Source organism: Mercenaria mercenaria, chromosome 10, assembly GCF_021730395.1.
Source record: "Mercenaria mercenaria strain notata chromosome 10, MADL_Memer_1, whole genome shotgun sequence".
In the NCBI taxonomy this organism is placed as follows: domain Eukaryota; kingdom Metazoa; phylum Mollusca; class Bivalvia; order Venerida; family Veneridae; genus Mercenaria; species Mercenaria mercenaria.
Window position 1 is genome coordinate 15,216,739 of NC_069370.1, and position 125,649 is coordinate 15,342,387.

At 36.4% G+C, this 125,649-nt stretch overlaps 3 protein-coding genes across 4 annotated transcripts; 1 reads left to right on the forward strand and 2 right to left on the reverse strand.

The window, feature by feature from the left end:
• Positions 1–15,626: 15,626 nt before the first annotated feature.
• LOC123560024 (protein timeless homolog) lies at positions 15,627–79,038 on the reverse strand. Of its 2 annotated transcripts, none has more exons than XM_053552310.1 (36): positions 78,989–79,038; positions 77,533–77,639; positions 76,961–77,114; positions 76,077–76,194; positions 75,161–75,223; positions 70,570–70,671; positions 68,557–68,597; positions 67,690–67,804; positions 66,791–66,855; positions 65,279–65,347; positions 64,461–64,725; positions 63,976–64,088; positions 62,746–62,850; positions 62,275–62,378; positions 61,672–61,750; positions 61,184–61,323; positions 59,850–60,006; positions 59,290–59,370; positions 55,590–55,687; positions 41,223–41,276; positions 40,760–40,829; positions 39,516–39,723; positions 38,426–38,568; positions 37,565–37,641; positions 36,832–36,961; positions 36,325–36,404; positions 30,387–30,566; positions 29,643–29,843; positions 29,214–29,282; positions 26,957–27,075; positions 26,280–26,518; positions 21,862–22,011; positions 20,579–20,758; positions 19,832–19,965; positions 18,730–18,900; positions 15,627–16,792 (listed from the first exon to the last, which is right to left on the reverse strand). In XM_053552310.1, exons 2-36 carry the CDS (start codon positions 77,618–77,620, stop codon positions 16,671–16,673), a joined length of 4,284 nt encoding a protein of 1,427 aa, XP_053408285.1. In that variant the 5' UTR covers positions 77,621–77,639; positions 78,989–79,038; the 3' UTR covers positions 15,627–16,670. The 2 variants fall into 2 exon arrangements, with proteins under 2 accessions (XP_053408285.1, XP_053408284.1); XM_053552309.1 differs by having other exon boundaries at positions 41,211–41,276.
• LOC128559782 (podocan-like) lies at positions 49,167–53,498 on the forward strand. Its single transcript, XM_053552311.1, has one exon. It carries the CDS (start codon positions 49,349–49,351, stop codon positions 51,737–51,739), a length of 2,391 nt encoding a protein of 796 aa, XP_053408286.1. The 5' UTR covers positions 49,167–49,348; the 3' UTR covers positions 51,740–53,498.
• Positions 79,039–100,241: 21,203 nt separating the features above from the next.
• LOC123560035 (T-complex protein 1 subunit epsilon-like) lies at positions 100,242–120,554 on the reverse strand. Its single transcript, XM_045352276.2, has 11 exons — positions 120,339–120,554; positions 114,394–114,619; positions 112,385–112,583; positions 107,787–107,979; positions 107,164–107,313; positions 105,103–105,222; positions 104,539–104,724; positions 104,145–104,282; positions 102,744–102,924; positions 101,133–101,251; positions 100,242–100,910 (listed from the first exon to the last, which is right to left on the reverse strand). The coding sequence occupies exons 1-11, from the start codon at positions 120,441–120,443 to the stop codon at positions 100,902–100,904; spliced, it is 1,626 nt and encodes a 541-aa protein (XP_045208211.1). The 5' UTR covers positions 120,444–120,554; the 3' UTR covers positions 100,242–100,901.
• Positions 120,555–125,649: the final 5,095 nt, after the last annotated feature.

Sequence of the window (125,649 nt, forward strand, 5' to 3'; positions counted from 1 at the left end):
CATTTAATTATAATACAGTAATTTACTATTTAGTCTAACATTGCACTGTACATATCATGTTAAGATATATATATATATATATATATATATATATATATATATATATATATATACATGTTCATTATTTGTTATAGCAAACCTTCTTATAATAAATTCACCAGATTCATCACCTTTTCTTTATTTCATTTACAAGGGTTGTCCGGAAAAATGGGAACTTTTATCATTATTTTGAAAATAAGCGACCCATATAATAATTTATTATATAAACCGACATTATTTTAGTGTATATTCATCAGGGTTATCAAATTTAAATTTTAATATCTGTCATATTATTTGAGTATTTTTTAAATAATTGATGGCAGTCAGTACTAGTCGTAGCACGCTCAGTTTTTCCCGCTACAAAAATAAATAGCTTTATTTCTTTTGAATTAATGTAACTTACCCGGTATACATCTCACAGCATTAAAATTTATATCTTTGTTAACGACAATGCGTGGCACGTATTTTTTTTGCATTTCAAGTCTTTAATTGACGTCATTTAAGTTGAAAAGTGACGTAATTTTGAAAGTAACAGTTGAATGCACTTTCAGAACTGGCGATGTCAGATAAAGTGCCTAATTCTGTAAATATTGATGAAATATTGTGTAGACTCCTTAAAAAAAACGGATATGGAAAATTCTTTAAGTCAGGCATATGTTTCAGGACACTTGTCTTGACGCCGTACAAATATTTAAGGAAGGTTGGTCGAGTGATTTAAAGAGCAGGTGACATAATACTTTTAAGACTTTCTCATCTGCAAGCCACTTCTGAAAATGTGTGCAACTGTTACTTCTAAAATTTCGTCACTATTCAAACAAAAGTAAAGTCAAAGTCTTTAAATGCAACATAATTATGCACCACATGTTGCAGTAAACACCTATTAACTTAAATCCTGTGCAATGTATATCAGATTAAGTTAAATGAATTTAAAAGGAAGCCAGTTATTTTTGTCGGAGGAAAACTGTGTTCACTGACTACTACTAACTGCCATATACTTGAATAATGTGTAAACTATTTGATTTTAAACTCATATTCCTGTCAAATACACATTGAAATAAGATCATTTTAAACAATTATGTGATGCTTCCCTTATCTTTAAAAACAGTAAAACAAGAGGACCATGATGGTCCTGAATCGCTCACCTGTCCCCACATGACCCAGTTTTGAACTGAGTATGACGTCATTTTTTGACATAGTGACCTAGTTTTTGAGCTCATGTGACCCAGTTTTGAACTTGACCTAGATATCATCAAGGTTAAAAATTCTGACCAATTTTCATGAAGATCCATTGAAAAATATGGCCTCTAGAGAGGACACAAGGTTTTTCTATTTTCAGACCGACTGACCTAGTTTTTGACCGCATGTGACCCAGTTTCGAACTTGACCTAGATATCATCAAGATGAACATTCTGACTAATTTTCATGAAGATCCATTGAAAACTATGGCCTCTAGAGGGGTCAAAACGTTTTTCTATTTTTAGACCTTATGACCTAGGTTTTGACCGAACTGGTTTACCTATTTTTTTTTTTCAGTGTCAACTCTTAACTTGTTGTGACCAAGTGACCATAAATTGGTCAGCTGCTTCATTCTGATCTCATTCTTCAAGGCAAATTTCATATGGCAAAAAACTCTACATGTGGTCAGATCTTTTCCAAATTCCGAAGTCAGGAAAGTGTATGTTGAACTATAATATTAGTTTCTGTAGGGATTTTTTTTAAACAAAGCAGTCTGAAAGACCACTAAATCCCTGCCGCTATTATGGATTGTGAAAAGATAAACCTTTGACCTTGAGCTGTGACCTTGACCTTGAACTGACATGGCTGACTCATGAATTCTGCGTATCGCCTTGGTGAGGTGATCATTTGATCCAAGTTTTTTGAAAATCTTTCAAATGATTTAGGAGATACAGAGCTCATACTTTTGACCTTGAGTTGTGACCTTGATCTTGAGTTGTCATGGCTAACTTGTGAGTTCTTGATTAAGTGATCATTTGTGCTGGATGTCTATGTCAAAAGTTACTAGATAAAGAATTTAATATATTAACAGTATCAACAAGCTTTGGACATGGATTTCACAAGTACTGTAGTGTAGTCCATGTAGAATTTTTCACACCGGTTTATTCCAACTTGGCTCGATGTTTCCATATTTTGTCGTTCAATGCTTTTGTAACCCTTTCCGATCTGCCCCCATCTGCCAAAGGATCTTTTTACAGATTTTATTATTTAGTTACAGAGTCTGAGAGAAATTGGTAAGATTGCTACATTCACCTTTAAATTACACCCCTGGGTGCTCCACAAACAATGAGTACACAGGTATTTATGAGGAAAGGGTGTGTGGGGGGAGGGTATGTTGTATTAAACATTTAAAGAAAGACAGACAGATGCACAAAACCATAACAGCACTTTCCACTTTACAAAATGGACAATATTAAAGGTAACAGTCAAAACCAATCAGACTTGTGGAAACAAAATTTTAAAGAGGATGACTACTGGATTGCAATTTTGTGCCCAATACATAATAACAATGGGAAATAAATATGAAGTGAAATCTTACTTCTCAAAGCTCTTTTCTTCTCCTCCATAGCTGTTTTCTTGTGTTGAGGATTTTCATATACAGTAACAGTTCAGAACTCCCCTGGAGTAAGCAGAAATTCTATAAGATTTGGAGCCAGCTTTTCCGCGGACTTTGCCGCTTTTTCGCACCTTTCTAGAGCATCTTTAGAAATCTTTACTCCGTATTTCACATCCCCAATGTAAGCCAACTCTGAAAATAAAAGATTGTGTTTTTCCAAAGCTTCAACTCTATTAAAATTCATAACTTTAATGACATACAAAAACCTAAAATGATCACTGTATGTAATGAATATGAACATTGCATGGCTTTGTCAGAAAAACAATATTCTACAGTATTTCAGTCAATATGTGCTCACAGGCAGTTAACCTAACTGGTTCTGTTCTCTACATTTGTTGGGTTTAACATCACATAGATGCAGTTGTAGGTCATACTTTCCTGCTTTCATGGTGTAGGAAGACCTCAGGTGCCGCTTCGTGCATTATTTCATCACAAGCACCTAAGGTAGAACCACCGACCTTCCGTAACCCAGCCCAGGATGGCTTCCTCACAAGAAGAATTCAGTGCCCCGCCTGCTGTTTTCTGGAGTAATTTCCCACTTAACCAACCAAATGAATCAATGATGGAGGACAAAAGGTCTCTGATAAAATGTTTTCAGTCAAATCTGCATGATCACCCAGGGCTGAAAAATGTGAGCAAATTATCTCCATACTAAATGCTCTCCTTGTTAAGCCATATGGGAAAGCTATGTGCTTCCTTTGTATTACCTGACTGAAGAAGCTATCTTAATGTTTTGATGTATGAAACACTGTAAAGATAATGTTTCAAAGTACATCAGGGAGCATTTATTGGTTTTACCAAAAATTAAGGTTTTGAAGTATGAAACACTGTAAAGATTTTACTAGTTATCTACCAATGTGTTATTGGTTGTTATATGTTACCAATTCTGATTATTGCCTACCATCTTCCTCATGAACCTCAGCGCTATGCTGTTGTTCATCACAGTCTAAAAAATACAATTATTCTATTTCAGCAACTGAACGATTAGAAAGTTAGGTGTTTACTATTTGTATATTTTGACAGACAGACAGACAGACAGACAGACCAACCGATATTTTTATTTACAGTCAGGCTCCACATATAACATGACAGCCAATTTACAAATATATGGCAGTTTTTAGAGATGACAACTGATAGCAGAACATTTTAGTATTACTCGTATTTTATTACCGTCATTGTTCTCTGCTGATTTATGTGGTATTACTACTTACTCATCCTTTGTTTTGCTGTTTGTCATTTTAGACATGCTGAAGGTAGACATCTTCTTTGGTCTCGACTCATTTTCCTTTGTTTTGCTGTTTGTCATTTTAGACATGCACACAATAGACTTTTCCTTTGGTCTCGTATCTTGCTCACCATCCAGCTTCTGAAAAAGTAACATTAATAGCAGATGGCATTCACTTATCTCGGTCTTAGATGTTGAAACTTTAAAAATGGGAAAAGAAATTTCATGTTTGAGAAATTCTTTCACAAAGACATACATTTCAGTTGACCCACAGGAGTGGTAAATTATCATTACAGCTAATCTTAACTTGTATATCTTTCTAAGGCAGAATCTTTATATACACGAAAAAATTATGGAGAATTTCTAAAAATGTCTGTTAAATGGCGTCCCTGAGGTCCTGCTTGTCTGGGATGCGGTAGCTGCTTAATCTCTCGCAAAGGTCTTATTTGGGAATATGAAGAAGATGAAATAGCCTGTGGTCAATAATTGTAAGATTAAAACTTACCTTAAGTTGAAGTTTGATCGAGATTTTTAGCCCACCATCATCAGATGGTGGGCTATTCAAATCACTCTGCGTCCGTGGTCCGGCGTCCTTCCGTCCTTCCGTTAACAATTTCTCGTTATCGCATCTCCTCAGAAACTACCAGGGGGATTTTGACCAAACTTTGTCAGAATGATGTATTGGTACCCTAGTTGTGTCCCCCTGAAAATCAGAATGGTTCAACAAATTTTTAGTAAGTTATGGCCCTTTGTTTATTTCTATAATTTACATAGATTTATATAGGGAAAAACTTTGAAAACCTTCTTGGCCAAAACCACAGAGCCTAGGGCTTTGATATTTGGTATGAAGCATCATCTAGTGGTCCTCTACCAAGATGATTGAAATTATTTCCCTGGGGTCTAATATGGCCCCGCCCAGGGGTCACATGGTTTATATAGACTTATATAGGGAAAAACTTTGAAAAACCTCTTGTCCAAAACCACAGGGCCTAGGGCTTTGATATTTTGTATGTGACATCATCTAGTGGTCTTCTACTAAGATTGTTCAAATTATCCCCCTAGGGTCAAATATGGCCCCGCCCCGAGGGTTACATGGTTTACATAGACTTATATAGGGAAAAACTTTGAAAATCTTCTTGTCCAAACCACAAAGCCTAGGGCTTTGATATTGTAATGTAGCATCGCCTGGTGGTTCTCTACCAAGTTTGTTAAAATTATCCCCCTAGGGTCAAATATGACCCCGCCCTGGGGTCACATGGTTCATATAGACTTATATAGGGAAAAGCTTTTTAAAAACTCTTGTCAACCTACAACATTCAAATTTGGACCACATGTATGGTTTTGAGTGGCAAGATGAACCTTGACATGAGTTGACCTTGATTTTGACCTTGTGACCTACTTTCACATTTCTGTAGCTACAACCTTCAAATTTGGACCACATGCATAGTTTTGTGCACTGATATAAACTTTGACCTTGACATTGACCTAGTGACCTACTTTCACATTTTTGAAGGTACAGGCTCAAAATTTGGACCACATGCATAATTTCGTGTTCCGAAATGAAATTTGACATTGATTTTGACCCAGTGACCTACTTTCACATTTCTCAAGCTACAGCCTTCAAATTTGGACCACATGCATGGTTTTATGTACCGAAACAAACTTTAACCTTTACATTGACCTAGTGACCTACTTTCACATTTTTGAAGGTACAGGCTTCAAATTTGGACCACATGCATAGTTCTGTATTCCAAAATAAAATTTGACCTTGATTTTGACCTAGTGACCTACTTTCACATTTCTCAAGCTACAGCCTTCAAATTTGGACCACTTGCATAGTTTTGTGTACCGAAATGAACTTTGACCTTAAGATTGACCTAGTGACCTACTTTCACATTTCTGTAGCTACAGGCTTCAAATTTAGACCACATGCATGGTTTTGTGTACCGAAACAAACTTTGACCTTTACATTGACCTAGTGACCTACTTTCACATTTCTCAAGCTACAGCCTTCAAATTTGGACCACTTGCGTAGTTTTGTGTACCGAAATGAACTTTGACCTTAAGATTGACCTAGTGACCTACTTTCACATTTCTGTAGCTACAGGCTTCAAATTTAGACCACATGAATAGGATTGTGTACCAAAACAAACTTTGACCTTTACATTGACCTAGTGACCTACTTTCATATTTTTGAAGGTACAGGCTTCAATTTTGGACTACATGCATAGATTTGTTTCTGAAGTGAAATTTGACCTTGATTTTGACTTACTGACCTACTTTCACATTTCTCAAGCTACAGCCTTCAGATTTGGACCACTTGCATAGTTTTGTGTACCGAATTAAACTTTGACCTTAAGATTGATCTAGTGACCTACTTTCACATTTCTCAAGCTACAGCTTTCGAATTTGGACCACATGCACAGTGTTGTGTATGGAAATGAAATTTGACCTTGACCTAGTCAATAAGTCTTGAAATTTGGAACACTCAAAAATGGCACATTGGTGGGCGCCAAGATCACTCTGTGATCTCTTGTATCTTATATCAATTCCCTTTAGGGATCATACAGAGATGACGTAGCTCATGTTTCCGGGAAAATCAGTCTTGATTGGCAGCAATGAGCATAAAAAATCAAGCTGCAGGGTTGGGTAGGGAGGGTGTATGATCCCTAAAGGAGTTGGTCTACATTTGCAGGTTTTTTGTATTTCTGGTGTACCTTTTGCATTTTCTTCTTGTCAACCTGCTTTGTTCATTATAACGTCAACATCGTCATCTACATCAGAATTATCCGAAATTACCGATATATCCGAAACTTCTGCGCAGGATTTATTCTTTTTGGTCGGTACTTCCTCCCCATGGTCCGTTTTGTGTTTCATGTTCGTCTTCAATTCATTGACCGATGAAGTTAGCTCCTTTATCTTAAGAGTCTTGCTTTCAAATGATCATATTGACGACACGATTATGTCTCCAAAATCTCCTCACCTTTCTGAATAAATCTGTCAATTTTGTTTACATCCTGTGCGCATTCTGCACGCGCATTTCTGCTAGGCGGGGATAATGGTGTCCCGAGCGGCTTGCCATTACAAACAATATATAAATATTGTCAATGTGCATTCGAAATTCATTCAATTGCCGTCATTCAGACTTCTAGAAAGTGCCCAACGGGCAATATAAAATGGCCGAAATCGGCCACAAATGCCTTGGGGGGGAAAAATCAATAAAAGATCTACATCATCTTACCCTTTCCGATCGATACTGACGCGTCGAAGACTAAACTGTAAGATCAACATTCACCATGAAAAGAAATTTCCAGTTGAATGTAAGTTAGATTTGATAAATATGAAATTGAAACTGTAAAATGCTGCTCTGTGTGATCCCTATAAGGAGTTAGGTAGAAGATAAAAATAACTCTAATTGTTTTTGGAGTCTTTAGGTCAAAGGTCAAGGTCACAATGGTTAAGACTGAAATCTGTTTAAGTTTAGTATTCAAAGAATGCTTTGGCTGTCAATCTTCACGAGATTGTTACCTGTAGACAGTACTGTATAATATTATGACCCCTGTGGTTTCTGAGGTCATTAAAAATTTTGGTGAAACATCACAGCTGCTACAAAACTATGTACTAACTTGCTACAACAAGCCATCATAGGGAGAGGGCATACCGTAATTATGTGCTTAACAAATGGTTCGTGTTGTGGTACAGTTCTAAAGTCGAGCAGAACCAATGGTCTGAATACAAAGATCTGAAAAGTATCGGCTGAAACTAAACAGTTCTGTTATCGGAATAGGAATAGTCAGAGATATATTATCAACTGAACTAATACCAGGTTTGCTTCAGTACATCATTTACAAAGCAATATAAAGGTCAAAAGAATGTTTTGTCTTGCTGAATTTCACTTGTTCATGAAACACATGATGCAGATAAATTCATTTGTGTCAGTATCAGTTTTATCAGGGTATAATTTTTAGCTCCACTTTCCAAAGAAAAAGTAGAGCTATTGCACTCACCCTGGCATTGGCGTTGGTTAAAGTTTTTGATAAAGTTAAATATCTGTTATTATCAAAGCTTTTGACTTTAAATTTAAAACGGTTATTTACTATCAAAATCTACACCAGGAGAAACAATCCCCATAAATCCAATTTGAATTTTGACAGTTATGGCCATTTTTAACTGAGAAATTTTTGGTTAAAGTTTTTGATCAAGTCAAAGATCTTTGTTACTATTATCAAAGCTTTTGACTTGATACTTAAGAGTTATTAGTACGCATGCAAGATAAAGCAAGTGGCAAGGTTTGCCGTTTTTAAATGCAAAATTAATTTTTCTTGACATGTTTTTGTATGCAGATGTTGATGATTACAAATATGAAATCTCTATCTCTCTGCTATGTAGAGTAGTCAAAAGTTTACTCTTTGTATGACATTAGCTGTTAGCATATTTTGTTGTTAGCTCACCTGAGCACGAAGTGCTCAGAGGTGAGCTTTTGTGATCGCCCTGTGTCCGTCGGTCGTCGTCGTCAACAATTTGACTGTAAACACTAGAGGTCACAATTTTGGCACAATCTTAATGAAACTTGGTCAGAATGTTACTCTCGATTAAATCTTGGATGAGTTCGATATTGGGTCATCTTGGGTCAAAAACTGTTACCAGGTCAAATCAAAGGTAAAGCTTGTTAACACTCTAGAGGCCACATTTATGACTGTATCTTCATGAAACTTGGTCAGAATGTTAATCTTGATGATCTCAAGGTCAAGTTTGAATCTTTGTCATGTAGGGTCAAAAACTAGATCACCAGATCAAATCAAAGGAAAAGCTAGTTAACACTGTAGAGGCCACATTTATGACCATATCTTAATGAAACTATCTTGATGATCTTTAGGTCAATAGGTCAGGTGAGCGATACAGGGCCTTCATTGCCCTCTTGTTTTTTTTTAAAATATTTTTGTTTTGCTGAATTTCACATGTTCATAGGTACACAATTTTGATTTTAGCGGTTTTATTGTAATTTTGCGAGTTTGTTTATTGTAATTTTGCGAGTTTGTTTAGAATATTATTTCTTTGTCTAGAATGAGAAGATGGAAAGGCTAATTGTTCAATATCTCTTCATTACTTGTTTGAGAAGCTATGTTAGTGGATTGCTTCATGTATGCACATGGTTTTGAAAAGCAAAATTATATCAAAATATGACCATGTACATCTTACTCTTCTAGCTCCACGTCATGTAAATTTGAAATATGATATGCATGCTGGACTATACTTTTTGAGGTAGTGGACCCATAATGATATTTGGCGGGTTACATATTCTATGTTTGCAATTTTGGCACTCTCCCTTGTTTACAGTCTTCTGGGTGTGTTCAGCTAAACTTACATCTGAAGAATGCCAAATTGCAATAGAAATTTCCAAGTGTCATTTCCCGGTCTGCTACTTCAAGGAAACACAATTATGCTGATTATTTTATGTCTAGGTAAAACTGTTGCATTCACTGTCTTCAGTGTTTAATTATGTTTGTTTAAAAGTATGTTTGTAAATACAAAAAGCTTTAATTATAGCTTTATAACTTAATCTTAATGGTCTTGTCTGTTATCATTAGATAAGTAAATAGGTCAAATACGAGAAGTCCTGCATTTTGTCAAAATAATGGTCTTTTTTTTTAAAACTGAAAATATATTGATTGCTATGTAAAATGATTGTTCAGGTTCACTCTTTTTGAACTGGTATTTCTTTAGTATTCATCAAAGCATTACTTAACTCTGCTTTTGTTGAATATTCGACATCAAAATTTGTGTAGAAACCATGTTTGATGCAGTTTTGTACATAAAATAGGACCTAAACAAAGGTTTTGGTTGCACCTTATTTTATTGCCTGTGGTCAGTAGATGACCTTTGTTATCCCCCGCCGATGAAATCGGGAGGGGGGTATTGAAATGGCATTGTCCGTCCGTCAGTCAGTCCGTCCGTCCGTCCGCAGCCATTTCTCAGTAACTACTTGGTAGAATTTCATGAAACTTGAAATAAACATGAACCAACATACTGCGATGATGCCCGTCAAGTTTTTTTTTTGATTGGTCAATTTCCCTCAGAGTTATTGCCCTTGATTTAATAAAAAATGTCTGTCTGCAGCCATTTCTCAGTAACTAACAGGTAGAATTTCATCAAATTTGAAATAGACATGAACCAAGATACTGCGCTGATGCCCGTCAAGTTTTTTTTTTGGATAGGTCAATTTCCCTCAGAGTTATTGCCCTTGATTTAATGAAAAATGTCCGTCTGCAGCCATTTCTCAGTAACTAGCAGGTAGAATTTCATCAAACTTGAAATAGAAATGAACCAAGATACTGCGACGATGCCCTTCAAGTTTTTTTTTCGATTGGTCAATTTTCCATTTAGTTATTGCCCTTTAATTGTTTAAAAATCCACAGATCTGTACATAACAAACCAACCAATTGGAAGAATTTCATTAAACTTCTTCCATTCTTTTCCATGCACATTTATTATAAACATGTGATGTTGTGTACTTACACCTGGTCACCACCTTACATTAGTCACCCCCTCCCTCACCCCCCCCCCCCCCCCCCCCCATTTTTTTTTTTTTTTTTTTTTTTTTTTTTCATTTTTCGTTTTCTACCAATATTTATAATCAACATGTAAACTGTTGTATCCTCACCCCCCCCCCCCCCCCCCAAACAAACCATTCATTTTCTTTTAATTTGATTTGACTAATGAAATAATTTGCTTTTTGGTAACATTCTTAACTTTTTGCAGGATATATTTTTTTGCCGTTCCTCAACTCTGACCCTTTCCGCGGGAGATTCCAATTCATCGAATTTGCTTGTTGTTTTTGTATTATTATACCAAGAGTCAAGGTAAAATTATACACCTGTTTCTCAAAGAAATGTTGCCCATCAAAACCATTGTTGGTGGTAATGTACATAAACATGTCATACATATATTTAATAGTTTGCTTAAAAGTTCATCATCTTTATAAGTCTTCTTTTAGATTATTACAGAAAATACCACATGCATGAATTACGTTTAATTCAGCTAAACCCAGTCTTAAGATGAGGAGCTGATACAGATGCCTTAAGTTTACTTGTAACATGCATGCTTAGTCTGTATTTACACTTAATATTTATATTACTTAACAGTATAATTATTTTGTAAAATTGTTGTGTATGTTAGGTTATGTATGTTATGCTAAAATGAAAGAAATCATCCTTTACTTAATTTCAATAAAGCTTTTAGAATATTAAAATTTAGTTTGTTTTGTTGTTAGACAAATGTATCAAGGCGGCTAATAGGCGCACATGATCCGGCATTCAATGTCCGTTAGTTCATCCGAACCAAAGGGTCAAGGTGAGCTATTAGGTGGATGATCTGGCATTCCGTGACCTGTTAGGTCATCAAATCAAAGGGTCAGGGTACTGTTTGTATACAAGTAGGTGGATAATGTTGCATTTCATGTCTGGTCTAAGTTCATCAAATCAAAGGGTCAGGGTAAACTGTATACAAGTAGGTGGATAATCTTGCATTTTATGTCTGGTCTACGTTCATCAAATCAAAGGGTCGGGGTAAAATGTATACAAGTAGGTGGATAATCTTGCATTTCATGTCTGGTCTAAGTTCATCAAATCAAAGGGTCAGGGTAAACTGGATACAAGTAGGTGGATAATCTTGCATTTCATGTCTGGTCTAAGTTCACCAAATCAGAGGGTCAGGGTAAACTGGATAGGTGGATAATGTTGCATTTAATGTCTGGTCTAAGTTCATCAAATCAAAGGGTCAGGGTAAACTGTTTATATACAAGTAGGTGGATAATCTTGCATTACATGTCTGGTCTAAGTTCATCAAATCAAAGGGTCAGGGTAAACTGTGTACAAGTAGGTGGATAATCTTGCATTTCATGTCTGGTCTAAGTTCATTAAATCAAAGGGTCAGGGTTAACTGTTTATATACAAGTAGGTGGATAATCTTGCATTACATGTCTGGTCAAAGTTCATCAAATCAAAGGGTCAGGGTAAACTGTGTACAAGTAGGTGGATAATCTTGCATTTCATGTCTGGTCTAAGTTCATTAAATCAAAGGGTCAGGGTAAACTGTGTACAAGTAGGTGGATAATCTTGCATTTCATGTCTGGTCTAAGTTCATCAAATCAAAGGGTCGGGGTAAACTGTATACAAGTAGGTGGATAATCTTGCATTTCATGTCTGGTCTAAGTTCACCAAATCAAAGGGTCAGGGTAAACTGTGTACAAGTAGGTGGATAATCTTGCATTTCATGTCTGGTCTATGTTCATCAAATCAAAGGGTCGGGGTAAACTGTATACAAGTAGGTGGATAATCTTGGATTTCATGTCTGGTCTAAATTCATCAAATCAAACGGGCAGGGTCAACTATTAGTTACGTATTCTGTGGATGATCTGGTGTATGTCTTACATATTTTATTCATGGGATTCCTTCTGATGAACCACTAGGTGGATATTCTTCAGATGAGATCAGAACCATGCTTGTATGGACTTCACAGTAATGTTACTTACTGTTAAGCTTGACTCCTAGCATTTAGAAGCTTTACAATTTCCCATCATGAACAGCTTGACAGAGTTAGTCCAGAGGTGTATGTGGCTGGAGTTAGTAAGTATTGCCTGCCTAATCATACAAAAACATGGACTTCTCAAGAAACACAATGGTAAAGGCAAGGTTAATTTATCATCCCTTATTATCACCAGCCAACATGAGCTACGTAGCTCTTGCAGAACCAACTAGATATCCAATAGCAGATACTTGTCTGGACTCACTCTGCTTAATAGTACAACCCTTTTAATACTGAGTGCCAAGCAAGACGGCTGCCAGTACCATTTTTCACATATTTGGTAAGATGTGTTCAGGGACTGAACCTAGAGTTTTCCAGCCTTGAGACTGGTCAGAAAATTCTTTTGTAAAAGCTATTCAAATTGTTTCCTTTAATTTCACGTTAGGGTCTCAAAAGCCTGAAATAATTATTATACAACCTTTTAAACAAAAACTTCACATCTTCATTTTAATTTTTTTGGCCATCTGCAATTGTAAAAAGTCTCCCTGTACAGTACTGGGACTAAGTATTATATGTTTGTTTCTTTTCATTGTCATATCAAAATATATCTTCACTGATAACAGAAACAATTCTATATTTTCATGATGGTGAAGCCCATGTAAAAACATAAAATGTCTTTCTTATTGGTAACCATATATTTATTTAGTTATCACACTGAAAAACTTTTTCTTTAATTTTATGCCAATTTGTATAGATCAACATATTTTATCTTTAAAACATGCCTTCAGATTCATATAAGAACAATACATAAAGCAAAATTGTGATTTTAGGACTGCCATGCAACATTATGCATCTGCTAAAAAAAACATGGACACATATGCAGTGATATTAAATTAACAAGACACATTTTTTTTTTTTCAAAACAAAAACTGACCCCATAATGAAAGAGGTCATCTAGTGACCTGAGGCATTCCCCTTTCTGAAGTTTGACAATTGTAGGGGTCAAAGCATTTGGAAATCCATTTTCAGCCTCAAAGTTACTTTGACATGGACATACTGATCCCAGAATATAAGCAGGTCATCTACTGACCAGCCAGTCATCCTATAAAGTTTGACCATTCTGAGACCAAGCAGTTTCTAGGTATTGGTCGGAAGCCAATGATCCACCGCTTAAGCAAGTGTCAGAAACTGATAAGCCAGCTGCCAAATATGAATATTAAATGCAATCTTTGCAACTTTAAAATTTAGTACATAATTAGCTTCTACCAACATGACCATATATGGTGTCATATCAGTTCATTTTTTTATGGATGATTTGTACATAAACTGTTGTACAGTTAGTTAATGTTACTACATATGCAATGGTCTTCACATTTAGACTTTAAATTGGATATCAGTTCACTGACGGACGACAGTCTTTGTCTCAATAAAAGTCTAGACATCAAGTTAAATGACAACAGGTCAACCAAAACTAAAGATACCAAGTGGAAACTATTCTTCTATTTTAAGTTGAAATGACCTTGCCTCGAGTTAGCCCAAATATAACTAGAAGATGCTTTTGTAAAAAAGCGCATGTCTCCCCCAATGCATAGTCGTATAGGCATGAAGTCAATAGGGGATGGGACGAGTCAAGTAGACACTGATGGTTGGCTGCAATAGGGATATTCTACTTGGCATGTCCAGTCATCCCACTAAGTTTCAACATTATGGGCCTAATGGTTCTCAAGTTATTGTTCAGGCTCCTGTGACCTTGATCTTTGATCAAGCGACCCCAAAATCAATAGGGGTCATCTACTCTGCATGTCCAATCATCCTATTAAGTTTCAACATTCTGGGTCAAGTGGTTCTAGTTACTGTCCGTAAATGATTTTACATGACCAGGCCCCTATGACCTTGACCTTTGACAGACTGACCCAAAAATTAATAAGGGTCATCTACTCTGCATGACCAATCATCCTATGAAGTTTCAACATTCTGAGTCAAGTGGTTCTCAATTTATTGACCAGGAATGGCCCCTGTGACCTTGACCTTTGATCGAGTGACCCCAAAAACAATAGAGGTCGTATACTCCCGTAGCCCTACCACCCAATTAAGTCTGAAGGTTCTTGGTCAAATGGTTCTCCAGTTATTGATCTGAAATGAAGTGTGACGGACGGACGGACAGGGCAAAAACAATATGTCTCAACCAGGGTGGGGGACATAACTCCAAACATTTCTTCAATAAAAGATGATACTCCCCAAGTTTGGTGACAATAGATCAAACCAAACTAAAGTTATTGAGCAGACATAATCAGTTTGACTCAGCTTGCCAGGACAAAAGTTCCATTATTAGACTAGTAAGACATAGTTGTCCAAATGGCTGTTCTGTATGTGCATGCATGAGTGCATCCGGATTTGTTTGTCCAGACCATAACTTTGACATGCATGGAACAAACTTGTTTGTATTTGGCACAAATGTTAACCTCAGTGAGACGGAGTGTAATGTGCAAACCCAAGGTTCCTATCTCAAAGGTCAAGGTCACAGTTGGAAGTCAAAGGTCATGTCAGATCTTGTTCGGCCCATATGCATTGAGGAATCTTGTTTATATTTGGCATGTTTAATCAAATGAGATGGACTCTAAGATCAAGGTCACAGTAAACTGTTGTAAGTCGAAGGACGGGCACGACATGTTGCCCTTGTGCATCTGGTTGTTCAACCTATTTGAACATCAAGAATTGTGTTGAGTCTCAGTCAAGGTAACTTCTTTTTACCAGTTGACTACCAAAATACTAGAAATAATTTACTAACCACAGTCAATCATGCAGGCCCAGAGTATCTACTGTTATTGATCAGAAACCAGTGGTTTATTGACTGATGGGCATAGAGAAAAACAATTATATACTTAGGGTGAGGTGGGGAGGGGGTGATAAAAAAAACTCTACAACGAAACACAATTAGAATTTCACATGGCCAAAAAAATTACATTTATAAATGACCAGATACATGCTGGATTTCTCTTCTAACGCTGATGTTTAACAATTAACAGTAATATTCTTAGTATCATTACAAAGATATATAACGACACTATCTTTTTTTTATTTTGACAATTGTATAGTATCACAAATACCAGTATGAAAAAAAATGGGTAAACATACAAAATAAATATGAAAATGAATACAGCATTACTATCATACACATAATACAGGCACATATCATAGGACTACAGGCACATATCATAGGACTGCTGTTGAACACACAACACAGGCTTACTATTGAGCACAGGAGACCAACACTTCTCTGAATTTCAACATGATACAACCATACCCTTAAATGATTTGGTTGAAAACTGGTTTAAGTACACCTACATAGGTTTAGTAAGAAAAGTTGCTTCTTACCAAGTTCTATGTCATTACTTTAACAAATGCACTGTTTCCAGCAAAGTTTTTAGTTAACAAAGTTTAACATCAATTTCATTTTTTTTTACATCAGTTGCCATCGATCAAAAATAAAATTCAACAACAGCCTTTTGTAAAACAGTTATGACTATTTTCCATTTATAGTACCCTTGCTGTAAACCAAAGGTGCACAACTTTTCATGCTGATAACATTTCAGAAAAATGTCCATCTCTAGGCTATATATTTTTTTAAGCAGAGAAATAAGTCTAAAATCACAGACCATCTGTCTGCTGGTGCTACTTTACCATTTTTGAAAGTTTTTTGTCTCTAGGCCAAATTCTCTTTTTGTGCATTTTAACTCATTCAAGGGACATTACTCTGCTATGAAATGAGTGAAATCGGGAACAAAAACCCCATGAACTAACTGCTGATTCTTTAGGTAACATACTTTTAAGCAATTCAAAGTGTAAATTAGTGATGCACAGACAGACAAGACAGGACAAAGATATATCTGTACACTCCAACCCCTAAAGTGTGGCGCAAAAGGCTGAAACTTGCATAGAAATATTTGATACAAACATGGTAATATCGTAGTAACTGTTGTGCTTCTGACCTGTCACTTATCAAATGTATAAATTTTAGTTAAAACTGCTTAACAGATATAATTTCTTTTAATAATGTGTGTTCCACATGTAAAACCAAACTCTTCCACAATCACGCACCAGATTTTTCCCCTTTTGGCTATGCCATTCATATTCCTCAACTGAAGTACATGGAGGTACACTATGTGAAATATCTTAATTTTTCACTGTCAAATGCTCATTTTTTGGTGTTTTACAGGCAGAGAATTTCCATTTCTTTCTCAAGTCAGTATTTCAATCTTCATCATCACTTTCAATCATGTTCTTTTTCTGTATAACTTTTCTCAGTGGTACATGATCATCTAGATCCGAGTCTGACTCAGGCCCCTGTGTGTACAAAGTGGCTGGGAACGTTCCTGAAATGATATACATGTATTCACAATATCATGAAATATTTAAGGTTACTGACTTTTAATATTAGATGCCCAGAATTAATATAATGACTTTCCATGAAAAAACAACATTATAACCAATACAAATTCAAATGTCTTCAAAATTCAAAACAGCCAGTCCTCGAGATGTTATATGTAGACTATGACTAATAATAGTTCTTGCATAGCTTTAAGGGCAGAACTTCCAGGGAAAATCAGCCAAGGAAATAGTGGATCAACCAGTAGTTAAATATTCCCTCAAGAGAGCCTGCAAGTATTACACCTATGACAAGCACGCTGATTTTTTGTTGTTGTTGGGTTGTAACGTCATACTGACCCAAGTACAGGTTATATGGCGACTGTTTAGCTTTTCATGATGGAGCAAGACCCCAGGTACTCGATGCAGGCTGTCTAGCATACCCCGACAAAAAATTAGGGCTAATTTTAGGGCAATTTGTACAAAAAAAATAGGGCTAAAATTAGGAATTTGGTACAATTTTAAGGAAATTTTAGGGCTAAATTTAGGGATTTTCAAATCAAAATATGGACTTTAAAGACCATGTAATGTGCTTACCTTTATGTGACTGACATAAAAGTAACTCAGAAATAGTGCTTTATTTACAGAAAAGACGTCTCCTAGCTTTCCACTGTTTTGAACTGTGCTAAATTGTTTTTTTTCTGAATTAGAAGAACTTTTAAACAACATTAAAAACATTTTCTCTTTTTGATCATTGCAAAAAAGTTAAAAAATTAGGAATCTTTGTGAAAAAATAGGGCCTTTTTAGGAATTTCCTTTGATTTTTTTTTAAAAAATAGGAATTTTAGCCAAATAGAAAAAAAATAGGAAAAAGTAGGAATTTTAGGGACGCTAGACAGCCTGTCGATGCAGTATTTAATCACAGGCACCTGTGGAGAATCGATGAACTTCCATAATCCAGCTGGATGGCTTCCCCCACACAAAGAATTAAACATCCTGAGCCAACATAGTTGAGGGGCAAGTGATCTGAAGTCAGCGACCTTAACTGCTTGGCCAGAGGCTCCTGGCTAACATTTATTCAGCAGGCATAGTGTCTGGCTGTGTTGAAAATTATAATAATCTTAAGATAATTAATACGTTCTGACACCACTTTGATACAGGAAAAAAAAGAGTTCTGATCATGACCTTTAAACTTCAAGAAAGACATTGACCTTGAACCTAGTGACCTGGGCTATGCCTTCTGCATGTCCCCTTGATGAGATTAACAATGCTGCTAGTTTTATGAAAAGGTTCCCATTTGCTAATTTGAAGTATTTGACCTTCGACATATTTCATATTGGACCTAGTGACTAATATGCACTGTGCATGCTATGGATGAGGTTAACAACTGATGCTAACTTTATGAAAATGCTTCCAGTTGTTAAGAAGATAGTTTAAGCTATCTGATCTTTACCCTCTGTGACACTGGCCATGGACTTAGTGACTACAGTCATGTGGCTTGCACTTTGTTTTAATTGAAGTAAACAGTTTATGCTAATTTTATGAAACTTTTCAAAGTGGTTCACAAGATATAGAGCAAACACTAGGAAAATTTATTCAACTTTTGACCTACAAGTTTGACCTTGACCTTTAACTCTGTGACATGGTATTGTGCCAAGTATGTCTTCTTGACGAGATAAAATAATTGAAGTGAGTTTAATGGAAATCGTCCTAGCTTAGGCAGTATCAAGTGGACATGAAGTTAAGCTACTTGTCTTTGGAGCTCTAAGTGTAACCCGGATCTAGTGACCTGAGCTGTATGCTCTGCACATCGTCTTGATGATGTTACAAACTAATGCATTACAACTGATGGAAGAATGACCCAAAGCACTCATATACTTTGTATCTGGAGGGTATAAGGATCAATAACTGGATGACTGATATCAATTAGCCATTGTAACAGTACCTTCAGCAACTGAAGATAAAGGCTGGTCATCCTCGCTGTCACTGTCAACAAGTCTTGCCTTCTTCTTGACTTGACCCTGGCTGACCTCTGTCTCAGAATCACTTGACCTTGACCTCTTGCTGGACTGGCTTGCTGCCTTGCTGGGAGGAGTATCCTGACTTTTTGTAGCACCTTGAAATAGTTGGAGTAAATATTCTAACCAATTCACAGTATTTCAATATGAATCAAATCACTGATTAAATATGTTTGAAGCATGCATCTTCATAAAAAGGGTAAAACAGTTACAAAATAAAGGCTCTACTGTGCTTAGAAAACAAAGATTGTCAATAATTTTTTTAACATGACACCAACACAATTTTAGGTCATATGGCAACTTTCAGAATTTCTACACCAAAGCTGAAACTGAATTAGTCCACATATCGACGGTGTTGATCGAAAATCCCAAATAACGAAAATGCCAATTTTTTTCTTTGCCGAATAATGTTCAGCATTTTCCTGCGCACACTCTCTCCAAATCTTTGGTAAATTAGCCAATTGGAAAGGGGTGAAACAAAGAAATAAAATACGGAATAATGAGATAGACAGAAAATGCCGAATGAATTTGCCGATTGGAAAAAAGCCAAGTAGTGAATTTCAACATTTTCTTAAGTTACAAGGGTCTTTTCAATAGTAAAGCATGTAGCACATCCAAATACCAATCAGCATTGCAAGTATGGATGTTCTGTGTTCTTTACTTTTTTCAGAAATTGATATGAAAAAACTCATTATTCGGTATTTTATGTTAGATATGGAAAAGGCGGGAAACACTAAAAATTAGTTTTTTTGCCTCTCCTGAACTTTTTATTTTTCGGGAATTGCTATCCACACCGTCGATCTCCTCAAGTCAGTTAAGACAATACTATCACAAACTTTTGATCCAAAATATCATAGCAGTCAGAAGCCAACTGTGTCTCTGTTTACCAAGAAAGCCTATTCTTCTCACAGTAACATTCTTCACTGCTAGATGAGAACAACAATTGCTGACTCTGAATCCTGTGACCAGTTTTCCTTGAAAGGAATAATCATTAGAATTCGACTGTGTCTGTTTACCAAGAAAGCTTACCATTTTCCTGATCACTTTCGTCGCTACTGGACAAGAACAACAATGGCTGACACTGGGAATCCTGTGACTGGTTCTCCTTGTCAGAGTCAGACTGTGTCTCTGTTGCCAAATTCTTGAGTGGTATGTCATCATCACTAAAAACAGGAATATAGAATCTTGTATTGGTACTGAAACATTGATTCATTTTGCATGGTATTTTAGCAAAATTCATAATCCTTGCCCTGTTAAAGTTAACCTAACCACTGTTCCTGGATTCTGTACCAGTACAAACCTGTTCTCTGCGCGTAACTGCCAACTTCCCCACATGAATCAGAGGTGGAGGACCAATGATTTCTGACACAATACCTTTTATCAAATTGTCGCGGAGAACATAATGCCTCGAACTCAAAACCCCGCAATACGTAGATCTGCGCTCTCTCTACTGAGCAAAGTGGGCAGGCTGAAACAGAAATAGTTCTGCACTGAGGTAACAACTTTTCATAAATTATTTTATACATCTATCAAACTTTTAATAAGATGAAGCAGACAGAAAATATTCAGCAGAACAACCAGTAAGACCCGATCTTGTTGAACATTTGCCTCTTAATGTCAAGTTGAAAAGAGAGAGATTTTTATTCAACATATGATAGAAGATATGCTGGTAAAGTTCTTGTGTGACAAACAGGGTATACACTAATATTTGATGCTGATCTGACCAAAACATGCTAAATTACAGATAACAGAAAATACAACAAAATAAAACCCCACCTATCACTATCTGATGACACCACCTTTTTCAATCTCCTTTTCTTCTGGGAAGAATGGGACAACTGGGAACCAGACTTGCTTCTTTCTGGTGACTGTGTCCCAGCTTCGCCATCAGACTGAGTTCCTGTGCCTGCAGACTGGTGCTCTGATCTCAGACTGGTAAGTGGAATATCTTCTACACTGAAACAATAATGGAATTTCTTTTGAAGTTTTTTTTCCTACAAAAAGATTCATTGTTATATATATATATATATTTTTTTTTTTTGGTTGGATTTAACGTCGCACCGACCCATGATAGGTCATAATGGCGACTTCCAGCTTTGATGGTGGAGGAAGAACCCAGGTGCCCCTCCGTGCATTATTTCATCACGAGCGGGCACCTGGGTAGAACCACCGACCTTCCGTAAGCCAGCTGGATGGCTTCCTCACATGAAGAATTCAACGCCCCAAGTGAGGCTCGAACCCACATCGATGAGGGGCAAGTGATTTGAAGTCAGCGACCTTAACCACTCGGCCACGGAGGCCCCCGTTAAATTTTTCTCTTAGAAAAACAACACAGGGTTGAATCTTCCTTTCAGTTTCATTGTTGGTTTTCCTAAAAAAAGACAGAATAAAGTTTGTAAATGGGCATGCATTATGCCCAAAAATGATTAGAAGTCAAATGAATCCAGCATTTACTATTTTTGAAGGTTATTAGACTACCAGTATGTAGAATGCAAAAAAATAAAACATCTTGTTTTTGGAGTATTTCTATACAAATCTCTACTTGCATATTGTTGCACTTTTATTAAAGGTACTGGCATTTAGATATGAACTTTTCTATATTAAACAACTTGATCAAACCCTTATTTTTTAAATCTTTAGCATATACTATGATAATGATGTTGCTTTAGTCAAATAAAATTTATTGATCCATGTGTTTATTTTTGAGATATTTGCTTATGATTTAAGTGATCCAGCAATTTCAAGCTGATCTTGGGACATTATGTGGAATTTTAATCATGTATCTAAATTTTCATAATCATATTTTGTCTCCTGAAAGTTAGTAAAATTGCCATTTTTATAAACTAACAGGGATTGCCACTAATTCATCAGTGATTTTCATGTCCCAAAAACAGGTCCACGCATTATTCTATGACTTCCGGATAAGCAATAATACACCATTACTTTCAGATTATCGTATCGGCAGAACTACCTTAAAGACAATCTGACGTCTAAAGATAAAACCCATCCTAGCTGACAAGTTAAAGAAATGACCAATTTTATAACTAGACAAAAGTTACCTGTCACTGTCGGAATCTGCCATCTGTTTCACTCTCTTCTTTTTACTTGAAGAATTTCTAGTCTGGTTCTCAGCATTACTGTCTCTCACAGGTGACTTTATTCCTTCATTTTGTGAACCAGTCTCCCCTGAATCATGCTTCTTTCTGACCCTGTAAGCATCATTTTAACCGATGTAACTCATTGCAGACTTGGAGCGGTCTTCTGCGCATGTCCGAAAGTGATTATCAATTGTAGCGCATGGCAAAAATACGCATATTTTTGCATGTCCGCATGCATTTAGTGTACAATATGCATAAAATACTGACTAAAGGTTAGGGTTAGTATCACCATGGTTACAAAATATATACATTTAAGATATTTTCGTTCAAAGTTAGTTAATCCGCTATGTACTGGAGTCTGTAATTTATACTGGCGCTCCAAGTCTGCATTGAGTCACAGTCCATTTTAACTACAGACTCTTCTTGACAATACAGGAGTAGGAATACAAGTTGTAATATTCTAAGCAATCAAAGTTTTATAATGCAGGTAAGTTTACCAACAGTTCTCTACATAGACTATTATATTGGTAGGGTTGTCCGTCAGAACCACAGGGTACAAGGGGAATATGCATGCCAGTCTACATTCTTACTAAACGTTTTTTGTTTTTTTATTTAACGTCCCACCGACACTTGATAGGTCATACGGCGACTTTCCAGCTTTAATGGTGGCGAAAGACCCCAGGTCTTCACCTGGGTAGAACCACTGACCTTCCATAAGCCAGCTGGATGCCTTCCTAACATGAAGAATTCAATGCCCCGAGTGAAGCTCGAACCCACATCGATGAGGGGCAAGTGATTTGAAGTCAGTGACCTTAACCACTTGGCCACGGAGGCCCCTTATTAAATGTTTTTGTTTTGTTTGTTTTGGGTTTAACGCCGTTTTTCAACAGTATTTCAGTCATGTAACGGCGGGCAGTTAACCTAACCAGTGTTCCTGGGTTCTGTACCAGTACAAACCTGTTCTCCGCAAGTAACTGCCAACTTCCCCACATGAATTATCAGAGGTGGAGGACTAATGATTTCAGACACAATGTCGTTTATCAAATAGTCACGGAGAACATACGCCCCGCCCGAGGATCGAACTCGCGACCCCTTATTAAATGTAGTCCTACAGAAAAGACATTGGTTAAGACTGAACAAATGTAAATGTAATCCTACAGAAAAGACATTGGTTAAGACTGAAAAAATGTAGTCCTACAGAAAAGACATTGGTTAAGACTGACCCACACACCCTTTATTTCCCCATTTATCTTCTAGTTCACACTAGCTACTCCACAGTTTGACTAAAAAAAAAAAAACAAAAAAAAACACTACAGACGAGTTTGACACTTTTCCAGCAAACATTCGTACGCCATGTTTTTATATCTTACCAAAGATACACAAACAACCGGACAACAATTTACCTATGCAATATCCCGGAAGGCCCATTGTTTCAGCTTTTAGTTCTCCTACTGAGAATATTTCCAAATATATTGACTATATATCAAAGCCATACATGATCGGTTTGCCTTCATATGTTAAAGACACGGCAGCTTTCATAAATAAAGTGAAGGATATTAAACTTGAAACTAAATCCTATTTAGTAACGCTTGACGTAACATCACTTTATACAAACATCCCTCATGATGACGGTATAAACGCATGTAAGTCATTTTTACAACAAAATATACATGGTAGAAATTTATCAACTGATGAAATAGCCCGTTTAATAAGACTTGTACTTGAAAATAACTACTTCAAATTTTGTGAACAGTTTTATTTACAAAAGACGGGTACAGCAATGGGGAATTCCATGGCACCATCATATGCATCTCTCTTCATGTGAAAACTTGAACAGGATTTCCTTCACTCAAGGGGAGTTAAGCCATCTCTGTGGTTACGGTTCCTAGATGACATTTTTATGATTTGGAACCACTCGTTAGAAGAGTTAGAGTCCTTTATCGACGATCTTAACAAATTTCATCCAAATATCAAATTTACTACTACAATATCAGAAAGTACTGTTTCGTTCTTAGATGTACAAGTATCTAAAAACAAATCGCTAGGAATTGACACTGATATTTACGTGAAAGAAACAAATACCCATCAATACCTAGATTACACCTCTTGTCATCCGAAACAATGCAAAGATGGAATCCCATACAGTCAGGCAAAGCGGTACAGGAGAATTATTTCTAATGACAAAAAATTCAAGTCATCTCTTAATGATTTACGGAGCTACTTCAAAGATAGAAATTTTCCGGATTCTGTGATAGACAGTGCATTCAATAAGGTGTCGAGGTCGTCACAAAACGAAGCCCTGACGCCTTCAGATAAAAATAAAACAAGTGTTATTCCATTCACCCTAGAATATAATCCATCATTACCAAATATAGGTGGAACAATTCACAAGTATTGGGATCTTCTGAACATTGCAAAGAATACAAATGTTAAATTTGTTCATGACGAATACAAACCTATAGTGGCGTACAGATGTACAAGAAATTTAAGCGACTACTTAGTAAGTTCCGACTTCAAACTGAACACTGAAACATACATCACGCAGAAATGTAAGAGGAAACGATGTTCTCACTGTTTACAAATCAACTCTGGATCCTCATTTAGCTGTACAGTTACAGGAGAAACATTTTCTTTACGATATGATACAAACTGTCAATCTAAAGATGTTGTATACTTAATAATGTGTAAAAGATGCAATATGCAATATGTTGGGCAGACTATGCAACAGGTTTCATGGCGTATGAATAGCCATAAATTTGACATATCTAATTTTACAGATCCTGCATATTCCACGTTGGTTGCTGGTCATTTTAATCAAGATGACCATAGTATTGATGACTTCACATTTATGCCTATTGATGTGGTAAATAATCAAATTAACCGTTTATGCAAGGAAACATTCTGGATCCATAAGTTAAAAACACTCAATCCTGATGGACTTAATTCAAAAACATTGTTTAATGTGTAATGAATTTAACATGTATATGTGTTTGTTTAGTACTATTGCGTTTTTTCCTATTTATGGTTTTTTATATATACTGCTATAGGAAATCCTGTATTCTTATATCCGTAATGTACTAAACTTGCTATCTGTTATTCACATTAATTTATGTAATATTTAAAAACAAGAGCACCGCCTTGCGGGTGCTGACGCTCATCTGATTTTTTTTGTGTAATAGAAATATTGTCCTACCCATGATTTTCTAAGTCTAAAAAGGGCCATCATTCTTGCAAAAAGCAGGTTAGAGTTATGTTTCTTGATGTTCAGTGTCCACTTATGATGGTGAAAAACTGTTGCAAGTTTTAAAGCAATAGCTTTGATAGTTTATGAGAAAAGTTGACTTAAACATAATACTCAACCAAGAATATTATTTTCTAAGTCCAAAAAGGGCAATAATTATTGCAAAAAGCAGGATGGAGTTATGTTGCTTGCTGTACAGGGTCAGCTTATGATGGTCAACAAGTGTTGCAAGTTTCAAAGCAATAGCTTTGATAGTTTAAGAGAAAAAGTTGACCTAAACATAAAACTTAACCAAGAAATCTGATATTTTCTAAGTCCAAAAGGGGCCATAAATCTTGCAAAAAGCAGGATGGAGTTATGTTTCTTGCTGTACAGGGTCAACTTATGATGGTGAACAAGTGTTGCAAGTTTTAAAGCAATAGCTTTGATAGTTTAGGATAAAAGCTGACCTAAACATAAAACTTAACCAAGAAAACTGATTTTCTAAGTCCAAAAGGGCCATAAATCTTGCAAAAAAAAGATGGAGTTATGTTTCTTGATGTACAGGGTCTGCTTATGATGGTGAACAAGTATTCCAAGTTTCAAAGCAATAGCTTTGATAGTTTAGGAGAAAAGTTGACCTAAACATAAAACTTAACCAAGAAATCTGATATTTTCTAAGTACAAAAGGGGCCATAAGTCTTGCAAAAAGCAAGATGGAGTTATGTTTCTTGCTATACAGGGTCAGCTTATGATGGTGAACAAGTATTCCAAGTTTCAAAGCAATAGCTTTGATAGTTTAGGAGAAAAGGTGACCTAAACATAAAACTTAACCAGGCAACGCCGACGCAGACGCCGACGCCGACAACCGCTCAAGTGATGACAATAACTCATCATTTTTTTTCAAAAAATCAGATGAGCTAAAAAACAGTATACGTTTTTCCGCCATTCAACGTAACGTTTACTTCATGACGTCACGTCCGTTGTTTTATTATGTATTTATCCTGATAAAGGCGTAAGCGCCGAAACAGTGATAAAAGATAAATATTCACGTGTTGTTGTTGAATTTTACCATCGTACAGTTTAAGACTGACACACAACAGACAGAAATTTGCTATCAATTCTCTTCCAAACAGTTTTTTAAGTCATAGTCATTTACCTTTTTGTTTTCTTTGCTTCAGCTTTCTTTTTTACTAATTCTTTCAACGCAGCAAACTTGCTGGCATTTTTCTTCTGTTTGGGTTCCTTTCTCTTCTTTTCTTTCTTTTTCATTTCCACTTTCTTTATTTTAATTCTGTCTGCATTGACAGGTTCGTCATTTTCATCTAACGTCAAACCAGAAGCAATATTGCGGAGCTCTGCGGGACTTAAACCGGCTGGAATCCTCCAAAACGCTTCCTGGTGCAACAGGAATGATATACATGTCAACAGATAATGCGCTTAAGAGGCCTCTTACTTCATTTATGGTCAAGTTTCCTGTACTTAATCTTTACTGTAAAATACCTTATTTTGAGAGTGAGAATATGTTTAAATGCATTAGACACTGTATTTACTAATGAATTCAGAGGTACTGTTTTCTGTCAGATCCTCACCAAGGAAATGTCCCCTCCTCCTCCTTGGATCAAACATGGGAACTCTAGAAAAATAACATATACCTAACTAAATAACCAAGAAGGCAAAAGCAATCAATATCCCTTACTTTTTCCGAGGAGAAACAACACAGTTTACAACTAGGCAAGTCAAAGAATATTTAACAAACTGGAAAAACTTCAAACAGGAACTTCATAAGACATAAAACTGTTGTTTCTCAAAAGTCATTTTTCTAAAAGTGAGAACCTGTTCATTTGCTGGAGCAGCCATTCCAATTTTAGAAAGAAAGGACAGGAACACCTCGTCCTCCATGGCCGTCTCGTTCTCCTCAGTCAGTGGTACAATAGGCACACCTACATCCTCATCTGTAAAAGTACAATACTGCTGAACAAGTGCCCTATATCACTCCCCTGAGTTTCACAGCAAGAAACACTTTTGCAAAATTACTTTGAAATCTGAGTGCAGATTCAGTGGAGATTTTAAAATTTTTCCATAGCACCATATCAGGGACCTGCCACTGGCAGTCATATTTTATTGAGGGATCAAGATGGCTTTTATAAAAATTTCAATAGCAACCACTAAAGGAATATGCCTGTGAAATTTCTAAAATATAAGAGCTCTTCGAGCCCCCCTTGGTGCATTCAGTAATTGCACAAGGAACAGAAATTATTTGCTCTCTATAAACAAAAGTTTTACTGTTCTGGTTCAATGTGACCTTCACCTTTGACCTCAAAATCAACAGGGGTCATCTACTGGTCATGATCAACTTCCCTATTAAGTTTTGTGGTCCTAGGCCAAAGCGTTCAAAAGGTATCTATTGGAAAGGGTTAAACTGTTCCAGGTCAATGTGACTTTGACCTTTGGGCTACTGACCTCAAAATCTATAGGGGTCATCTACTGGTCTTGATCAACCTCCCTATTTTTCATGGTCCTAGGCCCAAGCGTTCTCAAGTAATTATCTGGAAAAAGTTTAAATGTTCCGGGTCACTGTAACCTTGACCTTTGACCTACAGACTTCAAAATCAATAGGGGTCATCTGCTGGTCATGATGAACCTCTCTATCATCTTTCATGATCCTTGGACCAAGTATTCTCAAGTTATCATCCAGAAACCGTTTCACTGTTCCTTGCCAATGTGACCTTGAACTTTGATCAAATGAACTCAAATTCTTTAGGGGTCATCTGCTGGTCATGACCAATCTCCCCATCAATTTTCCTGATCCTAGGCCCAAGCGTTCTCGAATTATAGCCCGGAATCCGTTTTACTGTTCCTGGTCACTGTGTCCTTGACCTTTGACCTACTGATCTCAAAATCAATAGGGGTCATCTGCTGGTCATGACCAACCTCCCTATCAACATTCATGATCCTAGGCCCAGGCAATCTTTAGTTATCATTTGGAAACCGTTTAACTATTCTGGGTCACAGTGACCTTGATCTTTGAAATACTGACCTCAAAATCAATAGGGGTCATATGCTGCTCATGACCAACCTCCCTATTAACTTTCATAATCCTAGGCCCAAGCTTTCTTGAGTTATCATCTGGAAACCGTTTAACTGTTCAGGGTCACTGTGACCTTGACCTTTAACATACAGATCTCAAAATTAATAGGAGTCATCTGCTGGTGATGACCAACCTTCCTATCAACTTTCATGATCCTAGGCCCAAGCGTTCTTGAGTTATTAACGGATTGGTCTATATACCGACAGACCAACATCTGCAAAACAATATACCCCTCCTTCTTTGAAGGGGGGCATAATAAAGAGCAGACCCGTGGCTTACGGGGCAATGGCACTGGAAGATTATTTCTATTCTTAGCTCTAAAGGTCACATTTTTTTGACAACTCAGATTATTATGAACAATCTTGGTAGATGGTAACCTAAGCAATATTTCTGTGAAGCTACTTCATGCGGTCATATCTTTTGAGTGTGTGTGTTCGTTTTTAACATCTTTTTCAACAATTTTTCAGTCATGTAAACGACGGTGTCTACTTGTAGCAGTGAGCATAATGCCCAACTTTATAGTGCTGCCTCACTGGAATATCACACCGAAGACTCGTGACATGATGCCCTGGTATGACGAGGCCAGGTATCGAGCTCACAACCTTCTGCACTAGAAGTGGGCTCTCTACCGAGGTGGTGGTCATGTTTTAGAAGAAACAGAATTAACTGGAACATATCAGATCAGCACTATAGGAAAAGATTTCTTTTAAATATTCTGTCTATTTTTAGTAGGCTGCCTCTTTTTAACATATCACAATAATCTGAACAATCTTTGTAAAGGAACATTTGTGTATTAAGTCAGCAGTTTCTTGTAAAAAAGTTTTTAAAGTTTCCACTATACAAATATAAATAATATATAGATACACAGAAAAGTCACTATCTGATGGACATGCTTATTTTATTTACTAACGAATATTCAATTACGTTAGAGTATGTTTTGAATGAGTAAACATTTAAAGCCTTCAGAGCAGCTCAAAATTCATAAAGGGAGTGAACTCTTACCTTCTTCTTCCCTATCACCAGCTGTACGATTCAGTCCCCTTTGTATCCAAGCTAATTGGTCCTTATAACCTGAAGAACAAACATGAAATTTTGGAATTTATAATGTCCTAAATAAAACATTCATTTTTCTTTCATATGACAATCAACAGGGTGGAAAATTTCCATTCATATTTTGAATTCATGATGTGAAAAAGCAAAATGAGGTTATTTCTTTCAATGTGAAAAGGATATTTATTTTTGTAACCTCCTCTGAGCAAAAATCTACATCTGTTGAATTTGCTTCAATAATAATTAATTAATCTTTTTAAAGTATATACTGAAAAAAAGAAGAAAAAACAACAGCAAAAAAACCCTCAACAACTGAAAATCAGGAAATGAATTTACAAAAGCCTATAGCAGCATAATTACATTTTTCTCTGCATTTATTACCTTTATCAACCAGGGCTTTGATTATATCTGACATATTTTCTGCTGACTCGGCTGATCTATTATTGGTATTGACAGCATCTTCACCTCTGTCATCCCCGCTGTCAGAGTCGGAACTACTGCTACTTACACTGCTTACATCACTACTGTCTCGAGATCTGTGACCTACATCATCCTCATAGTCTGATGGTAATTCTCGTAGACCTAAAGGCATAAAATCATAACGTTTTTCTTTCAGATATTGCAACATGCAGAAAGCAACTATTATTGCATCGCTCCTTGTATACAAAATTCATGGTCCATAGTTAGTGCTAATAACCAGTCAAGTAAATCAAAAATTTAAAAATAAAACCATAAAAATTATTCTGATGCCTTGTAATAAAACACTTATTGAATGAATTATTTCACCTTCCTAAAACAAACAGTTTTAACAGATTTTTTTTTAGAGAATTGAACAAATATAGCTGAAACACATCTGCTTTACCTTAGAGATTTATTTGCTCAGGATGCTAAAGCTCTGAAGCTTAAGACATAAACAAGGCAAATCTTCAAATCACCATTTACAGCGTATTTTTACTGATAATATTTCACTACACTATTTGTATCTGCTGAATGCACACTCCTCAAACTTTAATGATGACGAATAAAAAAAGAAAATTTAACATTTTATACTCCAAGTCTAAAATGCTGTTAGATGAACATGGGCTTAGTTGAATGTGTACTTTTTGTCTAAGGAAAAATGAATACCTTCATCTCCACTTTCATTGTCAGACATGTTCCGTCTGCTGCGGGACCTGGCCCCTGATTTGCCCCTTTTCTTGTACAACTCCTTCCGGTCCGATACAAGCCCCATACTCAAAAGTTTCTCCATTATCTTTGGACGACTCCGTTTCTTACACATCTCTGGTATAATGGCACCAACTGGGTCTGAAAATTCAATAAATTTTGTGCTTGCTATGAAAAATGAAATGTTCTTGTTTCACGTCAATAGGTATTATTATATATGTATCCAGGATCTGCTGTAACATTTAGTTATTAAGTAGAACTATTTCAGCAGGTACAGTAGATCACATCTATTTAGCAAACCAATAATAGCTTTTTCCAACCTAGACACGGTAGTTGGCACAATATTTTTTTTTTGTATACCTGAATCATGTGCAGTAATATATAAGGCAAATTTGAATGGGTTTATCAAGAAAATGGTGCTATGTAAATCAGGTATAACAAGTGAATGAAGTATTGCCATGCAATACAAAGTCCCCTACTGGAAGGCACCTAATTTTCTCTACTGCAGTATAACATAATGAACTGATAAACAATATTGTACTACATATACAATGTTGTAACAACACACTTGGATTAAAATGTGCATATATAAAAACCCACAGTTGTTTTCATATTGAATTTTTTTGGCTGATTATAAAAATGTTATCATGTAAGTTATTTATAGTAACAACAAAGGGAAATTAATCTTTAAAAAAAAAAAAAAAAAAAAAAAAAAAAATAATATAAGTCCACAAAAAACTCTTTACCAGGTAGAGATAGGTCAAAATACACCTAAAAATTGGATGTAACATGCATGCTGTACCACAGAAAAGTGGTCTCGATTTTTCTCTACCGCCAGTAATAAAAAAGTTACAATAAAATCTATTTATAGTAAAAACAAAGGGACGTAATTCTAAAAACAAGGGTGCCTCATGGTGGTGAACATTTGGTCCAAGTTACATCAAAATCCCTCCATGCATGAAGAAGAAATGTTCCGTACAAAGTCATTCTTGAATTTGACCTTTGACCTCTAAATATGACCTTGACCTTAGACCTAGGGACCTGGTTCTTGCGCATGACATGTTGTCTCATCTAGGGGAATATTTGTGCCAACTGATATCTAAATCCTGCTTTGCATGACAAAGTTATAGACCGGACAGGAAAAAAATCCTCTTGACCTTTGATCTCAAAGTGTGACCTTGACCTTTAAGCTAGGGTACTGGGTGTCGTCTCATCATGGGAAACATTTGTGCCAAGTAATATTAAAATCCCTTCATGGATGGCAGAGTTATGGACAGGACAGGAAAAAAACTCTGTTGACCTTTGACCCCCGATTGTGACCTTGACCTTTGAGCTAGGGGTCCGGGATTTGCGCATGACACGTCGTCTCATCATGGTGAACACTTGTGCTAAGTGATATTAAAATCCCTTAATGAATGCCAGAGTTATGGACCGGACACGAAACAGAACCTGTTCATGCTATGTTAACATTTGACAACTAAGTGTGACCTTGACCTTTGAGCTAGGGGTCTGAAAGTTGTGCAGGACACATCGTCTTATTATGAGGTACATTTGTGCCAAGTAATATTAAAATCCCTTCATAGATGGGAGAGTTATGGACTGGACAGGAAAAAAGCCTTGTTGACCTTTGACCTCCAATTGTGACCTTGACCTTTAAGCTAGGGGTCCAGGTTTTGCGCATGACACGTCGTCTCCTCATGGGGAACATTTGTGCCAAGTAATATTAAAATCTCTTCATGGATGGGAGAGTTATGGACCGGAAAGGAAAAAAGCCCTGTTGACCTTTGACCTCCAATAGTGACCTTGACCTTTGAGCTAGGGGTCCGGGATTTGCGCATGACACATCAACTCATCTTGGGGAACATTTGTGCCAAGTAATACTAAAATCCCTTCAAGGATGGGAGAGTTGTTGACCGGACAGGAAACAAGAGCTGTCGGAGGACAGCAACGCTCGACTATTTAACAGCCTTGTCGCTTGAATGAATAAGAAAGTCGAAAAAGGGGCATAATTTAGTAAACAAGAGGACCATGATGGTCCTGAATCGCTCACCTATCCCCACATGACCCAGTGTTGAACTGAGTATGACGTCATTATTTCTATTATTTGACATAGTGACCTAGTTTTTGAGCACATGTGACCTAGATATCATCAAGATAAAAAATTCTGACCAATTTTCATGAAGATCCATTGAAAAATATGGCCTCTTAGAGAGGTCAAAAGGTTTTTCTATTATTTGACCTAATGACCTAGTTTTTGAAGGCACGTGACCCGCTTTTAAACTTGACCTAGATATCATCAAGGTGAACATTCTCACCAATTTTCATGAAGATCTCGTGAAAAATATGGCCTCTAGAGAGGTCACAAGGTTTTTCTATTTTTCGACCTACTGACCTAGTTTTTGACCGCACATGACCCAGTTACGAACCTGACCTAGATATCATCAAGCTGAACATTCTCACCAATTTTCATGAAGATCCGTTGAGAAATATGGCCTCTAGAGAGGTCACAAGGTTTTTCTATTTTTAGACCTACTGACCTAGTTTTTGACCCCACGTGACCCAGTTTCGAACCTGACCTAGATATCATCAAGGTGAACATTCTGACCAATATTCATGAAGATCTCATGAAAAATATGGCCTCTAGCGAGGTCACAAGGTTTTTCTATTTTTAGATCTACTGACCTAGTTTTTAACTCGACGTGACCCAGTTTTGAACATGACCTAGATATCATCAAGGTAAACATCCTGATCAATTTTCATGAAGATCCATTGAAAAATATGGCCTCCAGAGAGGTCACAAGGTTTTTCTATTTTTAGACCTACTGACCTAGTTTTTGATCGCACGTGACCCAGTTTCGAAACTGACCTAGATATCATCAAGATGAACATTCTGACAAATTTTCATGAAGATCCATTGAGAAATATGGCCTCTAGAGAGGTCACAAGGTTTTTCTATTTTTAGATCTACTGACCTAGTTTTTGACCCCACATGACCCAGTTTCGAACTTGATCTAGATATCATCAAGATGAACATTCTGACCAATATTCATGAAGATCTCATGAAAAATATGGCCTCTAGAGAGGTCACAAGGTTTTTCTATTTTTAGACCTACTGACCTAGTTTTTGACCGCATGTGACCCAGTTTCGAACTTGATCTAGAAATCATTAAGGTGAACATTCTGACCAATTTTCATGAAGATCTTGTGAAATATATGGCCTCTAGAGAGGTCACAAGGTTTTTCTATTTTTAGACCTACTGACCTAGTTTTGGATTGCACGTGACCCAGTTTCAAACTTGACCTAGATATCATTAAGATGAACATTCTGACCAAATTTCATAAAGTTCCCATGACAAATGTGACCTCTAGAGTGGTCACAAGCAAAAGTTTACGGACTGACGGACGGACGGACGGACGACGGACGACGGACGCTGCGCGATCACAAAAGCTCACCTTGTCACTTTGTGACAGGTGAGCTAAAAAGTAAAATAGGGTTATGGAACCTGCATAGTGCTTATCAGCTCATGACAGTGGACAAGTGTATGAAGTTTCAATCCATTCCCATTAGTGGGTACTGAGATACCAGCTTACATATAAGAATTTAACCCAAAAACTCCTAAGTTGAAAAAGGGGCATAATTTTGTAAAATGCAAAGTTGAGTTATTGACCCTTTGCACTGCACGTCATATCATGACAGTGAACTAGTGTGTGAAGTTTCAATCCTTTCCCATTAGTGGATACTGAGATACCAGCTTACATACAAAAACTTAACCAAAAATTTCTATGTTGAAAAAGGGGCATAATTTTGTAAAAAATCAAAATAAAGTTATGGGACCTGCTTTGTGCATGTCAGATCATGACAGTGAACAAGTGTGTGAAGTTTCAATCCATTCCCATTAGTGAGTACTGAGATACCAGCTTACATACAAAACCTTAACCAAAAAATTCTAAGTCGAAAAAGGGGCATAATTTTGTAAAAAAGCAAAATAGAGTTATGGAACCTGTGCAATGTAAGTCAGTTTATCACAGTAAATAAGTGTGTGAAGTTTCAATCCATTCCCACAAGTGGTTACTGAGATACAAGCTTACATACAAAACCTTAACCAAAAATTTCTAAGTCGAAAAAGGGGCATAATTTTGTAAAAAAGCAAAATAGAGTTATGGAACCTGTGCAATGTAAGTCAGTTTATCACAGTAAATAAGTGTGTGAAGTTTCAATCCATTCCCACAAGTGGTTACTGAGATACAAGCTTACATACAAAACCTTAACCAAAAATTTCTAAGTCAAAAAAGGGGCATAATTTTGTAAAAAAGCAAAACAGAGTTATGGAACCTGTGCAATGTAAGTCAGTTTATCACAGTGAATAAGTGTGTGAAGTTTCAATCCATTCCCACAAGTGGTTGCTGAGATACCAGCTTACATACAAAAACTTAACCAAATCGGGACGCGGACGCGGACGCCGACGCGGACGCCGACGCATGGGCGAGTCCAATAGCTCTACTATTCTATGAATAGTCGAGCTAAAAAGCCCTGTTGACCTTTGACCTCCAATTTTGACCTTGACCTTTGAGCTAGGGGTCCAGGTTTTGCGCATGACACGTCGTCTCATCATGGGGAACATTTGTGCCAAGTAATATTAAAATCCCTTCATGGATGACAGAGTTATGGACCGGACACGAAATTGCGGACGGAAGGAATGACGGAATGACAGAATGACGGAAAGACTGAATGATGGAATGACGGAAAAGTGCATTCCTATAGTCCCCGAAACTAGTTTTCAACCAGTAGGGGACTAATAAAATACATATAAAATGATAAAAGTGTGGTCAAAACAGAACAAGAGCTGTCTGATGACAGCGCGCTCGACTATTCGAATTGATTGAAGAATGGGGTCAAAATATTTCCATGGATATTCAGACAAAAGAAATAAATAGATTAGACAAACAGTGTTCCTGTATTACTTTGATTTCGGTAAGTCTTGCACTAAATGGCAATATATGAGCCAATTTCAAAGTCCAAAAAGGGCCATAATTCAGTCAAAATAGTTATGTACTCTTGCCTACAGATGTAAATCATAATGATAAGCAAGTGTTCAAAGTTTAAAAGCCATACGTCAAATAGTTTTGACAAAACATGGACTTGTATGAAAACAGAACCAATGTCAAAGTCCAAAAAGGGCCATAATTCAGCCAAAATAGAGGACAGAGTTAGTATGTTCTGTTTCCTACAGATAGAGACTATTATACTAAACAAATGATAAAAGTTTCAAAGCCATAGGTCAAACACTTTACAAAAAATATGAACTGGTACGAAAAACTTAACCAAGATTTCTAAGTCAAAAAGGGCCATAATTGAGCCAAAATCCTTGATGGAGTTATGTGCTCTTGCCTATAACTGGACATGGTGATGGTAAACAAGTGTTGAAAGTTTCAAAGCTTTATCTCAAAAGACTTTGTCTAAATATGAACTGGTACGAAAAACTTAACCAAGATTTCTAAGTCGAAAGGGGCCATAATTCAGCCAAAATCCCTGATGGAGTTATGTACTCTTGCCTATAACTGGCCATGGTGATGGTAAACAAGTGTTGAAAGTTTCAAAGCTTTATCTTAAAAGACTTTGTCAAAATATGAACTGGTACGAAAAACTTAACCATGATTTCTAAGTCAAAAGGGGCCATAATTCAGCCAAAATCCTTGATGGAGTTATGTGCTCTTGCCTATAACTGGCCATGATGATGGTAAACAAGTGTTGAAAGTTTCAAAGCTTTATCTCAAAAGACTTTGTCAAAATGTGGACTGGTACGAAAAACTTAACCAAGGTGTGACGCCGACACCGACGCCGTGGTGAGTAGGATAGCTCTACTTATTCTTCGAATAGTCGAGCTAAAAATCATATTACCATCGGAATCTTTAAATCTATCGAACAATTCTCGTAGTTCAAGCTCATCCTCTTCTCTCCAAGGTCCAGCCCGTGTTCCACTGTACAAAGAAATAGAGATATAACCATATAACCAACCTGACTAAAACATGCTTCTTTTTTATTTTACTGGATATTTACATACTAAAGTAAGTGCAAGACGACTTTTCTGGGTGTATCTAATTGTCATGTAATGAAAGTGCTAGAAAGGAGGAGATTGTGAAAAAAAGAACAACAAACACAAATTTAAATAAATACAAGAAAATACTCCATTCATGAAAATTAGGAACTTACTCTTTAACACTGTAAACTTTAATTATATTGCAAACATACTCTTCAGCATCTTTTTACTTCCCAAGACAAACTTTTTTTCTCTATTAAGACATTTTGTTATTGCAGTTTAGGTAAGAAGATACATGTATGTATTTTACATCAACAACAGAGCTAAGCAAGTAGGGTAAACTACTGCTTTCTGCACGTTAGACTGACCTTTTTGGTTTCTTCAAATCCTTTGCACTTTCAATGAGTTCCTGCCGTTTGAGTTCCCTGATGATCTGACCCCTTGTTTTAGAGGGGTCGGTGATTCTCTCCATGATACAATCTACCGTGTCCTTGTCCTCTGTAAGATTAAATTAACAAGACATCAGAAGTTTCAATGATCAAACAAAGTCTGCTTTTATTTTGCATGGTTGTGTTCTTTGCTGCTAAACAATCCTTTTAACTATCACAGCAGCAGTCTTTAAGTGCTGTGTTGCAACTAAAGAAAGTCACCTTGTGCTTGGACTCCATGTTGTTATTTTTTTCTGGTGCTTTGAGTTAGTGGAGTTCATTCCATTTTTCTACGATAGAATTTCGCTTAGACTAGTCAATGAGGTCACATAAGCAATAGCTGTTTAAAACTAGGTATGCAAGGTTGTGTAATAAATTCAAATATACAAAGTTATGCTACCATGCAAGACCTGCACTATCAAAATTACAGTTGAAACCCTGTATCTTGAATTCTGAGGGATCAAGCATTTTACCTTGCGGAAACCGAAATTTGACTTCGAATGATTTTTTGTGCATGTGTTTTCGAGATGGGGCTGAAAATGTGGATAGCTTGAATTTTGTTATTAGTAAGTTCATGATAACGCATTTCAACTGTACATAGAGCACTTTCAAATCTGTAGCTGCATAAGGTATATGTGTTAGAAGTCATGAAAGACATATATATATAACGAACCTTCATTTTCCCTGTAATCCTCAAATAATCTGCGGACTTCCATTTCAGCATCTTCCGTCCATAGAACTTTACCTTTACTAGAATCAAAGACAGAAAAGACAATACTAAATTTCTCTATACACTCCCAAAAAATAAATACAATTGTTGGTTTTAGTAAGGTTAACATTTTAGAGTATTTCATATCCAATATATTTTTACGCCATTTCTAACCACCAGTGAAAAAGACTCACCCCAAAATTATTGTTTTTTTCTCTCACTATTTCTATCTGACAAATACTGTTGTGTTTTACTGTAGCAGATGGTTTTACTCTGGGTCTATTTCTACAACAAGGTAAGACAAAGTGCTCTACTATTCTACAACTTCTTAACAGAACAAGGGCCTTTACCTGGCAAAACTTCTTTTAAAACTGAGTTATTTTATTACAATTTATTACAAATCTAAATTTAATTAAGGCAATGATAACAACTTTCATGCAAAACCAAATTTTCTAAGCCAAATAAAGGCAATAATTTGAATTAATTTCAAACAAGAGTTCTCTGACTGCAGTAGGCAAGTATGTTTGACTAGAAGGATGGTGGCAGGACCCGCGCCATGAGAAAACCAACATAGTGGGTTTGCGACCAGCATGGATCCAGACCAGCCTGCGCATCCGCGCAGTCTGGTCAGGATCCATGCTGTTCGCTTTCAAAGTCTATTGCCATTAGAGAAACTGTTACCGAACAGCATGGATCCTGACCAGACTGCGCGGATGCACAGGCTGGTCTGGATCCATGCTGGTCGCAAACCCACTAAAAATGATGCTGCTTATTATCATTTAATATGATCATTTACTCCTATCTCAATTATTGCAGGTACTCTACCTCTGGTATGAGCCATATCCCTCCACCAGTTCTATAGAATCTTTACTAGTTTTCCAGAACAGCAGTTCCATGAAAACCTTCTTGTTGTTTTCTGCTACCTCCACAAATCTTCGAACTATGTATGCTGCAAATTTACTTATTTCCTAAAACAAAGAATATTCAGTCTCTTTCAACATGAGAAAAGAACACCAACAATAAGATGTACAGCAGTCTTTGAAAATTCAGAGAAATAAAGTATTAATACATGGATCTTATGGCAATTAAATTCTTACCCACTCTAGTAACATACGAATAATGAAATACTATGATATGTCATTGAATGATATCAAATTCATATTTCCTGGCAAGTTTCATAACTTGTGGTAGTGGGTTGATGTATGTGTTCAGGCTTAGTGTCTTCATGAGCAGTTTTTTAGTCATATAAAAGACAATGTCTACTTGTAGCGGTGAGCGATATGCCCAGCTTTATAGTGCTGCTTCACTGGTATATCATGTGACATGTGAAAAGATACCTCAACACATTATAATGACACCTGGCTGAACAGTTCTAGTACTATCGTCTTAATGCCGAGTGCCAAGCAAGGAAGCTACTAGAACCTTCTTTTTTTTTTTTAAGTCTTTGACATGATGCCATCAAAATGCAAACCCATGACCTCCCATACTTGCAGTGGATGCTCTACCACTAGTCTACTGAGGTACTGTTCAGGTTGGGAAGATGGGAAGAAGGTATTGGGTTGGGAAGTAGGTATTGGGTTGGGAAGTAGGTATTGGTTGGGAAGTAGGTATTGGGTTGGGAAGAAGTTATTGGGTTGGGAAGAAGTTATTGGGTTGGGAAGTAGGTATTGGGTTGGGAAGTAGGTATTGGGTTGGGAAGTAGGTATTGGGCAAGGAAGGAGGTACTGTGTTTGAAAACAGTTATTGTGCTGGGAAGCAGTTACAAGGAGTAAGTACTGGGTTGGGGAGTAAAATACGAACATTTCAAGGAGAAATATCTGACAAATTATAGATCTGTGTCTGCCATTATTACATCTAAAATTTTTAGCATTTCTCAGTCTTCCCTAACTTACATCTTCAGTACTGTCTCTCTCACCTTGTATCGCTGGGCCTTTGCAAGTGGAGTAAGCATAATTTTCTGGAAAACTCGGAACAGAGAAATTTGAAACAGCATTCCAACATAGCCGAGATCGAAGGCAACACGATGCAACATTTTTATACAGCAATGATTTGTGTGTGTAGAATTTTTCTGAAAGTCTGCTGTAAGTAAGACATATGCCTTCAATATCTCCGGCTTGGCAAACCTGAAAACAAAGCACCAGGTAAAAAACAAGAGCTGTCTCCATAGGATGACACATGCCCCCGGTGGCACTTTGAATGAATAGTTATGGCCGATGTTAGAGTTTAGGACCTTTGACCTACAGACCTGGGTCTTGCGCGCGACACGTCGTCTTACTGTGCCACACATTCATGCGTAGTTATTTTAAAATCCATGCATGAATGACAAAGATACGGACCGGACATGCCCATCATTGCACTATCATGAAATATGACCTTTAACGTCTAAGTGTGACCTTGACTTTTGAGCTACGGACCTGGGTCTTGGTCTTGCGCACGACACGTCGTCTTACTGTGCCACATATTCATGCGTAGTTATTTTAAAATCCATGCATGAATGACAAAGATATGGACTGGACATGCCCATCATTGCACTATCATGAAATATGACCTTTAACGTCTAAGTGTGACCTTGACTTTTGAGCTACGGACCTGGGTCTTGCGCGCGACACGTCGTCTTACTGTGGTACACATTCATGCCCAATAATTTTAAAATCCATGCATGAATGACAAAGATATGGACCGGACACGCCCATCAATGCACTATCATGAAATATGACCTTTAATGTCTAAGTGTGACCTTGACCTTTGAGCTACAGACCTGGATCTTGCGCGCGACACATCGTCTTACTGTGGTACACACTCATGCCAAGTTATTTGAAAATCCATCCATGGATGACAAAGATATGGACCGGACACGAAAATTGCGGACAGACGGTTCAAAAACTATAATGCCTCCCTTCGGGGGCATAAAAAAAGTTCAACATTAAAAGGACGCAAGGCAATCTATTTCTAAAGGTCAGTATTAAAAGTGCTCTCAAAGGTTAAAATGTATCTTAGAAATGTTTGCATTAATTGCTAGATTGAAATATTGCTAAAGTAATCTTAAACATGTATGTGACAAAGAGCTATTACCGCCCTTGATTTGTTGAGTGAAATTAAGTTGGTATATAAAGTTCAGGCTGAATTAAGTAACTTTTCAATAATGGTAAAATAGCATACTTGACAACAAAGTCTCTAAAAACAAACTCCTGTTCAGACATTTCCATGGTAACAGTCTCCTCTTCTTCCTCTGAAAAACAAAGTTAACATCAATCAGTGCATAACACATTTAGGACTATGAATGTGTTCAAACCCATCTATCTTACATTAACTGCAAAGAAAGATCTTACAACAAATATTAAGTACACTGGAAGACTTCTTCTTGCATTTCATATTAAAAAAAAAAAAAAAAAAAGACTTCAAGACAGAGCTGAAATTCTCTCACCAGGATTAAAATCCTCAAACCTCTGTTTTCTGAGAATGAAGCTCTCCCCTTGTATAATAAAACCACCTCTGACTCTACCCCTGTATCACAAAACAACCTCTACCTTATGGGACTAATAATTTACCCCTGTATCACAAAACAAATATGGATATGACAAACACAGAGAAAATCAAAAATACAACATACCAATGTCCTTACCTTCTATTTCTTCCATGCCTTCCTCAGGTATACCTGGAATCTCTGCAGTTGGCCCTGGAAAATATGCACAAAGTTATTATAATTAAAAAGTTATCGTTCAAACTTGAGCTATCACTGGGGGGACGCCTCTTTGATCCTAGGAAAGTAAATATTCTGCAGCAGGTCTTGATGAGGTAAACAAATGATGTTAGTTTTATGAAAGTTCCCTCTAATATAAGATACTGCTTGCTCTGTATGTCATCCTGATGGGGTAAAACGATTATTTCTAGCTTTATGAAAATTCTTCCTAAGGTTAAGAAGACATGGAGCAGATAAGAAATAAAGCAATCTGACCTTTTACCTCAAAGCGTGACCTAGGCCCTAGTGACCTCATGGTATTACAACTGTGAAAATTTATGTTAAGTTTTTTACAATATTAAACAGATTCAGAGATAAAGATTTGATGGATGGAGACAGAAGCATACAATTCTAATGCATAGAAAAATGCACCATGCCAAGGTAGCATAATGCACTGCAACAAATTAGAATGATGCACTCTGCTTACATAGCATAACGCAACCATTATAAACTCACAAACCAATCATTGTAAAAGTCAAGTTCAAGAGATTAAAACCTCAAATAAAATTTTGATGACAAAGTAGTTCTTTATTCAAAAGTAATACTTACTCTATAGACACTTATGAAATACATGCACAACAAAAAATATATAGGAGCCCTGTCATGTATTTTTTTTAATCATTAAAATTTCAGCTAACATTTAAGTTAGTAGAATCATAAAATGCACAGCTTTCTCTTTCTATTATATTTCACAAAACAGTATTGCACCATTACCAATTTATCATTTTTTCTTTATGCAATCACATAAAAAAAAAGCTATCGGACAAACTCTAGAGTTTTATAATCGCACACAAAAATGCAGTTTCTTACAGTAACAGTCCTTCAACTACAAGTACTTTATAAATGTCTGCAAAGTAACATAAATACATTGAAATCTGTGCATAAAAAGGCAACTTGAAACACAACATGTAAAGGATATTATTAGAGGGAAAACTTGTATCAATTAGTACTGTGTTAAGCACATACTTCCTTTTCAGAAAACTTTTAAAGTTCCCACAAGTAGCTAAATTTGATCACAGATGTTTTTTAAATTAATAATTTAGGCAAGACTCGCTTTAAGGTTCTCAGATATCATCTTGGCAATAACAGAATTACTTTAGTTAAGGTTTTAAGATACCTGAACGAAAGAATTACCCTATGAAGTAGAGTAGTTATTTGAAAATTCATAAAACAGTTTTAAAGATATGTCTCTTAAATCAGGATTAGTTAATGGAAAAACTGGCTGACATGCATGACTGCAACACAGCCCCCTGATTATTTTTAGCTAGGTGTATATTAATTATACTGAAGGCCACCAGAACTCTGATTAACAAGAGCACCGCCTTGCGGGTGCTGACGCTCATCTGATTTTTTTTTGTATAATAGAAATATTGTCCTACCCATGATTTTCTAAGTCTAAAAAGGGCCATCACTCTTGCAAAAAGCAGGATAGAGTTATGTTTCTTGATGTACAGTGTCCACTTATGATGGTGAAAAACTGTTGCAAGTTTTAAAGCAATAGCTTTGATAGTTTATGAGAAAAGTTGACTTAAACATAATATTCAACCAAGAAAATGATTTTTCTAAGTCCAAAAGGGGCAATAATTATTGCAAAAAGCAGGATGGAGTTATGTTGCTTGCTGTACAGGGTCAGTATATGATGGTGAACAAGAGTTGCAAGTTTTAAAGCAATAGCTTTGATAGTTTAAGAGAAAAAGTTGACCTAAACATAAAACTTAACTAAGAAATCTGATATTTTCTAAGTCCAAAAGGGGCCATAAATCTTGCAAAAAGCAGGATGGAGTTATGTTTCTTGCTGTACAGGGTCAGCTTATGATGGTGAACAAGTGTTGCAAGTTTTAAAGGAATAGCTTTGATAGTTTAGGATAAAAGCTGACCTAAACATAAAACTTAACCAAGAAAACTGATTTTCTAAGTCCAAAAGGGGCAATAATTCTTGCAAAAAGCAAGATGGAGTTATGTTTCTTGATGTACAGGGTCTGCTTATGATGGTGAACAAGTATTCCAAGTTTCAAAGCAAAAGCTTTGATAGTTTAGGAGAAAAGTTGACCTAAACATAAAACTTAACCAAGAAATCTGATATTTTCTAAGTACAAAAGGGGCCATAAATCTTGCAAAAAGCAAGATGGAGTTATGTTTCTTGCTATACAGGGTCAGCTTATGATGGTAAACAAGTATTCCAAGTTTCAAAGCAATAGCTTTGATAGTTTAGGAGAAAAGCTGACCTAAACATAAAACTTAACCAAGAAATCTGATATTTTCTAAGTACAAAAGGGGCCATAAATCTTGCAAAAAGCAAGATGGAGTTATGTTTCTTGCTATACAGGGTCAGCTTATGATGGTGAACAAGTATTCCAAGTTTCAAAGCAATAGCTTTGATAGTTTAGTAGAAAAGCTGACCTAAACATAAAACTTAACCAGGCAACGCCGACGCCGACGCCGACAACCGCTCAAGTGATGACAATAACTCATCATTTTTTTTCAAAAAATCAGATGAGCTAATAAATGAAACTATTTTGTATAGATCATTATTATTCAACTTTCCACTATATTAGATCAATTGCGCACATCATATGAAACAAGTAGAGCTAATACAAAGCATAACTGAGCCAATATGGGAAAAGCAGGGCCAATACGAGGAAACAGGGCCAATACAGAATCCAAATCCAAACTATAACACCATTATTGTATATTTTTGACTAAATCAAGGCCCTTAACTGTGGTTTTGTGTGTGAAATCCCAAACAAGGGCCAAACTTAACAAACAAATATCACACTAGTTCAGAAATCAAATTCAGTCTTTTGACCACACGCCCTAGAAGATGCTCAAAACTTCAAAGGTTCATTAAAATATTACATGGATTTAATAGTTTGGTTTCAATTTAAGCTTTACCATGCTATATTTCTAAAATGGACTGGTCCATCATTCAATTTGGGCAGTACCATCTATTATTTGAAGGGGTGTTCACTGAAAATTTACTGACTGAATAGTCAACAGTGCAGACCATGATCGGACTGCACAGATGTGCCCGCTGATCTTGGTCTGCACTGGTCGCAAAGGCAGAATCACATGCCGCCAACAGGCTAAAGGTTAAAGTTTGATATTTTACACAGGGAGTCTGTGATAAAGTCAGAGTAAATTGTGACCATTACCCAAGTGATATTAGTATCATGTTTGAGCCAGAGTTAAAGATCTTTTTATATACATTTTCTTGGTGATGGCGAAACCCATCTGACCACTTTCAGTCTAACAAGAACCTTTCATTAAAAAAATTGTGATCTTTCTTAAATGAAATACAGGTGATACCTTAAATCTTGTGTGTGATTATACAGGAAATATTAAAGAAGTAGTGAAGTGGGCCTCTTACCACTTATCTGAAGCCTGAATATAACCTGGATTGTATTACATATATATACTATATCCTAATGAATTTAGTAGGGATGGCAACGAGTACTAGTACTCACAGATTTTTTTGATCGAGTACTTGGTTACTGGTTAAAAGTGGTTTCCGAATACAGTTGCAAACTTAATGTACTATTAGAACAGTAAAAGTAAGAATGAGAACGTACCACACAGTGCTTCTTTAGATTATAAAGACATATAAAAACTGAGTAAATTTTAATAGCTCATTTAATATCATAATTATTCTATATATTGGCGACTAATAAAACGCTAAGCCGAACTTCTGGAGCAAACTGCGAAGTCGGCATACAACTGGACTGGTTTACTTTTTAAATTAGAAATGAATTATGTTCTTTATGATGTAGTGCTAACTGTAGCGCTTGCACACAGGTGTGGTGTGATTTTCTAATTGTTTATGATATAAATGGTATTGCAATAAGCGGCATAATTACAATTTACAGTAATCATGATTTTACAAACACGTGTTACCTGTCAGGGGTCATTATTGACCATTGTGCATCAATTCACACCTTCATGTTTGTATAATCTGGGTAATTGAGTGGAAAGATGACAGGTAAACACTTTGGTGTTGTTTAAACGGCCGCATTAAAATTGACGTGTTTCTAGTCTCTTTTTGTTTTTATGTTTTTTTTTTCAAGTAATCAATTACTAAATCTTGTAATTGATACTCAGAGCACAGAGCCAGTTATCTGTTGCCATCCCTAAAATTTATGAGAGAACACCCTCTAAAATGTTTAAGCTATCTAAATGGTTTGTAACAGCTGTCAAAATGATGACCTTCAGCAATATGACCACTTTCCAGATTTTGATGGTGGAGACACCAGGTGCCCCTCTTTGCATTTTTTCTCACACAGGTGGGCACCTGGGCAGAACAACCGAATTTAATACGTAAGTGATTTGAAAACAAAAATATGTAAAGATCAAATCAAGAAATGCCTTAAGGAAATTGTGACATTTTCTGTAGTTAAATTTATCAACAGAATTTACCCCAAAAAAAATTTCAAAGAATTCCACAAGGTGAATTACACTAATAACGCAACTGATGGAAATAAGTCCGAGTATGCGTCACATATCTAGGAATACTAGACAAGAGGGCCATGATGGCCCTATATCGCTCACCTGTTATCATTGCACTTGAGGACACGAAGGTCCTCATATCTAAGTCCAAAGGACAGTAACAACAAAGGGAAGAAATTTAACCAAAAAGAAAAAAAAATTCTTACAAGGTAGATATGTCAAAAAACACCTTAAAATTGGAGGTACCATCCATGTTGTACCACAGAAAAGTGGTCTCTGTTTTTCCCTACCGCCAATAATAAAAAAGTTACTAAAAATAAGCTATTTATAGTAACGTAAAAGGGAAGTAATTAAAAAAAATATTGTAAGTGAACAAAAGAAGTATCTGCCAAATAAATCTGTTGGCATAAATGAAATTTCAGATCAGTATCTTCATTAGTTACGGAGATATACCCATTTTAATTTGAAATAAAGGGAGGTAATTTGACATAAAATCAGTCCATAGTTATCTACCCTGATTGGCTCAGTCCAACTAATGACAATAATGAAATTTCAAATAAGTCCTATTAGTACTTTCTGATATAAATCCATTTTGATTACAATCAGGGGAGGTAATCAGATATAAAATAACTCTGAACCTACGCTTGGATCTGATTTGTCATGGAATCCAAGAATTATTGTTGCTGAAGTTATTTTGGAAGTTTGTATCAAATAAAACCATAAATGAAGTCTCTATATGGCTGCAAAAGCCGAAATAGCCAATTTTGGACCTTTAAGAGGCCATAACTCTTGAACCCATGAGGAAATCTGGCCAGTTCAAGACAGGAACCAAGATCTTGTGGTGATACAAGTTGTGTGCAAGTTTGGTTAAAATTGAATCATAAATGAAGCTGCTATTGTGCAGACAAGGTCAAAATAGCTAATTTTGGCCCTTCCAGGGGCCATAACTCTGGAACCCATTATGGGATCTGGCCGGTTAAACTAAGGAATCAAGATCTTATGGTGACACAAGTTTTGTGCAAGTTTGATTAAATTCAAATCATAAATGAAGCTGCTATTGTGCAGACAAGGTCAAAATAGCTAATTCTGGCCCTTTCAGGGGCCATAACTCTGGAACCCATAAAGGAATCTGGCCAGTTCAGGAAAGGAACCAAGATCTTATGGTGATACAAGTTGTGTGCAAGTTTGGTTAAAATCAAATCATAAATGAAGCTGCTATTGTGCAGACAAGGTCAAAATAGCTAATTCTGGCCCTTTCAGGGGCCATAACTCTGGAACCCATACTGGGATCTGGCTGGTTTAAGAAAGGAACCAAGATCTTATGGTGACACAAGTTTTGTGTAAGTTTGATTAAATTCAAATCATAAATGAAGCTGCTATTGTGCAGACAAGGTCAAAATAGCTAATTTTGGCCCTTTCAGGGGCCATAACTCTGGAACCCATAATGGGATCTGGCCAGTTCAAGAAAGGAAACGAGATCTTATGGTGATACAAATTGTTAGCAAGTTTGGTTAAAATAAAATCATAAATGAAAACACTATCGTGCAGACACGAAATTGTTGACGCACGGACGGACGCACACACGGACTGACGACGGACGAAGGGTGATCACAAAAGCTCATCTTGTCACTATGTGACAGGTGAGCTAAAAATGAAATTAAACAATATCTGAGGTTTGTTGGATTACCAGTAATGACCGTGTTATCCTGCATTGCAAGTAACACAGATATTTACTACAATGAAATACTGTTCACTTGAACTCCAATAATTTGCGCGCCACCTTTCACTCAAATTCATCATCAGGTCCCAGCAAAATCACATATAATTTTTTTCTCCATGGCTAGAACTACCGATAACTTGAATAAATTTTGCTGGTCCAGTTGAGTTCAAGAAAACAAAGTTTGACTGTATGTGGACAGAATAAGGTTGAACTAGAAATGTGTCCTTAGGACACAGATGCCCCCACTACATAACAAAGGACACAAATGTTTTCCTAGGTCAGGGGCCATAATTCCTACAATACTGAATGAATCCGGGTGTGAAACCCCAGGTGTACAACTGCACATGCTGACCAACATTCCTGTAAACTTATATGACTCTAGGTCAAATTCTTTTGGAGCTATGCCCGACACAACATTAAAATGACAAATTTTTAACTAAATCAGGGGCCATAACTCCTACACGACTGAATGAATCCGGATGTGAAACCACAGGTGCACAACTGCACATGCTGACCAACATTCCTGTAAACATTGGTGACTTTAGGTCAAATACTTCTAGAGCTACTTGCGACACAACATTAAAATGACCAATTTTTTTACTAAGTCTAGGGCCATAACTCCTACATGATTGAATGAATCCGGACACAAAACCCCAGGTGCATAACTACACATGCTGACCAACATTCCTGTAAAGTTTTGTGACTCTACATCAAATACTTTTGGAGCTAGGCATGACACAACACTAAAATGACCAATTTCTACAAAGTCTATGGCCATAACTCCTACATGACTGAATGAATCTGGACGCGAAACCCCAGGTGCACAACTACACATGCTGCCCAACATTCCTGTAAAGTTTTGTGACTCTATGTCAAATACTTTTGGAGTTAGGCGCGACACAACATTCTCGGACGGACGGACAAGGGCAAATCTATATCCCTCCCCCACAAAGTGGGGGCATAAAAATGGTGATCACTCAACAATTCTCATCTATATACAGGTTGCTTCCCTTGAGGGAAGAGGGAATAGTGTAAGTCTCTACTACTGCACACATTAGGACTACTGCATGAGGGCAAGTAGTACACAATGTAAAAATACTGGATATGACAACTTACAAATTATTCTAACTAGTTTACAAAAGTAATGACTGAGATTATTCAGGTTTGTGAAAATTAATTAGGCTTGTGATTATATGCCTGTAACAAGATGCCGATGCGCAGGCTGGTCCGGATCCATGCTGGTCGCAAATGCACTATGTTGGTTTTCTCATGGTGCAGCTCAATTTTGTCTTTTTCAACTCCTTAACAAATGCAATGAGTTGAATGAGTGAGTCATATTTAGCCAGATGGGACTAAACGACAAACTTAAATCACTTTACATACAGAACTGACTAATACCATCACTACGGGACACTGATATCTAAAAAATACTTCAATGTTCAGTCAAGATGACAAAGCAATACACAAACTATATCACTGCTTTTCAGTACGTCATATAGTTGTGCTTTCGCATCATGAACACAAAGCAGTATCTATGTATTACTCTGTAATATATAACACTGATTTTACTATTTTTTCTGCATGTCAAGTTTTATCATTTCCATTAAAATTAAAATATTCACAAATACATCACAGTTTACAGCCTTTCGAAGTCAATAGGAACAACTCAAGTACTTGGGAAGTAACGAGTACAGAAGTGTATGTAATATCAAGATTATTCTGGTTCTAGTCATGTTTTCAAGACAATGGCTTTTGTTCCTACCAAAAATTTATCCAAGGATTATTTAGGAAACGGACATTTATACGTAAGCTGACATTTCAGCAGCTAACTCTTTAAAATAGATAAAAAATGGAAGGAGGAACGACTGTGTTGACGTGTTGGATGTTCGCTTGTTTGATTTTCTGTATTAATGGTCTTACACCAGGTTGTGAATATGTTCACCTAACTTTGACCTGTTCCGGACCTAACATGACTGACGTACCGGAAAATATCTTTGCAAATACAACTGAAATTAAAATAAAGCATGCTGATATCAAAACACTGAACACTTCAGCTTTCAGTCAAACCAAGAAACTTCATGGATTAATTGTAGAACACAGTGGGGTCACTGACCTAGTGGATGAAGCTTTCGCTGAACTGAAATTCTTAGATATGATTTCGCTAAAAGGAAATAAGCTCATTACCCTTCAAAATGGCATTTTCTCCAATCTGACTTTACTGAAGGTGCTGCGACTTAGTGAGAATTCGCTTGTATCAGTAGATGGAATATTTGACGGTCTTACAAATTTGGAAAAATTAAGTCTAAATGATAATCAGATTGTCACCATAGCAACGGACACCTTTAGAGACCTCACAAGCCTACATCACCTAGAACTGAACAACAATAAAATTAAAGAAATTCAGCCAGGAGCATTTGAGAACATGAAAATGCTGATGCTTCTGGGACTAGGAGATAATCCTATAAGATCTGTTGACAATATCTTCCCCAGTGATATGATGCTGCAGTATCTAAACCAAACAGCTTGCGAACTTTCAACATTTCCGAGTGACCTTCCATCATCACTGAAATATCTTAAACTCACGAAAAACAAGATCAGACGAATTTCGAAATCAGACACGCAGAGATATTCAGACCTAAATGCACTGATTTTAGAGGACAATGGTTTGGAGTACATTGAACCTGGGTCATTTTCTTCAATGACTTCTCTCACAGACATTTTCCTTTTTGTGAACTATCTAGAACATATTCCTGGTCCGTTCCCAGCCAGCATCAAGAGCATACACCTTGATAACAACCGGATTGAATCGATTCCTCCTGACATCTTCCAAAATGGAACTAAACTTAATATTCTCTCACTTCGTATAAATAACATTACTTCTATTCACACAAATGCCTTCCAAAATATAGAATCAATTCAAGAATTACATCTCGAAAGGAACACGCTATCTATTTTACATGATGAAACATTCAAATTCGCTTTGAGACTGAAGTATCTAAATTTAAACCATCTGACACTGACAGCGGTTTACCCCGACTGTTTTTCCAATCTGAACTCTTTGACTAAACTAGAAATGTCATTTGTGCGCGTCTCAAAGGATCAAGTGTATGGAAATATATTCCGAAATTTGCCGATGCTTGAAGAACTGCAGCTACAGGAGAGTCCAACACTGGCTGAAATTTTTATCACCAATCTTATCATAGAAAGGAAAAAGGTGAAAACTATTACACAGTTGAACCTTGAAGATAATGGACTGGAAACATTAAGTTCTGATGTACAAAAGTACTTACCTAACATACAGAAGCTTTCATTACGAGGAAACAATTTTCACTGCAATGCTAATATACTATGGCTGCGAATCTGGCATAATATTGAACCAGACAAACTTCACAAATTCGATCAAGTTCGCTGCTATCTACCGCGACATCTTCAAGGTCAACGAATTGAAGATGTCCAAATTGGGCAGTTTAACGATCAGACCAGTTCTGAAAATGACAACCTTGACACCGTTTCTCATCCTTACCACATTCCTACTGACGATCCATTCCAAACGACAACTGAACAAGCGTACTACTTTCATTATCCAGATTACGACTATGAATATCTTTATCAGTACGACTACTCAAATGGCTCTACCGTACAGAGTATTTCAAATCATCCGATCCCGGCACTAACTTTCCAAACAACAACACCCTTGTCCGAGGACGACAGAAAAACAGTAAATTCAAATAACACTGTTGAGACATACAACCATTCAAATAACTCTACAATAAAAAGTATTTCAAATCATTCAAGACAGGCAACAATTTTCAAAACAGCAACACCCTTGTCTGATGATGGAAAACAAACAGAAAATCCCAACATCAAAAACCATGATATAGGACACACAGGTAAACCACCAGCTCAAAACAATGGAGGAAATTCATCCAGTTTGAAAACAGTCGGGATAGCATTTGGTATGGCGTTTGGTGTAATCATAGTGATGCTCTTTGGTGCTTTACTTGTATACAAACTGTGGCAAAGGAAACGTAATGCTGCTATGAAAACTGGGCGACATCAAAACGGAGGGCAGGATTATGTTTTTGTTGCTGCGCAGACAGACAGACGTGACAAACCAGAACCTAAAGTTCACAGGAAACTGTCACGGGCAGAGAGGGGATCGACGACATCACATGCCAGTGAGGACATAACAAATTCTGATACAGACATGAAGGTCTACATAATGGATATAGATGCATAAGATATGCTTGACTTAATGTGAAATACGTTTTTACAAGTACAGCAGTACTGAAAGGCTGGCATGATTTGAATAAGGCTGAAGATATCACTTAAACAAGAAAACAAATGATATGACAACTGAATGTGAAAGGCAGGTCCACAGTATTTGAAAATATACAAAGTTTTCTTTATGAAACTAATGTGAACATAGGCCGATGTTTTAGGGTGGAATGAAGCCGATAAAAGTTTTTCAGCAAAAGTTATATCTATAAAAATAAATGTCTATAGTTATTATATATATTCAAAATAAAACACAAAGTTGTTAAATTATCAAAGTGAAATAATTTTGACCAGAGTGCAGTTTGAAATACAAACAATATTCCTAGTGGGTGTTGCTTGTTGTGGGACAGATAAATTATCTCAAAGAAAAGACCAATCACTACTGTGTGACTGTTTACAAATCAGGTAGCACGTCATATTCTCTGGCATCCTAATTTTACAGTGTTTCTCTCAACATGTGAAATGGAAAATTCAGTTTCTTTTAGTTGATATAAAATGCGTTGCCAAAACTGGAATTGCAAGACTATAACTTTACAGCGAAAACTTTTCAGACTATGTGACCTTAAAAAATACTGTGAATGAAAGTTATCCGATTAACATCTGAAATGCAGAGTAATTTTGAATATGTGATTTTCAACGCATTTATAAACCTTTTTATTTAATTACAAATGTATTTTTCCTTTAATCATAATGTAATTATAATACACCTGGAAAAGATTTACTGGAACAGAAACATTTATCCTGTTCTTGGACCAATATGCATATGAATACTGATGTACAAAGTAGAACTAAGAGGTGCATGCTCTTTTGATTTTGTGTTTTTTGTTTCAGGAGTACGTTTGGTCATATTGATCTCTAAAATACAAGTCCGTCGAGACTAACCAGACTATAAATCCGGAAGTTGTGTACATAATTATTGCATATAGAGATTTTATAACATTCAACATGTTGGAAGTATATCTATGTTACATGTATATATAATTAGCATAATTTTTTTTATGTGTGAAAAATCCATGTGAACTAGGAAAACTGACAAACATTATTTTATGTTGTCCCTTTTTTCTTGTAAATACTAATGATTTAACATTTTTGTACATTTTGTGGAGTTGCAGTGTCTATTTACTGTTAAGAATGCATTTAAATCTGCCTTAGCAGCCACCTACATTAACCAGCCACTTGCCTTAAACAGTCAGTCGGCTTACTTCACATCAGTCTTTACTTTTTGTTTTAATTTCAAATTCTCTTAAGCTGCTATCTGCCTTTAGCAGCCAAATTATGTCATTCCCTCCGCAGGCTGCTTAATGCAGGTTTGGCTGTACATTTTTTGTACATGTAATATAAGAACAATGTTTTTTATTTCATCACAGGAATATAAATATATAATTTGTATTTTTGGATATCTTTTTAGATACATATGACACATTTATTTTAACTAACAATTTGTGAAATCATTAATATTTGTGTGGGACTAATTTTCATGGATTTCATGGTTCAGTCAGTTCACGAAATTAAATTCCAACCAACAACTAAAAAAGTACTTGTTTATATGATCTATGAAAGTTTAAATGCACAATATTCCTTTCCCAACAAAATATCTGTTTTGACCAAAACCACGAAATATCATGCCAACAATATTAATTGATTTCACAGTATTTTAATTTCTTTGATCATATATGTATGTATAATCTTCTAGTATGTAAAATAAAGAAGACAATTTCTAACATGTTACAAATACTTGATTTTAACCTAGGGTATGAACATTTGAAAGCAAAAACTTATTTAAAAAACAATTCAAAGTTTTGTATTTTTCATAATGGTGTCAGATACATGGACATGTTAAAAGTGCTTGGAGACCTGCATATTGGGTATTTTCGCAATACTTTTATTATGCAATCAAAAATATAACAGACAAATTCACATTAAAAATTTGTGGTTAACAGCCAGCTATTCTTGTGCAGGTAAATATGTGAATATGTAGTAAATTCGCCATTTGCTCTGTATAAATATTAGCAAAAATACACCCACTGATTTTTGTCTTTTTGTTGGGTTTAACGTCACATCAACACAATTATAGGTCATATGGTGACTTTCCAGCTTTGAGGATTGAGGAAGACCCCACATGCCCCTCCGTGCATTATTTCATCATGTGTGGGCACCTGTGTAGAACCACCGACCTTCGGTAAGCCAGCTGGATGTTTTTCTCACATGAAGAAATTCAGCACCCAGGGTGAGGGGCAAGTAATTCGAAGTCAGTGACTTCAACCACTCAACCATGGAGGTCCCCATAAAACTACTGAAGATATCATCTGATCTATCTACAGTACTTAAAACACACCCAATATATTTTATGCCCACGTGAAAATTACACAGGGTTTAGTTTCTTGTATTTACAATTCTTTTTAATGTCTCAAGTATCAAATACTGTTGCTCTCTCTAAAATCTCAAACTATGTCAACGACAGCTGGAACTGCTAATATTCTCAAATGCATTGCAACACACAGTTTTTGTAAGAAACGTATGGCCGAGTACATGATGATACCATGCAGCTGAAACTGGATATCTTGTGCTTGCTTATCTCAAAATTCAGGCTATCTTATAGACATTTTCAAGTCCTATCACACAAGCATGTGCACAAAGTTGAATTTCAGTTATCTGAAAGCAAAACGCTTAACCCCTTGAAATTCAGGATACCGAGTTTCCACTGGATTTGTAACAAGTGTGGCAAAACAAGAGCTTAACATTCTGAATGCAACTCAAAATTACCAGGGATTACACTATGACTCATGTATCAGGTTCACTGAATGAAATGCATTTAGACTGTAAATATTTTACTGATCCAAGTCAAAGGAAGCAAGTGTTTAAATATTTCAATACAATAAATATTCACAACTCTTTTCTTCTCATTTCTGGTTTATATTCAATGGCTCTACTGCTCCCATTCAGTAACATTCAGATTTTCTCCATATATGGATATTTCAGGATAAATAAATCAAGGATATAGTGTTTTTTTTACCATCATCTAATTTTAAATGTCTTTCTAATTTTTCGTCAACTGATGAACTTTAATGATGAGCATCCTGTTCACAATTTATTTAGTCACATGATCAGAAATATCTCTCTAAATAACTCACAAATATCTGTTCAAGCATACTTAATTTATTTATTTATTTGGGTTTTACGGCACACCAACACAGTATAGGTTATATGGCGCCAAACAGGACTACAAATTTTGGTTTCACATCTCATTTATATCGAAATAAACACATGAGGTATGGAATCAAAATTTGCATACCTGCTGGAATCACAGAGTTACTGCAAAACCAAGTGTTAAGACCCTCTTACGATCATGCAAGGGTAAGGCAGTGGTTCCAATTCTTTTCATACACAGATCGTCCCAGAACCACATGGGGCTCAAGCTTACTTAAACTCGAGGTAAACTGGTGAAGAATATTTTCCTTATTGTACCTGGTCACAACTACCCCTCAATGTATACTTACATGCAGTAGCTAAATTGGTAAAGTAAAGCAGGTAAACTAGTAGGTAAAGCAAAGTAGGTGAAGTATGTAAACTATTTGATCTGCACCATGAGAAAGCCAACATAGTGAATTTGCGATCAGCATGGAACCATGCATCCATGCTGTTCCCTTTCAAAGCCCATTGCAATTAGAGAAACCGTTAGCAAACAGCATGGCTCTTGACCAGACTGTGCGCATGCTGGTCGCAAATGCACTATGTTGGTTTTCTCATGGTGTGGTTCATTTCTCAATGCACACTTACTCAGTAAACTGAGGTATTTCTCAATGTTGACTTACTTGGTAAACTGGTCATAAATATTTCCCTCAAGGCCATGAACTCGTCTTCAGGAGCTATGTCTGCAGAACCAAACTCATTGCGGTCTGGCCATACTTCCCTAAACAATATACAAAATGAGTACTCAAATTATCTAGGGCTGTAACGAGTATCCGAGTAGCCTGATATCCACGAATTGGACCAAAAGTTCGAGGACGGATATTCATCATTGTCAAGATCATTGGATCGCGATCTTTTTTATTAATACATGCAATATATAATTTTCTATCAATAAAACTAAATAAAAGCCACATTAAACGTCTTCAATGAATTTTCTTGCACATCTAAGTCGATTACGCATTGTCAAGATTCTAAACCGGATGTAAACAAATGTCTTAGGTAGAGTTAGTATCGGTCTTATACTGTAGGCGTACATTTATTAGCGCGGTAAAAATTTAGCGCAAACGCATTTTTTGGTGAAATATCTAATTAATGCGTGGACGTGAATTAGCGCTCTCGCGAGACCGCTAATTTCTGATTTTAGCGCAGTCCGAGATGAGGCTCTCGGAGATTTACGGAGATTCACGAAGATTTTCGGAAATAAACTTAACCGTCGGCAATTTTTATGTAATGTGTTTCTGCTGTAATTATACGTCATACTGGTTATGAATATCTTGACGTAAACTTAAAATTGAGTAGACTAAAACCTATCCATGCTGCCTGGCTGGTCAATGCACACAGATATGTGAAAAAAAATATCAGTCATGTCAGGGTGGCGCCTTACAGATCTAATGGACGCAATCGAAAACTTCCGTTAGCTAAAAACTTTAAAACATGTACCAAGTATGACTTTAAGATAGTGTGCCGTGAAGATACTTGTATTTTTTCAACGATACTTTCAACGGTGATGTAGCTTTATGTTTACGTACAGTATATAAAGTATAATATTGCCTACGTAACTGTATTGTCTTCTTGTATTTAATTATAATAATCTGCGTGTTTTATATTCTGTATACTAGTTATAATTAATGAAATAAAACGAGATTGTCACACATTTTAATCATTGAATCCCCTTTGTCCTACATGCAATGTGTCTTAATACAAACGTTCACACCTTTCCGTAAACGAGCGACTGCAACAACGGACATGCCCAAAGGTGATATGGAAAGCGATAACAATTTGATCAAATGAGAAAACAAGAGGGCCATGAAGGCCCTGTATCGCTCACCTGACCTACAGACCTAAAGATCATTAAGATTAACATTCTGACCAAGTTTCATTAAGATATGGTCATAAATGTGGCCTCTAAAGTGTTAACTAGCCATTCCTTTGATTTGACCCCGTGACCTAGTTTTTGACCCGACATGACCCAGATTCGAACTTGACCTAAAGATCATCAAGTTAAACATTCTGACTAAGTTTCATGAATATACAGTCATAAATGTGGCCTCTAGAGTGTTAACAAGGTTTTCCTTCGATATGACCTAGTGACCTAGTTTTTGACCCCAACTGACCCAGATTTAAACTTGACCTAAAGATCATCAAGATTAACATTCTGACAAAGTTTCATTAAGATATGGTCATAAATGTGGCCTCTAAAGTGTTAACTTGCTTTTCCTTTGATTTGACCCGGTGACCTAGTTTTTGACCCGACATGACCCAGATTCAAACCTGCCCTAAAGATCATCCAGTTTAACATTCTGACTAAGTTTCATGAAGATACAGTCATAAATATGGCCTCTACAGTGTTAACAAGCTTTTCCTTTGATCTGACCTAGTGACCTAGTTTTTGACCCCACCTGACCCAGATTTACACTTGACCTTAAGATCATCAAGATTAACATTCTGACCAGGTTTCATTATGATATGGTCATAAATGTGGCCTCTACAGTGTAAACTAGCTTTTCCTTTGATTTGACCTGGTGACCTAGTTTTTGATCCTACATGACCCAGATTCAAACTGGACCTTAAGATCATCAAGATTAACATTCTGGTCAAGTTTCATTAAGATTGAGCTAAAATTGTGAAGAGTGTTAACAAGCTTTTCCTTTGATTTGACCTGGTGACCTAGGTTTTGACCCCAGATGACCCAATATCAAAATTGTCCAAGATTTTATTGAGGGTAACATTCTGACCAAGTTTCATTAAGATTGGGCCAAAAATGTGACCTCTAGAGTGTTAACAAGCTTTTCCTTTGATTTGACCTGATGACCTAGTTTTTGATCCCAGATGACCCAATATTGAACTCGTCCAAGATTTTATTGAGGGTAACATTCTGACCAAGTTTCATTAAGATTGGGTCAAACATGTGACCTCTAGAGTGTTAACAAGCTTTTCCTTTGATTTGACCTGGTGACCTAGTTTTTGACCCCAGATGACCCAATATCGAACTCGTCCAAGATTTTATCGAGGGTAACATTCTGACTAAGTTTCATTAAGATTGGGCCAAACAAAAATATGACCTCTAGAGTGTTAACAGTCAAATTGTTGATGACGGACGGACGCCGGACACAGGGTGATCACTAAAGCTCACCTTTGAGCACTTCGTGCTCAGGTGAGCTAAAAACACAAACTACAAGCTTAAATATTTTATTTTGCATGATCATATATTTAAAATAATGATATGGACAATAAACAGGAATTTCTTACGAACCTTAAAATATCAGCAAGCAGTGTAACAAGTGCAAACTCTCAAGAGTATTTATTTGCAAAAGTTTGAAGAAAACATCATCAAATGAAAATGTACATGAAAATGCTTGGACTAATTAATGCACGGACATGAATTAGCGCACGTGCGATAGCGCTAAAAGCGCTGTTATTAGTACACCGCTAAAATAAGTAAGCCTACAGTATTCGAACTAAAATTAATATGAAATCTGTCATAACAGTGAGGAAATATTTATCATTTAAGAAATTAAATTTAATAAAAAGTTAAATACAATTTTTTTTCCAACAAATAAAGTTTTCCTATCAAAAAATGCGAAACTGTTACTAAATATTGTGATATCAATGACCGACATCATATCGTTCATCTGCAAGAATGGCAAACATTCCTGAAGTCCACTCGCTAAACCTGACTTTAATTAATGAGCAAAACATTAAACATAAGTCATAACTGTTAAATTGAGCACTATGAAAACTGCACAGTTTAGATTCCATAAAGAAAACGGTATTTATATAACAGTCTTGCATTTTTGTGTCATTATAAGTTGTTGCTGGCAATTTGTGGTTCGAACTGTGAATCGTCAGCCCCGACTCGCGAATCGGATCGCCACTTGTGCGAAGATCCACAGCCCTAAATTTATCGTTACTGTGGTACCATAAAAACTTTACGTGGAGACAATGTGAATCATTATCATTACTGAGGGCTTACTTTCTATGGATTTTATTATTTTACCATGAACATTTCAAACTTAAGCAGTCAAAACTCATTAAGAAACAGCCATTTTAGCCAAAACCAAACAACTAACGGATTTCACAGTAGTTCAACCATGAAGCAAATTTCAATGCAAAAATGAAAAGAAATGATATTATCAACTTTTCAGACTAAATTGTCCTTCTGATGGTAAATGAACAAACCTTAAAAGAGAGGTGTAAATTGAGTTTAAAAATTTGTGTCTACCTAACTTACTTTGTTGCCTAACTTACTTGTAACCTAGATTACTAGTTGCCTAACTTTCTCCCCAAAGGAAGTTCTAAGTTCTAAATATTATTTTCCCTTACCTAGCTGCTCTGAAAATTGCTACAGCCTCCCCTGCTTTCTTCTCCCTCATGCAGTCTTGGATACGAATCATAGCATCCACTCTAGAAAGTAATAAATACATGTTAAATTCTAAACGATAATACTAATTTATTGGTTTTGTACAAAGCAATAAGTCGGTAAATAAAATCCCATCAAAAGGTTTCAACCAAACAGGTTTCAAACAATAAATGGCCTGTTTGTTTGCTTGTTTGTAAGCTTATTTATAGTCGCCACCGGTAACCCATATGGGCGACTTCTCTAGAAGACTGTTAGTAATGTAAGTGGGAGGACAGTGCAAGATACAGATGATGTTCCAATTCTAGAAGCTTCTGTGGTTCTTTACCATGCCAGGTGTAAAGCATCCACACACTGGACTCTTATCCCAATGTTAGAATTTTTAAACAGCAGGAGCTGAGCTCGAACTCACAACCCCTGGTTTCATAGTTAGTCCGTGTTACCACTGGACCACAGTGTTCTCTCTACGGCCTGTTTGATCTTCCCCATGGAGGTTAAATGAATATATCTTATCACATTAGACTACCTTTGTTGGTCCACATCTATTTCTGATGCTGCGTCAAACGGAGCTACATCATCTGGAATATCGCTACGTCCCTGGAAAATGGCCGACAACTCGCTTGAAATCTCGTCCCATAAATCTTCCAGTTCCTGCTCACTAGGTTCAACATGACCTGTATTTTCTGTAACATTCCAGCATACTATTTTCTTAGAAATCTTTTCACAATGGTTATTAGCTTCAAGAATATAATAATTATTTTACGGCACATGTACAAAACTTTATAATTTCTATGTAAATTAACTGTTGTAAAAGTTTACATATTTGAGATCATGAACCTTCCTAAAAAAACTTTTCCATATGAACTGTTATGAGAAAACTTTAAGAGAACAATATTGAGAATATTACTGTTGCAATATTTTTTAATCACTTTTAAACTACAGCTACTACTAATAGAGATTTATACCGCCAGGCACCCCCATCAGAATATAGGCCTTGCCGGGGCATGGATTTCAGGACCCCACCAATCCATAGATCTGGGCTGTCCCTACTTGTTAAAATGGGTGAGCACTTATTTGATCTTTGACCTCTTAAGTGTAACCTACCACTTAGCAACCCGGATCATATGCTATACATGTCAACATAATGAGATAAATAATTGATGAAATTAATGAAAATCTTCTTAGTAATTTAGATACTACTTAGCTGACACAAAGTTAAGCTATTAGACCGTTCGCCAACAAGTGCGACCTTGACCTTGGAAATACTGACCTGTGTTGTGTGTGTTCTGCATGTCCTCTTGATGAGGAAAATAACTGACACAAGTTTTATGAAAATCATCTCAGGGTTTCAGAAGATAAGTAGCGGACACAAACCTATGTTATCTATACATCAGCATTTGTGACCTTACCTTGGACCAAGTGACCTTGGCTGTGTGCTCCGTATGTCATCTTGATGAGGAAAATATTGGATACTACTCTGCGGTTTAGAAGATACTGAACCTAGTGACACAAGTTCTGGACATTGTTTTGATGAGGTAAACAACTGATGATAATTGTACGAAAATCTTCCAAGTGGTTGTGACAATATTGAATCTACATGAAACTAAACTATTTGACCTATTACGTCAGTCTGACCTTGACCTTGGACACAGTGACCTTGGTTGTGCACTCTGCACATCATCTTGATGAGGTTGATAAATGATGCAAGCTTTACAAAAATCTACAGACAGTCAGAGTGGCATGCATGACTCAAATATATATACACTTCGCACTTGGAGGAATAATGAACATGGTGAATAAATCTTCTTGCTACAAATCCTCCAATGTCACTGTTTGGACCAATAATAAATATGATCAAACCTTGATTTCTAGGCTTCTTTTTCCTTCCTCCTGTCTTCTTCTTTTTCTTCTGTACCACAAGATGACCAGTCTTCTTTGAGAAGTTCTCCAGCATTTTCAGGAACAGGTGGGTTGTCTCTATGAGATCTTTCAAATACGACCTGTTCAGATATATTCTACTTATAAAGCATTACTCTTTTAACACTAGAGCCATCACAAAAGATAATAAATACCCCCAGGAGCCTCTACAGGGAAAGCAGACTCTTGTGTTATTATTAGCTTTGACCTCAAGTGTGACCTTGACCAAAAACCTGTGTTATGCACCTTTATACAATCTTGATGAGGTTATCAACTGACTGCTAGTTTTATAAATATCTTTCAAGTGGGTTGAAGATATTATTAGCTATTTGACCATGGCTTAATAAATGGTTGCACATTCAAATTACTCTCAATTCAATGCAGCATGTATAATGATAAACAATCATGAGTAAAAGACTTTCAGCACTTACCTAGACTGTCTATTCTGATCAAAATGCCTCAGTAATGTCAGGAATATATCTCGAAACTCCATCATGTAGAATATGTTACCTGAAACAATCCAAGACATATCATCACACTGTAGGGAAAAGAGAAATGAACTCAATACCATGGCTTTGACAATGGGAGCATAAAAATTACTTCGTTTTGCAGTTTTCAACACCTCAATAGTATTAATCCTTAGTGAAGTTAGCCCTACTATCCAGTGTTAATGTACTGTGTACCAAAAATAAACTGTTTTCCACAAGACGCCACTTCTCCAGATAAAACTCGAGTTAGAGAACAAATGGCAACTGACATATTGATGTCTGTCAGACTAACTAAAACATTCTGCTGAGAACATTCATCTGGCCAAGGAAACAACTTCAAAACCACTATACAAATGGTATTCTTCAGAGAACATTACACCCATAAGTCTAATGTAGAGAACAGTCATCTTGCTATGGAAAATACCATTACACCAATAGTCTGCTGATTTTCGTACTGACATGTACAGGTCGGCTTAAAATCACAAACCAGTAATAATAGAAACCTTTTTGGAATAGGTACACATAAATACTGTATACTGCACTTACTTTTGATGACTTTAGAGCTCTCCATCAGTGTGGTATTTCCAGATTTATCCATAGAGTCCAGTGTTAACAGTAACTCCTGGTAGGCCTTCAGTGCTAGATGTGTTCTGAAATATGACATTAACAACTCAAAAGCCTGAATTATAAAAGAAGAAATTCTGAAGCTAAATGTTACATTTGCTGCGTAAGATTTAAAAAATTTTGATATGAATTATATGTTAAGAAAATGGCAGTTTTGTTTAAAGTTACAATTTCACAACTTAACAGTTTTGGCCTACTTACCATTTCAGAAATTTGCTCATGTCTTTACAAAGGATAAGTCTGCCACTGTATGTTACCATTTGCCCAAAACAATGGCTTACTCTTCTTTACCTCTTGCCTTAAACAATTATTTGCAGTATATTACCTTTTGCCCCAAACAATGGCTTACTCTACCTTACCTCTTGCCTTAAACAATTATTTGCAGTATATTACCTTTTGCCCCAAACAATGGCTTCCTTTTTCTCCATCTGCTGCATCTCATAGTATTGGAACAGCTGTACTTGAATGTAGTGGAATGCTTGTACCGACATTGTCTCACTGAAATCAATCACACTCCATGGTAACTTTCATTTTCCAGTATAAAATATTACATTCTACTGTTGACTCATCTGACACTTTCATACCATTTTTTTTACAGGGATCTGACAATGAAGTGTAGATAATTTAAGTTATCTAATAATAAAAAGATCTGACTTTTACTGAAATTTAGTAAATAAGACACAGAATGTCATAATCAAGATTTGATTTGATTTTGTCGGGTTTAACACTACACTAACACAATTATAGGTCATACTGCAACTTTCTAGCTTTGATGGTGGAAAACTCCAGGCGCCGTTCAATGCATTATTTCATCTAGGCAGGCACCTGGGTAGAACCACCAACCTTCCATAAGCCAGCTCAATGGCTTCCTCACATGTAGAATTCAATGCCCAAAGTGGAGCTCAAACCCACATCAGTAAGGGGCAAGTGATTTTAAATCAGCAACCTTAACCACTCAGCAATGGAGGCTCCGTCAGAGTCAAGAATCAGCTGGGTTAAGTAAAATGTTAATCAATCAGGATTATTTTCTATACCATGACGAGGAACTGCTGTTCAGGTAAAACGAAAAAGTATGACTGCCTAAATTACATTATGGACGATCTTGTGTATGTGTCAGTATGCAAACTAGTTCATCTGCTTACAGTCTAAAGTGCTTACAATTTAATGTGCATATGGAGAATGGATGTATACCAGACAACTGCTTGTTAGTCTTTGGTTCGTTTTAAGTCACAATGACACAATAATGCAGGTTTCTTTTCTCATCTAGATTTTTTATTCAAATAAAGTAGTTTTCCCCTATACTTGATGTCACATCAGGTTTCATTAATCGAACCAAATACTAATCTATTTTTCTAAAATCTTAACACTAAGCCCCTTCCCCTCTATGTAAAAAAAGCCTGTTATAGGTTATATAGATTCTATCCAGCTTTAATAATTAAACGCTAAACTGAGTTGCTAAATCTAACATTATTTTGAGCACCTGTGTAGAACCACTGACCCTTCTGCAAGCCAGCTGGATAGCTTCCTGGCAAAACAACCAAAGCAGGGAATGAATACACTAAAGTTTTGGTTTCAAAGGTAGCATTTTTAACCACTCTACAATTGAGCCCTCCATTGTATTACCTGACAAGATCCACTTGACCACTGTGTAGCCTACAGAATTCCATGAAAAAACGCATTGCCCAGAGATAGTAAGTCTCATCATGTTCTTGTGACTTCTCTCTATTCAGAATGTCCTATAAAACAGTATCCACAATACAAACTGGACAATGATACTACAGATATTATGCCAGCAAGTTTTGAAAACTTACATACAACCAGTATGAAGGAAAGATTAAAAACATCTTTATTAAAAAGAGGTTCTCTATCACGAATAAATGTTTCGAAACATTACATAATTTTCCAGACTTTTTTGGAGTGAAAAGGGCAAACAAATGACAACTGATTGGAATATACAGTGTCTAAAATACAATTCAATAACTACACATATCTGTAATATTGTTCCGAGGTCAACCATAATCATGGATGAACACTGTATCGTTATAGAATATAGTACAGATATAAGGATATTAATAATTATATTTTATTCAATAAATCAAAATGCTGACCTTCACTGCATACATCAAAGGATTGTAACAATTCTCCAAGAACTGTATACAGAACTCCTTCAACCCCAGACGTATGCTGAGTGTGGACCTTCTCTTCACTTCTCTATCTATTATAGGTTTCCGATTCTTCGGTTTCTTTTTCGGCTTCTTGTTTGTGTCTAGGTTTATCTTCGAGACGTCTCCTTGTTGTTTATGGTATATCAGGTCATTATCACTGATTGACTTGAAGTTCTTCACAACATACGTCCCTCCAAATCGTGAATGTCTGAAACAAATGTTTTTTATCTATCGACATATCAAAAGAAGTCATGATGCCTCCTGTAGTATAGGTATCAGTAGTATCACTATCTCAAATTAACCCGAGCTCTGAAACATTTTTAGTTGATCACCCTTGAAACTCCACCATATTATTGGGTGCTTCTAAGCATAACCCTGCACAATTATTTTCAGAAAGTAGTCTCGGAATGCTTGGAACCAGATCTGGATTTCAAACACCGGAAGCAAATTTGTTTCCTGGCTTCTTTGGAGGTGACTAAACTCGTTTTGGCGAGTTTTATACATCAGCTTGCTGTTTCAATGATTATTCACTAACGTTTCAACATATTACAGGAAATTGAAAAAGGTACTATCATTCACTTAATGAGAGTCTCAAGTTCTCCCTATTAAATATGTGTTATTTCGTAGTCTGAGACCTAAACTAACAAGTGTGCAATACTGCTGACCTCAATAATGAAGCATTAAATAAAAACTATGACTACTTGTGACCTAAAAATTTGTTTTTATAAATTGACCAGACAGAGACATGATAGAGACATTACCTCGAGCTAAACTTCATTTGGTTAGCTTTCTTCTGCAACTTCTCCTGTTCTCTCACCATCTCCAACTCTCTGAAACAAACATAACATACTATCAAATTATTTGTGGTAAAACAAGGCCGTGGAAGACAGCTATATCCCCGGCCAATGCTATGGATAGTGAAAGGGTTTATGGTATTGGGCGGAAATTGACGTTTTTAAGTATATTTTATAGTCCATGTATGACAACATCAATACCTTAAGTTGTGACCTTGACCTTGAGCCTGCATGGTTGACTCATGGTTTAATAAGGTGAACACTTGACCAAAATTTCAAGAAAATCCTCCAAGTGGTTTAGCAGAAAAGGAAGGGACAGGGAATTGAAACAATTCAGTCTAACATCTTGGGTTACACCACTGGGGTCACGAACATCTGTTTGTTGCACAAGTTCATTGCATTACATGTTCATTTTTGTTCACAAAGGAAACTGTTAGTCCACTAACAAAACTTTATGGCTTCTGGGGAAGTATTTTGTCTAACAAGAGCTGTCTCCATAGGTGACACATGCCCCCGATGGCACTTTAAATGAATAGTTATGGCCGATGTTCAAGTTTAGGACCTTTGACCAACGGAGCTGGGTCTTGCGCGCGACACGTCGTCTTACTGTGTCACACATTTATGCGTAGTTATTTTAAAATCCATGCATGAATGACAAAGATATGGACCGGACACGCCCATCAACGCACTACCATGAAAAAAGACCTTTAACATCTAAGTGTGACCTTGACCTTTGAGCTACGGACCTGGGTCTTGCGCATGACACATCGTCTTACTGTGGTACACATTCATGCCAAGTTATTTGAAAATCCATCCATCGATGACAAAGATATGGACTGGACACGCCCATCAATGCACTATCCCTTAATGTCTAAGTGTGACCTTGACCTTTGAGATACGGACCTGGGTCTTGCACGTGACACGTCGTCTTACTGTGGTACACATTCATGCCAAGTTATTTGAAAATCCATCCATCGATGACAAAGATATGGACCGGACACGCCCATCAATGCACTATCCCTTAATGTCTAAGTGTGACCTTGACCTTTGAGGTACGGACCTGGGTCTTGCGCGCGACACGTCGTCTTACTGTGGTACACATTCATGCCAAGTTATTTGAAAATCCATCCATCGGTGACAAAGATATGGACCGGACACGCCCATCAATGCAATAACCTTTAATGTCTAAGTGTGACCTTGACCTTTGAGCTACGGACCTGGGTCTTGCGCGCGACACGTCGTCTTACTGTGGTACACATTCATGCCAAGTTATTTGAAAATCCATCCATCGATGACAAAGATATGGACCGGACATGAAAAATGCGGACAGACCGTCAGACTGACGGTTCAAAAACTATATGCCTCCCTTCGGGGGCATAAAAATGCCTTAACTAAGGATAGACTGTATCACTATTAATGTCCAAACTCCATTTTATTAATCATTTCTAGTAGGGTCAAGGGTCAATATGGAAGAGTTACCTTTCATCTTTTACTTTCTCACTGACAGATCTCTGTACTCCAGCTGCTGCCAGCATATCTGCTGTCTGAAATAGAATCAAGAAATGGAACAATACCTTGTTACAAACAAACATATTCAGTATCATACCTAGTCACATGTTTGTCTTCATTTTCATTTATCAATCTTCAATTAGTGCAGAATAGGATATCTTTAAATAAAACTTATTTAAATGCGGAATAACTGTTTGAAGAACAATCTTCAGCAAAAAACAATTTCTATTTAATGTCAAGCTACGTGGAATGTAATTTTCAAAGTATATTGTCACTATTGTGACCTTGACCTCTCACCTTATGGTCCCGTAAACAATATAGATTCACCTGCTTACCTTAAGACAATCATACCATTGATGGCCAAATGCTCGAACATTCTCCAGTGATTGATCAGAAACCTTTTAGAATACAGTATCAACTTTTAGAATACAGTATCAAGGTCAAGGTCACTTTAACTATGTGCAACTGGGGATCATCTACATACAGCAAGCAATCATTCTATGAAGTTTGGCAGACATATGTCCAATGGTTGAAGGTTCTCCTGTATTGACCTGGAACTGTCTCAAGATCCATGTGCCTTGACCTTCAAAGGTCACAGGCAATATTCATATGAAGTCTGACCGCTGCAGGCTTCAAGGTTCCACTGTTTTCAAAATTTTAAGTGTTATATACCAACTACTGGCAATCACCCAATGAAGTTTGACTACTAAAGACCCAGAAGTTCTCTACTTATTGGTTGGAGACCAAATAGTTTACCAATTTACAGACGACAAACAGAACAAACAACATGAGCAATACAATATATCTATATTTTTCAAAGGGACATTAAGAAAAGCTTACAGCTGGTAATGAAGAGAGCTTATATATACCTGTTCTCTGAACATAAGGGAGACAATTTCAAGTATATGCATGGATAGGTTTCTCTCCTCTTCTGAGCTGGCTATGTATAGAAGAATGTCTTCTAAACCACTCACATGCAGAGCCCTGCAATACACACAAAAAATGCAGCATAGAACAACAAAAACAGTAATAAACGGCAATATAAAATCAGATGTTCAACTGGCCTTTTATGTAACTGAAAAGTAGTTAACTGACTATATACAAGATTGCCAATAAAGCTTCAGTAGTGGCAAGGCAATTACATGTACATATCAAAAGCCTGAATTGTCCTTCTGATCTTGATCTGAATTGTTTTTCAAACTCTTCCTGAGCAGATAAGATCTAGAAATGGTGTGATCACTATATGCCTTCCTGGTAGAGCATACATATACATCTGAATAGAGCAGAATATCTAGAGCATTAACATATCATATGGACTGCTTTATGACAACTTCTCTTGCAGGCCAGGCAACATTTTCCCATGTCTGTTTGCTAGTGCTGTAGGAACTCATCTTATGCCTCTCATGCTTTCATAAATTTGTAAATGAATGCATAAATTCATATGGTAGTATAATAGAATTTTATTTCTATTTTTCTACTATTTGTAGAATATAGTACACAAGAAAAAGGATCTAACACTAGTTGTAGGTATGGACGGAAAAATCTAGGTCCTAAGTAACTGTTTTGCAGTAACTTGGCACAGCCTTGTTACTCACTAAATACTTTCCCTGAACCAGATATTTAAATTAGCACCTTCAACCAGCAACAGAATATATTAAGATGTAGCTGGGCCACAATTTAAAGTTTGTATAATCTGTTGTGTCAAAGCTAGTGCTGCAAGAGTAGTGAAAGCTTACCAAAGAACTTGATCATGAATGCTAGCATCATCATCTGTCCTCTAAAATATTGTAGAAATGTAAAATAATCAAAACAGCCCGTAATAACAGATTACAGTTTTTAATATCATGTGTAAGTTCATTTAAAACAGTGCTTTTCGCTTTCAGTTTACGTCCCAAATGCAGTTTTGCATATTTTGAAACTGTGCAAATTCATAAAATAAGTATAAAGAAATCAATTAAATTTCCAACATTTCTGGCCCTAGAATTGTGATGCTTTGATCAAAGGTATAAAATTTTATACCAACATGTCATTATTTTGGGGACAGGAAAAGTTCCCAGTACAGTTTTTTCTTATTTCCTAAGGCCCATGTCATTTCTTCCTGCCTGCCACCCTGTACATACCACTCCAGACTTTTATGCTTATTCATACTATCATACCCTAATATCTTTTTGATGCCACCTGAAGTATGTTGGGTTTTCATATTCTGCCAATCTTACTTAACACGGACTGAATACTGAATAACATATCTCTGCAAAAAAAACACTGCATTCTCACCTACCACAACAAAGGTTTAATTTTCAGTCAAAACCTGTTTCCTATAACAGACCATGGATTGTTTAAAAGTACTTTGTTTGGTGGGCACTTGAAAGAAAGCGTTTTTTCCATACTTAATCCTTCTGACAACTCAAAAAGCTTGCTGTTTTCATGGGTGTAAAACTTGACCAATACTGTATATCTAGGTCAGAATCGGTATTAGCAGTAATGTATCATGTTTAAAGAAGCACTGTGATATGCAGTGTTCCAGATAAGCTGCGTATCGGCGTATTTTACGCATAAAAATCAACTAAAAACGCACATGATTTCATTTTGATGCGTACATTATACGTACATGACTTTGAACTTACGCACGACATTAAAACTTGAAGCGTACCTTAATTATATTTAAATGAAAACATGTTGAAAACAGCTGATCACTACTTCCGTATAAACAATGCGACGGGTAACCATTATTAACTTCGCTAAAACGTTCTACCTGTCTTAGAAACCGTGAACTAGTCTACTTGAACATCTGCGTCGTCTAGGCGCTCTAGAAATTTTATGTATTTATAGGCTGATCACTACCAAATAGAATGTAAGCCTCCGCAGGTCTAGTCACAAGTAGTCCAAATATAAATAGTACTAATCTTTTTTCCTTTCCTAGTGCATTTTCTCGGCAGCAATGTGCTTACTTTTACCCTACCGCGTTTCAGTATGTATCACTTTGCATTGTAATGAAATCGGCATGTTCCTATCGCATGCTAGATAAAAATGGCGGCGTAAGAATTTAATGTCACGAAAAGAGAAATTGAAAGAAGCGAAAAGTAGTAAATTCAGCGGGTTGTATTTAACGAACTGTAGTTTTCTTATATAAAAGTTAACACCCCCTTTTCTTTTTGTTTTTCTAAAGTAGCGATCTAGCTCTTTATGGGAATATAAGTCTCTGAAAATCTGATATGCTAGAAAATGTCGAAACACCGTTATGAAGTGAGTGGATTTTATATGAAATAAAGAACAGCTGGATTTAGTGGTGTTCAGCCTTTACTTATCAAAATCAACCGTTTGATCGTTGTATTAAAACGAAAGTAAACACATTATTTTTTATCATGGCTTCCGAAGCAAAACAGAGAAAAATTGATAAGTTTTTTGTGGTTAAAACACCTCTACCGACTAAGAGCTTGGTGCAACCAATAATCGAAGACATTATTTCTGCCGTTTTAAAAAATAAAAAGTCGCATGTGGCTGTCACATAATCTACCATTGAAAGTTGGAAAAAATCGTATCCTTGGATAAAACTTACTGAAAAGGACAGTTTATGGTGTTGTTATAATGTCTGTCTTTGTCTCTATAGTAACGGTAAGTATTGTTAAAATTACCCTTTATCCGAGTTTGGAATTTTGAATTTACCCCCATGTTCTGAAAAGTGGGGGTAATTACCCATGGGGTCAAAAAATTATCTGGAACACTGATATGCAAATATTGTAAAGTATTACCATTTCATCATCAGGGTTGGTCGGAACATGTAGTATATTTCGGATCAGTATCAGAAGACGCTCTATCAGTAAGCGATGCTCCTCATGTCGATGTTCCCAGTCCTGAAATGTAATGTTTAATTTACATGTAATACGATTTCCAATCAAACAGAACTGTGACACTTGACAAGTCTTGGACATCGCTTTCAAAATAACTGGAATAATATATATTGTTCAAAACTGAAAAATTTGCCTTTTCATTTTATTTTAGCTGAAACTAATACATCTGAGTTCCATCATGTTTAATCAATAATCAGTCTTTTTTCTTATAACTGACAAAGAATTTTAAGTGATACCCAATACTAGAAATATCTACAGTACAAAGTTTGTACAAATTTCTGGTTACAAATCTAACAACCCATACTCATTTCATTTAACAAGATTTTATCTTTTACAGACGTATGTTTCAGAGCTAGATAATGGGAGACTTTGGTCAGTTATCTCCCTTTCATACTCTATTAAATAAAGTAAGTAGGTCCTTTCATTTGGATTACTCTGTTGTCATTGCTATGTTATTTGCAAGTATGATGTAAATGAAGCTAAGTTATTGATCATCATGACTTTAACAAGAGCTGTCACAGGAGACAGCGCGTTCGACTATTTCGATGCTGGATAGTGAAACTGGGCACATCTGAGGAAACTAGAGCTGTCACTGGAGTGTTTAATGACTCCAATTGTGGATGAAGATATTTCACAATAGCCTGAGTCTTAATGTCAAAAATATCAACTTAAAGTAATAAGAGAGGTAAAGATAAAATGTATCAAAACACTATATAAGTATATCCTAAGCAAAAAGGGGCATAATTCATTAAATATTGGTGCCAGAGTTATGCACCTTGTGTCATATGGTGTGGGTGATGATGTTGAACAACTATTTTAAGTTTGAATCAAATCCATTCAGTAATAACAGAGACAGAGTGAAAGTGCATCAAAACTTTAACCTAAAATTCTAAGTAAAAAGGGGAATAATTAATGAAAAACTGGTGCCAGAGTTATGCACCTTGTGTCATATGGTGTGGGTGATGATGTTGAACAACTATTTTAAGTTTGAATCAAATCCATTTAGTAATAACAGAGGTAGAATGAAAGTGCATCAAAACTTTAACCTAAAATTCTAAGTAAAAAGGGGAAATAATTCATGAAAAATTGGTCCCAGAGTTATGCACCTTGTGTCATATGATAAGGGTAATGATGCTGAACAATTGTTTAAGTTTGAATCAGATCCATTCAGTAATAACAGAGATAGAGTGAAAGTGCATAAAACTTTAACCTGAAATAATTCTAAGTAAAAAGGGGAATAATTAATGAAAAATTAGGCCAGAGTTATGCATCTTGTGTCATATGATGTGGGTGATGATGCTGAACAACCATTTTAAGTTTGAAGCAAATCCATTCAGTAATACAGAGGTAGAGTGAAAGTGCACCAAAACTTTAACCTGAAATTCTAAGTAAAAAGGGGGAATAATTCATGAAAAAATGGTGCCAGAGTTATGCACCTTGTGTCATATGATGTGGGTGATGATGTTGAACAACTATTTTAAGTTTGAATCAAATCCATTCAGTAATAACAGAGATAGAGTGAAAGTGCATCAAAACTTTAACCTGAAAATCTATGTGATAAGGGGGGATAATTCATGAAATATTGGTGCCAGAGTTATGGCCCTTATGTCAGATGATGTGGATGATGATGAGGAATAAGTATTTCAAGTCTGAATCAAATCCATCAAGTAATTACAGAGATAAGTTGAAAAAAAGAGCAAGTGCACCAAAACTTTAACCAAGGTGGGGACGCGGAAAGATGCCGACGCCAGGGCGAGTAGGATAGCTCGACTATACGAATGCCTTCAACTACATATTCTATAAACACTCAAATGTCTAATTTTGACATTCCTGACATTTAATTAAACAAGAGGGTCATGATGACCCTGGGTCGCTCACCTGAGTAATGCCTACATGACCCCAGGGCAGGGCCTCTTTTCACCCCAGGGGTACAATTTGAACAATATTTGTTGGGGACCGTAAGACAATGCTACAAACCAAATATCAAAGGCCTATGTCTTGTGGTTTCAGACAAGAAGATTTTTAGACTTTTTTTCCTGTAAGTCTATGTAAAACTTGGGACCCCCGGTGCGGGGCCATATTTGACCCTAGGGGGATCATTTGAACAATCCTGGTAGAGGACCACTAAATGATGCTACACACCAAATATCAAAGCCCTAGGCCTTGTGGTTTTGTACAAGAAGATTTTCAAAGTTTTCCCTATGTATGTCTATATAAACCATGTGACCCCGGGGCGGGCCATATTTGATCCTAGGGGGATAATTTGAATAATCTTGGTAGAGGACCACTAGATTATGCTACATACTAGATATCAAAGCCCTAGGCCCTGTGGTTTTGGACAAGAAGATTTTTCCTTTTGGTTGCCATGGCAACCAGAGTTCTGCATGGAATTCAATTCTTTGAACAATTTTGAAAGGGGGTCATCCCAGAATCATTCCTGTGAAGTTTGGTGCAATTCTGCCCAGTGGTTTTCAAGAAGATTTTTTTAGAAAATGTTGACGGACACACGACGACATTGAGCAGTCATAAAAGCTCACCATGAGCGGCCTTTGGCTCAGGTGAGCTAACAAAAATGCAAAATATCTCATACCTTAGAACTGAGATATCTCATAGGCAAAAAGAGCGATAAAGTCAGAGGATTCCATAGGTCCAGGGCGGCAAGGAGAAGGTCATTGCATATGGTAATTATGGTAGTTATGTTCTTATTTGGTAGACTGTATTGTACGGAATGACCACTCAAGTTTAAGGTGATTCATGGGGTTCCAAGAGCCTCAAGGTCAACTGGTGAGACAGTGGCCGGAGGAGCTGTCTCGGTTGAATATTGTGCTGCAGCACGGGGTAGGTCGTGAGCATGATAAAGCTAAGGCAATGTCTTGAATGCCGGTTGGAGGCATTGCAATGAGTATCATGCTGGGACACGACTGGAGCAGTTACCTTGTGGCAGGTGTTATTACTATTAAGAAGACAACGAAAGTTGAGGTCCTTTAACCTTGTAGACGACGCAGTGCCGCTGGTCATAGGGGACACCGAAGCTTCCATCATAGAGCGTTTGAGGGACCTAGGACCAACAAGGGCACGGGTACGACTGTCTACGGGTTTCTTGATGTAGACGACGCAGTGCCGTTGGTAAAGGTGTTACCTGTAGTTTACATCACAGAGCATCTGGGGAACCTGAGACCAACATTGGCATGGGTACGACTGTCTACGGGTATCAGGATGGAACCAAAGATGACACCAAGGGTAAGAGTGGCAAGCCAGTCCTTGCAATAGTAGTCTCAGATGTGGATGACCCTTCTGAGAAAAGTAGCCTACCAGATGCTTGTACAGATTTAGACTACTCCGAGGGAGTAAGCTCCTTTGTGGTAGGTATGTTTAAACATGCTGTTGTAAACATGAACATGGTGACCACAAGGAGGGTTGAGACTGAGGTTTAGAGCCTTGGTAATACAGTCACGTCTGGCCAGTCAGGTTCATTGCCTACTGTAGGACAACCAAGTTCACAGTCTAAGGTCCTGTCCCCCGGACTATGGATGCGGAGATCCATGGTCGCCGGTAGCGGTAGTATTGTGGCTGAAGTGACACAATACTAGTACTGGTTAAACCCAGGAACATCTCATATTTATGAGCAAGAGACCATGGTATACTCCCATGGTCTAAGGGACTATGGTATACTTCCATGGTCTAAGACACCATGGTTTACTTCCATGGTGTAGGGACTACCTCCTTTCAATAGGACGGGGAGGAGTGTAGTGCTCGCGTATGGTCTGGTACAGCCTATGGGGTGATAGCCTGAACCCGGAACACAGCAAGAGTGATTTCCCTTGGTGCGGGCAGCACGAAAAGACATTGCTGGTGTTGCTAGTCAATATTATTTGGCTACTGTCCCAAACAGCATAAAGTACAGACTGATTCCACCTGGTAAGTTTCCCACAGTTACAATATATTTAAATGTCTGGTAATTCACATCAGTTACTGGATTCTGTTCTGCATAGTTTTGTTACTTAGTAAGGTATAAACTAAATAATGCCATTTATATGAGAAGAAAAATTCATGTTGAAGCTGTTCTCCCCCCCCCCCCCCACCCCCACCACAATCTATTACTAAATTTCACCACTTCCTCACCCCAATCACCCTTCACACACACACTGAGTCCCTAAGTCAGTATTCCTTCATAAACAATTGTTTTCTGTTTTGTTTGTGTTGGGTTTAATGCTGCAACGACACAATTATAGGCCATGTGGTGACTTTCCAGCTTTGATGGTGGAGGACGACCCAAGGTGCCCCTCTCTGCATTATTTCATCAAGGGCAGGTACCTGGACAGAACCACCGACCTTAAGCCAGCTGGATGGCTTCCTCAAATGAAGAATTCAACGCCCCAAGTGAGGCTCAAACCGACATCAGTGAGGGTAAAGTGATTTGAGCTCAGTGACCTTAACCACTCATCCACAGAGGCCCTTCATAAAGAATTGAATAGAAAAATCGAATAAGTACCAGCTTTAAAAGGTCCCCAAGTTTGCCAGTGATAACTGCAAAAACCTCCTCATTTACAAATGCCTGAAAGAAAGGAAATGGGCAGTTATATTATCTTAAATGTACAAATTATTTCATTTATGTAACATACAGGAAAAATCTTACAGTGTAATCTATGAACTTCATAAATACAATTGATTGTTCCGTCAGTTCAATGCCAAAAATTTCAACCCTCTTTGACAAGGTGGTAGAGCCAAGCAAAGAAAACAAGAATTGCACAAATAATGCTGATGTACTCGATTGTCATTGCATCAAAAATCATTAACTGACAATGTTCAAGACCTGTTTGTAGTTAAGCAAGGATAAATGTTTGTCGGTTTTAGTAGGTATCAATTAAAAATCTGTGCGTGGATCCTTTGGAAGCATAGAACCCAACCAAAGAAAATAATAGCAGACTTTGATCGAGTCTGTTCACAACAGGACATGAAATAAGCCCCCTACCAGCTTAAGCTGGTCACACCTTGGCATTTTATGTCATATGATCCTGTGTTTTTCCAGTTTTATTGGTAAATGAAAATAAGCTCCTCCAGATATTTCTTCAGGCCTGTGTTGATACCTTAGCAATAACACTGATCTTACACTAAACCAACTGCACAGCTTTGTCACATAGAGCTCTAATTCTACATCCAATGAAGAGTTTTAACCTTTACTCTGCTATATTTCTAAAATGGACTGATCCATCGTTCAATTTGGACAGTACCATTTATTATTCGAACGGATGTGCAGGCTGATCTTGGTCTGCACTGGTTGCAAAGGTAAAATCACTTGCCAATCAGCAGGCTAAAGGTTAAATCAAGAGAAGTGAGGGGAAGTCAATTAAAGACAATAATCTTTATCATTTTGCCCCTGAAAAGTTAACACAAAAATACATGTATACCTCTTTTATTGACTGTAAATGTGACTCCACTTCAAGAAAGTAGTTCCTCAGGGTCTTATCTTCTGGAATCTGACCGTTGAAACACAGAACTGCTGGCTGGGTTAGATTCACCAATAACCTTAATGATACAAGGAAGCTTAAATAAATAAATATCTTATCTTTCCAATTTTTCTACTTACTAATTAGAGCAGTCCGACATCCACCAATGCTGCTTAAAAACCATTAGAAACAAAAGTAAGAAAATATACTGTTGAGAAATATGAAGATAAATTTGGCTCCAAGGACTTGCAACTACGCACAGCCTATTTAGTACTTTTGTTTACACTGATAGGTATTTCACTGACACTTCACTTCTGCAAAAGATGTCTGTAAGGCCGTAATCAAAAAATTGTTAGCAGTAAAGCGACCCAAAGCTTTCTTTTATGGGTAGGGAATTTTTTTTGCATATAATCATACAGAGGGTAAAAATTTCATCTGACTGGCCAGTGAAAAAGTTAAGGTCACAGCGAATTTCATAGGTAGGTCTTTAATAATAGCCTAACAGAGGAAGAAATTTGATGGTTTCCTTATTTCTAAACAAGTTCATTTTTTCCTTATTTGTTTTGTGAAAAATAATTGCCAAATTAGCTTTTTTTTTGACATCTTGGAAAGTTTCTCTGCCATTAATAGGAAAAGTAACCTCGTTTTCAATTCTGAAGTGGCCTAATATTAGCCTCTGTTACGTAAGGATGAAAAGCCCTGTACTCAAGGAAATATGTGGAGCCTTGATGCCAACCAAACTATAGATCAGTCATATAGTAAAAACATTTACGATGATTTACATAGAGATTATAATATCATAGCATATTCATTTCCCAGAGAATATATCTTCTGAGAAATATTACCTTATAACGGTTTCCCAAAGAGTTTCCTCTTTGCTATACTGTACAAGTATAGGCAGAAGATCATTCTGTACAATCTGGGCGTGACCTAGCTGACGGCGTATGTCACATGTCTCGTCTTCACGCTTCAGGAACCGAATCAAATCTTTGACAGTCTCTGCAACATAAATAGAAGACTTTCTAATTACCACATTTCACATTTATATGCAAACATAAACAAGTGCCTACGATTCATTCACCTCCCTTTAAATCCTTGAATTTCCCTTATGGTGACTATAAAGTTACAATCATAAAATCAATTATGTTAAAGGTTACAATCATATCTTACTATTGATTTATCTAATATCATATAATTCATCAATCAACAATGGCCAATCTAAATAAGTATTATTTAACTTATGATGATATATTACACCCGTCATCCATAAATTCTTGAATTTCACACAAGAAAATTGAAACTCTCAAAAATGTACCACATGTTACTTCCTGTAATTTTTTAAGTATCGATTTCCAAAATTGTCAGTTCAGGCCCACCAGTGTTAGGTTTATAAACGTCTAAATTAAATAGTATTTACCAAGACAGTCTGGTTCTTTCACGTAGGATTTGCCTTCCTGATACCCGAGGGCACTACAAGTTGCCTGCAGCTCCACATGCATCACCATGATTATCTAGGACATGTATCTGAAATTAGATTTATCCAGTCTACATCAACCAAAACTGTTTAAAAAAGACAACATACAAATGCTTATTACAGTGAACTGATGGGAAATAGCACCTTTTGAAACTGTAAACATGTGCACTAATTAACTGTTCTCCTATTATTTTCTTTAAATGTATGCAATCAGATGTCATATAAAATATTTTTACTTCGTTTGTTTCATATGGGAAACCAGTCTGACGGGCCCTTTCTATGTCCAGGACGCAAAGATAAATCCAGCACCCATTTTCTGTATATCAACTGAATAATGGTATTCAACTCTGCAGTGCTACAATTCATGATGTCCTTTGTTTCACGCTCTTGTCAAGTTTCAACCAAAAAAGATTTGGCTAAATATCCACTTGACAGCAGCACCCTTTGATTATATATATATATATATATGACCCCCAAAGTCAAACATAACGGGGTCATAACGACCCCCTATCAAAATTTCCGAGGGAAAACCCTGTTATCTATAGATGAAGTTATTGCAAGAAAACCGTGTACCGTAAGGTAGTCATGATAAAACTTTTTATCCAAGTTGCGTTATTATCATCACCGTTTATTTTCCTGTACTTTGTCAAAGCAAGGCAAACCAACATCCGTAGTTTATTTAGACAGCGAACGGGTGGTGGAAATAACAAACATACAGTGAAAGAAAAAGAAAAAAAACAACGTCTGCTGTGAAAACAAAATTTAAGCATAGTGAGTATGATTTATGAATGTAGTGTACAAAAGATAATTATCTGTCTACTGTGTGTTATATTTGAAATGTGTTTGTTGTCATAATACTTCTTTCATAAAAGCAAGGTATTTGTAATTTTATTCTAAAAGGGCGAGTGACTATTCACTAGGGCAAGTAGATTTAACTGGCTACTAGTCCTGCAGGGCAAGTGGTGCGAAATTTTTTTTACACCCCTGAAGAGGCATCAACTGGTCAGCTTCAAACCGAGTAAACACCTTTCCAGTCCAACTGACTGTTGGCAATTATGTTGAATTTTTACAATGAATACCTTCCATCAAACCTATGACTCATTGACCGACGGCTTGAAAGTCGGGCTCTACCAATGTAGCTAAACGCCACTGCCCAGTGACAAGTGTTAAAAAATCGGCTTGACAACTAAATCTAATCTTGTTCATCTGCCAATGGCAATGCTGACCTGAAAATGCTAAATATCTGAAAAACATCTGTTGACAAAAGGCCTTTTTGAATGAAAGATCATAAAACGAGGTTGCAGTGGTGCGAAAATAAACAGAATTACATTTCGATTCGGTTCAAAGAAAACTGAAATACTTATGTGCACAGATTTTAGGTAAAAATACTAAAATATACTTTTCCGCGTTCTGTTATCCTGAATTCACATTTCCCGCAAAGTTAGGCGGTGACTGTGTACTTTTTGTACAATAATGATAATTACTAATAAATACAGTGTGACGTCACTACTTTCCACAGTGCGACACAGTATGAAAGCGTACTACAGTGCACACAATGAATGGTTTCATAATGCGAAAATAATATATATTTATAGCCAAAGCATACTCGTTTTCATTAAAATGGATTACAATGTGTTTTCTTATAACTGATAGGCATATCATTAGTGGTTATATGAAATTCAAAATGGCCAAACTAAGTAGATCTAGATTGAATATAGATCTATCCTAGGTTTGAAGAAATCGAAATGTTAGTTGTTAACCTACTGTATTGAAAAGTTATTGAAGTGTTGGATACACGATTATTTCGTGTTGTTTTCAGTTGGTGTATATTTGAACTGAATAGTCAAATTGGTTATTCGAGGTTGTATGCTTTCAGGGTTTTTTTTTCAGCTGTTTTTATAGCTGTTATTGGGCTATATTCCCAATGCCAAAAAGTATATATTTTTTCCCAAAATGAGTGCAAAAATTCCCAATCTACAGTCTAAAAAGATTTCATCAAAATTGCACAAACATTGACCAAATAATGGACAATTTTGTGATGGCAGTATGTTAAAGAGGTTGGCAATGTGAAACAAGTGTATGAGAGAGTGCTTAAACATCCTTACAATATCATATGTGACTAAATATTTCCCAGTTCAGAACATTTACGCGTCAAAATTCCCAATTTTGAGGGTAAAGGCTATGTTCCCAAAACAGCAAGAAAAAAACCCTGGCTTTGCTTAAAGGTCCGTAGGCCTATAATCTAATCAATGCTTAAAATTTTTATCTTAAAAACAGACGAAACAGCTTTCCAAATTTAGATGTTACGCATAGATCTACTTTGAGCTACACAACTTTAAACATGCACATGAATTGTTATAGTTAGAGACATTAAAGGGAGGTAATAAAACAATAGATTCCCGGTGGTCTATTGGTAACCCGTGATGGAAAAGTTCTGGGAAATATCTTAGATGCTCTCGAGTGTCTCTTTTCAAGTTATTTCGCAACAACTAGTGCACGACAGAGTGTTGTAACGATATAACGAATATTTCTTTGAATTAAAATCAATTTATAAAATGCATATACTAGTATTTCTTTTTAGCAGATTGTACTATAAAAACTAACGATTTCAATAATGTACGAACGATCAGTGTTGATGCTAGGTTTGTTAACGTCCGGAAGTTGATATTTATAAACGTAAGCATTATGTACAATGTTTGCAGAGCAGCAGAAATGATCAACACTTAAATTAATTACAGTTTAACATGCGTATGTTTTTAATTTTTTAATTAGAAGAATACACCGGGTGGTAATAATAATACTAATAATAATAAAACAACAACAACAGTAATAACAATAATAATGTGTTCAAAGCAATTATTGTTACAATATCATCTCAACGCAAATTTTGCTATTTATTTTCTCAATTTGTAATTGGAGTTCAATTTGACGTCAAAATGACGTTACGCTCTTGTGCAAAATAGCGTGCAGCGTACGTTAAGACTTGCAAAGTTAATCTATTAAATAAACACAAACTAACAAATGCCACAACCTAAGGCTACTACAAGAGAAAAGTCCTAAAAAGTATTAGAAGTTTCTAAAGAAGGACCAATCCCTCAACACAGGACCTGTATAAGGTACAGTGGTAGTAATTCGCCAGGTATGCTTCCATACGCCCCACTACACTAATAGACTATAAGGTTAGTACAAGAGAAAAGTCCCAAAAAGTATTGGAAGTTCCTGAAGAAACTAAAACCTAAACAGCTTGAAGCACCAAGCCTCAACAAAGGACCTGTATATGGTGCGATGATAGTAATTTTGCTGAATATTCCACCGTGGCCCACTTGCATGAGCTTAGCTAGAGCAGCCAGAGTAGCCAGGGTTAGGCCTAGGGTTAGGGTTGGGGTTGGTTTCTGGCTGTTCTGGTTGCTCTGGCTAAATTCCCACACATCTGTGGCCCACTTGTAGTCCGTATTAGAATATAGTGCCATTTTCCTGCCTAGTAAAGACAATTTTCATGCTAGATAATTATAAGCTTTTATGATGCTTGATTGTAAAGAGGGTTATACTGGGTGGAAATTATCGCCAGCACTTTTCTCCGATTTTAAATGATCTTCAGTCATAATGCAACTAAATGGGAGCACCGAAACGGCTCGACAATTTACATACTTATTATTTTATTTTTCTGTATGCGGACGATACCATTATTTGAAAGATTTCCAAAACTGCTTATATGCATTTAATGCATATTGTCAAAGCTTGCGACTAAGCATTGAAATGAATAAAACAAAAACAATTATAATCTGGTGTTAGAAACATTCATTATTACGACTTCGAATTAGCTACCACTACCTCGGGGTTACGTTCATTTCTTTAAACGCAAGAAAACATGTTGCTGAGTTAGCATTTCCTTGTAACATTTTAAAAATCAAAAAAAAAAAAAAAAAAAAAAAAAAAAAAAAAACAAGAAAAAACGTTGACTTACAGTATCATACAGTTCTGAACATATGGTTTCTAAAGTTTTGGATCCGAAAATATCGGGTCACCGGAAAAAGTGCACAATGATTTTTGTATAAAGATAACGCTAAATTACAGATTATAAGAATCTTCACTGGTTACGGGTAAAGATGGGAATATCCGGCACGAGGATAACTGTTTAGGCTGTAACGAGGATCGAAACAGTTACCCCGAGTGCCGGATATTCCCATTTTTACCCGCTGCCAGTGATTCATTCTTTTTCTTGCATGCCTTATTTTTCAATTTGTAAAAGATATACAGAAAAACGAAGGTTTTTCTTAAAGGCACTATTTTGTTATAGTAGCGTACGAATTTACGCATTCATTCATAAATTATAGCACGTGAGTCATCTTACACCCTTTCTAGCACGGGAAAATCCTGTCCAGCGTGCAAGAAACCACACACTAAGTTTACATACGGAATTCACGAAATTCACGTTTTTTGTAGGTGCGAAAATCACGTTCTTGTAGGTACATGTAAATCAATCCCTCTGTAACTGTTTCCATTTTAGTGGAAAAGATCGAACTGTGATTTTCAATGTTTGTCGATACGGAACAAATATACGTGTTAAAAAGACGAGCGGATTGAGAGGGACTTAGTAAGCAATTTATTGTACTTATTTCTTGTAACCTTTGACACTGATATTGTGACACATGAATGTATGTTATTAGATCACCGTTAGGCTGGAAAAAGATAGGTCTAAAATTTATACCAAAAGCTATATTGCATGAATTCTTCGATATTCCTTTACGCAGTTAGATTGAGTAAAGTTCAGAGTACAAGAAACTTAAAGAAAATACAACATATCTTAGAAAAAGTCCTGATATTTCATTACTTGTTTTGTTGGCGTGTGTTTACAAATTTAATGTTAGAACACCGTGATGTCAATTGCATAATTTTCATGACACGTCGGTTGTATTTTCTAAATGTGAGAGATCGTTAATTGATCACAATGATCGAACAGTGGGGGGTTATAAAAAGGGGTACTTAAGAATTTCGCCAGAAAATATAATTTTCTGTGGTGGCCTTGACATTTCCTTTGTAATTGTAATTCCGCTAATAAATACATACATTACAAATGCGAAAAACATTGCCGCGAAAACGTTAACTGATGTGTATTTTTTTTATTTATATCTGGCATTGTCTTTTTGTAACCAGCGGCGATAACAGCTGAAATCCTTAATGTACGTACTTACTTTAGCCGGTCGTCAGGTGTAAAGGCTGTCATTGGTTTATCTACGGCGGTTGGTTTAGGACATTTTGTTATGTTGCATTGGCTTGTGCGCTCATGTTTCTTTGTGTAGTCGTGACGCACACACCAACGCACCATGTAATGAAATTTTGAAAGTTTTGTGCGTTGTTTTGGTGCGTGCACCAACGCGACAAAACGGAACTAACTATGCAGCATAAAGAAACACAGGACGCGACAGAACATTTAATTTCGTGTTTAACAGAGAGCTCGAAGAGATCGCCCAAAGAGCCTGCTCTGGAATTGACTTTACTAAAGGAAACAGCGCGGGAGCGATCTGGTCCAGTTTTAGGCACGACTATACTAATGGAACTAGCATGGGCGTAATAGCGAACAGGTTTTCAACGCTTATTTTCACTTGACATGGCCACAAAGTTTTAAATTAAAGCGTGCCTTTGTTTAAATTTCATTGTGGATGTACTAATGACATTTTGGTAGAAAAACAGGATAAAAGGTTTTATCTGGTGATCTGAAAAGTCAATTTTAGTATGAGTAAAACTACCAGGTCATAGCAGTGTGAATTTGGTGTAATTTTACAGTAAGGAAATGTGACAAGAGACATTTCTCTTAGATGATAAATGACCCCTATTTTCCCTTCGTTTTATGTCAGTTTTATCAAAAGTCCTTTAGACTAGGTAAGAATTTGTTCTCTGAACTCGGTCTAGCTATGTATTGCAGCTTTTTAAAAATTCTCAGTTTTATACAGAGTATACACGGAATACTGTTTAGGCTATTGCGACCGAAGTGAAGAAAGAATGTCATCAAAATTATTTATTACTTCCAGCTAGTTGGAAAAATGATTACATTCTTTTTAAGGATATTTTAGAAAGAAATTGAAAATATGTGCCATTAATATTCTTAAGGCGGAACACTACTGTATCCGACTATTCTTTATTTCATATATAATCTTCTTACTAGATAACGTGCTTTTTTTTCAACATTTTCCAGCATGACTTATATTCCCATAAAGAACTATATAGCTACAATACAGAAAAAGAAAAGGGGGTGCTAACTTTTATGTATAAAAGGTGTCACTTTTAGGGACATAAAATTCATACGCTGCCATTTATACCTATCATGCGATAGGAACATGCCAATTTCGGTAGAATTCTACACATGCATACTGAAATGCAGTAAAGTAAAAGAAAACAGGATGCTACTTAGGAAGGGCACGAGCACTAGGAGGAAAAAAAGATGAGGACTATTCATATTTGGACTACAGCTTTTAAATTTTCTATCGCTAGATACTGATAAGGACTACATTCTAGTGGATCACGGAATGCCTATCTTCGGAATATAGTGGCAGGGGTTAGTTTCGTATTGTGGCCCGGGCACGTTTTCTTGATTAAATAGTTACATGTGTATTAAAGGCATTTATATTCAACTCGTTATTTTTGATGTTTATAGAACTATGGATTCCTGCGAACGAGTATTTGTTGCGTAAAGTTAATGAATTGTTGAATCAATTTTCCTAGCTCCGTAAAGACGGTCGGGCCTAAAATTCTACCTGAGGTAACGGAAGTCAGGCGAAATGGAAACGGTCATCCATCTAGATTGAGCTATTTGCGTTTTATGATACATGTGCAAGGTGTGCATTTTAGGACATTATTGCATTAAAATTAAGTGTCGTGAGTTTGACTCGTTTTATCAAACAAAAACTAACAAGAAAAAAAATCGACAGCTTGAAAATGTTACATGACGGACTGCTAAAAATATGCAATTTTCGCACTGGTATCAAATCAGAATTGTGAAATTCACAAATCTACTGTGGAAAGGTTTTGGGTAAAGTTTGGGACATGGATTATTTGCATCCAGTTCATGCTAGGATGGTCCGAGATCACTAAGCACTGACCTACTATAAAAATACCGAAACGGATCAAACGGAAAATTAAAAATCTCGCATGTGATTGTCGTCTGCGGTGATGCATTCCTGGCGCAAAAATGACGAATTTTGAAGGGTCCGGTTTTTCGGGCCCGTTTCGCTGCGTATTTTTAAAGTAGGTCAGTGCTTGGTCATCTAGAGACTCATCCTAGCATGAATTTGCATGCAAAATATCCGGGTCCTAAGAATTCACCCCAAACTCGAAATTTTCCCCGCATGTCCCGACCTGGAAGAAATGACCATTTTGAAGGTCCGGTTTCGGGCCGTTTCGCTGCGTATTTTTAAAAGTAGGTCAGTGCTTGGTCATCTAGGACAACTTCCCTACATGAATTGCATGCAAAATATTCCCTGGTCCTAAAAATCACCCCAAAACTCGAATTTTCCGCATGTCCCGTCCTGGAGAGAAATGACCATTTTGAAGGTCCCGTTTCGGGCCGTTTTCGCTGCGTATTTTTTACAGTAGGTCAGTGCTTGGTCATCTAGACCCATCTCCTAGCATGAATTGGCATGCAAAAATCCGGGTCCTAAAATTCACCCAAAACTCTAATTTTCCCGCAGTCCGACCTGGAGAGAAATGACCCATTTGAAGGGTCCGGTATTTTTCGGGCCGTTCGCTGCGTATTTTTAAAGTAGGTCAGTGCTTGGTCATCTAGGACCATCCTAGCAGAATTGCATGTAAAATATCCGGGACCCTAAAATTCACACCCAAACGCGAATTTTCCGCAGGTCCCCGACCTGGAGGAAATGACGATTCTGAAGGTCCGGGATTCGGGCAGTTTTCGCTGCGTAATTTTAAAGTCGGTCAAGCTTGGTCATCTAGACCATACCTAGCAAATTGCAATGCAAAATATCCGGGTCTAAAATTCACCCCAAAAACTCGAATTTTCCGCAGTCCCGACCCTGGAGAGAAATGACCATTTTGAAGGGTCCGGTTTTCGGGCCGTTTCGCCTGCGTATTTTTTAAAGTAGGTCTGTTGCTTGTCCATCTAGGACCATCCTAGCAATGAATTGCATTCAAAATATCGGAGTCCTAAAATTCACCCCAAAACTCGAAATTTTCCCGCGGTGTCCCGACCTGGAGAGAAATGACCATTTTGAAGGGTCCGGTTTCGGGCCGTTCGCTGCGTATTTTTAAAGTAGGTCATGCTTGGTCATCTAGACATCGTCTAAGCATGAATTGCATGCAAAATATCCGGGTCCTAAAATTCACCCCAAAACTCGAATTTCCGCAGGTCCCCCGACCTGGAAGAAAATGACATTTTGAAGGTCCGGTTTCCGGGCCGTGTCGCTGCGTAAATTTTTTAAAGTAGTCTGTGCTTGGTCATCTAGGACCACTCCTAGCATGAATTGCATCAAAAAACCGGTCCTAAAATTCACCCCAGAAACACCGAATTTTCCGCAGGTCCCGACCTGGAAAAATGACCATTTTGAAGTCCGGTTTCGTGGCCGTTTTCGCTGCCGTATTTTATAAAGTAGTCAGTGCTTGGTCATCTAGGACCATCCTAGCATGAATTGCATGCAAAATATCCGGCCTAATTCCACCGCCAAAACTCGAATTTCCGAGGTCCCCGACCTGGAGAGAAATGACCATTTGAAGGGTCCCGTTTCGGTCCGTTTCGCTGCGTATTTTTTAAAGTAGTCAGTGGCTTTGGTTCATCTAGGACCATCCTAGCATGAATTGCATGCAAAATATCCGGGTCCTAAAATTCACCCCAAAACTCGAATTTTCCGCAGGTCCCGACCTGAAGAAATGACCCATTTTTGAGGTCCGGTTTCGGCCGTTTCGCGTGCGTATTTTTTAAAGTAGGTCAGTGCTTTGGTCATCTAGGACCATCCTAGCATGAATTGCATGCAAAATATCCGGGTCCTAAAATTCACCCCAAAACTCGAATTTTCCGCAGGTCCCGACCTGGAGAGAAATGACCATTTTGAAGGGTCCGGTTTCGGGCCGTTTCGCTGCGTATTTTTTAAAGTAGGTCAGTGCTTGGTCATCTAGGACCATCCTAGCATGAATTGCATGCAAAATATCCGGGTCCTAAAATTCACCCCAAAACTCGAATTTTCCGCAGGTCCCGACCTGGAGAGAAATGACCATTTTGAAGGGTCCGGTTTCGGGCCGTTTCGCTGCGTATTTTTTAAAGTAGGTCAGTGCTTGGTCATCTAGGACCATCCTAGCATGAATTGCATGCAAAATATCCGGGTCCTAAAATTCACCCCAAAACTCGAATTTTCCGCAGGTCCCGACCTGGAGAGAAATGACCATTTTGAAGGGTCCGGTTTCGGGCCGTTTCGCTGCGTATTTTTTTAAAGTAGGTCAGTGCTTGGTCATCTAGGACCATCCTAGCATGAATTGCATGCAAAATATCCGGGTCCTAAAATTCACCCCAAAACTCGAATTTTCCGCAGGTCCCGACCTGGAGAGAAATGACCATTTTGAAGGGTCCGGTTTCGGGCCGTTTCGCTGCGTATTTTTTAAAGTAGGTCAGTGCTTGGTCATCTAGGACCATCCTAGCATGAATTGCATGCAAAATATCCGGGTCCTAAAATTCACCCCAAACCTCGAATTTTCCGCAGGTCCGACCTGGAGAGAAATGACGCAATTTTGAAGGGTCCGGTTTCGGGCCGTTTTCGCTGCGTATTTTTTTTAAGTAGGTCCGTGCTTGGTCATCTAGGACCATCCTAGCATAATTGCTCTTGCAAAATATCCGGTTCCTAAAATTCACCCCAAAACTCGAAATTTTCCGCAGGTCCCGACCCTGGAGAGAAAGACCATTGAAGGTCCGGTTTTCGGCTTTCGCTGCGTATTTTTTAAAGAAGGTCATGCATGGTCATCTAGGACCATCCTAGCATGAATTGCATGCAAAGATATCCGGGTCCTAAATTCACCCAAAACCGAATTTTCCGCAGGTCCCGACCTGGAGAGAAATGACCATTTTGAAGGTCCGGTTTCGGGCCGTTTAGCTTCGTATTTTTTTAACAGTAGGTCAGGCTTGTCCATCTAGGACCATCCTAGCATGAATTGCATGCAAAATACCGGGTCCCTAAAATTCACCCAAAACCTCGAATTTTCCGCAGGTCCCGACCTGGAGAGAAATGACCATTTTGAAGGCCGGTTTTCGGGCCGTTTTCGCTGCGTAATTTTTAAAGTAGGTCAGGCTTGGCATCTAGGGACCATCCTAGCATGAATTGCATGCAAAATATCGGTCCTAAAAATTCACCCAAAACTCGAAATTTTCCGCAGGTCCCGACCTGGAGAAAATTGCCCATTTTTGAAGGGTCCGGTTTCGGCCGTTTCGCGGCGTATTTTTTAAGTAGGTCAGTGCTTGGCATCTAGGACCATCCTAGCATGAATTTGCATCAAAATATCCGTCCTAAAATTCCACCCCAAAACTCGAAATTTTCCGCCGTCCCGACCTGGAGAGAAATTACCATTTTGAAGGTCCGGTTTCGGGCCGTTTCGCCGCGTATTTTTAAAGTAGGTCAGGCTTGTCATCTACAGGACCATCCTAGCTGAATTGCATGCAAAATATCCGGGTCCTAAAATCACCCCACAACTCGAATTTTCCGCAGGTCCCGACCTGGAGAGAAAAGACATTTAGACATTTTGGAAGTCCGTTTTCGGGCCCGTTTCGCTGCGTATTTTTTAAAGTAGTCAGTGCTTGGTCATCTAGGACCCATCCTAGCATGAAATGCATTGCCAAAATATCCGGGTCCTAAAATGTCACAACCCAAACTCGAATTTTCCGCAGGTCCCGACCTGGAGAGAAATGACCAATTTCTGAAGGGTCCGTTTCGGGCCGTTTCGCCTGCGTATTTTTAAAGTAGGTCAGTGCTTGGTCCCATCTAGGACCATCCAGCATGAATTGCATGCAAAATATCCGGTCCTAAATCAACCCCAAACTCGAAATTTTCCGCAGGTCCCGACCTGGAGAGAAATACCATTTTTGAAGGGTCCGGTTCGGCCGTTTCGCTGCGTATTTTTTAAGAGGTCAGTGCTTGGTCATCTAGGACCATCCTAGCATTGAATTGCAATGCAAAAAATCCGGTCCTAAAATTCACTGCCCAAAACTCGAATTTTCCGCAGGTCCCGACCGGAGAGAAATGACCATTTTGAAGTCCGGTTTCGGCGCGTTTCGCTGCGAATTATTTAACGTAGGGTCCAGTGCTTGGTCATCTAGGACCATCCTAGCATGAATTGCATGCAAAAATCCGGGTCCTAAAATTACCCAAACTCGAATTTTCCGCAGTCCGACCTGAGAAAATGAACCATTTTGAAGGTCCCCAGGGTACTAATCATTTTAACCCGAGAATCGTATTTTGTAAGTCTGTGAACCTAAAGGGATCAGGATTTACTGAAAAAGTATGTGTCAGTATGTAGAAAGAAATAAACATTACAGATTACTTGATCTCAGCAGGCTTTGTAACTGACATACCACTTTGTTGAAACGAAATTAATCCTAGAAAATAGTAAAAACTATCGACTGCACGTATAGTTTTTTCCTTATCTCCGAGATATCCTGCAACAAATTCGTGACATGTTAATACATTTTCAATTAATCCAGTAACAATTAATCTGTCATAATAGATATCGTTTTGAGGAGAAACATGAATAGCACCAAAAGCAATGATTGTTTCTTAATTGTTATCATTTAATAGAAAATGCAGTAAAATTAATAGTTATTGTCGATTAAACTGGTTGTAATATAGCAGGTGATAAACCTTAACTACAAAACGCAGTAATTAGGTATCAATTTTTCATGAGACTCGCTGTATTTAGGAGGGTGGCTAATTCCTATTGAGATTGGCTACGAAATTATCTAATAGAGAACACGTCCTCGCACCGGAAACCTTTAATTAACGTCCAATAAAATAAATGCCTAAAAGGGAAACAATGAAAAACAACGAGGACACTTGCCTGGTTCACAGAATTTGATATTCTCGCAGTCTTTTACAGAATTCCTGCAAGGATTAATGCTTGAAATACAGCTGCGTTAAAAAATGATGTAAATTTATCATATTGTCTTAAAATGTTGCTTTACTTCTATTAACTTCTTGTTTTATAAAATGTTCGTTTTATAGAGTTGTGACAAAGTGTTTATCATTAAATTTTTTTTTAAATAAAATACTTCTATAAAAGTGTCGTTAATAGAACGTTTACTTTATTGAAACGTGACAAAGTGCTTAAAACTTTTTAAAAGATAGTACGTATTTAACTCAGAATCTGTCTACCTGATATAAAAAAACATTGAGTGTAAAACATGGCTATTATAACAGAGGAACAGATACAGTATTCAGGTACGGCGGACGAGTCTGTGGACGAGAGTCGATCTGTGCTGCATGGTGCGGACAGACGGACAAGTGGAAACTACACAATCGGTGGACCGTATTCAGCATTTTCTGGACTTGTTCGTGCACACGAATCTTCAAATTTGCATCTAGGAGACGAACTCCTATTTAAACCACCATTTCGTAATCAGTTTCTTTCACCAGAGACTTGCAGTGGACGTGGAGATTTCCTGACGGAATTGCCAATTGCCCCCGCATTTGCGCAGATTTGTGAGTATTATAAGTCATTTTTCTGCATGTCCTACTTTTTGTAACGAAGTAGTATATTATCTAATTGTTTGTATTTTATCAGAAAATATACAATTACAGTAAGCAATATTAAATTAATCTTTATACATGGAAAGTGGTTATTCTAACACCAGAGAACGCCCCGCTCTGCGTTAACAGTATAATAATAATAGATAAAATTTTACAAAAATAATGGACGAGAGATGTAAGAATGAAAGGAGATCTGATTGATATGGAACAAGATATTAATCCTTAGAATTTGATTACGTCTTTAAAAAAAATAGAATATTTTATATAATTCAGTTCAGCGCCGTCGGCGACGCGAGAATCGACCACGGCGCCAAAGGACCACTTTTACAAGCGATCAAACATTAAAGCTTGAACTCGAGTACAACAGAGCAGACTATATAACCCGACCGCGGAGGTTCGAGCTTGCTGAGACTCTAAACTTGACCGAGAGCCAGATCAAAATATGGTTCCAAAATCGACGTGCAAAGGACAAGAGGATAGAGAAGGCGCATATGGATCATCAGTTAAGGTATTTGTTCATTGATTGATTTGCCTGTTTTGTTCATAAACTGATTTATATGTTTGTTCATTGACTGATTTGCCTGCTTTGTTCATTGATTGATTTATATGTTTGTTCATTGATTGATTTGCCTGTTTTGTTCATTGATTTGATTTGCCTGTTTGATCATTGATTGATTTATCCGTTTGTTCATTGATTGATTTACCTGTTTGTTCATTGATTGATTTGCCTGTTTTGTTCATTGATTGATTTGCCTGTTTGTTCATTGATTTTGCCTGTTTTGTTCATTGATTGTTTTATTACATTCATTATTCATGCCTTCATTTGTTTATTTATAATTTTTAACTTATTTGCAAAATTATTTGTTATTACAGCATTCAAAAATTTATTTGAATAGTTGATTTTACACATTATTACTACTTTGTGTACATGTATTTATGTATTAATTAATTTCTTCACGTTGCTAAGTACGCTAAAAGAGGCTGTACTATGTAACGCTATTGGTTTGTTGTTGTTTTTGTTGTTGTTTTTAGTGGAGGGGCGGGGGGCTTTATTGTTTTAACTCTTGTTTTGGTTGAGCACATCATATACATACTAAAAGAGTTTATAATGTAGTTTTCTTGGCTAAATAAGAGGCAACCATAGCTTGGTTTACATGCAGCTTTTTGCAGATGCAGCGTATCTTTCTCTGTTCTAAAGTAAATACCGACATGCTTGTCTTGTTTTTGAGAAACAATGACGACCTTCCATCCGTTTTTCGTCTTTCCTGACTAGAATGTTTAGAAATGTGCTTATTTTTACTACATATGCACATTGTTCTAAAAAATCATTTACTTTGCATGATCATGCTTATTGCCAAACGCAAATTGCAAAATACTGCAAATATAGATCAAATGGTAACTGTCAAACAATAACAAATATCGACTGTAAAACGATAAATGTTAATTGTTTATTCTAAAATTCGGAATCTTTCTTAAGTTGGCGACCTGTCTGACTGCCTGGCGGCCTGGCAGACACGTGCATTTATCGTAAAATAACGTTTAAGAATATACGAATAAAGAAAACTGTGAATAATAACATTACAGCTAAAAAAACACACACAAATGTTGCATTACTACGCAGTCTGAGAGCAGACTTACTACAAAGAAATTATGAAACAGTTTATGGTTAATAAATGCTCAATGAAATACATAAAACATTTTTTGATTACTCTGAAAATTTAAAGTCCATCGGGTAAGCGGCCTAGAGGCCTAAAATGGAGTTCGACTAAAAATGTCTGAACTTGTACAAAATATGTTCCCAAAGCAGCCTATAGACTTACTGGATACAAGAAACATCTAAAATTTCTAGCGGCCAGGATAATCATTTTCAAAAAGTCATTTTAATGATTTTTAACTTATAAATTTTATAAATAATATATTCTAAATCAGTATTATACAATACACGAGTCTGCCGGGCCGCTAAGCCGCTAACTCTAGGCCGCTAGGCTGCAAATTTCTTGCCGCTAGGTATTAAGGCCACGAACTTCGGCAAGATAAATACGGAACAATAAATTCCAAAGGCTTCTTTCTTACAGTGATTATTTAAATAAAGAAATGGATATACCAGCAGGTGATTCTTTCCTGGGTAGAATCAAATAACATTCTAGTAGACGAACAAAATGGTTTCAGGAAAAACAGAAGTACTGTTGATCATATATCTTCTCTTACTAATATTATAGATACTAGAAAAAGGGCCAAGAAATCTACCTTTTGTGCTTTTATAGATTTTAAGAAAGCGTACGACTATATTAATAGGAGTATTTTATGGAATAAATTAAGTAAGGCTGAAGTAGATCTTAGTGGAAAAATTATGAATGCATTAAAATCTTTGTATTGTCAAGTTACATCTAGTGTTAGAGTAAATGGTTTATATACTGATTGGTTTGATGTCAAATGTGGATTAAGACAGGGCTGTTCATTATCACCATTGTTGTTTAATCTGTTCATAAATGACCTTGCTGTCTCTATAAAATCAGCCAATAAGGGTATTAGTATTGATACTGATGAGAAAATTTGTATACTTTTATATGCAGATGATATTGTTCTTATTGCTGAGAATGAAGATGATTTACAGTTTATGTTAGACATGTTAAATTATTGGTGTTCTAGGAACACTATGGTTGTTAATCCACTTAAAAGCAATGTAGTACATTTTAGACCATGTTCAGTTCCAAGAACTTCACATACTTTTACATGTGGGGATCATGCGTTAAAGGTTGTTGCCAATTACACTTACTTGGGATTGTTATTGACCGAGTTTCTTGATTACGATGTCATGGCGAAGACTGTTGCCCAGAGTGCTGGTAGGGCCCTGGGACTTCTCATAGCACGATTTAAGTCATTTGGTGGCATGCCATATAAAGCATTTACCAAGTTGTATGATAGTACAGTATGGCCAGTCATAGGATATGGTGCTGCCATCTGGGGAACTAAATCTTTTTCAAGTATTAATGCCGTCCAGAACCGTGCTATGAGATTTTTCCTGGGCTTGGGAAAATATACTCCTAACAATGCTATTTATGGTGAGTGTGCTTGGCGGCCCCCTCATGTGAAACAGTGGGGCTCTGCATCCCAGCATAGGCATAGATTACTTAGAATGGATGATACTAGAATTAACGTAAAAATTTTTAGATACTGTGATAATAAAAATAGTAGTAGTTGTAAAAACTGGCAATACCAGTACCGAAAACATATGTCTACTTATAATCTACTTAATACTTTAGATAATTGTTTAAATATGTCTTCGAAAAGTTATTGTCGTAAAATTGTTGATAGTACAATGGATTCTTTTATAAACGACTGGAGAACTGGTATACAGAATGTTATTGGTCCTAGTGGGAGAGGAAGGAACAAACTAAGGACATATTCACAATTTAAATCTGTATTTGAAACTGAAATGTATGTTGAAAGTACAAATATACCTAGATCTCATAAAACTGCTCTGGCTAAATTCAGGTGCGGAGTCGCCCCCCTCCGTTTAGAAACTGGTCGATATGGAAATATCCTAGAAGAACAACGCGTCTGTCCAATTTGTAAAAATGGTGTTGAGAATGAAGTGCATGTACTGTTGTATTGTCCACTGTATCAAACGTTCAGGGATACTGCTATTGTTAAAGCAAATGAGATTGATACTTCATATAATAGTCTATCTGATCTTGATAAGCTAAAATTCATACTCTCAAATCAACAAATGTTAAGAGTCAGCTCCAAATTATGTTATGACATACTTAAAGCCAGGACCAACTTCTTATATGAATAATTGTATAGAAAATGTTAATGGGATTTATTTGGACATGTTGAGCGATGTTTTATATGTGCCTTTAACTGGATTATTTGTCTCTTATTATGCTGACATCCCTTGTCTAGTTCAGGGCATATATATTTTTATTTGGTCACACTTAACATGTTTAAATGTTTTCCTTTTTGTATACAATGCATATTATTTTATTATATCTAATGCGTATCATAACAGAAATGTAAATTGTTTTAATGTATGTGTGTAAATCTTTTATTAGAGTTTATATAGTCATTGCTAATCAGTTCTCTTCTGGTCTGACCAGAGGTGATATTCGATCTTTTAAAATGTTTTTTATATGCGCACTAGTGCTCCAATTTACAGTTATCAGTCTCTTATTATATGTTAATTTTATGGCAGTTCTTAATAATTGGATTAGCAATGGCTATATAACTTTTATCTTGTAAATGTGCAATTTTGTTTCAATTTTTGTAATGATCTCATGCTAAATACACCTTTACATTTGGGATGCTGGCAGGGTCTGTATCAAGGCACCTCATCTGATAATGTTTTAATACTATACATTTTCGGTTGCCAGTTGGGTGCCTGATATGGTTCTGGTCATCATCATGAATGTAATAGATAATAATAATATATATAATTCTGTGATATATATAGACTTTTTTTTTTTTTTTATTACTGTCTCATATAGTTCAGTATTGAACAGCCATTAACATGTAATATAATATGTGCCATAGTTGTATAATGTCATGTTAACATGTATATTGGATGAGACAATAAACTAAAATAAACTACTAAAATAAACTACTAAACTTCCTCCTAAAATCCGATGATTTTCATTTTTAACATTGTCCCTCTTAAAAAGTTTCTAAACAGTTTTAGAATTAACAGTTTGGGTCCCACGAGTACAAGCTAAAAGTTCTATGGTAAGATGGTAACCAGACTTATACTAGATATTGATCAAGTTCAATGTTAGGCGCTAAGCAATGGAGCTACTTGGCCTTCTTTTCGTTCTTATTTCTCTCTTTTTACTTTCCCGATATTTACCCCAAATAACTGACATTCTATATTCTATATAAAACGAAGAAAGTGTAATGGCTAAAATGCGCACCTGTACAACTTGCCAAAATTTCTTCTTTTTTTTTTGAAGGTCTCTCTTGAAGCAAAACTTTGTCATACAGGTAAGCTGTAAAACTGGTTCAAAATCGAGACCCCACATTGACATCGCTGTTGTTGTTGACCAGTTTAGAAATATTTGTAAAGGGTTCTGTGCAAATACAGTTTTTTTATATATTTTTAATATTTCAGTTTTGCTTAAGTGGGATCTTATGTTAAAGCTTTCAGACTGTAGAATGAATAAAACTTTTGTACACTAATTTCGTTTCAGGACGATCGGGTTCCCTAATTTTGTCGGAACGAACCATTCAAGTACGTCACATCAAGGCACGTGCGGCGTTTGTGCCGTCCCGTTTCCTTTACCGATTCCTCTAGGACCAATGCCTTGGCCTTCAGTGAATACCTGATACTTACAGCTTTGCTGGAAAATATTTCTCGAAGCTCGACGTAATCCGAGCAGTCAGAAGGAGGGCACCTCTTGTAATGTAACGACCCGATGTTTAGTAGCCGATATTAATTACCGCATTGGAAATGTCCCTTGTGTTTGTGCAAACATATATATTTTATGTATAAATTATTACATTTACATATTTAGCATAATTCTTTTATTAAACATGTATTTATTTTATGTTTTGCGGTGATCTGCAGTTTAAATACCTCAAAAATGGCCGGAAGATGGTACAAGTCAAGTTGTTTGAATTAATGAACTTTTAAATACTTTCTATCAATATTTTTCTCGGTCTCTGAACGTGTTCCGTTGTAATGTAAAATAATAATCATGTTTTATTTAGCTGTATTAGGAGATTCGGTAGATATCCACTTTCTGTATCTGTAAAAAAAGAGCTAGATCTACCACATTTTAGTTGAAAGTTATGCAAAATCAGAATTCACCCATGTATTGGTTATTTATTAAACAATGCAATGGAAATATTGAAAAATGTCTTTTTAGACAGAAAAGTATTTATGATTTTGGTTATAGTGATACCTTAATGAATTTTAGACAATACAGCGTATAAGTTATTGATTTTTGGTTTGTTTGTTTTTTTTGGGGGGGGGGGGTTGGGGGGGCGGAGTTGAGGGTTGCAATAATGGCATGATTCATCTTTGAAAATATCAAAATAAGATTATTATAGAAAATATATTTTTTATTTGAAAAATATATAGGCTCGGCAACAAACGATGAACTTCGAGAATGTTTTACATGCTTCAGAATGTGTTCTCATATTCTAGATATTGAATTTGGCAGATTCCACGGAACGGAACGTACATGTATTTTATGTAACGCAAACGTATCACTTTTTGTTAAAATTGCCCTGCCTCTATTAAATTGAAAAATAAATATTCTAGATCAATGTGCATGGACTAATGTGCAGAAAGTTATAAATATTCTGAAATCTAAGACTGCAAAACATAATTATATACAATGTATCAGACTTTTTCAGGTCAGGAATTTAATCCTTGAAATGGAAACTGCTTCTTAAATGTTATATATACATGTGCTTATCTGTTTATCAATTTGTATTTTGTAAAATATATTTTCAGCATATTGTAATGGGTTGGTTTCAATGTGTTTTATATAATGTTGTTGTATGCCTTGGCCAGATTTATCCTTTGAAATTGTTAGATTGGCGAAAGGTATGGTGTTAGCCGATTTGCCAAATAAAAACTGAAAAAGTAGAGAAAAAAAGATTCCAACAAGTAACTCAGAAATCAAAGACAAAAGTACAACAGGCAAAATCACATTCAAAGAGTGCAGCCGCTCATGGAGCACTCCTCAAGTTTGTAATCGAGCTATTCAAACCAAACTTTGTATATCAAGTTGATATGAAGACATAGCTTGGTGACTGTATTTGGGACTGCTGGGGTGAAGGCGAATATTGATGTTATTACAAAAAAGTAAATCAAGTCTCTGGTCAATAATATTAACCAATAATAAATAAAACAATTGTGGCAATAAAGAAGTCTCCTACCGGTGAAAAAACAATTTTACTTGACCTTCAATAGTGACTTTGACCTTTTGACCGACAAAACTTTCGAAGTTTTACATACTACCATATACGGAAAACTAGCTTCGCTCGTTTTAAGACAAACCAACATATCTTGTAGGAATTTTATACAGGGTCGCCCAAAGAACATTCTGTGAAATCATTTTGAAACAAGACCATTATTTTCAAAGGAGAAAGTTTTCGGAGATTTCCAGATAGGGAAAACTAGCTCTGCACCTTGATTTTTAATGAAACAGAACTAGATCCAGGACTACAGGTGATCAATATCCATATACACCCCATTAATAAAGGCAACGTAAAATGCAGTGATCATGACCTCTGACATTAAAGTGTGACCTTGACTTTGAACCTACTGACCTGGCTTGAGCACCATTCAAATCTTGACGAGGTTAGCATTCGGTGCTATTTAGGAACATTGGCCTTGGACACAACCAATACTCATTTTATGAAAATCATTCTAGTGGCGTATGAGAAATAGAGCAGAAATAATTTAAGCTTTTTGATCTGTGACCTTGAACTTGGAATTAGTGAACTGGGTCATGTGCTCTGTAGGTCGTCTTGAGGTAAAGAATGAATGTTTGTCTAATGAAAATCTTCGGTATGGAGCAGATGTGGTTAAGGTATTTAACTGTTTTTGGACCAGAAACCTTGCATGTTGTCTCAAACAGCCAAATAATTGATGCTAGTTTTATATAAAAAGAAAACCTTACCTGCTGTTTAGAAGACATGGAGCAGACAGCGATCAAGACAAGCGCTGTCACTATTAGTGACAAATGCCCCAAAGCTGACTTTGACCTCGGGAGCTAGGGGTCTAGGTCTTGCACATGATAAATTAACTCATTATGGGGAACATTTGTGTAAAGTAATTTTGAAATCCCTTGATAAATGGCAGTTATGGACAAGACAAGTAACAGACAATATTAACATTTAACCTCTGATCTTGACCTAAAAAGCTAGGGATCTGGATCTTGCGCATGACACGTCGTCTTATTATGGGGAATATTTATGCCAAGTAATTTCAAAATCCCTTGAATGGCAGTTATGAACCGGACACGAAACAGACAGTTAACCTTTGGCTTCATTGATCTTGGCCTTTGAGCTAGGGGTCTTGGTCTTGCACACGACACATTTCATTATGGTAAACATTTATGCAGTTATTTCAAAATCCCTTCATGGATGGCTCAGTTATGGACCAGACCCTGTTAAACTTTGACCCCCAAGTGTGACCTTGACTTGGAACTAGGGGTCTGGGTCTTGTGCACGACACATCGTCTCATTATGGTGAACATTTATGCCAAGTTATTTCAAAATCCCTTAATGGATTGTAGAGTTACAGCCCGGACAAGAATTTACACAGACGCACGGACGGACTGCTATTTTAATATGCCTACCTTCAGGGGGCATAAAAAAAAATGTGAACACTGGATAAGAACTAAAAGGCAGAAAGCGTACACTATTAATTTCCACAATTTTTGGTAATTCAAGGGTCTCTGGGACAATCCAGTCGGATATTACACTTAGCAATGATGGTTTGTGCCTATAACATTGTGACTAAATTTAAGAAATGCTCTAGTTAAGACAGCCAACAAGTTCAGTGGACGCCACCTGACCCTCACAGTAGCTGATCACATAGTACCTCCAGGGCTCCCCTTTCACTGTATATAAAACTGAGTTATTCAAATGTCACCACTGACATACATGAGCTCTCGAACACGAAATGCCCCCCCCCCCGATGCATTCAGTAATTGCACAAGGAACAGAAATATGCTCACTGTAAACAAAACAAAAGCTTTACTGTTCTGGTTAAATGTGACATTGACCTATTGACCTCAAAATCATCTGCTGGTCATGATCAACCTCTCTATTAAGTTTCGTGATCCTAGGCCCAAGCGTCCTCAAGGTATCGTCCGGGAAGGCTCTGTTCCTGGTCAATGTGACCTTGACCTTTGGCCTACTGACCTCAAAATCTATAGAGGTTATCTATCGGTCATGACCAGCCTCCCTATCAAGTTTCATGATTCTAGGCCCAAGCGTTCTCCGGTAATTGTCTGGGAACGGTTTAAATGTTCCGGGTCAATGTAACCTTGACCTTTGACCTACTCACCTCAAAATCAGTAAGGGTCATATGCTGGTCATGATGAACCTCTCTAACATCTTTCATGACCCTTGGCCCAAGCGTTCTCGTTATTATCCAGAAACCGTTCAACTGTTCCCCACCAATGTGACCTTGAATTATGACCTAATGATCTAAAAATCAATAGGGGTCATCTGCTGGGCATGACCAATCTCCCTAATCCTAGGCCAAAGCGTTCTTGAGTTATCGCCCGGAAACCGTTTCACTGTTTCTGGTCACTGTGACCTTAACCTTTGACCTACTGATCTCGAAATCAATAGGGGTCATCTCCTGTTGATGACCAACCTCCCTCTCAACTTTCACAATCCTAGGCCCAAGCAATCTTGAGTTATCATCCGGAAACCGTTTAACTGTTCTGGGTCACTGTGACCTTGATCTTTGACATACTGACCTCAAAATCAATAGGGGTCATCTGTTGGTCATGACCAACCTCCCTATCAACTTTCATGATCCTAGGCCAAAGTGGTCTCGAGTTATCATCCGGAAACCATTCAACTGCTCTGGGTCACTGTGACCTTGATCTTTGACATACTGACCTCAAAATCAATAGGGGGTCATCTGCTGGTCATGACCAACCTCCCTATCAGCTTTCATGAGTTATCCGGAAACCGTTTAACTGTTCAGGGTCACTGTGACCTTGACCTTTGACATACAGATCTCAAAATCAATAGGGTCATCTGCTGGTGATGACCAACCTCCCTATCAACTTTATGATCCTAAGCCAAAGCGTTCTTGAGTTATCATCCGGAAACGGATTGGTCTACATACCAACCGACATCTGCAAAACAATATACCCCTCCTTTTTCGAAGGGGGGCATAATAAACCTGTTAATAAGGTACTTGTGGAGTAAAGCATAACAAGAATTGGATATGTATCGACACTTTAATAAAAAAAAAATATCAAAAGCATTGATAGCACATTTTCCATCTTACAATGCACATGATTATGTAAATAAACATTTATGTAAGAACACATTTGAAATGTACCACCAGTTATGAATAAATAAATAAATGAACATTATCATTTCATTTGAATTTGTGCTTCTAGATCTGTCTAAATGCTATAATGGAACAGGAATTGTGGATGAGCAAGACTTTTTTGTTTGCTAAATTTAAATTATATGCTACTAAATGGTTCAGATAAAAATTTGGTTATACCTGTTAAACGTGCAACATCAATTTAAAACATCAAAACATACTGGCATACTCAACAACTGAATTCATACAACTGTCAAAGAGTTGTACAAAATTGATTCAAGATCTATATTCATCACTATACTGTATCAAAGGCAATATTCTATATAGACATCAGTTTCTGTCACATTTCATTTAATAACAAACAAAACCTTTATCTCCTATTTTTGAAAAACCAGGATAATTTTACCAGAGTGGAGTCTGGAGTATTTCAGTTTATCAATGTAACATGACTTTTTATGCACATTGGATTTTGTTCTTGAAGTTGAATATCACAGTATCATCTGGACAGCCTAGTTGGACAGTAACACACACACCACTTATCTCACAGATCTTCACATCATCTGTAAATACCAAAATACATGCATATAAAAGAAAGCACTGCCTGCTACAAAATAACAAAATGTACCTCCTTAACTGCATACATATTTCAATTGTAATGTCAACTTTTAAATTTGGACATGTGCAAATTTTATACCCAAAGGAAGGCTAATGCTATGCCAAACCAACTGCTCCAGATTTACATGAAGAAACTGGAAGATAATTTAAGATATGACTGAACTAACCTGATCTGATGGAGCTCTAATATCATCTATTTTAAGAATCATCTTGGTAAGTTGAACAGCTAACATGATCTGTGCTCTCTTTGATGATAAAGTCTCCAGTACATTCTGTTCTTTCATATCTACAAGTAAAGAAAGCCTAATTTAATTAATAAATGGTTAAAACTAATCTAGTGTTTGTGTTTGTTGGGTTTACATCGCAACAACACAATACAGGTCATATGGCAACTTTTCAGCTCTGATGGTGGAGGAAGACCCCACATTCCCTTCGGTGCAAACTATGGGACAACTGTGAATCTAAAATACTCTGTGGCTGTTGCTATTTTGCCTATTAACTCTGATATGAACTCATATTTATATCAACTGTTTTTGGTAATTATTATTTTAAGCAGGGTGCTACCTTTCTACTTAACAAAGCCCTTACTGAAATATTGATGGATCAATCGCTAATTTTTATTCCTTGCTATCTAAGAACTATTCCAATCCTATTGTCTATGTTCCAATCATTAATTGAGCCGTGCCATGAGAAAACCAACATAGTGGGTTTGCGACCAGCATGGATCCAGACCAGGCTGCGCATCCGCGCAGTCTGGTGAGGATCCATGATGTTCGCTAACAGTTTCTCCAATTCCAAAAGGCTTTGAAACCGAACAGCATGGATTCTGACCAGACTGCGCGGATGCGCAGGCTGGTCTGGATCCATGCTGGTCGCAAACCCATTATGTTGGTTTTCTCATGGCACGGCTCAATTGTCTATGTAAGAGTAAGTTCTCATTTGTCATATATTGCACAATCAGATAGTACCAAGTAATTTCATACTGAAGGTTAAAATGTTTTGACTGTAAGAGGAACAGATCACTGGACATTAAGAAAGAGGTCTGACCTGTTCACTACCACACAAATCACTGATTTATATACTTCCTTTGCACAGTCAACATTTATCATCACCCAGAGATTCAGCTGATACCAAACCTGGGGGCTAAACTGTGACACAGTTGTGCAGGAAGATTACAAAAGCTATTCTGAATGTTACAATTCTGCTCAATTATAAATCTTATTTTATTATTTTTCACACAGACCTTTCAGTTCATTTCTTTGTTTGGTTTGGGTTTAACGCCGTTTTTCAACAGTATTTCAGTCATGTAACGGCGGGCAGTTAATCTAACCAGTGTTCCTGGATTCTGTACCAGTACAAACCTGTTCTCCGCAAGTAACTGCCAACTTCCCCACATGAATCAGAGGTGGAGGACGAATGATTTCAGACACAATGTCTTTTATCAAATCGTCACGGAGAACATACACTCGCCCGGGGACTGAACTCACGACCCCGCTATCCATAGACAAACACTCTCCCTACTGAGCTAAACAGGCGGGCCCCTTTCAGTTCATAAACACACATATATGACAGAAATCTGCAATTCACAGTTAACATTTATAAATATACATGTTCATTGTTAGATGCAGATTACAGTTTGCTTTCATTTTATAAGATTGTCACTCTGTGAAACCCACTCTCAGTAAGCCCATTCTCCGTAAGCCAGGCAACTTGCTCTTTCATTCTATTACCCTACAAGAGAAACATGATTTTTCCTGTAGAATCAGACTGATCCTTACCATTAGTTCCCTTATTGAGACAGTCGATTCCTAATCTTGGATTATTTTCCTTTGTCTGTCTAGATTTGACATCAGCTAGTGTATGTATAGGTGAGAGACCACTGTTCTCTGCTAGTGCTAGAGGAATACTTTCTAATGCCTCTGAGAAAGCTCTCATTGCATACTGTTCTAATGTGGAAATCTAAAACAAACAGAATGAATGTCAGTTCTAAAGGGATTAATGCATTTTTTCAACAGTTTTTCAGTTAGTACCTGTATGTAACCCCCGACTTCCTGGATTTCAAACCAGTATTATTTTATTCTCCTCCAGTACCTAACAACATTCTTACAGTACCCCTTACCCTGCTAAATTTCTATAGTGTCCAGCATAATAAGGGTTAATGATCAATAAGTGGTAAAGGACAAATGTCAAAATTTCAGATCATCACAGGTGCAGAGATTTGTAAATATCTTGATTGGAAGTCTTCTGCTCCTCTTAAAACTTACTGAAGTATCAGACATACTGATTGCCTTTACTTGAACTGTATACATACCACTACCTAAATATTTTTTGTCAACTCCATACAGTGAATCTGTCCATAATCCATGCAAACTAAGAGCTTATTTGTAGCTTTTATAATGACTTATATCAGTATGAAACTTTTTGTGTCACTGACAATGCATCTAGGTGAGCTTTACATAATTTTTGTGTACAGAAGTTCTTAATATGCGCTCTAAAGCGACTGTCATTAATTTTTGAAAATGTATCTCTCATATCAGTGTGACAGGCTGAAGAATGACCACCTGACCATGGTTCAGAGAGAACGTTACTCTGGCACAGTGTCTGACCATGAGTGTTTAAACAAAACACGCTGGAATTCTCAGTGCATTTTGCTTTAAGTTGAAATAGGTTTTGATTTTAACAGAAAATGTATAATAATATGCTGTGAACATTCTGTATCTCTCATATCAGTGTGACAGGCTGAAGAATGACCACCTGACCATGGTTCAGAGAGAACGTTACTCTGGCACAGTGTCTGACCATGAGTATATATAGATAATACTCTGGAATTCTCTGTGCATTTACTTCGAAGTTTCATAGTTATTGTTTTCAAACAAGAATATGGATTATCTCTCATATACAATTATATTGCTGTGAACATTTTGTATCTCACATATTAGTATAAGCTGAATTATGACCATATTTCAGAGGAAGCCTACTCCAGTGGTCTCCAACTATAGCATCAATTAATCACAGAATAGAACTCTCTAACAATGCTGACCAACACAAGCCCAGTCTTCATACCTTTTGTTAAAATAATATAGAGTTAAATGTTGATCATACAAGTTCAAAAGGGGACAAGCAAAATTCTCAAGTTTTTCAAAATTTTGACAAATCAACCGAAACATTATACGCCTTACCTTGTCAGCTGCCTTTGCTACTGCGAGTGAACATGAGATTTCTGGTGCACCTCCACCATATACTATCCTAGTATCTTTAACAATGTTACGTATAACACACAACGCATCATGTATACTTCTCTTTGCTTCTTCAACAATCTGTAACCAAAAATTGTTACAACTAAGTTTTACAGTCATATAGTAAATTAAAGCTTTATGTTTAACAACAGGAAACTTGTATATTCAACAAATGTCAATACCCTGTATGTTTGAATTCCTGACATCTACATGAAATATTTCAAGACTACTAAATACTGTATCATATTTTAGTAAGCTGTAAGTATAATTTTACACAAAAAATATATGCATGCAATTCTTCACTCCAAAGTAGTATACAATCCAATTGTTTTCTTACCATTTTATTACCGCCACGGATGAAAATGGTTACGGCCCTTGAATTCTGACATTCCTCTATGACTAACATTCTGTCCTTCGTTGTACCAAAACTGAGTTCTTTCACAATACCAGCCTTGCCCAGTTTCTCAGTAGTCAGTTCCTCAAACCTCGGAACTATACGACCTCCAGTGGCGATAGCTATCAACTAGAAAGCAAGTAAGAAAATTGATTATATCACAATGAAAAATACCTAACTTCAAAGATTTTCTTCCATTAAGACAGGGGTTTCATTAAAGAGCCAGGAGAAAGGGATTCCCCACTGCTATAGTGGTTGGAGGCTCCAGCTTTTTTTCCATCAATGTATGTTAAAACTTTATAAAATCCGTAAACATTTCTTAAATATAGGCATTCCAGATTCCTAAACGTAAACATGAAATACTAACAGCATACATATTAAGCAATAAGAAAAAACATCTACTCCAAAGCAATTTGACAGTAATATGATGATATCCAAAATAAGGTACATTTCTGCAAAACAATTATGCAGTGTAACCAAGAATGGATCATTTATAAGCAAACTGACCTCTATTTCTGGCCCACCGACCCAGCGTACTGCAGGCAACTCCTTCTGTAACAACAGATGGTTGGCTTCATCATCAAATCCCCACTGACATATCACAAGGTTTGCCCCAGCGTCCTTCACCTTTAAAACAAACATACTTCTTACTTCAATCGCTATGGAATGCAACACATTTTGTATGACCACTAAATCCATTAGCTCCGCTTCAATTCATTAAGTCTTTTGTGTCCAATGACAGTCTGCTAACTTAAATAGGCAATGATGCGATCAATTATTTTTTACTAAGTTTTGCAATGAAGTGTCCTTTCTTCGTAAATTTTTATACACTTCAAATATATCTCTCATATCAGTGTGACAGGCTGAAGAATGACCACCTGACCATGGTTCAGAGAGAACTTTACTCTAGCACAGTGTCTGACCATATATACATACAGTGCATACTGGAATTCTCTGTGCAAGTCTACCTCATTTACTACTTACCAACATAAACAGACATCAGTTCAATGCAGTCCATAATACTTTAAGAACAGAAAGAGTAATCATTGTATTAAGTTATGAGAACCATGTGTAGGTATTTTCCCCCCATATACTTTGTATTTGGTAGACTATTCATACCACGCCAGGCTATCCAGAACTTCTGAACAGTACACAAAAATATACCATGTTTTAATCACTGCATGGTTCATACACATTCTTTCAGACAAAATTCCCTGACATTTCCCTGACATGAAAGCATTTTTCCCTGACTTTTTGGTTCGGTACGATACAAACCAAGTCACCTAGTATGACTTTTGTTATCTTAAAATGTGCACATTTAGTGGTTCAATTTTAAATGAAAAATAGAATGTTGGCCTCCACCACCCCTACAGCCAACCCTTACCTCCTTTTTTGACAAACATTTACATTGTTTAATATTTTGTTTGTTTATTCCAAATCAACTGGATATGGAGCTGGTGATAATACAAAACACATTGGCAAGCAAAATGACATGAATTATCATGCATTAAAAAGTAATCAAATACACTGTTTCAAACAAACAAATGTTTTTATGTTATGACCAATAGACAATAAAGCAATTACTTTTGGAAACCTGAACATATTAGCCAAATCGAACTGTTTTTCTGAACATAGCTTTACTTAATTACATTAAAATGGAATTGTCATTCTGATTACCAATTAAAAAGAGAAACATCTATAGGATATATACCATGCAAAACACCTTGGTAGCAAAAGCATGTCTTTAAGGTATTGTAGATAATATTATGTTCAATTTTATATATCGCACATAAAATAAGCTCTGCATAATTAAAGACCATATGTTTGTGTTATTGTAGCCTTGTATGTATATATAGTAATGGCTATGTGTAATGGACACTATACAGGAGAGAAGGGGATCGAATCATTAGATATAGCCATCACCAGATTTGCTCAGGAAGTAAGGGGTGCAAATCCCTTTCAGTTTCTTCTACATGGAATTTGAAAAATATGTAGAATATAGATATATGCATATAATTTAAAATTATGCTTTAATTGTTGTAAGTGTGATAGCTTTCATGATAAAGGAAATATTTGAAGAAACTGCCTTAACCTTTACAAATTGTTGCCTAACCAGATCAGAAAATTCCCTGACATTTTCCTGACATTTTCCAAATTTCAAAATTTCCCCGACAATTCCCTGACCTTGAAAAATTTTATTTTTCCCCGACTTTTCCCTGACGCCTATGAACCCTGATCAGGCTACTTGGCAGTGTAACTAGCCCCACTAGAATGAGTGTAAATTGGGCCAATTCAGTCTATAAGGAAACATCAGGTTACACAATCCAGCACATCTTATTGTTTCCAGAATAAGATATTGTACATATTAATTCATTTACAGCTCAATACGAAATACTTATAATACTCTGTGAAAATCAAACCATGCTGTAAACACTATTGCTTTAATCCATAAACTGTTACATACATATTTAAACTATTTTTTATATAACCATTATTTGCACCTAAGTTTTCTACGTCAAACTGTTCATATGCCTTCTAAAATATAAGTAATTATCATTAGTACACTACCTGTTGAACCATTTCTTCGAACTTCTTCAATTCATATTCTCGCAACTTCTTGTAATCTTCTACAGATTTTACCTCGAGGTTGTGTTTGGTTTTTGGTTTCGGAGGCTCAAACGGACATGTTAATATGGCCATCTTAGCATCTTTCACAGACTGAAAATAATACATTGCTCATGAATAATGCAATAGAAACAGCAGAGAGATCAAGATACACAGACATTCGGTCAGTTTCTAATTCACACCTGCAAGGTAGCAAAACTGTTTTGGTAATTCACTTCAACAATGGCATTTGCACTGTTGTGTGGTTTAAAACAAATTACCTAAACCAAATCTTTCAGTCAGTTTTCAATGACTTCAAATTGGTATTCACAAGTATTTGACAGTCACCAACTGCTTCCAAACATCAAAACTAGGTCACCATAACTTGTTGGAGTTTTGAAATAACAATCTTTTGCCTTGCATTTTTTGTTTAGTTATTCGGTATAATAAGGATTTATCTGTGATAAATCAGAAGAAAGGAGCTTATTTTCATTTAACTTTTTTCCTCAAACATATTTCACATACAGAGCTTAGCTTTTCAGGTATGAATCTCTTTCTAGAATACTGTTTCAATACAATAAACTTACCTTTGGCATCTGTGGGTGACTGAAATCTTTGTCTACAATAACTCCCTTCACCAACATAGTGTCCTCAAGCTTTCCTCCAACTTTGCCTTCCACTTTAATGAGTTCAAAGTCAACATCACGGCGGTCAAAGTCTGCAACTGCCATAATTGCATCTACAGCAATTTGTGCCATATGTCGGTGACAACGGTTGATACTGCAAATTATTTTTCAAAGCTACTGATCAAAATTTAATACACATTTCTTGGTGCTAAATGACATTTGAAAGAATCTGAACCAAGAAGTAGGCCAATTAGGTAATTATATCTTTAAGAAATCCGATACAGTTTTTTTCTTTGACAGCGTTTTATCAGGGGAAATCCTAAGCTTCTAGGGGCTTCATAATCATCCTTCTGTAATAAGGAATCTTTTATTCATGAAGCCAGGCCTCGACCTTAACTTTTTTCAGCAGTTGCCAGCAGGTCCACCAATTGCTAAAATCTAGTAGACCTGCTCAGACTTTAGTGGACCTCCAATTCTATCACATAAATTGTGATGTTGTAGACATCATAACTTCATATGACTCAAAGAAACAGGACTTATTTCTAAAATAGTTTAAAATGGAAGACAGTAGCAATCTGTTATCCTGAAAAATAATTATTTTGAAAAGTGTCCCAAAATATGGACACAGTAATCATCATCCTCCCGACCCGTGTTGAAAGTGAAAAAAAAAAAAACATAACAATTATCGGTAATAGTTCTGATGATAAACTAAGTAATTGGCCTTGTTTTCATCATCAATTAACACCCCCTCAAACAGCTAAAAGAAGTGTGTCGGTTATTGTGGCATCTGAAGTGGAGATCAAAGCGGTATAGTTTCCCCGAGATTGTCATGGCATTACGTCATGTTTTCGCGCCATGTGACACATCACTGTCTGATCGTACTTTCTCGATTCCATTAATTGTTGAGAAGAAATCAGTAAAAAAGTTTTTTCTTTAATTTTTTTTAAAAGCGAATGTGCAATATCCCGAATAAACTGACATGTAAATGTGTCAAACCGTGAAGGATGATAGTGGATGTCCCACCTCTGCGACCTATTTGCCCTCAAGAAATTTACATTATTGTTTGAGAAGAATATCTAACAAAGTGTTGTGTCAAAAATACATGTAAAAGAATCATTTAAAACTTACTAAAAACCGCAACGACATCATACTGCTTTATTTCAAAACCACATTTCTATTTACGTTCATGAGGTCACGTAACCTACTCTGCCGCGCTAACAGAAATCTGTTTGCCAAAAATCGTTTTACTCCATGTATTTAAATTGCTGCCGCTTTTTCATTATTTAAGATTTTTTAATTGTGTTTTTTGTACTTTCTGGTCAAAAGTCTGAATTTTATTACTATAGTATGTACCGTTTATTTACTTTAAGAAAGAAATAAATAATCAAGATTGCGCTGTTGGAAATTTTACAAAACATTATATGAAAATTTGATCGTTTTTAAAGAATTTTGCCTACATTCCTGTCGATATCTTATTAAAATTGTTATAGAATTCAAACAGTATTAGTTCTCAAGCGGTGTTGAAAATTTGAAGCGATTATATTAAACAAGAGGACCATGATGGTCCTGAATCGCTCACCTATCCCCACATGACCCAGTGTTGAACTGAGTATGACTTCATTATTTCTATTATTTGACATAGTGACCTAGTTTTTGAGCACATGTGACCTAGATATCATCAAGATAAAAAATTCTGACCAATTTTCATGAAGATCCATTGAAAAATATGGCCTCTAGAGAGGTCACAAGATTTTTCTATTATTTGACCTAATGGCCTAGTTTTTGAAGGCACGTGACCCACTTTTAAACCTGACCTAGATATCATCAAGGTGAACATTCTCACCAATTTTCATGAAGATCTCGTGAAAAATATGGCCTCTAGAGAGGTCACAAGGCTTTTTCTATTTTTCGACCTACTGACCTAGTTTTTGACCGCACATGACCCAGTTACAAACCTGACCTAGATATCATCAAGCTGAACATTCTCACCAATTTTCATGAAGATCCGTTGAGAAATATGGCCTCTAGAGAGGTCACAAGGCTTTTTCTATTTTTAGACCTAATGACCTAGTTTTTAACCCCACGTGACCCAGTTTCGAACTTGACCTAGATATCATCAAGGTGAACATTCTGACCGATAATCATGAAGATCTCATGAAAACTATGGCCTCTAGAGAGGTCACAAGGTTTTTCTATTTTTAGATCTACTGACCTAGTTTTTAACTCCACGTGACCCAGTTTCGAACCTGACCTAGATATCTTCAAGGTAAACACTCTGACCAATTTTCATGAAGATCCATTGAAAAATATCGCCTCTAGAGAGGTCACAAGGTTTTCCTATTTTTAGACCTACTGACCTAGTTTTTGACCGCACGTGACCCAGTTTCGAACTTGACCTAGATATCATCAAAATGAACATTCTGACCAATTTTCATGAAGATCTTATGAAATATATGGCCTCTAGAGAGGTCACAAGGTTTTTCTATTTTTAGATCTCCTGACCTAGTTTTTAACCCCACGTGACCCAGTTTCGAACCTGACCTAGATATCTTCAAGGTAAACACTCTGACCAATTTTCATTAAGATCCATTGAAAAATATCGCCTCTAGAGAGGTCACAAGGTTTTCCTATTTTTAGACCTACTGACCTAGTTTTTGACCGCACGTGACCCAGTTTCGAACTTGACCTAGATATCATCAAGATGAACAGCCTGACCAATTTTCATGAAGATCCATTGAGAAATATGGCCTCTAGAGAGGTCACAAGGTTTTTCTATTTTTAGATCTACTGACCTAGTTTTTGACACCACATGACCAAGTTTCGAATTTGACCTAGATATCATCAAGGTGAACATTCTGACCAATATTCATGAAGATCTGATGAAAACTATGGCCTCTAGAGAGGTCACAAGGTTTTTCTATTTTTAGATCTACTGACCTAGTTTTTAACCCCACGTGACCCAGTTTCGAACCTGACCTAGATATCATCAAGGTGAACATTCTGACCAATTTTCATGAAGATCCATTGAGAAATATGGCCTCTAGAGAGGTCACAAGGTTTTTCTATTTTTAGACCTACTGACCTAGTTTTTGACCCTACATGACCCAGTATCGAACTTGACCTAGATATCATCAAGGTAAACATTCTGACCAATATTCATGAAGATCTCATGAAAAATATGGCCTCTAGAGAGGTCACAAGGTTTTTCTATTTTTAGACCTACTGACCTAGTTTTTGAACCCACGTGACCCAGTTTCGAACTTGACCTAGATATCATCAAGATGAACATTCTGACCAATTTTCATGAAGATCTTATGAAATATATGGCCTCTAGAGAGGTCACAAGGTTTTTCTATTTTTAGACCTACTGACCTAGTTTTTGATGGCACGTGACCCAGTTTCGAACTTGACCTAGACATCATCAAGATGAACATTCTGACCAACTTTCATAAAGATCCCATGAAAAATGTGACCTCTAGAGTGGTCACAAGCAAAAGTTTACGGACGCACGGACGGACGACGGACACCGCGCGATCACAAAAGCTCACCTTGTCACTTTGTGACAGGTGAGCTAAGAATGAATGCACTACGCGCGTTTTTTGTGTCATGTAAATTAGATATTACGATAGGGCGCACGTGCTAGTTGAATGGAAAATTACCAGCATGACGTTTTGATATTTTTAGAATTCGCGGGTAAATTCCAGTCAATCCAGGTAATTTTGCCTGATGTAATTTCTCAATTTGGTAAAGTTACCACGTAAAAACCACTCGCCCGATCGGTGGGCTAGTCCATTCGTGTTATCCTGACTAACTCGCCAATGCTTATAACCGTAGAATGCCTTACTTAGGGCAAAATCAACTTTCGTTTTGTGAATTCGCCGATATGGGTACGATTGTTCCCCCTATTTTTCACTTTTAAGGGTTTTATTTTATTTGCAGACCGTGACTGAAAATTGGTTGACCGTCGGTCTACCCAACTTTTGATAGTTAGTAGACCTGCCGATATTTTGGTTGCGTCGGTCCAACGGTCCACCGCTAAGGTCGAGGCCTGGAAGCTTGGAACATTGAAATTATACTGATATTTCATACAGTAGTTTTGCAATGGCAATTATGTTTTTTTAAGTTTCATGATTGAATTACAATTCATTTAAAGGTAAAACCGGTCAGTTTATCAGTAATTTATGCTATGGGTATATCAAGCATTATTAACTGCTAATGAACTAAGTATACATGTCATACCATTTAAATTTTTTAACCAAAGCGATATCCGGCATGATGTAATTCTCAATCTGATTATCATTAATATACAGGTGACTGGTATACTATTAAATGTGGTTCATACACTATAGACTGTTGCAGGTTTATTTTGATACTAAAGTGCTGATATACATGCACCAAATGAAGAACTGCATATTTTTATTTACAGAGTTGAAATGCACATTAATTCTCTAAATTGTGTATTCTACAACTTTAAATGCTTATTTACACTAATACACAGCTTATCTGTTGCTCTGTAGACATCTAAGTGATTTTTATGTATTATGTAACTTCTAACTTACATTTTAGAACCTAATGTTGTCATAGCTAACTGTGTGAGTGTGTCTGTGTCTTTACGATTGATGACGTAATTTTCAGCTATAGTATCTAGATGTTCTACAGCCACTTTAGCAGCCATCTCATAACCATCTGTGATACGAATTGGGTGTATACCTCTGTCCAACAACTTCTCAGCATGTTCCATCAGAGCACCAGCCAGAACTGGAATACAACAATGGAATGCTGTTAAATGTGCCAATAGTTTATTATAAACTTAATATGGAACATTGCAACACTGGCTGAAATCTATACTGTTTGTCACTTCTTTACAGCAGAGATTAGGTCACATTAGGGAAGTGCTGTTTTTTTTTTTGCTGTCTGCTCTAACCTTAAATTTAACAGGTAGATAGTTGATTTGTTGTTAAATGGATTTTTTGTTCAGTCAAAACAAAGCTACTTCAAAGACAGAGTCAACTGAAGTTATACTTGGATAAATAATGAAGTATAAGACTTGAAAATTAAAACCAATACTGCAATGGACTAGTCTTTATGACTGAATAAAGGAACTAGTATATGTAGCATTTGTAGATTGCTGTATAGGTATTTCAATAAAATAAGACTCAAACTTGGCAAATACATCTGTACACAGAATATATCTCTCATATCAGTGTGACAGGCTGAAGAATGACCACCTGACCATGGTTCAGAGAGAACTTTACTTTAGCACAGTGTCTGACCACAAGTGTTAATAAATATCACTTTGGAATTCTCTGTGCATATATTGCCTGCAGACAGGAAATTTGTTTCTAAAATATAAGGTATCAATTTCCATAAAAATTCCGATTTGAACTGTCAATACATAAAACAATATAGTTTCTTAAATCAGGGTAAGACACAGCAGAAAAAATCAACATTCTTCCAGCTTTTTACCAATATCTAACACTTATTTTCACTCACTTTCCCATTTTTCAACGTCATATACACATTCTATGCCAAACATGCAAGAAATGAACATGCTGAAAAAATTCTACCGAACTGTGGGCGAGTAGCTTTAACCCGAGTAACTAACTGTGTATTCTGAAATTTTGTATCCCTCATATCAGTGTGACAAGCTAACATAAACCTGACCATGGTTCAGAGTGAATGTTCATCTTGCATAGTGTCTTGACCACTGAGTCTACAAAATGACAAAGTGGGGAATTTCTGTGCTTTTACTTGTATTTACCCTTATCATGCTGGACACAACTGATTCTGCTTTTCCGACCAATGTAGATCTTGATCAGTCTGCACACCCATGCAGTCTGATCAAGATCTGCAATGTTCACCATTCAGTCAATATCTCTCTGGTAAGCACCCTTTTTACAGTCAATGGTGCTGTCCAAATTGAAAGATGGACAAGTATAGAACTTTAGCAGGGTAAGGATTAAAGATTAAGTCACAAGTGACAAGAGACTCAGCAGACCAACTGAATTTTTGACCTTTAAAGAAGCCCTTCAGTGCTGGGCTTTTCCAACTATGGTTCCAAAGAGTTTGTGCAGCCTGACTACTGCTATATATACCCATGGAAAATAGCATTTTTTTGTTTTCATTTTGCAAATTTTATTTTGCACTTTTTTCTTTTTCTTCACTGTACAATGATACACATTATATTCAGAAGCATACTGGCACAGGCCTTTGTTAGTGGTAACTATTTACACCTAAACAAACACACACAACATACATTCTTTCCATGTAAAATAATTCATCTAAATCTGCACCACTTCAACAACAAGTTAGTAAATTTATAACCCAACTAATACAGTCAGTTTCATATGAAAATGCAAACACTATACTGTAGTTACAGTGATACATGTATGTCAGCATAATAATGCAGTAAAGCAATTACATTTAAGAATTATTCTGGACATTTAACAGCATTTTGTAATTATGAACAGATTTAACACCATCTCTGCCAAATTCCGAGGTGTAATGTTTGTAGAACTTGGGCTTAACTATAATCTATTTTTGTGCATATTGTCCTAAATGCACTAACCTACAACTCCAGTTGTACCATCTCCAATCTCGTCATCTTGTGACTGGGACAACTGTACCATCAACTTTGCAATCTGATGTTCTACGTCCATCTGCTTCAAGATTGTGGCACCATCATTTGTGATAGTGATATCTCCGTCAGGTGATACCATTAACTTGTCCAGACCTTTTGGACCCAATGATGTTCTCAATACACCTGCCACTGTTTTTGCGGCCATTATATGGGACTGAAAATACAATTTGTTCATATATTTTAGTATTTACAAGACAACCATTCTGTCTATATTTTATTTTTAAAATTTACATGTTTAAGGAACTGTTGCAAGACAGCAAACAATGTCAAAGAAATGTTAACTCCCATACAATATTGTGACCATTGCAAAACTATTAACAGGTCAACCTTGTTACAGAGCATCATTGGCAAATGATTCTATACTCGCTTTCTCTTTATTAGCTTACAATACGCTGTTATAGAAACAGAGGAAACTCTCTAGTAGGAAACTGTCCACATTGTTTTGAATGGTTAGTGGGTTGTGTGGAGGGCGTTACAGTCTCTGTATATCAGAGAGCCCTTTGCACACAATTGGTCTGGCGAGTAATATACGCAACAGGCAGTTAGTCAAGGCTTCATGTGTTGGACAATATACAGGTCTAGGAAAGTGGAATATTTACAGATTATCTGTAAATTTACAGATAATCTATAAATTTACAGGATTTTCAATCTGTAAATTTACAGATTGTGTGTATGAAAACTGATGAAATTACATTTATCCTCAAAACCGCAGCTTGGAATTAATTGGTTTATTTACAGCATGCATAAATTAAGGTCATTTGTGGGTTTCAGCCATTTTTGTTGACTGAGTTTTTGGCATTTTAAGAAAAATCAAAGTCAACAGAAACGACTGAAAGTTACAATTGACCTTTATTTATACATACCATAAGTAAATCAACTAATTTCAAGCTGCGATTTTGTGTCTAAATATAATTTTAGCAGTTTTCAAACACTTGATCTGTAAATTTACAGATTGAAAAATCTGAAAATTTATAGATTATCTGTAAATTTACAGATAATCTGTAAATACTCCACTTTCCTAGACCTGATATATGGAAAAAACATTGGACATGGAGATATATACAGAACAGTGTGTAAAAAAATCAGCCAGACTTGGTGCCAATCAAGTGCCTCAGAATACTGGTTACTTGAGAACATCTTGAATGCATACATGTCAGAACGTGTATCTTTAGACGATTTTCCATTAAAATATAGGAATTGGTCTTTTAATGCACACTTTCTTGTGGGTCGCTGTTAGACGCCACAATGTCTCCGAGAAATACGGGTATGACTGAATAGCAAAATCTTGTAGATTTCGCGAAATCTAATCAAATTAGCGAAATCTAGACTTAAAATGTAAACTAATGAATAATTTTAAAAATCCTTTTAAGCTTTTATTAAAAATATAAATCTACACGTGCATGTCAATTTTCAAGAAAATATACTTATATTTAGGGTGGTTTTGAAGGGAAAAATTATACGGGTCTTGATTTCGCCCAATTGTACATGCGCGGAAATCTCAAGTGACAGGTAAAATCAAGACATAAAATTTAAAGTGATGAAGTTTCTTTTTAAATCTTTTTAGGCATTTATTAAGAATATATTTTTTAGTTTGCATGTCAATTTTCAAGAAAAAATATTTATATATAAGGAGGTTTTGAAACGAAAAACGTATACGGGTGTTGATTTCGCCAGATTTTATATGCGAAGAAATCTCAAGTGACAGGCAAAATCAAGACATAAAATCTAAAGTGATGAACACTTTTTAAAATCCTTTTAAGCTTTCATTAAGAATATATTTCTACGTGTGCATGTCAATTTTCAAGAAAAAATATTTATACTAAGTATTAATTAGAAACGAAAAATATATACAGATGTTGATTTTGCCAGATGGTCAGTGACATGCAAAATAAAGTCATAAATTTAAAGTAATAAATAATTTTTAAAATCCTTTTAAACTTTTATCAGGAATTTAGATATACGTTTGCATGTCAATTTTCAAGAAAAAATATTTATATTTAGGGTGGTTTTGAAGCGAAAAACGTATACGGGTCTTGATTTCGCCCGATTCTACATGCGCGGAAATCTCAAGTGACAGGTAAAATCAAGACATAAAATTTAAAGTGATGGATATTGTTTTGAAAATCCTTTTAAGCTTTTATCAAATATATATTTCTACGCGTGCATGTCAATTTTCAAGAAAAAAATATTAATATTTAGTAAGATTAATAAACGAAAAACTTATACGGATGTTGATTTCGCCAGATTTTATACCAAATCTTAAAATTTTAAGGAATGAATATTTTTAAAAAATCCTTTTGAGCTTTTATTAGGAATATATTTCTACGTGTCCATTTTAAGTTTCAAGAGAAAAGAATTAATATTAAGTATGGGTTTGAAAAGAAAGCGTATGCGGGCCTTGAATTCGACTGATTTTGTATGCGCAGAAATCTCAAGTATCAGGCAAAATCAAGACATATAATCTAAAGTAATGAATATTTAAAAAAATCCTTTTGAGCTTTTATTAGGAAAATATTTTTACCTGTCCATGTCAAAATTCAAGAAAAAAAAATATTTATATTTAGTAAGGTTTTGAAAAGAAAATCCTACGCGAATGATGATTTCGTCCTATTCTGCGCGGAAGCAAAATCAAATAGTAAAATTAAAAGTTTGTCGTATTCATTAAAATCGTGTTGAGCCGTTATTGAGAATATAATTCCACATTTATATGTCGAAAAATAATATTGTTTTGAAAAAAAAAACGTATACGGGTGTATCTTGATGCATTTTTCCGATATTAAATCTAAGTTGGGTTTTAAAGTTATTACTTATTTTCATAATAAACCGGCAATACAATGATTAAGGAAGGTGTGAAAATAATTGGACCGTGTTGCTGTGGGACTGTGTTACATGCACGTGTCATAGTTATCAATCATCATCTAAATTGTTTAATACATGAAAGAAATTGTATTCAACAATAATTGGAGAAAGAACGCATATATGAATGAAATTAAGAAAATGCGCCATATCCTAAACATATAACTTCAATTTAATTCTGTACACTGTGTACCTCGAATCAAACCGGCACTGAGAGACATTATTTATTTCATTGTAATTTTTTCGAAAGACAAAGAGAAATTTTCATGCAAAACTCAGCATTTTCCCAAAGACGCGACCTTACTCTGAAATCGCTATTAGGATCGAAGAACGCTTTAGTCTTAAAACATTTAGTAAAACTCCTTGACGTTATTATGAAACAGTTCAAGAGATAATCCCAACGCCTCCTTTCTACTTTTTTTACATTCTTTATGTTCAAAAGATGTCACTTACATGTACATATTTATCCGTAACTCGCATTATGTTATTTACATTTTTGCTCTATTTTATGAATGACATTCCTTTCAGTTGTGAAAAGACAAACACGAAATCCTCGTTATCCACGTGCAGAACTAATTAATTCTCCTAACCGCTTAAAACAAATATCTCACATATTATCCATGTAAATATAACAGAACTGTTACATTTTATAATTATTTTATATTTGAAAAATGTTTAACAGCTTTTCCATAGAATATTTTCATTTATATATATAATATACACTTTTAAATAATATAAAGGTACTACTTTTCTCGGCGAATTGACTGTGAGTTTCGGTTATATTACAGGCGCGTATATATCGCACCCCTATACTAAATGTCCACCCCCCCCCCCCACGATATATATCTTTAAATATCTTCTTGTTGAAATTGATTTTATGTATTATATACAAGAGTTTCTAACTATTTATTAGTAAATGAACCCCTGCTCTCCATTTACTTGATGAATACTTAATATTGCAAACGAATTTCAAGTCTCCTATGTAAATGTCTATTGATGTTGTTACTATTAATTTTGTTAACAGTACTTCTTGTGCCGGAACCATTCTATTGTTCATGTTAACCTTTACTATGATATATATCCATGTTGTATTGTAAAATGCCTGGATGAAATAAAAGAATATGTTCTGTTCTGTTCTGTTCTGTTCTGTTCTGTTCTTAGAAAGACGTTTTCATATGGAAAATGTGTTAACGAAAAATAAATAGCAAATCTAAATAATTACTGTTTGTTACATGTAATACTCTAATAATTGTCGGATGATATGGCACAATTTTGACCGAATGATTACCTGCTGCAATTCGCACCTCCTCAAACGTGTGAGAAAACCACCTTTGATTAAATTATCGTTTATCCCCGCTTAACTAATTGGATTAAATTTAATTTGATTAACTAATCAGCTGTATGTGCCGACCAGTGTGACGACCGTTGTATCTTCTGTGAGGTAAGATTAGTTGTTGTGTATATTGTGTTGAAAATATTTAACTTACAGAAATCAAATTTTTGTAGAAAATGATAACTCTGTATATCAACGGATTACAGTTCCGTGAAAATTGTTGGAACGGGCGTAAAACACAATCGCATTATCATGATAAGATTTTAATATCAAATCCAAGTGATATTTAAATATTAGTGTACTGATTATACACTCATAGACTTTTAAAATCGGTCACGACTATAACTGCGATATTTTTAATAATATTTAAATTACACGACTGAAATTTCATACCTTAAGATTTTAAGATTTGATTTTGCCTCTCAGTTGAGATTTCAGCGCATATAAAATCTGGCGAAATCAACATCCGTATAAGTTTTTCGTTTATTAATCATACTAAATATAAATATTTTTTCCTGAAAATTGATATGCACACGTAGAAATATATTCTTGATAAAAGCTTAAAAGGATTTTCAAAAAATATCCCTCACTTTAAATTTAATGTCTTGATTTTACCCGTCACTTGAGATTTCCGCGCATGTAGAATCGGGCGAAATCAATACGTTTTTCGCTTCAAAACCACCCTAAATATAAATATTTTTTCTTGAAAATTGACATGCAAACGTATATTTGTATTCCCGATAAAAGCTTAAAAGGATTTTTAAAAATTATTCATCACTTTAAATTTTATGACTTGATTTTGCATGTCACTGACCATCTGGCAAAATCAACACTCGTATATTTTTCGTTTCTAATTAATACTAAGTATAAATATTTTTTCTTGAAAATTGACATGCACATGTAAAAGATATTCTTAATAAAAGCTTAAAAGGATTTTAAAAAGTACTCATCACTTTAGATTTTATGTCTTGATTTTGCCTGTCACTTGAGATTTCTTCGCATATAAAATCTGGCGAAATCAACACCCGTATACGTTTTTTCGTTTTAAAACCAAACTATATATAAATATTTTTTCTTGAAAATTAACATGCACACTAAGAAATATATTCTGAATAAAAGCTTAAAAGGATATTTTTTTTAAAAAAATCATCACTTTAAATTTCATGTCTTGATTTCGCCTGTCACTTGAAATTTCTGCGCATATAGAATCTGGCGAAATCAACACCCGTATACGTTTTTCGTTTCAAAACCACCTTATATATATTTTTTTTTCTTGAAAATTGACATGCAAACTTAGAAATATATTCTTAATAAAAGCCTAGAAAGATTTAAAAAGAAAATTCATCACTTTAAATTTTATGTCTTGATTTTACCTGTCACTTGAGATTTCCATGCATGTAGAATCGGGCGAAATCTAGACCCGTATAAGTTTTTCGCTTCAAAACCACCCTAAATATAAATATTTTTTTCTTGAAAATTGACATGAACACGTAGATTTATACTTTTAATAAAAGCTTAAAAGGATTTTTAAAAATATTCATTAGTTTACATTTTATGTCTAGATTTCGCTAATTTGATTAGATTTCGCGAAATCTACTAGATTTCGCTATTCAGTCATACCGGAGAAATACTATTGCCACTGACAGAACGAAACACATTCAAGAACAATCTAGATCATGCCTACTTTATGAGCTTCGATGCCACTTAGACGGGATTTTCCTTCTTGATCACGAATGATAATGAAAGGCCGTCCATATTCATCAAATGCTAGAGACCCTCGAGAATCCATCGCAATCGATATAGAAAGTTATGAAGACGTTCTTCTCAGGATGGATACAGATTTTCAGAGATATTCCTTAGCCGAATGTGCTGGAAGAATGTCAACAAACTCAACTCTCGTTTGAAGCGTTATTATCGTTTACAACGAGATAAAATATTATAATAAAAATGTTTCCTAAACGAATTTTTACTAAATGTCATACTGAGATGCGGTGGTCTAATGGATAAACCGCCAGTCCCACAAATTTTATTTAAACGTTGGGGCTCCGAGGTTGGTCTTATTGCTGAAGAGATAACGATCGTTGAGATCCGGTATAAATGACCTGCCTGAAAATATAGCTTCACAGGTCGGGTCCGGTTATTTGCTGAGGACACTGCCGTTTACATCAACGTCAAAAACTCTTCCCGTGAAAGTATCCTTCAACAAGAACATAACAGGTTACAGGTCTGGGAGAGCAAATGTGACATGGACTTTAACCCATCAAAATGCACAGTGATTAATATCACTAGGTCAAAAAAAATCCATTTAGGTCCAAATACTCACTCAACGGCCAAACCCTTGAAACAGTAAGTGATTCCAAATATCTTGGAGTGACTATCTCCTCAGAACTTAACTGGAACAAGCATGTTAATCAGATCACATCCAAATGAAATCAAACTCTTAACTTCCTGAAAAGGAACGTCCCCACTAAAAACCCAAAAGTAAAAGAGTGTGCTTACAAAACTCTTGTCAGACCCCGACTTGAATACTCCAGCTCTGTTTGGAGTCCATATACCAAACAAAACATCCATAAAATTGAAATGGTTCAGCACAGGGCCGCGCGATGGGTTTCAAACGATTACTCCACATACAGCAGTGTCTCCCAAATGTTAAATAAACTGGGATGGTGTTCGCTTGAACACAGAAGATCAGATGCCAGGCTATTGATGTTCTACAAAATTGTAAATGGCCTGGTTGCAGTGCCCATGCCCCCTTATGATATACCCACTACCCGCTTCACCAGACACATGCACCCCTTGTCTTACAAGCAGATCATTACACCCTGTAATTATTACAAAATCTACTTCTTTCCAGCTACTATATAGTTCTATGGAAATCTCTTCCAACCGAGGTTGTGCAGATCCCTACCCTGGAACAATTCAGACAGAGAGTGACCAAATGTTCTCACACGATATAGAGTGAAGAATGCTGCTTTTAATCTATTTTTACTGTTTATACTCTTCTTTTTAATAACACTTTAAATAGCAATAAAAGCTCTGCATTTGTTTATTATCTAATGTACTGAAATGGTCGTGTTTTCTTTTTCATGTCGTAAGTAATGTTAATAGACTAATAAATACGAAATATGAGCATGATATATCGAAAAATGATGAAGTTATTAAATGTTTTCAATGCGCACCATGAAAAAAATCTTTTTCCGCTATTTTCACATATAATGTTTAATAACAAAAATAGCCCGGCGTTTGTTTATTATATAATGTATCAACATTTCTTTTTAAAAATATCATAAATAATGTTTATAGACTCATATGTATGATACTTGACCATGATATATCGAAAAATGATGCTGTTATGAAATGTTTTCACAGTGCAACATGAAAAAAGTGGGGTTTTTTTCCGCTATTTTCGCATATGATGTTTAATAGCAGAAAAGTTCGGCGTTAGTTTAGTATTTAATTTATCAACATGTTTTTTTTTTCAATATTGTAAAATAATGTTAATAGACTCATATATACGATACTTGACTATACATAATATATCGAAAAAATGATAGCGCACCATGAAAAATCTCTTTCCACTATTTTCGCATATGAGGTACAATAGCAAAAAAGGCAGACAGACAGACAGACGCTCAGACGGTGCGACGGGCCGTGAAATGTAAAAATTAATTATGCCAATATGAGCAAGTGACGAGTTAATAATATTGATAGATTATATTACATGAAACTTTCTGAATTTACCGGTTAAACACCATGCACCCACCAGCGTATTGTTCAACATTGAATACCTCATGCAAAAGACTACTGAGCGGAATATTTTTATACCCCCGAAGGGAGGCATATAGTTATTGAACAGTCTGTCTGTCGGTCTGTCGGTCTGTCCGCATTTTTCGTGTCTGGTCCATATCTTTGTCATCGATGGATGGATTTTCAAATAACTTGGCATGAATGTGTACCACAGTAAGACGACGTGTCGCGCGCAAGACCCAGGTCCGTAGCTCAAAGGTCAAGGTCACACTTAGACATTAAAGGTTATTGCATTGATGGGCGTGTCCGGTCCATATCTTTGTCATCAATGGATGGATTTTCAAATAACTTGGCATGAATGTGTACCACAGTAAGACGATGTGTCGCGCGCAAGACCCAGGTCCGTAGCTCAAAGGTCAAGGTCACACTTAGACATTAAGGGATAGTGCATTGATGGGCGTGTCCGGTCCATATCTTTGTCATCGATGGATGGATTTTCAAATAACTTGGCATGAATGTGTACGACAGTAAGACGACGTGTCGCGCGCAAGACCCAGGTCCGTATCTAAAAGGTCAAGGTCACACTTAGACATTAAGGGATAGTGCATTGATGGGCGTGTCCGGTCCATATCTTTGTCATCGATGGATGGATTTTCAAATAACTTGGCATGAATGTGTACCACAGTAAGACGACGTGTCATGCGCAAGACCCAGGTCCGTAGCTCAAAGGTCAAGGTCACACTTAGATGTTAAAGGTCTTTTTTCATGATAGTGCATTGATGGGCGTCTCCGGTCCATATCTTTGTCATTCATGCATGGATTTTAAAATAACTACGCATAAATGTGTGACACAGTAAGACGACGTGTTGCGCGCAAGACCCAGCTCCGTAGGTCAAAGGTCCTAAACTCGAACATCGGCCATAACTATTCATTTAAAGTGCCATCGGGGGCATGTGTCATCCTATGGAGACAGCTCTTGTTCCTTCTAAATTATATACACATATTTTTAATCAAAGTTATTTATCATGTAGTTGGTAAAGACTTACCTCCTTTCTTATAAAGAGGTATTACATTAGCAAATTCCCTTGAAGCTGGATATCTATTTAAGATGAGCGATCTATTGAATAAAGTACAAAGTGGCTTAACTATGGTTTTTGAACATCCTTTTAACATTTTATGGTTAATACCATCTGGACCAGAAGCTTTCTTGACAACTAAATTATCTAAAACGTCAGAAATAGCAAAGTCAGAAATAGTTGAATTAGACTTTAAAGGAAACTCAGGTAAAACAGAATTGGAATCATAAAGAGTTGATACTGACACGAAGTAATCGGTCAAATATGTAGCTTTGTCTACGTCAGAAATTGCAATGTCATGAGTTTCGTTTTCTAGGGCTGGAATTTCTTCTTCAGTTTTAGAATTTTCCTTGACTAGCATTTTTACTGTTTTCCAATATTGTCCTGGATTTATAGTTGAAAATTCAAGAGTATTATAAAATTGTTCACGAAAGTGGGTTTTTTTTTTCATATTATTAACACTATTTCTTATTTTCTTGTAACATTGCCAACCTGAAGGTTTCCCAGATTGGATAGCAATTCACTTTAAACGATCACGTTGCCGTGATGTCGTACGAATAAGTGAGTTGTACCAAGGTCTGTCGTTGGTGCGAATTTGTACAACTTTCGTAGGAATACATGATTTAGCTAGATCTAATTGTTTTTCAAAAAAAGATGCGGCTACGTCTATAGAGTCAAAGTTAAGAGGAGACCAAGCAGTGGCGTCTATCGAGATATTTAATTTGTCAAAATCAGCTTGGTGGTAGTTCCACACTCTTCAGTTTCTTGAAATTTATGTATCGCCAACTTACTGATTTTAAAACCTCACCTGTTGTCAAACCCTAAACTTATTCTCTATTTATTTTACTTGTATGCCATGAATGCTACCATCACTGACATCTGCGGATACTTTGTAAATAAGGTACCTGCTGCTGCTATCAAAATTAAAAATGTATGAAATACAAATATTTCATTTAATTAGTTTCAAGAGGATGTGCAAAAATGGTATTGGTCACTATTACTTTTTGCATGATTCACATATATCCATTATAATTTCTTTTTTTATGTACAGAATATCTTTGATGGAAAAAATTAATTCCTTCCTACTCTTCAAAGTCACATATAAGCTATATGACATATTCAGATGTATTTGTACAAATGATTTTAAACCTTGTACTTGGCTCCTATATGAATTATGTGATCGAAATATGACAAAGAAATGTGAGCAATGGCTGAAAAGAAGTTTAAAAAGTACAGTTTTATCGATTCTTGCCATTCTTAAACAATCTTAATAAAAAACGTGTAAGCTGTAACCCCATTTTGCTTTTGTTTCAATTACGTCTAGAGTTGGACTAAAAGGTTTAACTAGGGTGACATTATAATAAACAGAAACTTTACTTCTCTTGACTTGGATTTCCATACCAACAAAATTAAATTTAACGGATGACCATTAAAATCGACAAGCGCTTTCATCAAGTGCATGTGGTTTCTTGCATTATAATCAGTCTCAAATATTTGTATGCACGGATCCGGGCATACTTTCAAGAACAAGTGTATACGTTTTAGTTTAATCATATTTAATTGCAATTATCACATGGTAAATGTACATCAAGACAATAATATACAGATATATAACGTATATATTACAGCAGTAGACTTCTGAGTTTTTTCAATAATTTTAATTCTTCACTGCAAGCACTTTCAATTGTACATATCACCACAGACACACACACATACACATACACGCGCACACACACAAAGCCAACACATTCGGACAAAACGAACAAACAAAGGAACACAGTGGGGCACCGCCTTGGAATGGTCAGTGGCAAAACACCACTGGGGAGCTTTAAAAACCGGTTTATGGTGCGCACCCAACCTCACTCTTACCCCCACCATGTTCCAAAGACACGGGACAGTGTAAATAAAAGTAATCCCCTCCAGGTGAATCTCTCACACACGTAATGGAAACAAAAAGGCATGGCATGTAAAACACAAAAATGCTCGTGTATAAATATATAAAAAGCAAACCTTTAGAACCAAAAACGCATGTACTCAATGCCTTTTCAGAAGACAGAGCAACAAGAGAAACACCCTTAAGGGCCCGACGAAACAGGCCAGAAGACAGATATCAAACCAGTTCAGTCCTGGTAGGATTTAAAAACTGCTTAGCAAACCAACATTACACCAACA

What these genes read in the sequence shown, in the direction of transcription:
- LOC128559782 (XM_053552311.1), top strand. Translation starts at nt 49,349, where the DNA reads ATGGAAGGAGGAACGACTGTGTTGACGTGTTGGATGTTCGCTTGTTTG.
- LOC123560024 (XM_053552309.1), bottom strand. Translation starts at nt 77,620, where the DNA reads ATGGTGATGCATGTGGAGCTGCAGGCAACTTGTAGTGCCCTCGGGTAT. An exon ending in CCCTTATGTTCAGAGAACAG is followed by an intron (nt 66,856 to 67,689) that starts GTATATATAAGC and finishes ATTCTATTTCAG; the next exon opens with ACAGCAGATATGCTGGCAGC. An exon ending in CAAAGGCCCAGCGATACAAG is followed by an intron (nt 38,569 to 39,515) that starts GTGAGAGAGACA and finishes TCTTTGTTTTAG; the next exon opens with GAAATAAGTAAATTTGCAGC.
- LOC123560035 (XM_045352276.2), bottom strand. Translation starts at nt 120,443, where the DNA reads ATGGATTCTCGAGGGTCTCTAGCATTTGATGAATATGGACGGCCTTTC. An exon ending in TGGTACAACTGGAGTTGTAG is followed by an intron (nt 112,584 to 114,393) that starts GTTAGTGCATTT and finishes GTTGTATTCCAG; the next exon opens with TTCTGGCTGGTGCTCTGATG. An exon ending in TCGAAGAAATGGTTCAACAG is followed by an intron (nt 105,223 to 107,163) that starts GTAGTGTACTAA and finishes TTTGTTTTAAAG; the next exon opens with GTGAAGGACGCTGGGGCAAA.